This window comes from Lissotriton vulgaris, chromosome 4_1 (assembly GCF_964263255.1).
Source record: "Lissotriton vulgaris chromosome 4_1, aLisVul1.2, whole genome shotgun sequence".
Lineage (NCBI taxonomy): Eukaryota > Metazoa > Chordata > Amphibia > Caudata > Salamandridae > Lissotriton > Lissotriton vulgaris.
Genome location: NC_141691.1, coordinates 330,680,608 through 330,824,786, shown reverse-complemented (window position 1 = coordinate 330,824,786; position 144,179 = coordinate 330,680,608).

The following is a 144,179-nucleotide window of genomic DNA, read 5'->3' as shown; positions in this document are numbered from 1 at the left end:
CCAAAACTACCACATAGGGCGCTGATTGTGGCGGAAGATCAATATTGGGCAGGGGGTCATTGTTCTGGACCAAGGGGGGTTTTTGGGGTCTTGTTGCTGTACTGCCGGCAGCTGTTTGATGGGGTTTGTCCCTTATAGCTGTATTTGCACCTGCTGACAAGGTGGGAGCTAAGTCATCAACAGAGGTTAAGGCAGGAGATCTTTGAATAGGGACAGTGCGACTGTTTGATGCTACAACAGCGTTAAGGTCAGTTGGCCTTTGGCCTGGAGTTTTTGTCTGCCTGTGAGTAGAGTCATTAGCCCTCAGACCCGCTTGCTTCTGGAGTGATGCGACTGAGAGTTCAAGGCAGACTAATCTATTCTAAATTGAGTCCAGTTATGTGGTAATTGGGATGCAGAATGTTTTGAAAGTGCTTTCCAGTATCTTCCAAAACAATGGGCCCATATCAGGTTGGTCTGCTCCCCCCAAAGTGATGTTTGGCCCGCTATGCTCTTCTATGTCAATCGTTGGTAGATGGGGTGGATTAGGTGGAAGTCTGGCAGCCGAGGCTTCATTAGGCACATCCATTTTACCACTTTTAGCTTTTTTGCCTCCTAGAGTAGTTTGTGCGCCAGTGCGCCTCCTTATGGCAGCCGCTCCCACATCTCGCTGTGGAAGACCTGATTTTGCGTTGGAGGCTGAGCGGGTTTTAATATTGGGGGAGAGTATAGCCTTGGCGGCATTATGGACATCCATCCCAGTAGGGGAGTTTGAGCTAATATCATGGATAACAACTAGCTGTGATGTGTCACTTCGCTCAATGACTCCCGAGGGAGGCAGTTTATCCTGAGAGTTAGATAAGTGGCGAATTGGTGATCTTGCCCTCGCCAGGCTTCCCAATGAAGATCTTTTATCAAATGGGGTTTCCAAGGAAAGTCTCTGTTCGGTGAGTTCGATATCCTTGGCCAAAGATGACGATACCCTAACTAGGAAGTTGTCCAGGGTGCCTAATAGTGAACCTCCGGTTGACTTCCCAATATTTGGGGCTTCAGGTGGCACAGTTGTCATGATTACTTTAGAGGGCCTGTCACTTATACTTATTGATGAGAGGGGCCAGATACAGTAAAAAGAGGGAAAGTGAACTGACCTTAATTCGCAGGGGCAGATGAAAAAGGGGTGGCCCGTCCCGTCCTTGTCCGTCCTTGAACGGGCTTAAACAGGCCCGCCTTTGGCCCGGGCTTCGCCCGGCTCACCCCGCGCACGTCCCGAGACGCGGGTCTGGCCGCTGAATAAATGCGCCTTCTGGCGCTCTCAGGACGTGTGTAGAGCACGCCGCCACTGAGCCTGCCGGGTAATGTAGTCCCGGGGCGGCGGCGCAAAGCTTAACGACTTGTGACTCCTGGTGGTGGCGGCGTGGAGACCTGGGCTCTGTCATGACTCCTGGCGGTAGCGGCGTAAGGACCTTGGCTGTAGGTAAGATTCCCCCAATGTTGCCGGGCTGGCCGCTGATTAAATGCGCCTTCTGGCGCTCTCAGGACATGTGTAGAGCGCGCCGCAAAAGCTTAACGACTTGTGACTCCTGGTGGTTGCGGCGTAAGGACCTTGGCTGTAGGTAAGATTTGCAGTTTATATAACTGTACCCAAATCAAATTTTTTTAGTTTAGCATACTTTCTTATGATATGAATCTGAAGATGGTTTCATTGGAAAAGACAACCTTCTCTTGTGGAGATTCCCAACTGCCTTCTTTTACTATATTTTTGGACCTGCCATTACCAGCTGGGTGAACAACAATCAGTCTTTCCAATATGTTGTACTAAGGACGTGGAAGCTCCTATTGCCTTTATTAGAGTCAATTACTGATTTTTCTACAAAGGTGCTTCCATTGCCTTTGAAAACGTGTTCACTCATCTATATGAGGTTCAGAATCAATACTATTCATCCTTTCTTAGGATAGTTTTAATTGGTTGTTAATTTTAAAATAAAATAATTACATTAAACAATTTTGAAACAAATATTCTCTCAACATATCAAGATCAGTATAACAGATATGAATAGTATGTGACAGCAGTATGAAACACAAAATCTTGTGAATGTGAGCTCAGAAATTTCCCTCAGAGCTAAACGCTATGACATGAAACACAGCAAACCAAGAAACAAAACAAATTATTGAAATGTGAGTCAACCTTGCGCATGAGGAAATAATAAAAAACACATTTTCATGCATTAAGATCCCATTGATTTAACCTGGAGGGTGGACATTTACGGCTGAGTAACAAAAAGCGTATGTCTTGTGATTGGTTGTGTTAATGTAGAAAACACAAGTATCCCCCTACAGAGACGGATATTTGTTATTAACGTGTCCTCTTAGGTTGCATTGTAAACAAGCACCAGTCTCCCAGTAATCCTCAAGTCAGACAAGGCGCTTCCACTTTTTGACTTTTGTGAGGAGAAGTTGTAGAAAGCACTTGTTCTGAATGCAAAAGGCCGAAATAATGCGACGACTTACTTGTGACAGCCCCAGCAGAGGGAACAATTTTGACCAAAATGCATCCATAACGGGCAAAAGTCACTGAAGGGGAAAGGAATAATAAAGTGGGACAAAACTGAAATAAAATTTGTGAAAAAAATTGAATGCTATTGCTATCAAGATAAAAGTGAGAGCCACATATATCAGACAGCAGAAATAACAAGCATTGGCAAAGTCAATCAGTCTTGCCTATTCAAGAGCTATTGGCTTTGCAAATGTGTATTAGCTATGTTGTACGCCAGCGAGGCTCAGCATGGCTAAAAGTTAGTAGCCTAGTGGAGAGTGGTGTAGAGTGGAGTGGTGTAGAGTGGAATGGCGTTGAGTGGCGAAGAGTGGAGTGGAGTGTTGTGGAACACAGTGGAGGGGCATAGAGAAGAATAAAGTATCGTTGAGTAGAGTGTTGCAGAGTGGCACGTTATAGGATGACATAGAGTAGAGTATCGTGGAGTGGCGTAGAGTGGAGTAGATTCATAGATTGGAGTCGCATAGACTGGAGTGGAGTCTTAGAGTGGAGTGGCTTACAGTGGAATGCTGTAGTGTGGAGTGGACTTTGTGGAATGGCAGCGAGTGGAGTGCCATAGAGTGGAGTGATGTAGAGTTGAGTAAAGTGACATTGAGTGTCGTAAAGTGGAGTGTTGCAGAATGGAGTAGAGTAGCCTAGTGTGAAGAGGTATAGTGTGGTATAGAGTGGAGTGTGTTGGAGAAGAGTTTCCGGTCATGGAGAAGAGCAATATACAGTGTTGTGGAATCGCTAAAATTGCTTAAAGTGGAAGGTCATAGAGTAGAGTAGAGTGCTGTAGAGTTGAGTGGCATAGTGTGGAGTATGCATGGTGTGTAGGACACTGGCATTACAGACAACACATTTCCAATTAAAATGACAATGAATGAATGAAACATGAATTTATACTGCATGGCTACCCTGGAGGCATCCCAGCGCTGAGGTGGGTAACTGAGGCAGCTACAATTACATTTGCACATACAGTTTTACTCATAAAACTATGCAGAGTGCCAATATCAATGTGCATAAATGATATCACAAAGTGTACTGATTTGTTTTGATTGCATTAAAATATTTATTCCCACCACTCTTCCGAATTACAAAAAAGTGCTTAATTTGTGCTTTCGAAATTCAGATGTACTATGAAATATTTTCACAGTTCAGTTTCAGACATTTAAATATTGTTGTGTGCTAGAAAACACCCATTTCTTTACCACTACTCAACAAGTTTAGCACATAGATCCTCTTACTTTGAAATCATAGAACGAAAAGTAACTACCAAGCTCCCTTGAAAGACAGAACCTTACATGTGACCTCTGTCTTTGAATGCACAGCAAATGTGACAAGATAAAAACAAAATGTAAAGGCCTGTTTATAGAAAGTGAGGACTCATGGAAGAATACAAGGAGATATGGCGAACAATTGTACATGAACATTTTGACCCCAGAACACAGTGCCAAACAAATAGTACAGTACAAATACTTCCCACCCCCCCTTCTTCCCACAGTATTCCATTGAGCCACATATGTAAATGCCTAAGACAGGAGAAAAAATAAGTGTTGATCGTTCTTCCATATGCGGTCCTACCCCCTCGTAGTCCTGACCTTCCAGTGACTCCTGTGCAACTCATCCAGTACGTTATCCTTCTATGTGTCTGGTAACCAGCCTGTACCTCCAGGATTCCAAGTCCCCCAAAACGTATCAAACTATTTCTGCCAACCTCTATGCTTGTATACCTCTCACTTTAGGATTTTACATTGTTCCATCCTGCTTACCATTCTCTGAGCAATGGAAGGGTCTGACATCCGCCACCATAAATCACAACTGGTATCTTCTGGTATCGCATGAGGTCTGAGAGTCCCCACACTCCCAGTAGAGCCGTTTGAGGTATCAACTCAATGGAAGCTCTAATTGCTCCCTACGGGGATCTCGCCACCTGCTCCCAAAAGTGGCGGATCCGAGGGCAGTGCCACCAGGTATGAATGAATGTACCATCTATAATACACCTCTGAACGCAATGAGCGTCACCCATCCTCTCAATTTTGTGAATCAATGTTTGGGTGTAGTACGTCCTCTGAAGGAGCTTTAGCTGAATTAGCCAGTAGCTGGCCTTAATTGCAGCTTCCGTTGGGAAACTCAATCCCTCCTGCCAGTCCTTGTCATCAGTTTCCCTTATGATCTCTTCCCACCTATCTTTGAGGTGTGTTAATGTCCCCTGTGTATTCCGCAGTAACGTGTCATATGTCAGAGATATCTGTTTGTGTCCGACTCGCATATGTAGCAGCCTCCTCTCCAATGGGGAGTCCTCCCTAATGAACTAATTTTAATACATGGCTATCCTTATGTGTGTAAAAACTTGGTGAAAGCCAAATGGTAATAGAAATGTAATGTACGCATTAATGTTACATGTACATACTTTAAAATGGTAGTTCTCAGCCACATTTGCCTTTGAATAATTTGATGATTTATAATGTGATTTATGCATCATGAACCAAACTTATTGATGAATTTCCATTATTTATGTTAAGCTGTGCACACGCATATTAAATGTGCATCAGAGAAATAAAGATTTAACTTAATGTACTCCAAAGGCCTGAATTCCTTTAGGCTGGTTTTTACATAGTACTGTGTTCTGGTTCTACAAACTCGATTTGCAGGTATTCACATGCATTGTTAGTTTAGAATAGATACATTCTGTACTAGAGATAGATACATGGCTTGAGAAACTTGATGAAAAGCAATGGGAAACTTGAAGACGAATAAAGGACTGTTATGTTTTAACCTGAGTGTGAGAAGGCAGCATCATTCTCATGTCTAGTGTGGTATTTTGCCAGGATATTAAAATGTGCAAAGTGGAGACAAACATCGACAAGGAACTTCTATTGATGATGTGACGACTTCTTGGAATTTCAGAACTATGCCAGAACTCTTTCAAAACTGTCCCCAGCTCCCCTGGAGATTGTTTTGGACTTCTTTGCTGAACCCCACTTTCTGCAGACCATATGCAGAGCCTTCCTTGGACTCCTAGCCAAACTCTTCCATAATCCCCCACTGCCCCTTGAGTGGACTTTGAGAGGATTTATCTCTAAGCCCTTTTGACTCGTTCCCTAAGTGGGGTTTAGGCTGACACTTATTCAAGACCAACTGAAGACTGTTGACCGAGCTTCTGAAATGTAAATGCTTGTCTTACCTATACTCCTGTGCCTTGTCCCTATCCCATAAATGGAACTCTTCAATTACTGAACTCTTTTAGTACTTGAACCATCCTTATGCCTTGGACTATGCTTCTAAGATTTAGATTTTTTATGTATTGAAAGACCAATTGAGATAGTACTCCAAGCACCAGGTCTGTATGCTATTGTTTTGCATTACAGCCCCTGAGCTGCTTGTTTGTTTGATTCTTGTTTGCCTAAACTTTTTCAGGAGGTTTGGCCTCCCAGATGTCATCCTGTATCTTTACAGTGTGGTGTTTAGGCCTGGGCATAGTTCGCTGAAGACTTGCTACGAGGAACTCCGCGAAGTTACAAAAAAACTCTGCGAACTTACGCGAGTGGCGGAGTGCAGTGAAAACTGTAGTTTGTGCTGGTATTCCTGCTGCTCGGGTAGAAATTCTCCCCGATGGCACCTCACGCTCGTGAACTTACTGTTCGCGATCGCAAACCTACTGTTCGCGATCGCAAACTTACTGTTCACGATTCAGAGCGGGGAAAAAACTCCGCTGCACATTGTGAAGCGGAGTTTTCTGAACTCTGCGAGCTCTGCGGAGTAAAGTGTGCAGAGAACTCAGCAAACTCCGCAAACCCAAGCGAAGTTCATCGCCCAGGCCTAATGGTGTTAAGAATGATTTATTTGAACTTGGTCACTAACTTGTGATAAACACCCTTGACCTTGGCAACCGATTCCTGGTACTCCTTGTGTAGCTAAATTGGTTGCACCGTTAAATATATTTGAGTTGATCGGGCATAAAATGCTAACTCTCTTTGCCCTCAGTGCGACAAAGAAAGATACTTTGGAGGACCAAGGTAGAAAGTATGTACTATGAGATATAATAAATGAAAGAGTTGTCAGCCCAGAAACACTGGATCAGTGAGAACAACCAGAATACAACCAGGAATGCCCACATATATGTCATAGATTTAGCAGAGATAGGCATACACAAGAATGACTATAAATATCATGGAGAGGTCACTAGTATGTGGAGATAGCCACAGTGTTGCTAAGAAAGCCCACACACATGTCAGCTATGAACTACTGTTGTAGCATAGATAGCCAGAATATCACAGAGTACATCCACAAATATGTCATAAATGGTCATTTATATGAAGTAATAGCCAGAATGCCATAGAAAATGGCTACAAATATGTCAATCATTGGCCACTATTATATAAAGACAGCCGGATTTTCTCTGAAAGAGTGCATGTTATTTCAGTAATGGGGCCCCATTAGGTGGGGATCGTGGGAATACATTTTGCCAATACTATTCTGGGGAAATCCAGAATGTCACAATTAATAGCTACAAATATACTACCATGGTGCTATGTCATGCAGCGATAGCCAAAAAGACACAACAAACACGCACATATATGTTGCAGATTATTCTTCTACTGCCCCTCAGGAAACGTTGCTGGCCTTTTGTTTTCACTATGGCTCAGCCGCCCCCTTCAACATACAGTCACATGTTCAAAGGAATTGTTGGAAAATTGATGACCTTAAGGCCCTAAGCTTCACTAAGGAACTCTTTGAGTGGACCCTTAAGGGGCTGGCTGTGACTGAGTGCTTCTGTAGGTAGGGTCAAAAGAAGGCTTGCTCACAATAACAACTACCTAAATTATCTCTCCTTGATGAAGATTCAATGACATGGATGGCATTGTCATTGGCATGTCCCACATCACACAGTGATTGATGGTTTTGGTTTGATTGTGGAGCCATTGGGATACATGCAGATTTAGGTTCCATCAGGTTGAAAAATCCTGTGTGAGCACCAGGCTATGCCATGTTTGCAGCTTCTGTAACTCCTTTAAAAGAATGGATGAAATGCAGTCAAATTGTAGAAAAATTATGGTGCCACAGTCTGATTTGTTTTTGAGGAAGAGGCACACATTGAGGTTTTAAAGAATATGCAAAGAATGCCCACAAAACTATGCCTTCATGGCAAAGCAGGAAAAATACTACTGACACCACAACAAGAACAGCAGTCAAATCTTTGCTTTATGTTTTTCAAACAATTTGATGTTTAATTCCATTACATTGCTCACAACTCAAGGGCCGATTACGAGGTAGGGTTGAAAGCCTCCTCTGACAGTTGTATTCTCCCGACCATGCCAGAGCCCTTCCAACTGACACTGTTGGTATGCAATCCGCTCGACCGATTACGATGTTCACAGTTGGAAGGTAAACCATGCGGTCATTCCGAATCTGTTCTGACCGGCTCCCAGAGGATTCCTGTCAGTCGGAACCGCATCGTACGGCCCTACAGACAGCGTTTCCGCCCTAGAGATTATGAAAAGGCTGTCGGAAATGTTACTTTGGGGGCCCATGGCAGGGCCCCTTAAGGCCTGCAACCTACGGTTGATGGCCGAGGGGGTACCTTAGGGGGTACCTTAGGGACCCGCTGTAAACCCCTGCACTGTGTGGCAGGCATTGTGGGGTGCCTGCGAAAGGGTGTAGGTTTTTCCACAAACACCCCATTTGCCTATAGGAGCTTGTGTTGTGGACAGTTGTCGGCCAGAACACAAGCTCACATAGGAAACAAGGGTACTCCAACTGAACAGTGTTTGGTTGCATCGTAATCTGCCAGTTGGTTCCAATTCTGAGTCGTTGTTGGGCAGAGGCTTTCCACTTGACATTGTAATGAGCCCCTGAGTTTGATGTCTCCATGCTGAGCACAGCAATACATACATTCTGATACCTGCTTGGCTATGAATGTGCAAGAGACCTGGAAACAAGTGTCTTACATTTAGCCTAATGTGCAGTTTTGCACAGTGCTACTGACAACTTTCAACACCTCCATATATATGTTGCATACACTGCTAACTTGTTGAAGTCCTACAAACAATAACATTCTGTGAAGTTCAGGTACAATGACACACAGAAAGTATGTCTGGATCAGTACCTGCCAATTGGGACAGATTAACAGAATCTAAGAAAGAGAAGAAGCAGTAACAATTTGGCAAAGTTTCATTGTCAAAACAGGATGCATTAAATGCTCAGGATTTCTTAGTTTCCTAGGTTAAAAGAGCCATGATACTGTCTTTTATTACTACTTGTCCCACAACTGAATGCTGTGACTTCGTGGTGCCTTTATGGGTATTTTCCAAACTACTACAGATGAAGAATGCAAGAGTGTAAAAGTGATATCTTTGTGGAGCCTTGCATGATGTCCTGATGGCTGCACAATGATGTACTAATTCAACCCTGAAATATTATTTCCTTTGCAGGCCATAAGTACTGTGGATAAGGAGGAAAGAGTCGCTGCTATTTTTCTCTCTCTGACTTTCCTTTCCTGGTCACACCATTTGCACTAAATGATTGTTATTCTATTGGTGGTTCTTTTGCTCCCCTGTGCTATAACCTGAGCCTACCTGTATGTCCACAATGCAAGGTGTGTTGTGGAGAGTGCTGCAGAATGCAATAATCTTACTGTTCTTGTACATGACAAATAAAAATCCCACACCAGGGGTGGTGATCTTATGACAGTGGCTGATGCTGTTGTTCAATGGACATAGAACCCGAAATGCTTCAGTTGTTCAACTCCTGTCTGCTGATTGACTTTGATGGTGAGACTAGTACTGTGCCTGGCCTGTTTGTAAAGTAGGTAGAAAACACAATGGTTCAGCTGGGAATTGATGGTTTTAGATAACATCCATTTGTATTCTTATGGTGGTTTATTCAGAAATGTAGGCCCTCATTTTGATGTCGGGTGGTCGGACTGAGCCCAACACCACGGTGGTCCGGGAACCACCCAGCAGCCAGGTGGCGATCTGACCGCCCAATCAGGATGTGTCCACCAAGCTGGCGGATGGAAAAGTGCTTCATACCACTGTGGCTTGTGCTGCAGCCCTGGATAAGAGCCGCAGCACAAGCCGTAGAGTTATTGAGCACTTTGTGCACATTCATGCACTGTGTGCTAGGCCCCATGTGGTGCCTGGCACATAGTGCATGAATTTGCGTGGAGGCATCTCATGTGCCCTGAGGGTCGCATTACAGTGGCCCATGGGGGACATGGACCCTGCTTGGGGCCCCCACAGTCCTTTCCGGCTGCCTTTTCATGGCGGTAGGACTGCCATGAAAAGGCAGTTGGAAAGAGACTTCGTGAACCTGACGGCGGTGCCTGAGCAGGCACCACCTCCATTCAAGATCACGATTCCGACCACTGTCCCATTGGGATGAGTAGATCCTATCCGAGGTGGTGGTATTTCCCCCAAAATTATCGCTCAGATCGCCTGCATCATAATGCTGAAGTTGGACTGATGCCCTGTATGTCGGGCGGACAACATCATATTAAGGGCCATAGTTTTTAACATTGTAAAAATACAAATAGTTAAATAATGAATCAAAACTGACACATTTGCACAAGTGATATAATGGTCTACGTTGTATTTCATACAGACAAAAAGTCATTTCATTGTCATGCAGTGCTCAATTGTTGTGCCGTGGTCTTTCGGGACGAGTAGGGGGGAGGGTCAGATTTCCTGTTCTAAATCGAATCTAAGCTAAGCAACATTAGGGAAAGCACTGAACTGGATGAATGGGGTAGATTTACCATTCACATTCCAGTTGTTCTCCCAATTAAGCAATAGTGAGGAAAGTATTGGACTCTGGTGTAGGGTGGCGGGGTGGAGGTCAGATTCACTAGTCTCACTTGTTGGTAAACAATGGTAGGAAAAGCATTAGACTCTGGGTGGGTCAGAGTTACTATTCCCACTCCAATCTTCACAGTATTTGGGAAAGTATTTGACTCCTGTAATTTTAGATATCTCCAAAAGTTAGCAACAATGGGGAAAATGGTGGACTCTGGGTCAAGGAGAGTATGGATGGGTGGCAGACTTACTACTTCAATTCTAAATGAGGCAACACTGGGGAAAGCATTGAACTAGATGGATTGGACAGATGTAGTATTCCCTCTCCAAATTAAGCAACACTGAGGAAATGTTTGGACATGGGGCAGGTGTCAAATTTACTATTCCCTCTTCAAACCAAAGTAGTTTTGAGGACAATGTCAGACACTGAGTGGGGAAGACATACTTTTCCCACTCTAAAGTAATCCAAATTGAGGATAGCCTTGGACACTTGAGGGGTCAGTCTTACTATTCCCATTTCAAACTAAGCATCATTAGGGAAAGCGTTGGCCTTGGGGTGGTCAGATTTGAGGTTAGACTTATTATTCCCACTCCAACGTAAGGAACATTAGGCAAAGTATTGGACACCAGGGTGGGGGATCAGATTTACTATTCACACTCTAACTCAGAAACATTGGGGAAAATAGTGAACTCTGGGAGGGTCCAAGTTACTATTTCAATTCAATTAAGCAACACTGGGAAAGTGTTGAACTCTAAGAAACTTTAAGACTGAGGTGAGAAGGTTCAGATCTACTATTCCCACTCACAACTAAGCTACATTGGGAAACGATATGGGCTCCTAGGTGGAAGGTGGTCAATTTTACTCTTCCAATTCCAAATTAATCATCATTGTACTATGGAGGGACCAGATTTACTATTTCCGCTCTAAACTAAACAACTCTGGGTAAGGTGTTTGACTCAGTGAGGTGGGTACAAGTTTATTATTCTCAGTCCGTACTAAACAACATTGGGAAAATAGAGACATCAGAGTTACTATTCCCCCTCCAAACTAAGCAATATTACAAAAGTGCTGGTTCTACACATTGCAAATTATATCAAATTGGGGAAAGCATTTGGCTTTGGTAGGGTTAGATTTACTACTCCCATTCCAAACTAAGAAATATTGGGAAAAGTAATGGTATGTCAAGGGGGTGTTGACATATTTATTACACTCACTGCAGGCTAAGCAATATTGGAGAAAGTGTTTAACTCTGTGGGGGTGAATTTACAGTCAGATTTAGTATTCCCACTTCAAAGTGAACAAAGTGGCAGAAAGTACTGGATGCTGGGAACGGGCAATGAAGTATTCCCAGTTCAAAATAAACGACTTTATAGATAATAATTGTCTCTGGAGTGATTACATTTACTATTTACACTCAGTACTAATTACAAAATTGACATTAAGGAAATAATGTTTTTTTTTAAATTAATAAAAACAAAAATATTTTAAATGCATCAGTAAAAAGTAGCAAAATAAAATTATTTAATAAATAAAACCTAGAAAAATAATATACATATTCATAATTATATGCTGACATCTGACATTATATTAATACATCATTGCATCCGCAACATTTGTTTGAAATGTATAAGAATGAACTAAATTAACTATTTTTTAAACTAAAGACAAACATATTGGAAAATTAAAACATATTGTAAAAAGTATGCACAAGTGAATATTTGAAATACATATTCTAAATTTAAATATTCTAAATTTATAAATAAGAAAAACTGCCTGAATAAACCCCTATAAAACCTAATCACCAGAAACATGAAACAATATAATGAAAAAATATATTTTAATTTACTAAATAGTAACATAAAATAATATTGAAAATCTAAATAACTAAAAACATTTTTAAAACATTACTTTAACCAGCTCCACCCAAAATATATATAAAACCTAACATCACAACACATAAATAAAACATTTTTATATTTTTATTAAACAAAAAAAATTCAATAATTGTAAACTACATTTAGAGCATGACTTTAAGACATCACCGACCCAACACCCCTATAAAACTGAACTACCTGACAAACATTACAATTTCACATTTAAATATAATTTAAAAAAATGTTAATCTAGAAAGCTTTGAAAAGTACTCCACTAAAAGTAAAGAACATTTAAAAATCTAAACAGCTAAATTAATTAAACATTATTAACATAAAACCCCCTGAAATTATATTAAAAACAGACAATTATGGTAAAAGATATTTAAAGCATCAATATCATTTTTTAGAGAAGAAAAATAATATACTTACTATTAATGTTAAAAAATGTGATATAATGTTTCCCACAGTACTATGACTTTGATATTAGGTATCATTGATATTCTGCCATTGATATCAAGAATATCAAGAATCCATACCCATGAGAAATAATGCTTATGGCAAGCATCTGCAAAAATATATTTCAACACAGTCAGTCACAAAGTCATCTGAATAACATTTGAAAGCACAGTTTATTGAGTAGCGTTGTCAAAATATGATGACTGCAGCTGGGACAAGATGGTTCCCAAAAGACTTGTTATTTATTGAACTGATCATCGTACAATCTGGCTTTTCAGACGTGTAGTTATTCAAGCTTACTCAACACTATTATGCAGTACTCCTAGGCACTCAGCTTCCTTGGAGGCAAAATAATTGATTCATCATGCAACAGTGCTGGAAAAAATATTTTGTGAGAAGTCAATATGGTCCTCATTGTACAGTGGTGATATCTCGTACAAAGGATTCAGATCGTATTGAACATTGTCTTAAAAACCAGAGATAAAAGGTCAAACTAATCCTTACAAGTACTTTGGAAGTAGGCAACTAAAGTTAATAGACATTTCAAGATGCGTACTGAATAGTAGTGTTAGGTAAGCAAAAAATAAATCATAAATTAAATAATGATTGCCATATCCCACTATGTTTCATCTTCAGGAACTATATTAACAATAAAAAAGTAAACATTTAGAAAGACTATGACAATGAGATATTACAGGTCAGGGATGTTTTGGAGTTGCTCCTCGTCTCAAGATAGATTCAACATTGGCTAGACATATGGCAGAAGTGGAAGTGGGGTACAAGGCTTATTTATCTCTTTGATCTCTCTAAGTAACGTTTCCTAATAAATTTGACATTTTTGAGGCTAGATCGTTTTTAAATTTCTAAATGCTTCCAAAGAAAAAACATCCAACAAAAATAGATGTGCTTGAAATATTGTCTTATAACTTGTTTTTTAGGTTTTGTAACTGAAAAGATGATTCTATAGCAAAGCTGAAGAAAAACAAAGGCATTTTGCCGCATTTATGTAGAGTAGTATTGGGAACTTGAAAAAACCTCTGTAGACAGAAACATATACTTCATGCCCCAGGAAGGTCCGGCAGCACTGATTCTGTAGCTGTGTAGCTGATTAACAGAATGTCAGAGTGGCCAGACGAGGGTTTTAGGGAGCGTACTGAAGGGGTGGGGGGAGGGGGTGGGGGGAGTGGGGGGACCTGGAACAAGATGAGGATTCCATTTAGACGATCATCTTCTTCTGACACAATGTATACTCAACCCTTCCGTTATGACTTGTTACTCAAAGCAACAAAGCAACAACATTTCATACCTGTGGAAGCTTTATCTTTCCCCAAAAATCATTTAATAGAAAAAAATAATTAAATAAAATGTCAGACATAGAGGGGTGTTCCATCCTGTTGGGACATAAATGTCCTTTGCATGGTAAACAGGCAAGATCCCTCACATTGACTTTTATTTTTATTCTGGTTTCATGCTAACTGAGCATGAGCACAGGGCCGATGCCTGTTCTTGACAATGCAAAGTCTATGACCCGACCTGTGACTTGGATGGGTACACCAAGTGCTCCATTATAGGAGGCAGTGGATTACTGTCCATGCCTTGTGGGTTTTATTGTAAGCAGTTGTCTCAGAGTACTGCGTTTTGTGAATTTGTAGAGTGAATAGACAGTTTTCTCCGTCAATAAACGAGTCGACTACTGACTTGACATGTATAAACGTCCACTGTTATGTGTAAAGCAAAAATGTTGCATTCCTTGTTTGTGTGTGTGTGTTGTGTATGCATGGTAATAAGACTGTGTGTGTGTGAATCTGAGTACTGGGGTCATGGGGATCCACTTAGGATGCCTCTGGTTTCATTTCACAAGATGAATGTCGCAGGTAGCTTTCCCGGACAGTGTAGGTGTAGTGCTGTCAGAGCTAATACTGGTTCCTCAGGAGCAGCACCCTCAGTATGCTGAGCTTCCGGCAGCACTGATTCTGTAGCTGTGTAGCTGATTAACAGAATGTCAGAGTGGCCAGACGAGGGTTTTAGGGAGTGTACTGAAGGGGGGGGGGAGACCTGGAACAAGATGAGGATTCCATTTAGACGATCATCTTCTTCTGACACAATGTATACTCAACCCTTCCGTTATGACTTGTTACTCAAAGCAACAAAGCAACGATATTTCATACCTGTGGAAGAAATTAGTTGAGGATACTCTTGTTCTGCACTTAGCGCTAATTAATCAAATACAGTGATGCACTCTGGACTGTGATCAGTAAGTACCTTTGATTCTGGGTTAGCAATTAAATCATGCAATATAAGCACTTGGCAACAATACTCTTGTCACTCTTGACTTGCTACTCTTTGCTTACTGTGTCCTTGACTAACTTAGTCTGCTCCTTCAGGCACTTCAGCACTATTAAACTTGTTAGATTCTCTCACCGTTGTTAGGCTTGTTTATCGGCTCAATGGTACATAGGAGCTTAGGCTAGTCAGCACTCATTCCTGGGGCATGCTTGAAGTTCTCTTAATGTGGGGCTTCGCTTGAACTGGAGCACAAGGCTGTTTATTCTCACCACTGAAAAACAGCAACCAATCTAGATCCTTCGCTGTTGTATCTGCAATTGCGATTGGTTGGCATTGGGTGGGGCTGTAATTTATAGGTCGGCCACACCCAAGATGGCGTATGAAGGCGTGATGCCCTCTCACGAGATGTCACTGAGGGCTCTTCCTTCACACCAGCTGGGCTAAAAGAATAACCCACAGTAAATAATTAATGCTGCAACATATGTCGTGCAACACGCAAGATGGGCTTTAACCAAGTGTTAAAATGAGGAACACGCTGCACAGACTATGGCAGATGATAAATACAGCTGCATAACGTGCATGGATACAGAATCAGTATGTTTAGAACATAGGGTCTGTTAGACCTGGCACCATTGGTGTGGGTCTCCCTTCCATTTTTGCTATTGCCTCATGTGTTTTTGCTGGAATTAGATGCTTTGGGCACTGCGCCACTGCTATTCAGTGCCACAGTGCAAGTGCTTCCCATTATAAATTGATGTGTTAATCAGTGGTTCCATGTTTGGCTATTTCGTTTACTTGTCAGACCCTGATGTCTCTGCCCTGCACACTGAAAGAAGAGAAGGAGTCCTGTAAACAAAGTACTCCAGGACTGTACTTGCCTTCCACAATGCTGGCTCCACCTCCTGTGGGGCGTCTGATGTCTCTGCCCTACACTGTGAAAGGAAAGGAGAAGTCTGGTAAACAGAGTGCTTCAGAACTGGGTTGGACTGGGCAAAGACCCTTCTCCCCTCAGAGAACAAAAGATTTTGGGGTATAAATATTGAGACCCTGATCCCAAGAAATTATATCACTTTGGACTACAAGAAGAAATCTTTACTGAGGAGAGAAACCTGAAGAAATTGAGGAGAGATTATTCCCAAGCTGAGGTGCTGCTTGGGGGATTGGCCTGCAGTGGTTGCCTTACTGCCAAAGGAAGGAGAAAGGAACTTTGTGTTCTTTGCTTTCAACTTGTGAAGGATCTCCAAGGGTTTGGAAAAAGAGCTTGCCTCCTGCTGAAGTCTCAGGAACAACAGACTTCAACCCCCAGCTCCCCAGAGTTCTTTTGGAAGTGCCTGCTGCTGTTTTGGGCCTTCTGAGGAACTGCGTGTCGCAAGGAGCTGGAAGTGTGACTCATCGAAGAAGAAGCGCGTCGCCGTCGCTGTGCCTGCCGTCGCAACTCCGAAGGAGGGTGTCGCTGCTGGAGCTGTCGCACTGCATCGCATCGTAGAGAGGCATGCCACAATGAAGAGGAAGCGTGTCGCCGTCGCTGCTGCTGCCGTCGCAACTCCGAAGGAGGGTGTCGCCGCTGTAGCTGTCGCATTGCACCTCATTGAGACAAGAGTCTTGCAACGAGGTCGGAGCATGTCGTCATCGCTGTGCCTGCCGTCACAACTCCAAGGGAGAGTGTCGCAGCTGGAACTGTCGCACTGCACCGCATCGAAGAAAAGCGCCTCGCAACCCAGAGAGGCGCGCCGCCATTGGAGCTGCTGCCGTCGCATCGTGGATGTCGCAGCTGTAGCTGTCGCATTGCGCAGAAGCTTCACGCATCGTGGGAGAAGAGTGTCGCAGTTGGAGCTGTTGCCGTCGCATCACTGAATAAGGGTGTTTCCGCTGCAGTCCACGAATCGAACCGAGAACTTCTCGCATACCCGGAGAAGCATGCCGCATCTGGAAGATCTTCGCATCTTTATTTCTTTGTACTTGAACTTTTCCGCATTTCCCTCGCCGTGTCATTGCTTGTCGTGGAAGCGCAACGCAACCTAAGGTACATTGACGCAAAGTGTCGCATCTTAAGAACTGAACTAAACTAAGCTACATCTACCATCTTAAAGTAACAGTATTGTGTATTTTTGTTGTTTATTGTCTTGTGGTAACTCTATATAAAGTATACTTATTTTTTATATAAAACCTTGTGTGGTTTCCATCTGTAGTGTTGTCACTGGGTTACTGTATGTGGTCACAAATGCTTTACACACTGCCTCTGAGATAAGCCTCTCTGTTCGTGCCAAGCTACCACGGGGTGAGCAGGGGTAATTTAGGAGTGTAATCCCATTATCCTGACTAGAGGCAAGGGTGCCTATTTGTCACAAGTACCTACCTGTGCCAACTAGAGACCCCCAAATCTAACAGGGCCTGATTACGATGTCGATCGGAAAGGCTCTGAACGGCATTCGGAACCCATGTTTCCGATTGACTCAGGCACATTTCCGATGGACCGATTATGATGGTAGGTAACCGTTCGCTCTGTCCGTCTCGGTTCTGACTGGTATTCAGAGAATCCTAGTCAGTTAGAGCCGATTTGTACAGTTCAATGGAATGTGTTTCGGACCGACCATTACTATGCTGGTTTCCGACCGCCTTTCCAACTTGGTCTGTCCAACACAAAAAGGCTGTTGGAGACTGACTTTGGGGGCCCGTAGCGGGCCCTCCTTTACCCAACGGCCTCTAAATGGGCCCATGGGGGTACCCTTGGGACCTCTCTTTACAACCATGCACAGTGTTCCAGGCACAATGGGGCGCCCACCACAGGGTGCAAAGTTTTCTGGAACAACCCCTTTTTCCAATGGGAGCCTGTGTTGACAGTCGGCACAAAGGCTCCCATTGAAGTCAATGGGAGTACGACCGAACAGTGTTCAGATCCATCATAATTGGTTGATAGGATTCCCCAAACCCGAGTCCGTCGGAAAGCATTCTGACACGAGTCGTCGGAATGCTTTCCAACCGACATCGTAATCGGCCCGATAGTGTCTCTGCACCAACATGATGATAAAGAGAGAGTAATGTCTCAGAACAGTGCCTCTATCTCTTTAAGTACAGAGGCAGCTCTATCACTGTAAGCAGAGCAATGTCTCTAGCCCTGTAAGTAACCACAGCAGTGTATCTATCACTGTAAGCAGAGCTGAGTCTGTATACCTTTAAGTAACCACAGCAGTGTCTCTGTCACTCTGAGCAGAGCAGTGTCTCTATCCCTTTAAGTAACCACAGCAGTGTCTCTATCACTGTAAGCTGAACAGTGCCATTATCACTTTAAGCAACCCCAGCAGTATCTCCATCACTGTAAGCAGAGCAGTGTTTCTATCACTTCTATCACATACAGTGTCCATATACAGTGTACCTAAGCCATAACTGCCACAAGTATGAGTCACTGGACAGACACAGAGCACAGGCAATGGCAACTGCCTATATTCCTGTGGCTGGAGAGTGGGGACCCAGGAATGCGTACCTTCCTGAAGATGATGTGGACAGGGTTCCCTTTAAAAATTGCATGAGGGCTTTGTTAGCTAAGGACTCGTGATTTGCTGCCATTTTGTAGATGGGAGGGGCAAGCAGTGGAACTCTAATTTGTTATTTAATGTAAGGGCGTTTTAAGCAGGCCCTTTTGTTGGTCTCTAATTCCTGCTTCAGGAAGGTGATGCCACCAAGTGCAGAGAATTTACACTTAGTCCTGCCCATGTTTTAGATACCTCCGTCAACACAAAGTCACTCTGAAAGCTCACACAGTAGATCTGACCCTGCCTGAAATATTTGTATAAACATAGGGCCATATTCTCAAGGAGGTATCGCCGAGTTATCGGCACCTTAACGCAGCCAAATGTGAGATAAACTTACAACCCCATTCACAAGCTGGTGAAAACAGCCCATATCACCAGTTTTCTGGCGATAGCAGCTGCAAAAAACATCGCCAAGGACGACCCCGGCAAATATCACTAATGAGATACAGAGTAGGCATACCTGAGAAAAAAGCTGCGACAACACCACACCAAAACATTCTGAACTACCAGACAGAGTGGCGATAAGATCCCTAAACATGCGATAAGGGGCATTAGCGCCAGGAAACGAACACCTGCTCCGACCTGGTGCAAAGTCGGACTACAACTTGCACCATAAACAGAGAGCCCAGCTCAGAGCCACACCTGAAGAACAACCGATGCCATGGAGCCAAAGAACATGCATCCCGGAGCCCCAAGATGGCAACAACACCCACCGCCATCCCCCCCAGGAACCCACATCCCCCCGGTCCCCTCAGTCCCTGGTCATTACTCACCCTGTTGCTGTTGTGTCCGGTCATGTTGAGCAGTGTCAGGTTCCCCCGACTCCAGTCCCCGTCTCCCCACTGATGACTGTGGACACCATTTCCTCCATGTCGTCCAGCTCCTCCTGTGGTGCAGGACTCCCACCTCCAGTCTGCATTGCTGCCTTCCGGTTGTTAGCGAGTTTCAGCTTGGTTTTGCGCTTGACGTTATTCCAGCACCTCTTGACCTCTTCCATTGTCCTCTTCAGCACTCCGACTGCATTCACCTTGTCCACGATGGACTGCCGTAGTCCATTTTTTGTTGCCAATGACACAGTGGAGGTGATGAAGGGTTGTTGATGGTGTTCGACCACCTCCATTATCAGGATTCCTTTTTCCTGAGGACTGAAGCGCTTCTTCCTACTCTTCTTCTCCTTAACCTTCCCTGACCCGAGGTCCCAGACAGGTCCTCCGGGGGCTTGTGGGTTTCTGGCTCTTCTCTCTCCTTGCTCCGGCAACGTCCATTGGGCTTCGCTGTAGTTTGACATTTGTTTGTCAGGTTTTTTTTTCTACTTTTATGGTGTTTTTTTCCGCCTGGCGAGTGTGACGTGCAGGCCTGTAGCTGGTTTTCACTGTTTTTAGTATTGCGATCGGCCTCATCGCATATTTTTTGCATTTGCGTTTCGCATATTTGCGGCGTGGAGTTGATTTTAACATGGTCAATTAAAACGTTATCTGGGGACTATCGCATGGTACTGCCATGTTGAGAATGCTTGGTTAACACAGCGTAATTTTCCCGCGATAGACTGCGATGTTGGAAGTTGCGTTAAGTAACTTTTGCGATGGTTATCACATGTTCTTGAGAATATGCCCCATAGACTTCAAACCACCCCACTTGAGTTAAGCATTAATGAATGGAGTTCAAAAAGTGGGAGTAAAAGTGAAATAATCTGCACCTGTGACTCTTTCATGCCAAGTCAAGTCAAGTCAAGTAATTTATATAGCGCACTACATACCCAGAGGGTCTCAAGGCGCTTGAGGGAGGGTGGAGAATTACTTGTCGAATATCCAGGTTTTAAGCTGCTTTCTGAAGGCTAGGTGGTTTTGAGTAAGGCGGAGGTGAATGGGAAGGGAGTTCCAGATTTTAGCCGCTAAGTAGGAGAAGGATCTTCCCCCCATGGTGGTTTTGTTGATGCGTGGAACAGCAGCGAGGACTTGGTTGGAAGAACGTAGCTGGCGGGAGGGTGTGTAGAAGGATAGTCGCGTGTTGAGGCATTTGGGTCCAAGTTCTTAGAGTGCTTTGTGTGCGTGGGTGAGGAGGCGGAACGTTATCCTCTTATTGACGGGGAGCCAGTGGAGGTCTTTCAGGTGACCGGAAATGTGGTCTTTGCGCGGGATGTCTAGTATGAGTCTGGCTGATGCGTTTTGGATGCGTTGGAGTTTTTTCTGAAGTTTTGCGGTGGTACCGGCGTACAGGGTGTTTCCGTAGTCCAGGCGGCTTGTAACCAGTGCGTGGGTGACCGTTTTTCTAGTTTCGGTGGGGATCCAGCGAAATGTTTTTTTGAGCATGCGAAGAATGTTGAAGCATGATGATGAAACAGCGTTGACTTGTATGGTCATCGAGAGTGAGGAGTCCAGGATGACGCCCAGGTTCCGTGCGTGGTCCGTTGGGATGGGTGCTTTTCCTAGGGCCGCTGGCCACCAGGAGTCGTCCCAGGCGGAAGGGGAGGTACCTAAGATGAAGACTTCTGTCTTGTCCGAGTTCAGTTTGAGACGGCTGTGCTTCATCCATTCGGTTACTTCTTGCATCCCTTCATGTAGGTTAGTTTTGGCGGTGTTTAGGTCTTTGGTGAGAGAGAGGATCAGTTGAGTGTCATCAGCGTAGGAGATGATGTTGAGGTTGTGTTGGCGTGCGATGGTCGCGAGGGGGCTCATGTAAACGTTGAAGAGGATAGGACTGAGTGAAGATCCTTGTGGCACGCCGCAGATGACTTCGGTGGCCTCTGACTTAAACGGTGGGAGGCGGACTCTCTGAGTTCTTCCGGCAAGGAACGAGATGATCCAGTCCAAAGCTTTTCCTTGAATTCCGATGTTGCTGAGGCGATGTATAAGGGTGCTATGACAGACTGTGTCGAAGGCTGCAGAGAGGTCAAGGAGGATGAGGGCGACTGTGTCTCCGTTGTCCAGTAGTGTTCGAATGTCGTCTGTTGCTGCGATGAGGGCGGTTTCGGTGCTGTGTTTGGCTCGGAAGCCGGACTGTGAGGAGTCGAGGAATTTGTTGGTTTCGAGGAAGGCGGCGAGCTGGTTGTTGACAGCTTTCTCAATGACTTTGGCTGGGAAAGGTAGGAGCGAGATGGGGCGGTAGTTTTTGAGTTCAGTGGGGTCTGCTGTGGGTTTTTTCAGAAGGGCGCTGAGTTCGGCGTGTTTCCAGCTTTCCGGGAAGGTGGTGGAGTTGAGGGAGCAGTTGATGACGTCTCGGAGGTGGGGTGCGATGATGAAGTCTGCTTTTTTGAAGATGTGGTGGGGACATGGGTCTGTGGGGGATCCTGAGTGGATGGTGTTCATCAGGCAAATGGTGTCCTCAGTGGAGATTGGGTTCCAGTCATAAAGGATGTTCGAGGGGGGTTTAGGTTCGGAGGTAGGTTGGGTGGGTTGGTCTCCGGGTTCGTTGTCGAAGCTGTTATGGATGTTGGCGATTTTGTCATGGAAGAATGAAGCTAGGGAGTCGCAAAGGATTTGAGAGGGAGTGATGTCGTTGGAGTTGGCGGTGGGGTTGGTAAACTCTTTGACGATGTTGAATAGTTCCTTGCTGTTGTGGGCGTTGTTGTCTAGTCGGTCTTTGAATGCGGTCTTGGCTGTCCGGATCAGTTGGTGGTGTTTACGGGTGGCGTTTTTTAAGGCGTCTCTGGTGCTAGTGTTTGGGTCTTTTTTCCAGGCTTTCTCAAGGGAACAACAGAGTTTCTTGGATTTCTTAAGGTCATCGTTGAACCAGGGGGCGTTTTTGCTGCCTAGCTTGATTTGACGTTTTTTCAAGGGTGCTAGGTTGTCGGCGCTGTGGGTTAGCCATTGTGTGAGGTTGATGGCTGCTTGGTTAGGGTTCGATGAATAGGCAGGGGGGTTTTGAAGAAGCGATGTGGAGATCTGGTCGATGGTGATTTTGTTCCAGTTTCTTCGCAGAGTCGGTTGAGGGTGGTTGTGGATTGTGGTCTTTTTGTAGTTAAAGTGAACGCAGCTGTGGTCCGTCCAATGGAGAGCTGTGGTGTGATTGAAGGAGATGTGCTTGCTGGAGGTGAAGATAGGGTTGAGTGTGTGTCCTGCGTAGTGGGTGGGGGTGTTTACTAGTTGTTTGAGTCCGAGGTTGGCGAGATTGTCCAGAAGGGTGGTGGTGTTGCTGTCGTTGCTCTTTTCCAGGTGAAAATTGAGGTCCCCCAGTAGAATGTATTCCTCGGAGGGGAGGGCGTGTGGGGTGATGAAGTCAGTGATGTCTTCACTGAATTGTGTACGGGGTCCTGGTGGCCTGTAGAGGAGGGTGCCTCTGAGTGTGGTCTTGGGGTCGGTGTGGATCTGGAAGTGAAGATGTTCGGCGATAGCGAGGTTGTCGTCTGAGCTGGTTGAGACGCGGATGGAGTTCTTATGGACGATGGCGATGCTTCCTCCTGTTTGGTTGGTGCGGTCTTTTCGGATGATCTTGTAGCCGTCCGGGATGGCTATGGTGATGTCTGGAGCTGATGAGGCGTTCATCCATGTTTCTGTTAGGAAGGCGACGTCCGGAGAAATGGTGTCTAGTAGATTCCAAAGGTCAATGGCGTGTCTGTGGACCGGGTGTTGAGCAGGATGCATTTAAGGTGGTTAGTGTCGGATCTCTGTTTGGTGTTTGTGGGTTTGGTGTGGGTCTTGGAGCAGTCGAACTTGCAGGAGAGGCAAGTGAAGGGTCCATGGGTGTGTCCCGGTGCAGCTTGGTGGCAGTTTGGTGGGCGGCCGGGGTTGAGTGCAGTGAGGGTTGCGGCGTCGTATGTAATGAGGGAGGGCTGGGAATTGCGAGGGCCAGAGGGTCTGGCGCTGGGCGCGGTCCAGGCGCGGATGGGCGTAGACAGGCTTACCTTTGGCGCACCTTCGGCGCGACCGCTGCGCGTAGACGCTGCGCGTAGGTCCATCTGTCATATATGGATAGAGGAGGGGGCGGAGCGAGGGAGGTGCCGCAGGGAGGAGTAATCGGGGTGGAGGGGCGGGCTGGCAGGCACAACAACAAAATGGCAGCTAATGTAAACACAAACACAACGAGATCGGCACAATCCGGGCAAATAATTCTAAAATGTGGGCAGAGGTACAGCTAGTCTAGAAGCAGGCAGTACCAACAATGTAAGTAGCGCAGCAGGCAATTTAGATTTAAACTCGCGCTACAACACTACAAATTACTCACGCAATGTGTGCTAGAGGCAAAGTTGACTAGCGCTACGATATTTCAGAACACAAACTGATGGCGGCAATTGCTGGTCAAGCGTTACGATACCCAATGTCCAGGAAGCGTGGGGAGCGACCGACACTGCATGAGTCAGCCAATACCTGGACATTACATGTGATTAGATCTAGTAGAATCATCGGAGTGGTAAAGGGTGTCTAGTTGAACTGTGTAGTGTTTAACTGTGTGATGAAAGTACTTTTCCCATAAAAGACTGAGCTGCAGATTACGTTATTGTGTCTTTTGGTTGACTGTTGGCTTCTGAGCTCTTGTTCCCACACATCCTCCCTGAAAAATCTGTGACCGCTCGCAGCAGTTAAGTGCAGAAGGATTTCTACTTAGCACAGTTTGGAGAAGCATAGTAGGACAGACCAAGAGGCTCCTGTGGCAAATGTGCTCCCACATCACAGTTAGATCCTAGTAGCACTTGCCTGTCTTGTGGCTTCCCAAAAGAGATCTGGCACACCCCCTTATTAATCATATTCTTTATGGGTATTTTACTGGGCAGTGGTTGTGTTAGCCCATATATTACATCATATATTAATTAGATTAATTTGTCATTACTAATGCAGACATTGTTAACACAGATCTGTGTCAAATGCAGTAGAAAGGGATTTAGTGCAGTATACCTCTGTGACAAATGGAGTAGGACAATATTTTTCATTGTAAACAGTCTGACAAATGCAATAGGAAGCGGTTTTAAAATGTGAAAATTCCCACAAACACAGGAAGGGACTTTACATTGTGACAAGCATAATAGGAAGGGGATTTGCATTGTGAATGTCACAATAAATATCTAAGGAAGGAGGGGTTATGTTGTTTAATACTGATAGACCTTACACTGTTGTATAGCTCATAAGGGGCTAAAGAAGTCTGATTTTAGTATTACGTTTTGTGTTAACTAAAGTACTTTGTCTTTTTTCAAAGGATGCATCCAGGCATGTTCTCTTATGAAACATACCTATTAGGTTTGCCAGAATAGTGTTAGCAACAACTGTACTGTGCACGTGCTTAGGGTAACATTATTGTGTGATCCTTTAGCCCTTGTGCAAGTTACATTGCAAACTACTATGAACAGATGATTGTGAGCTGTCTGAATCAAAGACCTCCGAGTTTACTGGATTCACTCACTAAACCCGGCACAGCCAGATGTGAACCTGATGCTCCTCAACCCTGTAATTAGCTACAGCTGACAGGGGTAAACTACAAGTTACAGAAACAAAACATGCCTATGTGAAAAGTCAAAAGGTAAGCAGGTATTCTAAGAAGTGGTCAAAGGGCTGGCAGGGAGACAAAGAAACAGAGAAAGGCTGACAGACATGCATGTAGTATCCAAGAGACAGCTAAATACACAACAAGACAGTATACTAGAGTCTGCTAAGAGAGGAACGGGATATGGATAAATTCAAGCAAGATAGTCAGATGACAGAAAATACTGTCAGCAAGACCAATAGCTTGAAATACAGTGATGGAAAAATATGAGCGTCAGCCATATACATATATATATATATATATATATATATATATATATATATATATATATATATATATATATATATATATATATATATATATATATATATATATATATATATATATATTCACTGAAAAAATAAAGGTTATAGAGATGTTATAGTTAGGCTCACATTTCACTTATACAAAACCAGTGAAATTCAGCAGTTATAGTTACATGAGCTTACTATAACTTATGCCCCCGCAATGCACTGCTTATGACCTCACATATTATATCACTCATGACATGGTCCATTACATCACTGATGACATCCCAAATGACATCACTGATTATATCAATGAGGTCATCCTCCAGAGAAGAACTTACACATGCTTACACCCCTATACAAGATCTTATACACCAACTCACACACCAATACAACCACTCGCATACCCATTCACAGACCCATACAAGTAACCACACAACCACTCACTCATCCATAGAGCCACTCAGGTACCCACTCAGTCACTTATACAAGCACTCACATAACCACTCATTCACCCATAAAGCACCTCAGACAACCAGTCACTTACCCATAGAGCCATTCACACAGCCACATGTTCACCCATACAGCTACTCACACACCCATATATTCACAAAAACAGCTACTCACACACACGCATACTCATTCACCCATACAACCTCTCAACACAGCGACTCACTCACTTATACTAGCACTCACAAACCCACATACCCACTTACATACCCATTCACACATCCATACAAACACTCATGCATCCTCTCTCTCACCCATACATCCATTCATAAAGACAGTTACTCTTCAATATAGCCATTCACGCATCAACTCGCTTAACCAAACACCCACTCAAATAGCTTCTCACTTACCTATACAGCCACTTACACAGCCAGTCACTCACTCATACAGCCATCCAGACACCCAATCAATCAATCAATCAACTAATCAATCAATTAGAAATTTATAGAGTGACCTACTCACCCTTGAAGGGCTCAAGGCACTAGCGGGGGGGGGGGTTTGGGCAGCTCTGAGGTCATCCGAAAAGCAAGGTCTTGAGGTCCTTTCTGAATATTTGCTGAGTAGGATTTTATCTGATGTTGAGGGAGAGTTCGTTCCTGGTCTTGGCCACGATGTAGAAGAAGGATCTGCCCACATTCCGGCTCTGTGGATGTGGGGGACCTTGGCAAGGGCTAAGTCGTGGAGTGGAGATTTCTCTTGGCAGCATGTAAGGAGATTTCTTTCATTGAGCTATTGGGGTCCGGTGTTATGCAGGTCTTTGTATGCATGTGTGAGCAGTATGAAGGTTATTCTCTTTTCGACAGGCAGCCAGTGGAGGTTGCGGAGGGGCTGGGTGATATGGTCATGTTGTGGGATGCCCAGGACGAGTCTGGCTGCTGCATTCTGGACGAGTTTGCAAAGGAGAGTTTTGTTAATTCGGGCATATAGCGTATTTCCGTAGTCCAGCATGCTAGTGATGAGTGCGTGGGTGACGGTCTTCCTGGAGTCAAGGGGATCCAGTTGAAGGTCTGAAGAGAATGCAGAGGGTGGTGAAGCATGTGAAGATCATGGCATTGATCTGGTGGTTTATGGTGAGTGAGGAGTCAAGAATGATTCTGAGGTTGCGGGTGTGGTCTGTAGGGGTAGGAGGGTTTCCAAGGGTAGGGGGCCACCAGGTGTTGTCCCATGCAGAAGTGGTGGGTCTGAGGTTGAGGACTTCCATCCTGCCATGTGGGTGGGGGTGGAGACGAGTTGGTTCAGTCCAATATTGGCAGGATTCTCTAGGAGGGCAGTGGTGTTGGGGTCGCTGAGGTTGTCTAGATGGAAGTTCAGGTCTCCAAGCAGTATGTAGTTTGTGGAGGTGAGGGCGTGGGGAGCGATGTAGTCTGCAATAATGTTGGTGAACGGGTAGCAGGGTCTGGCTAGTCTGTAGGCGAGAGTTCTGTGGAGTGTCGGTCTGAGGTTGGGCTGGATCTGGAAGTGGATGTGTTCCATGGGGGGCAAGGCATCGTCTAAGTTGGTGGTTGTCAGTCAGAGAGAGCTTTTGTGAATGATGGCGAGGCCTCCTCCATGGCAGGAGGGACGGTCTTTCCTCAGGATCTTGTACCCGTCGAAGATGGCGATTTAAATGTCAGGACTGGAGCTGGGGTTGGCCCAAATCTCATTGGGGAAGGTGATGTCGGGCGAGTGGATGTTGAGGAGGTCCCAAACTTCTACTGAGTGTCCGTGCAGAAACCGCATGTTGAGGAGGATGCAGCTCAGGGGTTTGTGTGCTCTGGTGTTCAGTGGGTTGGCGTTAGCTGTTTAGGTCTGGAGGTGGGTAAAGGTGCTGCAGCAGTGTTGGCAGGGGAACGGGCCTCAGGAGTTGCTCAGCATCGAGAGCTGCTAGTTGTAATTACGTCCAGGGTTGAGTGTGTGGAGAGTGCTGAGGTCGTAGGTGATGGGGGACCAGGGTCCCTGGCACTGGTCATGGTCGGGTGGCGGACGGGGGCATATGGGCTTGTCTTTGGTTTACCTTCGGTGCACCAGTGGCACTGCCACGCAGCAACGGCTATTAAGTATTGGTAAGGGGAAGGAAAGCAGCTGGGAGGCTGGAGGTGGGAACATGCTGGGGAGGAGGGGTCGCGGGGCAGCAGCGGTGGGAAGGAGGGAAAAGGAAAGACAGAGAAAAACAGAAAACAGGCAAAAAAGCAAAGACAGAAAAACAAAGCAGAAAAAAGACAGGAAACAGCAACAGAAAATAGACAGAAAAGGGCTGACAGAGCATTGCAGCAGAAGAGCCGGCTCTTCCACTGGACCACCATGGATGAGGCACAGGGAGGAGCCTGTGGGTGGAGGAGGGCCTTGACCACCTACTTGGGAGTCCAGAAGGCGCTGGGGGCAGTGCATTAAGGACAGAGCTGCGCGAGGGGAGAGCAGTTACCCTGGCCAGGAGGTCAGAGGTCTTGCTCCCCACTCACTCACCCATACAGTCACTTACCCACCCACTCACACACACAGCCACTCACTCACCCATACAGCATCTGACACTCCTACTCACTCACCAATACACTCACTCACACAGCTACTTACTCACCCACACAGCTACTCACACATTCACTTATACACCCAGAGAGCCATACACATGTCTTGCACTCTCTTCCCTGTGATGGTTATGATGCCATTGATCTTCTTGGACATGTTTTGCCAAGATCTATCCATCCTGTCCAACACCTAGGTCAGTCTGTCCACCACCTGAGGGATTTGGCACATAACCTGCAGTGCCTCGGACATGTCTGACAGAGTAGCTCCTATGGCACGAATGCCCTGCCTCTCTTTAGCCTGCTGTTGGAAGAACTCCTCCTCCCACTGTCCACCAAGGCCATCTGCTAGAACCCTGCGCATGGGATGGCCATTGATAAGACCTTCAGGTCCACCGACAGGAGGGGAGGGTGGCAGATGGTGGCCTGTGGACAGGAGATTGGTTCCCAGAAGATACCTGCAACGCACCTGAGGTGGTACGTCCTCAGATGGTGGAGAGAATGCCTGGGATGCACTGTATTGGGAGGAGTGTGTAGGGGAACCACCACATCTGTCCTGGATGTGATGCCTGTGAGGGAGTGCTGCCTCTGTGGGGGTATGTGAGAGCTGTGGCTGGTTAGTGCTATGCTGAGGGCAGGCAATCATGGGCTCTGGATAATGAGCCACTTTGCTGGACAGAGGGGGTGGCCTTACACATTTTGGCCAGTGTACTGAATGCTCTGGTTAGGGCATCTGACTCCTCATCCTCTATGAGAAGGGTCATCCTCCAATTCATCAGCCTCCTCTAGTTCTTCCTCCGTCTTCTCCTCCTCCTCCTCTTGCTCAGTATTGGCAGCTGAAATGGCTGCTTGCAAGAGTAGTGGGTTCTCCCCTTCAATTGCCCATTGCCCACCACTGGTGGAGGGTCCATTGTCCTCATCATCCTCACCACCCGGAAGACAAAGGTTGCAACAGGATAAGTAATTGACCTAGTACATTATGTGGTGCAACACAAAGGTTAATTCTACTGTACTTTGCATCAACAGTTGATGCACAAGTGACCTGGTTTGGATACACTTACACTTGACATCTCACACCATGGTACTGAGGTTTTGAATGGAGATTCACAATGAACAAGCAAACTCACCAGCTCCAGCCACAGCTCTGTATTGCTTTGCAGCCCCCCCCCCCCCCCCAGATGTCAACTGCTGAACCTGGCTCCTCATAGGTATAGCTGAAGAAGTGGTCCTCGATCCAACAGCTTAAGAAGGAAGTGACACCTTACTTATTCTGTATGACTAATGTGCCAACAAGTACACCTGATACGCACATAACTGAAATAGTATGCATGTTACATTTTTACACACCAACTACAGATGTTATGCAGAAGGGGATATGGATCTTTGGAATGATTTTGGAATCCATAATAGGGAAACACTTTATGGAACGCCTACCTGATGGACAGATGAAAGTGTGTTTCACTGCTGCAGCTAGGATGTCTTGCATATCATGAGATGCTGCTGTCTGCCGCACTGATGGTACTCTGCCAGCAGATGTTATGAGACATACATGTCCATATTCAAGTACAATGGATGATAGCAATAACATGTAAATGTCATTGACCATTAATATGGTATTTCTGGCCAGTGTGCTGCATGTTTGCCTCCTGAACTTTACATGTGGGCCCCTGGTCACCAGCTGTTGCCTCCACACAACACTGACATCAACGAGATAATACATTAACAGACAAACGTGTATGAGAAGATAACATATTTGGAAGAAGGGGATAATTATGGTGAATGCCTCCACCTACCTCTGGTTACACCTTCATTGTTAGGCCAGCATGCCTCTTGAGTATGATGTCTGTTGACAAATCTAAAGGAGTGTACATCATCAGGCAGACCAATTTCACATTTGCACATCAGATCATCTCCTTGCATTTGAGAGTTAATGTGTGAGATGTCCAGTGGTCAGGTAGATTTTGTGGCACATTTGTCCTTCCCTCCCCATGAAATTTCAATGCCCATTTAGGACCGGAAGATCACACATTTGCTATGTTGAATCTTTGTGTGACCTCTGTTCCCATTATCCATGTACGACATTGAGGTAGAACTTAGCTGTCAATGGACGTTGTCTTGTACAGCACACATCCCAACCTCATATATTATCCTGTCACTTTCATATGAGAATACGGTAGAAGAGGATGTAAGCTGAATTCAACATTTGACTAAGATCACATATTGTGGTAAAGTGTAGAAGCTTGGATGGTTGCCTTCCATACTGGATTAGTGTTGTGCAGCTTAGCCACCAGATATATATATTTCACTTCCTCAACATCCAACTTAGCAGCCCAAACACCCCTCCCAAAACAACATAACCTAACTGACATCAGTGCAACCTTCATCCACATCAATGTCCATAAATTTTGTGCTCTGTGATTTTCCTTGAGGGTTTTCATATCATTGATTTACAATACAGTTGTGGCAACTCCATTTCATATGACACAATATAGTCTATTATGTACATACTGCACTCGCCAACATGGTGTGATATGGGATGCTGTAAAATGCCATATGTAGGCATATTGCGATGAGGAAAACCATACAATATACTGCAAACATTAATTCCACATTTTATGAGCATTCAGGTATGTTTGGGTTTACTTACCAGGGTCCTGCACCTGCCCAGTGTATGGTTTCTGACCGGATGTCACAGTCAACCTTGTAGCAGATGTCACTATGGGACTGGACGACATCATTGGGCATACAAAGATATGTGTGTTTGCCAGTTAATATTCCAGTTTCCACATTTGATGCACTCGATTTCAGAGTTCAGTTCACAGTTCTGGCACCGATGATGGAATACATGTAATATGTCCATGGGTTGTCTGCTAACAATGTAGGCTTTTGGACCCTCTGCTGACCACATTTACTTACCATTTTGTGATGGTGGTATGGATTCCTGTGGATGAAGTCATTTCCTCCCAGCAGATGCAAGGACCTATGCTACAGTGGATGACTGTACTTTGGCTGAATGTGTTAATAGAGAAGAACAGATAAAAGTCAAGAAACTAAAAATGTACATATGCAACTTGTAAGAAATGTCCTCACTGCATCTACATGCTGACAGTAATGCTAAGTGCGGCTCTGGCTGGTGCAGGTAGGAGCAATGGGGCAGTGGAACAATGTGGGGAGGGCATGGCAGGGCAGGGGCAAGGTGGGGCTTTGGCAGACAATGGAATAGGGAAAATAAAACTATGAAAAAAAGGAAACCACTTACCTTGCGCTCGGCAAGTGTTTTGATTCTTTTTTATTTTATTTTCCCTATACTGTTATCTGTCAATTTCATCCCGCCCTGTCCCCCCACCGCTTTTACCTGCCCCAACTGGCTAAGTGGAAGGGGCACTTTGTCTATGGCTATTTACCAGTTTCAGGTATACAAGCCAGCAGTGCAGGACCCCAATTTTTGATAGTGGGAATAGGATTTGCCATTTCCATCACAAAGGATTCTGGGACTTTTAGTGCAATGTAGAGAAGGAGACATGTGAGGCTCTGACTCACTATGTTTTTTACACATACTTTAGAAAACTTCCATAGTCACAATTGTGTAATGCAGACAGACATTTCATATCCATGTGCTTGTCATCACTAACAGGCAGCTCATGGAGCATGTGGGGGTGAATGGTTTGGAGGACATCCTCCTCTAGTGGGGTGAAATGTAGGCAGGGTCCAGATTTGACTCCAGGGAGAACTCTGGCCAGCTCAATCCTGGTGTACTTCTCCTTCGCCTGCCTCTTCTCGTCCTGCTGCTTCTTCTTTATGTCATTGACAGTGTGGACATTCTCCTCCAATGCTGTGACTGCAGTGGCTGAATGCGGCCATAGGGCTGCCTTCTGTATGCCAATGGTGCTCTGAGGGGGAAAACCATGGAGCTGTTTGTGGTGCCTCGCAATAATCTCCAAGATGATGCTGGTCTCCTCTAAAGTATAATTTTTCTTCCTACTCTGGAGTAGTATTGTTTTGAAGTAAGGCACAGAGCAGGCTACCAGGAACTCTATGTGGCCAAACTTGGGCCTTTTTTCAGTGCTGCTTTTATATGGTTTGTAGTGCAGGTATTGCAGGTGGTGCCAATCGACTGCAAGTGTAGGTGATTAGACTTCATCCAGCCCAACCGGGGTGAGGGTAAGCACTTGCACAGGTGTTTAACATTGAAAACAATGACCTTCCGGCTGAGGTGGAGATTCTGGCTCTACTGCGGAGATTCTAGCTTCGGTTTGGAGATTCCAGCCAGGGGGCGGAGATTCAGGCCCCAGTGTGGAGATTGCAGCCTGCGCTCCTTATGCTCGGGCCAGAGATGTCAGAAATAAGTCAGAACACAAGATATTCAGACAGGAAATACCATACAGGAAGTGTTAGGCAGGAAATACATCACATGAAGTTCCTAGCACCCATTTTCCATTCATTCTGAGTCATCCTCTATCACAGATCAGATCCTCTGCCATCCTGCTGCTCTGTAGCAAAGAATCCATAAATGAGCCGTAACAGATTTTACATATATTAGGAACATTAGAAACGTGAGACAAATGGTAGAACAGACTATTCCATTCTATTTGGACAGGGAAAAGGGTGTGGCCAGACACATCACATCCCAGAAGAATGTGCTCCTCTGCAATATGGTTCACGTAGTCCATACTTTGCGCTCAGCTCAAGTGTTGACTGTAGTGTTATCACAAATTTGGTGAAAGCAGTACTGTGTACCTCAGACACATTGGGCCTGATTCACAAAGCTCATCATCACTCATGGTCGGGGCCCCTCAGTTGTAGGGGAGTTATTTCAGTTGTGGGCAAATACTCCTCAATGTAATAGTTTAGTGACTTTGTGGATCAGGAACTCATTGTCAAAAGGTCCAGGGAGGTCTCACACATGCACAGACATTTAATCATCTGAGGCAATAGATTGCTTAGAGACATTGAGAACACTAATTGCTGACATCTGCACATGGCATATTACATGGCCAATCTTTTGACTCCTGTCGTGGCCTGCAAAGTAGGCTCAGAATAGAATTTTTGGACTGAGTCGTAAATATCCAGCTTTCATTATTGACAACAGATGGCTAACCACCCGTTGTCTGTAACACAACAGGTTGCTTATGTGAAAATAGTGCCGACCGGCTGATCACAGACTAGCATTCCCTGCCCTCTGCTCTGTGCAATTGCCCAGTTGCCCGGATTCAGACCTAGCTGAGGGTCAAGAGGTATGTGTAAGTCATGACTTAGAGCTATGTTGTGCAAGACACAACAGGCAAAATATGATCTTGCACAAAACTCTCTGGAGGCCATCAGCACCCCCTGTATGGTCACGACTTCAGGAGACAACGTGTGCACTATATGATGGCTTGAGTTTGTATGTGTGGCCTATTGTACTTATGTTGAGGTACAGTGGTTGCTTGTCTGTATGGTGTGAGGAGTTGAGGGGAGAGTGCATATCCAGTATCACCTGAGCAGGGAAAATAGGGAACTTGATTACATGTCCCTCTTGCATCTGTACGGAACATAATCTATACTTTGGTACATGCAGTGTCTGTTGAGGCCATGTATGTGGCAGGATGAATATTATTGTACAAAGGCTGTTCATATGAGATGGGATCTATACATTACATTTATACATACCACACGTTTTCTGCCTGGTACCTACCCAGTAGCCACATGTTGCCAAATTCTCCCACAGCCTTTCGCCGGGCAAGAGGTGAACTGTGGAATAGAGAGCTGTCATAGGTACTGTCTGGAAATACTGCATGCACATCAATGAATCTACCACTGACATCACAGACACCCTACACATTGATGGATTGTCACTGGTGTCTGATGCAGAAGATGTGTGCAATGCGGTGTGCTGGCTGAAGAGCCACATGGGTACAATCAATTGCACCCAGCACATGTGGGAAGCGGGAAATGAGGTAGAAATCCCTAACTACCCTTTGTCTCCTATGAAGTATGTGGGGCATTCATATGTGGAAGTGGGCTCTCGTATTGATGCAGCTCAGTACCTGATGCAAGCACCGGGACTGGCTTGCCTGAGAGACGCCCACAGGGTCACTGGAGACCCTTTGGAATTAACCCGTAGAGATACCGGCCTGAGTGCGGATGTAAAGATATGATTTGTAAATGACTTCTGTGAACACCAAAAATTGTAAATGACTCCTGTGAATATCAAAAGTCGTAAAGTTAGACTTTTGCCTCAGATTAGCTTGGTGAATCAGCCCCTATATTAATAAAATATAACATAAATAAAGCAAGACTCAATGAACATGAAAGTACCATTAGAACAAATTCTGAAAAACCGACTGAAGACTCATAATTCACACACCAGAGACCTAGATCTTCTGGCACCAGCTGCTCTGCAGAATGCCTCCTGATCCTGGGCATTTGTATATGCTCTCATATCATCAGTTCACTTCATAAAAACTTTATTATTTTCTTACTAGTTACTAAAACCATTACAAATAGCAAACACAGATGGATCAAATATTCAGTATGGTGTGTGCAAATAGGCAATTTACAGTACAATAGTTAGAAAAAGCCTTGCTATTGGCTAAAAACCACTGCATGACTAAAATGATTGAAGTGCAATCTGCGAGTATGGTAAAAAAAAGTACAAAAAAGTTAAAAAGATGACAGTAGGCAGGATCAGATAAAACAAGTAATGTGCTTATAATGCTGCTATGGAGGCAGTCGGTGCATTCTTACTGAGGTGCTTTACATCAATTGGATGCCCCAACAGAGCCACTTAATGAAAACATCTAAAATATTCAAAGTGTAATTAGCAATTGACCAGTGTGGAAATAAAATGTCTGTTTCTGCTGTGCTAGGCAAAACTTGGACTAGCGACCTCCTTGATCATTTGGTGGTGCTTTAGATTGATTGACTGTCCCCAATGGTAACACCGGCTACTTGGTGGCCATCCCAGCTTGGATCTCATATTTTGACATTAGGTCCTGACCTTGATTGCAATTGAGTGCTGCTGACACTGATTCGGAAAGCTGATGTCTGAGTGTTTTGACAAATTTTGTGCGTCTTTCCAGCGCCCAGGGAGCTTTAGTCTTGAAACAGATAGAAGATGCGTCCTGGGAAGTACTCCTCCCCACAGTCAGAAAGACCAGTGTGAGCAGGAGTTTTCTTTGATAGTCTAGCGCTAGACAACTGTATAACAAGTGTAACCATGATTCATATTTGGAATTGCATAGCCTGCAGACTCTGTCATATCTGGGTCCCGCACAGGCTGGATTAAAGTATTTTATTGGGAACACTAGTAATCTCATATAAAGAATCTGTCTTCCTGTTCTGCATCGATGGCTTCCGTAAAATAAGGCTGTGGTCTCCCCATGAGATAGGTGTCATTCAGATGCTAAAACAGCACCAATATATTAGCTGTTGTTAGGTCTTATTCCCAGGAGGTTTTCTTCAATTGCTTATTAAATGGCATTTTCCGAACAGGATATGGTATAGCTCCAACTCTTCTTCAATCCGTAGGGTCCAGATTGTAGCTCCTAATTGGTCAAATCAGGGATTACCAGGAATTAAATAAATTAAGTCCAGGTAGCTTTTTAAAGAGTTTATTGGGGTTATCCTGGTCCAAATGTAAAATTTCAACAAGGAAGCGTTACAATCACGTGCTTGATTGACTAGCCTCAATTATAGCCTTTGCCTAATGCGATGTGCATATCTCGGTTGTTGAAACGTTTTTTGATTGCTCTGAAATTAATTTTCTCCAAGGTTGATTCCAGTGCACCTGGTAATGCCTTGTGCCCATACTGTAATGCTGGGAGTAGAGTCACCTTCATAACTCTTAAAATAGGGGCCACCAAAGCCCTGCTTAGTAATCAATTCAATTTGCAGGTACAGTTGCTTAGATACTGTTGACTGACTTGAGACTATGCCAAACTGTATCCCCAAGCTGTATGACACCTACTGTACACTTGGCGATGGGAATTCTTATCCTAGAGCCAATAAAAGCAAGATATCACATAGCAAGGGAGAGGGAGTCAAGACTAGTAGCAGAATGTGGGACCATCAGAATAAGGAAAGGTCTTCAGTAGCATGCTATGACCTGGGTGAGGGTTGTCTTGATGAGGGAATTAATACTGTAGTAGGAGCTGTGATCACCGGGGAAGAGAGCCAAACCGTCGACTTACAGCTAGGTAGTGTAAATCGTCAGTTGGTGTCAATGCCGGCCATTGATGACTGCACCTGCTCCAGTAGTGGACTAACCCCACAGCTGCTTATCGTATCATGGAACATTGCTGGTGTCGGAAAAACCTGAAAAATCCAGAATGGGCGGATTATGTTGACTCTAGTGACTTTTGTTTATTGCAAGAAACATGGGCGATGGATGTTCCGCACAGGATCGGATACAAAACCTATGGCATTGAGGCAGTCCGGTCAGACAGGGGGAGACCGTCAGGGGGATTGATCATATGGCTTAAAGTAACCCTGACAATAAGGGTCGAAACTATAGACACAGGAACCCCTGATATCCTGGCTTTAAAAATTGTAACCTCAAAGGGGAACGAATGTTATATTGTTAATGTCTATAATAGACCCCTTGGCCATTCCAAGGTCTCACCCACTCTGGAAATATTAGATCTCTTTTTGAAAAAGGTGGTTGGTGATGTTCCGGTAATCTTGGGAGGCGACTTAAACTGCAATTTTGAACCAGTTCTTGGGATCATTGATGTCTTTGAGGACGAAGACCAAGCGTATAAAATCCCCCAGCTTGAGACTTCAAACTGCGTTAAGTGCTCTACTCTGGCCGTCCAATTGTTAAGGCTAATTGCAGATCATGGTCTCAGAGCATGTAATGGCCGCCTCCCTTCCGACTTGAAAAAACAACCAACTTTTGCGAAATCCAATAGTAACCTAGACTTCATACTTGCTTCACTAAGCATTTGGCATTACTTGATTGACTTAAAAGTGGCAAGTAGGGAGGAAAGTGATCACTATCCCCTAGAACTTTACATCGATGCACAAATGTTTAGTGATATTACTGCCAATCCAGCCACTACACCAACTGAGATTGCTACTGGCAAAATGTGTGAGCAGGTACACATAAATAACAATAGACGTGCACTAAAATGGCCTTATATTCTGTCTGATGGTAAGGCCTTAGCATCGGTATATTCGCTCTTTGGGGAAATGTTTGGACCTATAGCTGGACAATCCTTTTTACCTGACCACTTTGATTACTTCATCGAACTACATAATGTTTTTTTCAATGAATTAAAAACTTGTTTGTCAAAAATGCCTAGGAAAAAGCAACAAAATGTACGAGTAGGATGCCATGGAAAACTATGGTATGACCAATCATGTAGGTTGGCCAAGAGACACCTTTTGCTTGCTATTAAAAGTAAATCAAAGGATGGAGTCAAATCTGCAAGGGAGGTATATAAGCGCGCCCAAAAAACAGCAAAGAAACTATGGGAAGAATCGATCTGGGCTGAAATGTTAGTTGCTGCAAAATCAAATGACAATGTTGGCTTTTGGAGGTTGGTCGCAAACGAGGGGCATGCAGGCAGAGCCGTGAAAGACATGTTTCTAGATTAAATGACATGGGTGACTCATTTTACATCCCTCTATAAACAATACGATGGTGGTGCTGATGAGATACCATGGTTCCCTCCTCCTATTAAATCCCTTGACTTTACACTGGAGGAAACAAAAAGGGCAATTAATGAACTAAAAAACAATAAAGCTCCTGGCCCTGATAAAATACCGGGCGATCTATATAAACATGACATTGAAGTATGGGCTCCTTATATAAATCGCTTGTTTAATGTTTTGTCTAAAAGTTGTCAATTCCCAGACAGCTGGCGTGCAGCAGAAGTTGTTTTAATCTTCAAAAAGGGGAATAGATCTGTACCTTCAAACTACAGACCAATTAGTCTAATGGACACCCTGCAAAAACTCTATGCCAAACACTTATTATTCCGGATTATTGATTGGCTGGAGGAGTCAACAATAATCTCTAAATTCCAAGCAGGCTTTAGGAGCAAGACCAGCACCATAGATCAAATCTTCAGATTCTGTTGTATAATTTGGAAGTATGTGCACATTAGGAAAGGTCATCTGTATGTAGCTTTCGTAGATCTGAGAGCGGCATTTGACCTTGTCCCCCGAAACTTGCTCTGGAGATCATTAAGCGAAGCTGGTCTGCCAGGGTGTCTTTTGGTTCAAATAATCGAGTTGCATGCTAGAAACTATGCCAACATCAGGTGGGGTCCAAATGGTGAACTGACGCGTAATATACCCATTGAGCGTGGGGTTCGGCAAGGGTGCGTCTTGGCCCCCACCTTATTTTCCTTGTTCGTTAATGATGTTCCTGATTATTTGAATGGTTGCATTAACGATTCCCCACAGCTTAATGGAGAGAGGGTGCCTGCGTTGCTCTTCGCGGATGATACCATTCCAATATCCCAAACCAAGAAGGGCCTCCAGGCACTCCTAAACTCCTTCAGCTGCTACTGTGTGACCAAGGGATTAGAAATAAACGTTGATAAAACGAAATGCATGGCACTGAATCCCAGCAAACCGGACAGAGGGATCCTGACTTTGAATGGCCAGATGTTAGGAACCGTGGAAAACTTTTCTTATCTGGGTGTAGTACTCGACTCAAAATTAAGTTGGAAGGCCCAAATTGAGAAAAGTAAGGTGTCATATGCTCACAACGTCAAACCAATCATTTGCAGACTGAACGCCAGTACAAGCAAGAGTGTAACTCCTGTTCTTGAACTCTTTAAATTTAAAATTCAATCTGCCGTCTTGTATGGGGCTGAGATATGGGGACCTTGGGCCAGGGATAGCTTCCAGAGCCTAGACAATAAATTTATGAGAGCTATTGTAAGGGTCCCGAACAGTACACCTTTAATTCCTCTCCAGCTCGATTTGAATTTTAAAAGAACCGATTACTTTGTTATCATAAGACCATTAATGTTTTGGGTTAGGATATGGTCTACCCCAGAATTGTTGGAATATAGAAACGGCCTTCGAGAATTACTGAATCCTGACTCTTTTAATTCTATCCAATGCCTTGTGCATATCAAAAAATGGTTCTCACTTCTGGGCCTGTACTCGATGTGGGAGAATCCTGATAATCTACCGCCTTTTGCTAAATCCATAGTTAAACGAGCCTTTTGGTCATATATGACAGATAAGCTTGTACATGAAAGTAGGGCTGGGTCTTTAATTCAAGATTTTTTATCCTTTAAAGATGAACCCCGCTTTGAATCCTTTTTGGATGAAATAGAGCCACCTATTGCGAAGTCCCTTTTCTTGAAATTCAGATATGGGATCCTTATGTTGAACTCCAATATAGAACACTGGTCAAAGAAAAAGATGGGATGCCTGTATGGCAAAAGTGGGATATGTTCTATGTGCACAAATTCCTGTACGGAGAATGAGGTCCACATGTTGTTTATATGCAAAGCTTACTCGAAGGCTCGAAAGAGATGGTTAAAACCCATGTGCACTCTCCTAGGAATTAGATCTTGTTCTACACCATACAGGATTATAAAAACTAATACAACCCAGTTTATCGTATTCAGTATAAGTAGGTTCCTCTATTCTGTGTATATTGTTCGCAGGAAATTTGGTCAGATACTCTGAGTGGGGCCTCTGTATATGCACAAAAAATCCAGCTGTTAAAATGAAATGTGTTTAAATGAGTAGGCTGAAAATTAATTTTGTACTGTATTTTAAACTCATTGTTTTAAAGTCTTGGTGTATGTATTTTGCCATGACCCTCTATTTTACTATGTTTACATGTGTCTTTTATGGCCAAACTGGCCGAAATAAAGAAATAATAATAATTCAATTTGTTGCTATCTCATGTTATGGTGACAGCTTTGTTTTTAAAGTTCTCTTACTTGTGCCGCTGCTGTACCATTTTCACTAAACCACACAACCAGGTAGTTGTAATTCCTCAATATGCTAATTAGCTTGCTGCCCAAGTGCCACATCACCGTCCTCTTGTTCCATTATCTTCCAAAGATCAGGACTTTTGTTTTTTTCTGGTTAACCTGCAGATGATTGGCCTCATTAAATATATTCAGGGCATCCAGTGCCTGATCTATTCTAGATTTTGTGTAGTCCATGATCACATTTTCGTCTGCATATTGCATTATTTGCAATTTGATGTTTCCTAACTTGGGAAGGACCAGGCAAATGGAATACAGTGATTTTCCTAAATCGGACGTGTAGAGGTTGAATAGCAAGGGAGTCAAAATGCAGCCCTGCTTTAGTCTCGATTGATGCTCTTTTACGTATAATCGTGAAGGGCCATGTTTTCAACTGAACCCATGTCTCATTGTTTAAGGAGATTACTGCTCTGAGGAGCTTTGGGGGTATGCCTCAGGCATCTAGCTCCCTCCAAAGAGTTGCCCAGTCCACCCTGTCAAATGCCGCACTGAAATCTATGAAGCTGCAGAAGAGAGATAACCCATTCTTTTGAAGGGCTTGATGTCTGAGGAAAGATAATGTTAGAATGTAATCTATGGTTTAGTCCCCAGCCTCGAAGCCTGATTGAAAGAATGGCAGGATATCCTCATCTGTTACCCAGACCTCTAACTGCTTCAACAGGACTCATGCATAGACTTTAGCTTCTGTGTCCAATAGCGGGATCAGATGATAATTTGAGGCTAGAGTCCGACATCCCTTTTTAAATATCGGGCAGAGGGTGGACCATCTCCAGGCATTGGGCTAGTAGCAGTTTGAAAGGCAAAATTGAAAAGCGGAGTCAGCTACCTGGCCCAGCTGATTTGGGGACATTTGAATACCTTCACCACCTTAAAGAGAGCCTTCTGACAGTGTTGAGAGCTGACAATCTTTTCAGTAAAGTACTTGGCACGCGCCGATTTACAAAGTGCATGATATCTTTTCAGCGCCACCACATACTCAGATTTGGTCTCCTCAGTATAAAGTTTCCACCACTGTCCTTGCTTCTTTTTTAATCTAAGAGCATCAGGAAACCGGGGACCAGGAGGGTGAGGTATACACGTCAGTTTTAAAGTACATGGCAAGATATTGTCAATAGCCTCAGTAAGCCATTGATGAACAGAAATTTGGTCCGAGCCAGATTAAGAGAAAATGGTGGGCTTCGTGTTAAGAAGCAGCTCGTTTAACACTAAAATGTTACGTATCTACCAGTTCCTGGCTTTGGATTTCAAAACAGGATGAGAGATGGGGTTGGAGGGGACTCTAATACTGAAAGGCACAGCAAAGTGATGCGACCAACAGAGTAGAAGTGGGGGGACCATTTAAGTTAGATAAAATGGGGTCCAGTAGGTATGAGTGGGTGCAGAGTTGAGTAGTGCTAAATTGAGACTAGGTTGTTTTTAGTATCCTCAAGATGGAGATTAATATTGCCACGCAGAGTGAAGTAGGCGGTCTGCAGGATGTGGGGGTTGGGTCAGTTAATTTAGGAAGAGTGGAGCACCACTCACTGGGGTACGCAGGAAGACTATAAATCAGTGCCTCGGAGAAGATACATTATTATCATAGAAGAGAGAGTAAATAACAAAGATTCACAATTAGGGATCTGACGTTTCTCAATTTTGCATTTAAAGACCTTATTAAAAGTGATGGCAATACCTCCACCAATTTCATGAGGTCTGTTTAACCCCATAAGAGAGAAATTAGCGGAAAGGACTGTAATTATATCAGGTAGGGAGCCTTCATGCAACCAGGTTTCTGCAAGGAGTACTGCATTGGGATTGACGTCGCAAAGAAAGTTAAATAAGTGCAACTGATACTTAGGGAGAGAGCAGCAGTTCAGGCTAAAACAAAGAAAATGCTGCGACTGGGAGTGCTCAGCCTGGTGATTCGATAATCCTCACGCTCAACGTCCCTAGCCTACAACTCAACCAAAGGAGTAGCCAACCGAGCATCCCTAGGATAGGTGGTTACGGAGCCAGCGAAATTGCAGGATTCGTATGAAAAAGGTAGAGTGTCTAGGTTAAATATTTGACAGTGTGTTTTAGGTGTTGGCCTTAAGCCATGCAGAAACGTGGGAGTGTCAGATCTAAACCCTGGTTGTAAAGGACCAGGGTTCTGGGCCCTGGACGGATGTGGACGGGTGCAGACAGACTTGCCTTAGGCGTGCCTCCGGTGCACAAGTGGCATGTTGGCTTAGGCGTGCCTTCGGTGCACCAGCGGCATGCCCGCTATGCGCGTCCGTTGAGCCATATAATTTAAAAGGTGTTCCTTGGAGTGGCTAGACTGCTCCAGCACTGGAAGTGAGTGCGACCTCAGAAGTGGGTGCAGCTTCACGGTCCCCTGCACAGACAGCACTGCAGCTGCGGCGGACCAGGGCAAGAGCCGAGGGAGATACAAATACAAACCAGCAGGTAGACAAGAAAAAGTAAGTAAAATATATATCAAAGTGGCAAACGCAAGTGTCAAAAACAGGAATAAAAATTATTTTAAAATAATAGAAACAATACAAGATGGGCAAATGTGAGAGGATAATGAGCTGAACAAATGGAGCAGCATCTCACCAACTATCCAACTATCCATTCTTTGTGATTCATTTGAATCCTTTGCATCAGTTGTTCCAAGACATTTTTTTGTGGGTTTTTCTAGTTAGTTTTACTGCCGCAGCTGTAATGTCAGATGGTTTGTGCCGGTTGGCCAGCTGGGCCTTGCCGGAAGCTCATTTTGTAGAAATGATGGCTTTGTCATATTGGACTGCAGTTCTCTTCTCCCAACCCATCATTTGTAAGTTGGGCTTAATCTTGTTACTAGTCAGATGCAACGGTCCTCCATGCATTTTTTACACACCAGTGGTGCTGAGTCTCATTTATTTAAGTTTAATGTGGGCTCAAGTGTCCCTAACCAAGTACTGACCATTGTTGCATGTTCCAGCCACCACTTTACTGATCTTGCTAGGTTCACACACTTCTCCCCGTTGAAGTGCCGACATGATTGCTTTTGTCCAAGAGTTGGGAGGTTTGATTCAGTGTGCACTTCAGTGGATGTGGTCGCTTTCTGTTCTAACTGTTATTTTAAAGTTTTCAAGCGGGCCATCAGACCCTCGCATAGAAAAATGTTATAAATGGCTTTGCAAGTTGGAGGAAATACCCGTTCCTTGTCCTTTGCCTCAATACCCGTTTGCGCAAACATCAGTTTATGCTTTGACAGAAAGTCCTTTATATTATACCCACCTCTCAACTGGATTATGCATTCTGTCCTGAATGCCTTGTGTGCCTCGATCAGAAAGATTACAGTTCCATCTATTGATGGGAGGCCATAATCTACTACTTTCATAGCAATTGCATGTCTGCAATTTTCTGAAATGTTAAGAGCATCTTCCTGCTCAGCTTCCTCTGTACTAGCACCACTCGTACCAGTATCCCCATTTTTAGACATTATCAGCCTGATTCATCAAGCTGAAATCGGCTCGCAAAGGGTCAGATTCTGAGAATCTGGCCCTTTGCGAGCGCTATTTTTGCATTTGGGATTCATCATCCCAAATGCAAAAATCGGTAATAGCGATTTCGCTATTTTGCGATGAATTACATTTAAGGAATCTCAATTTGAGATTCCTTAAATGCAATTCATCAACCATTTTTAAATTGCTAAATCGCAATTTCGGGCCGCTATTTACCGAGAGGTCAGACCTCTCGGTAAATAGCAAAAACTTAGAAAAATGCTTCTAAAAGCATTTTTCTAAGTTGCATGTTGCACACACACATGTCCTTTGGACATGTGTGTGTGTGCAACACCTGTTTCAATTTGCATTTAAGGGGTGCTACAGGGTGTCCTTTGGACACTCTTGGCACCCTTTAAATCGCTATCTTATTTGCGAGTAGCAAATTGCTAATCGCAAATAAGGAATACCCCCCATTCATTCCTATGGGCCAATGGGGAGTTATTCCTTATTTGCGATTAGCAACTTGCTACTCGCAAATAAGGATTGTGTAGGAATCGCTATATATTTAGCAATTCCTACATGAATCCCGTTTTGCAAGTCCTTAATAGCGATTCCTTATAAATCGCTATTAGGGGCTCGCAAAACGGGAGATTGATGAATCAGGCTGTATGGGAGAAAATACTAAGAAAAAGACATAAGGTTTTGCACAAAGTGTGGAATTATAATCCTTCAAGCTTGAACAAACCTACAGCCAATACATAGGCTATACCTCCTGAGCTGCGGCTGATTTGTCCTTCCCACTCCAGACGTCTCTGGGTAAATGTGAATAGGTGTATTTGAGAAAGCAGGACTGAACTACTCAGATTTGACTGTTAAATAAGAACCAAACCAATGTTGGATGCCATGTTGTGTAGTTTCTAAAAGTACATAGGACCTGCGCGTTTAGACAACATAAACTGAGGGATTGGTGTCCAGACTGATTTCAGACACCCCCCACAGGATATGTTATGCTTTAGATCAGCTAGCTCACAGTGCCAGAAGATGCCCCCTAACCTTACCAAGGAGCGAATAGTTTGTGGCAACTATCAAACATGACAACCTTTGATCCTTCAGGGATCGTGGAAACAGTACAGTACTTTCCACTCTGTCAATTGTACTCACTTAGTCTCAGAGAGATACACAGAATAAGCGATGGGGACATTTTTAATAAGCATTCATTGAACAAGTGTCATTCTAGTATAAAACATGTTTGCTGCGAGAATTATTAGACAGAAGCAAATGCATAAGATTACAAGTTCCAACAGAGTGTACCTAGAATTTAGGTAGTTGTAGAGCCAAGAATCCCCTAGGAATGAACCAACCCGTTACCTGATTGGAGAGAATGGAGGACCCTGTCTCGGTCTCGAGGTTGGACACCCTGCAAGGGATGTCAGACCACTGCGTGCTGGAGCTTCTGCATATAGGAACCTCAGCGTCTTGTGTCAGAGTGGAAGCTTCTCCTCTGCCTATCAAGTGTTGGTATGGTTCTTTAATACCATAAAAATAGCCTTGGGGTTCCTTACAAATACAATATGTTGTGAGTACGGTCATGTAAATGAGCCTAAATCAATCAATCAATAAAGCTTTATTCGATTAAAAGAATAATCATAAAAGCACCTAAAACAATGGAAACTCATGTTACTAGTATAGATAAAAAACACAGGATTATGAAATAAATTATACAGTACAAATTCTTACATGAGAATAGTGTTTCTACAGTTAAAAACAGACTTTAAAAACGACATTACAGCTAAGATGATAAGTTCTTCCCCCAAAGATTGCATAACTAAAAGAGCAGGACGACATTGTCTCAGGCCTAATGTTCTATGGTCCGGAAGTATCCACCTTTTTCTCTGGACTGTGTAAAATGTACAAAAAAATAAAACATGCATAGTGGATTGCGCAGACAGGTCATCACTTGGGCAATTGGACAACTGTCTGGACCAATCGTTATGTATTGGGAAGCTAAGTAACCTGTGAACAATACACATCCTAAATCGTGTTAATAAAAATCTTTCAAAATCAGTACTAACATAAATTATGTATGGCTGCATCTTAAAAGTAGTCAAAAATTTTTGGTGGACCAAGAATGAGGTTTTTTGAATCTCTGTATTTGTTCTTATATATTCAAGATATTTCAGGCAGCTGAATTGAAAAACTTTCCTGTCAATCTTAGTCAGAGTGATGGGTTTTGTCAAAATATTCTCGATGGCCTAGCTTGCACATAAATTTCTTAACGTACTCAAGCCACCCTTTGTGTGAAGCCACATCTAACCCACAGCAGTCACTGATTATTTGGTGATTTAGACTGGTCTGTTCTGTGGTCCAGATATCATGCCAGAGAAGGATTGGTTGAATACTGATGACATCCTCTAAATGCGATAAACCCAATTCCAAGTAGCAGTTGAAAGTAGAGATACTGGCTGGGACAGCAAGCAATTGTCTAAGGAATCTGTTTTCAACCCTCTGCAAAGATGTCACGTCTACATGTCCCCAAATGCCCGCTCCATAGATCGCTATTGAGACGCATTTAGCTTTATAAATATGGAGTAGTTCTGTGGATGGGTGTCTACCCAATTTCCTACCAAAATTAGTCTGGGTTTCCACAGCCTTAGAAAATAGCAATCTCCTTACGTTTACAGCCTGTGTCCATGAGCCAGTGCGGTCAAATAGAACCCCCAAATATGAGAAAATGTTAGCACAGGTTAGACGATTCTTCTCTAGAAAAAACGGGCGACACTTATTGCTTCCCAAGCCACATTTCAGTATAAAGATTTTGGATGCATTAACTGTGAGGCCTAAATTGGACATAAAATTTGCAAAACTAGATAAAGCCTTCTGTAGACTATTTGGGGTGGGGGCCATAAGCACTGCGTCATCAGTGTACATGAGCACAGGGAGTGAATGCTTCCCTACACCCGGGAGCTGCTGGCACTCCTTTCTCAACACCAAGTCTAAGTTGTTAATATACAAGGTGAATAGAAAGGGTGCAAGGACACAACCCTCCCTTACTCCTCTCACAACTATAAAATGGACGGTATACTCGCCCCCTGTGCCAAATCGCACCCTGGCTCTGGCCCGATGTAAAATTCTTGCATTAAAGAGATTAAAGATGGTTCCAGACCCCGCTTCTCCATGATCGTCCAGAGTTTGTTGTGGATGATGCAGTCAAAAGCTGTGGACAAATCCACAAAGGCCAGATAGAGAGGGCCCCTTTTGGCCTTGGTATATTTAGTGATGGTTAGTTCTAAATTTAGGCACTGGTCTATCGTGCCCAGGCCCTTTCGAAACCCATATTGGATATTACTAATAATGGAGTGGTCAACTGCCAGACCTGTAATCTACATAAAATTACTCTTCTGATTATTTTAACAGTAGAGTCTAGGAGCGAGATAGGCCGGTAACATGCTGGATTATGCCTATCTCCCTTTTTAAAGATCGGGACCAGTACGATTATGTAAATGAGCCTAAATCAATACCTGCAATTATGCAAAGTAGTTCTTTCACCCTAGGATGAAGATGACCATGATTTTTATACAGAGTATGTTAAGCCTGTTATGTATATCATGTCCAGGGACTTTTCTAAGAATCCTTATGCAGAATAAATTAGGCTAGTTTCAAGGAAACCGATCGACATTAATTCAGCACATAAGCGGGTAAAAGGTCAATGCTATAACTGTTATGCAGAGCAAGGCAGGACAAATGTAGGTAAAAGGTTGTGTAGCTACCTACGCCTAGATTGGGGTACATAACACCCAGCTCTCTGTTATTAAAGTCTCCAGCGATTATGATTTCATAGCATGGAAAGTCCAGGAAAAGGACACATTGAGATGACAGTTTACCAGTATCAAACTCATTGGCGGTTTCTTGTCAAGGGCGTCAGGGCTCCGCCCCCTTTACTTTAGCCCCAATTACAATAATTCCTAAAATAAAATAAAAGTGCTTGCTATGTTTTTAAATCAATGCAGCAAGTACACACAATCATTATTTCTTCTAGCTGAGGCCAGGGCGGCTGCAGTCTGCCACTAACGTGCGGTGCGATGACATTTCAGATGCCGAGTGACACTTAAAACCTGCTGCCATGAAGTTTATACTATTTGCCGGGCGGAAGATCCCACAGACCTGAGGCCTATGAGGTCATCCTCTCGGCAAAGACATAGTCTGAAGCACTGGTCTCCACCCCCTGATGATGTGGGGATAAAGGTAACCCCAGGCGCCTCAGACTGAAGCCCTGAAGTGCTGGGACTTCATGTCAATCAGGGAGTGGAGAGCACTGTCACCCCTCCCTTTCCTAGCTCGTCACAGAGTGGGGTGGTTCCCCACCCTGTGACGAGTTAGGAAAGGGAGGGGTAGAGTCTGCAGATGGTAAGCTAAGAAATCGAGTCTGCGCAGTATGTCATCAGGTCTTTTGAATACACACTGCGTAGACTCGAGGTTTCTGCTACCCGCGCTGTAGTTTGTCATGGAGGCCATTAGCTCTGGTGCGTCGTGTGTGCATGCTTCACTCACTGTCTGGCTGCCAGGAGTTGAATCGGGGACCTATTATGGTGTGGAGCCACACAGCCCCCAACCCTGTGGACCAGCAGGTCAGTGTAAGGTTTTTACATAACACACGCATGACACCTTTCACTTGTTTAAAATGTTGTGTTCCCTCACTGACACCCTTCAAGTCTGCACAATCTCCCTTAAACATAGTTTGTTTAAAAAGCTACAGAGATTGTCACGTCCGTGCATCGACAGGCTAACTCTTGTCAACCGTCTGAAATGTTTTTATCTGCAGCAGACGCAGAATCACAGGTTATACATCGCAATGGCTGGCTGCATTAGTGTACGTCAAAGCAAAGAGGCCAAGTTCCAGGGCACCTGGTGGACAAACAGCTTATCTAGAACAGGGCTGTTGATGGGACAGGTGATTCTGATGATAACTTAAGCTTGCGCTGCACTCACCCCACTTCATAGGAGTGTAAACATTGCACTACACTATTCATGTGCAGTAAATAAAAAATGTAAACCACGGACCTAGTGAGTCAGCTAAACACTGTTTCCGGGTACACACACCATGACTTCTGCATGACTTAACTTGTTCGACATACGAACACATCACTACCGGCATACCATGAGTTAAACAACTCAAATGTTCACATTTCATCATGGAGACTAGGTATTATATATTTGAAAATGTTTGTATGGGCAGGGAAAGTAATGTGAGGCAGCTAAGTGATTTGCACAGAATAATGCGATTTGGTGAAAGGGAAATCTGTAATTTAGACGGGTATCTTTTGGTTCCATGGGCTTCAAATGTTCACTATTTCAGATTTCCCTGGCTACTCCAAAAAGAGATCCAGTCCAGACAGTCAGTAAGAGGCCTCCTACGGTATGGGCATCACTGGTAGAACAGGAGAGCCTTCTATACTGCGGATTCTGGTAGTCCCGCAGAGCACATAATTGGCACCTATTAGGAACCTAAATCATCAGAGAAGTCCGACCCCAAACCAATTAACTGAATCTAATGGAGTGGAGGGAGAAAGTGATGAATGTATTCAGGGGACGGAAGATGGGGAGGGGACGATGGGTTAGTGAGAGAGGGCGCTGGGAAGAAAACCCGAGAGGAGCCTTCTTCAAATCAAAGCTAATTGTATCAAAAGCCTCTGCAGGAAAACTGAGTAGGTGGACGGAGTGCAGTGCCTCGGCGGATAGTAGTGCATTCCTGTGGGAAAGGAGACAGTGACAGACTACCCGGGGAGGGTGCAGTGTTCTGTGAAGGAATCCCAGATCTGACCGAAGTCTAGTCTAATAAACATGCAAAGTCCCCGAATCCTTATCTGTACAGGTCCTTCTGTGTACTAACCCACATTATTAGCACAGCAAGTAAATATTGGGGGCAACTAGTGAGACTCACATGGGAAAATGGTGATGCAACAAAATGAGTGAACCTCTCAGTCATTCAACCACTGGCATATTTCATAGCATCGCTTTATCTTAGGTCGCTTGGTATTACAGAAGGAGAAGGAGTTTGCACACATGGTAGTCAGCCTTAGCCCTGCATTAGGCCTGTCATGCAAAGTTTCCAAAATCATTCCTTTCGCCATATCCCGCAATTTCTTAAATGAGACATAATTAAATTGTACTGATTTATTAACCTTCCTTCCTCCTCAAATTTGCTTAAAAATGCACCATTTGTCCACTCTTTTTTCTAAATTTTCTAGGGGGGAACACCCCCATAGATTGTTCAGGCTCGCTCGCTGCAGTGCAGTACGCCAATAGTTTTACGCCTCACCATTTTCAAATGTCACCAGCCGCCACTGATCAAACCTACATCTTTTTAATTAAATTTCACGCCCTGGATGAGGATTGCTTGTGCCGCCGTGCAGTTAAAATCCATTGGTATGGCCTCCAGTCTGGCTGCTTGCTTGATGAAAATGGTTAGGACCCTTGACGGGCACCCGCAAAGACTTGTGTGAGTTGCCGATATAAAAGACTTGTGGAAGCCTGACAAGTTCGTCAGGGCTAGACCCCGGGTGTCCTGAAGGCATAGGATGTCACTTGCATCCAGGTAAGACATTGCTTCACTACTTGCACTGATGTTTTTAAGGCCTGGCATGTTCCATGAAATGATTAGGAGTTTGGGGTGTAGCTTCTGAAATGCTGTTGTCAGCTCCTTTCAGAGCAAAAACAGATGGCCTGGTCTCTTGATTGTGGGACACAACCCCTCTTTCATGTATATACAACTTGGAATATCAGTTTGTACCTCTCCCTGATTTTGGGTACATACTATCGTTAAGGCTCATGATTCTATGGTTTCTACCGCTTCCCAACCTCAGTTTCCTCCTAACATGCCCTTGAGGACACTTGAAGCTGTCTGTCTTGGAGGAGAGTTTAGAAGGAAGTAAGGATATTTCGGTGGAATGGGTTTATACAGATAAATCCACATTCGGTGAAGATGTTCATTTCTCTCCACAAGGCATCTCTCTGGAACCCACTTCTCCATACCGTCGTGGTAACTTCGCCATTTGAGTTTAGTTGTGAGGGAGTGAATCTCACCCATTCAGGGTCCTCTGAGGTTTTGTGTTTTAGGTGGAGATATGGCAAAACAATCTCAGCAGATTCCCTCTATTGAGTGTATTCTGGGGACCTTTTGGACGGTACCTGAGTATGAAGACCAGCGCTGGGTTGCTGCGACCTTCCTCCCACCTGTTGGCCTGAGGGACAGGCTGTAAATGCTTAGGATAAGAGGATGGGTGATCTCTGTGTGCCCCCAAAACCTTATCTGGGCTGCTGTCACAAGACTGTCCACTATTTACACTCCTTTGGTAATGGTAATGCGTTTCAGCAGTTGGTCTCCAGCTGCAAGGCAGAATTCACCACCAGACTCTTGGTGGCCAGAGGCCCTTGGAAAAGCACCCATCCCGACGGACCACGCACGGAACCTGGGCGTCATCCTGGACTCCACACTCTCGATGACCAGACAAGTCAACGCCGTTTCATCATCTTGCTTCAACATTCTTCGCATGCTCAAAAAAACATTTCGCTGGATCCCCACCGAAACTAGAAAAACGGTCACCCACGCACTGGTCACAAGCCGCCTGGACTACGGCAACACCCTATACGCCGGTACCACCGCAAAACTTCAGAAAAAACTCCAACGCATCCAGAACGCATCAGCCAGACTCATACTAGACATCCCGCGTAAAGACCACATTTCTAGTCACCTGAAAAACCTCCACTGGCTCCCCGTCAATAAGAGGATAACATTCCGCCTCCTAACCCACGCACACAAAGCTCTCTACGTACTCGGACCCGAATGCCTCAACACACGACTTTCCTTCTACACCCCCTCCCGCCAGCTACGCTCCTCCAACCAAGCCCTTGCTGCTGTACCTCGCATCAACAAAACCACCATGGGAGGAAGATCCTTCTCCTACCTGGCAGCTAAAACCTGGAACTCACTTCCCACTCACCTTCGCCTCACTCAAAACCACCTAGCATTCAGAAAGCAACTTAAAACTTGGATATTCGACAAGTAATTCCCCACCCTTCCTCAAGCGCCTTGAGACCCTCTGGGTATGTAGCGCGCTATATAAATTATTTGACTTGACTTGACTTGACTAATGCGCCATTGAGGTTCAAGTGAATTTACACTGATTGAAGGGATTGAATGGATGTTACCCCTCCTTGGTTGTAACCTAGAAGTAAGCCAGATCACATCCATTCCGATGAAGTGATTTTGTTCTTGGGCATTCTGTTTTCTCCTTGCTGCAGCCCCATACTGTGCATATATGCCCCTCAATGGTAGGTGGAGCCAATGGGCCAGCTGCTGTTTCAATTGACTGATCAGTTTGTGAATTTTCACCTTTAGGGCCCTTCCCATCATCCGGTTCTGGGGCTGACCTATTCAGGCTTGTCTCCTCGCTTTCATTAAGATGGAGGGGAGCCATGGGCCCTGCATGATCAGTTTTTTCGTTGATCTTTGACTGCTGACTGCTGACTCCTGGGCTTACTTGATTGTCTGAATATTGGAAAGAAGTTAGTGGTTTTTAGAGGAGTATGAATGGCAATGCTCTATTTAGTAGGCGTTGCTTCTTGAATTGCTTCTTTAGTCTTGTTTTCGCCCTCCTCGATAAGCTGGATTTTAGGGGGTGGGGGGGAGTCAGATGTTTTCAAAGTCTGGGGTCCCGTCTCTTGTTCTCTTGCATCTGGAGGATCTTTTACAGTCAGAAGTCTTCTTCTTTTGGAATTCACCTGATGTCCCTTTGCCGAACCTATCACATTACAAGTCAGGTGGGCTTGGGCCTGGGCGTCCGGTCGCCCGGTCACTCGGTCACGTCATCCAAATCAACGATTGATATTTCATCTGGAACGCCCATACCCGCACTCAGTGAGCTGAACAGCTCACCTAAAGCGGAGCTTATTTCCTGAATCATTGGTTCCCTTCTAGCAATGATGGATTTCGTGGTGCCCACCAGTGCTTCCAAAACCTCGGGAAGAGTTCTTGACTGATTGATGATAGGGTAACTTGGGCAGGGTTTGTCGTTCTCTAATGCACTTAGTTTGGACTCCAGACTGCTTAGCTTGTTCCCTAGTTCAGCCAGGTGTGTTCTCGTGACTGTATCTGGTCAATCTGTAATTCGATCTTACTCGATTACCAGAGGAGCGCCTTGGCAGTCGTATACTGTGAGGCACTTATAGCTGCCTCTGTCATTTTTGGATGAGGATGATATTTCCAAGTCTGTGACAGGTATTTTGTCGACTGCCTCCCTCCCATTATCGGAATTTGACTAAGAGTGTCATTTATGTGGGCCTCCATGGTGACTAAGAAGCGATCCAAGGGATTGGCCAGTTCTTGATGAACTTACGATCATCCTTGGATCATCATTCTGAGAGCGCCTCCAGTATGTTTTTACATGCTCATGATTTTTTTGGTCTTGATGTTGGGTCAAGAAACCTCATGATTGTCAAGGAATTGGATTATTATTGGGTCCTTGATGGAGGTCACGGCTTATTTTACATTGGTGAAGACAGATGCTAAAATACACAAAACTGCTAATTTCCCTTTTCCTGAATCAATGTTTCTCCCCAAAAGGGCATGCACGCGACTCCGCTCACAGAAATGTTTAGCCGATCTGTGAACGCTTCCCTCCATACAGTGATTAAGTCTAAAACATTTGAAAAAAGCAGTTTCAGAGTTCCAGTCTCACCTGATGTTAAAGAAATTACAGTGTGTTTCACCACTTTAAGGTCGGTATGAGAGTAACAGAAGAAGACAAACAAGGAAAGTCAGCAATGATGAATCACCCAGGGTTTGGGAAATCTGTTTTTTAGTTCAAAGAAAGAGTGTAAGGCTCTTTCTCACTGGTTTCCTTACCCTCTGCCTGTGCTATCGTAACTACATGCTAGATTTGCATTTCCAGAAAAATTACAAGATCTGTGTATTTTTACAGCATCTTTCCCAGCTCACACATTTGTATTGAAGGACGAGGTCGCCTAAGGAAACGAACTTGGTGTTCTTCCTAAACAAACTGAGCTAAGTATGGCGAGGGTTGCCTATTAGTCTTTCCTTGTAGTGTTTCACATTCAGTTTCCCTTCATATCAAGTGCCAAGATGTACTCTTTAGACAGTGTGTTATTGTGAACTGATATTTTACTCCCTTATCAACAAATTCTAGCAAATTATGATTGATAATTGAGCCAGGCCACGAAAAAAGCAGAAAACAAAAACCATGCTTCATAAGCCGTGAAGTTGTGCTAGAGGTTCAAATGTAAAGGAACTGGTTCACAAGACCGGCACTACTGTCCTAGGATTTATCGAACATGCTACTGAATCCACAAATGCAGCGACAGTGTAAATTAAATGCCAGATTAGGAACAAAACGCAATTACATAGAGACAGAGAGAATGGGAGATAGAGACAGAGAGGGAGAGACAGAGGCTCAGAGAGGGAGACAGAGATAGAAAAACAGACTGTCAGAGATAGATTGACAGACAGATAGATAGATAGATAGATAGATAGATAGATAGATAGATAGATAGATAGATAGATAGATAGATAGATAGATAGATAGATAGATAGATAGATAGATAGATAGATAGATAGATAGATAGATAGATAGATAGATAGATAGATAGATAGATAGATAGATAGATAGATAGATAGAAAGATAGATAGATACTAGGGTGCAAGATTGGTTAAGAGATGTAAAGCAATGGACTTTTGCTGAAGATGTGTGGATGAAATTGACAAGGACCAGAACCAGAAGACTTAGAAACCTCCCTAGGAATCTTGTTTGTTCACCTGATACCAGATTGACCTTAGAGCAAGGTGTATAATACTGTACGATATCAACAATAAATGTGCATCTGAATTAGGGTGTTCCTTTACCCCTTTGCTTGCTCTAAGGTATTTATTATGTACTCTATAAAATTCTGCCTGCTAAGTAATAACCGTACCATTGTATTTTATTGGGAATTGCTCTGATTGAACAGGAATTAAATACAAATAAAAAAATAAATACACTGAAACGGGTTTGTATATCTGTTCTAAATACACATGAATGGGAGGAAGCACCTATACTGCTTTGGATAATATGCAATCGCAATTATTTCTAAATTATATTTCAAGTATATGGTTGCCACATTTAGGTTCTATTACATTTTTAGGTCTCACCTATTCTATCCCAGAGGGATGATAGGCAAGATTATAGTAAGCGGTCTGAAAAGTCTACCTAGCTGCGGATCGCGTACAGTTCATGTGAGCCAGGCGCATGCACATCCTCGCCAGCCACATCACACATCACTCACCACCATTTGTCTGTGCCTCGGCATCAGACTTCAAAGACTGCCGCTTCCCCACCCCCGCATCAGACTTGAAAAGAATGCACTCCCCCGCCCCCCAATACTGAGAGCTTGTTTACGTTTGACGCCTGCCACAATCGCATGCAGTTCTTGTTTTGTGGCATTACATTACAGATCACCACAAAGTATGCATTTTAGGCCCTTTATAGAGGCTTTCATTTTTACCTTCCACTACATAATCAGTGCTGTAATATTGTTCTGCTTACGGGCCGTGTCGGGCTCCTACCACAACCTGGACCACACAGGAACAATCCACATTTCAGACAGGATCACGCTTTCCCTTTAGCTACATCGACATACTCGATCCTATCTTTTCCTACATCTAAATAGCCCCTCACGGACACACTGGTATACTTTGTTCTGCCCGCTGTACTCGATCATTGTTTACGTTTGGCGAATGCCACAATGGTAATCAGTCTTAGCCCCAGATAAGGTGTCATAGATTGATCCACCACTCTGCCCTCATCTACGCGCTCTCGTAAGCTGCTAGTCTTTTGTCTGTCTTGGTCGGTACTTATTTTCACCCACCTCACTTTCCATTACTCACTCCAGGCAGATCGCCCGCGTTTTTTGGTTCTTTTGCACACCGACCATTATTTAACGCTAAAGATATCCACTTGCTGTTCATCCTCTACCCGTAAAGGATCACGCCAGATGAATTCCGATCAAGGTATTTACCAGCGCCTAACTTTCTATCCCGCTAATGCCGCCTATCTTAACTTTAGGCAGATATTTTGTTATTAATCGAGTGCTTATCTTAGGCGTTGTCACCCCAGGGCTCTTGCTATACTATGAACGTGCGCCCCCCCTTTTTTTTGATAACACGGGCTCACTGCATCCTTACTGCTGACATGGCTTGGACCCATGAGCACCCACCAGCGCCTTGAGACCCTACGGGTATGTAGCGCGCTTTACAAGTGTCATTGATTGATTGATTGATTGACCATGTTCTCTCGTAACGTGTGCCCAGTGGTACCCGATCCTATGTGTAATTAATGTAGCACATTCTATAGCATCTCGCTAAGGCCGGAATTTCTAGCTCAGATCTCCAATAGCTGATAATGTTATTTGAAATCAAACGCACCTTTACTAGCTCTCACCCTGTGTCTCTTGACATACTCGGAATGCGCTACCCCCCACTGGGGTTACACGGGCATGACACATCCCCACTTGTTTTATGGTTATGCCCCATGCACGCCCCACACGCACACTCACACCCTCATCCTCACACACCCTCACCCCGTTATCCTCACCCTCACACCCCCTCACCCTCACACACCCTCACCCTCACACCCTCAACCTCACACCCTCACCCTCACACCCCCTCACCCTCACAACCCCCTCATCCTCACACCCCCACACCCTTACACCCCCTCACCCTCACACACGCCCTCACCCTCACACACCCTCACCCTCACACCCCCTCACACCCCCTCACTCCCCCTCACACACCCTCACACACCCTCACCCTCACACACCCCCTCACCCTCACACACCCTCACCCTCACACACACTCACCCTCACACCCCCTCACCCTCACACCCCCTCACCCCCTCACCCTCACACCCCTCACCTTCACACACCCTCACACAACCTCACTCCACCTCATACCCTCACCCTCGCACCCCCTCACCCTCACAACCTCTCACCCTCACACACCCTCTCACCCCCTCACCCTCACACACCCTCACACCTCTCACTCTCTCACCCTCACACACCCTCACACACCCTCACATACCCTCACACCCTCTCACCCTCACACACCCACACACACACCCTCACTCACCCTCACCCTCACACACCCTCACCCTCACAACCTCACACCCCCTCACCCTCACACCCTCACACCTGCACACCCCCTCACCCTCACCCCCTCACCCTCACACCCCCTCACCCTCACCCCCTCACCCCCCTCACCCTCACACCCTCACTTATCCTCACACCCTCACCCTCACACCCCCTCACCCTCACACCACTCTCACCCTTACACACCCTCACCTTCACACCCTCAGACACCATCACTCACCCTCACACACCCTCACTCACCCTCACACACCCTCTCACACCCTCACCAGCATAGCATAACAAAACATAGCACAGCATAACAAAACACTGCATAGCATAGCATAACAAAAAAAGCATAGGATAGCAAAACATAGCATAGCCTAACAAAACAAAGCATGGGATAGCAAAACAAAACATAGCATAGCATGACAAAACAAAACATAGAATAGCAAAACACAACAAAGCATAGCATAGCATAACAAAACACAACAAAACATAGCATAGCAAAGTGATCACAGGAAAACATGGCGGCCGGCTAGTTGTGGGTCGCGAGTGCACGGAGGTGGTGGTGCGCTGATTTGTGTGTGGGAGAGTTGTCTTCGGCCGGAGGATACCGACACCGACAGGAGTGCGGAGCTGAAGCTCGTTAGCTGGGCTGGGCTGGGCTGCTGAAGAATCTTTGAGGATTTTGTTTCGGGTGTCTTTCTGAGAGCAGCGGTATCGCATGGAGACGAACGCAACAGAGCCAGCGGGCGAGGACGGCAGCGAGCCTCTGGAGGCGGGGTTAGTCGATGGTGGAAGCGCGGCGGGGGAGGCGAGTCCCGCAGCAGTAGCAGCAGTCGGCTGGACAAGGGCTGCCCAGGAGGTAGGAAGGGGAAGACGGGCGGCGGCAAAAATAGCAGTGAGAGCGGGTGGCGGCCGTGGTAAAGGACTGGAGCATATACACGCCATAAACACCAAAGCAGGGAGCAGCAAGCCGGCTCCTCTAGCTGATGCTACTACCACAGCTACGAGGGCGGACTCGGGGAGGGCCGCATATGTATTAAGGAGCGCAGGCTTGGTAGCAGCAAGTAAGGCGGAGGTGGGAGATTCACAAAAACAGCCGGAAAATTTCAAAGAAAGGAAAGGGCAGACTCGAGGCAGTTCATTAAAGCGGCACAACGCAGTTTCGAGCAAAAAAACAAAACATAAAGCAGCTCCTTCTCCTTCTCTTAACACATACTTTAAAACAATCCCAAAAACACTAAATTTGCGACTGAACATCGACAGGGTGAGTTCTGAGCAAGGGTGGCAAGGCCAGATCCTTCCATTGAGTCCCAATAGGTACCAGGTTCTAGGGGAGGATTCGGGAGGCTTGAGTCAGGGAGAAGGAGAGGAGAGTATGGCTGACGGAGGAGAGGTGGATAAGGCTGTAATAAGCATCTCGGGCAGTGAAGACATGGAGCCTTTGACGGTGGCTGACAGCAAGGTAGAGGTCATAAGGGAGACGCAGGAACCCTCAACACAAGAGGACAATTTGCACTCTGGGGGAAACACAGGGTTGCCTGAGCAAGATGAGGCTAATCCAGATATACACATAGTCACCCTTCTGAGGAAATTAGATAGAGATATTAAGGAAGGATTCTATGTTGTGAAGGCTAATCAGGCAAGCATTCAGGCTTCATGTAACAGTTTAGAGGCCAAGTTTAGCGAACTAAGTCAGCGTACAGAGGCTCGGGAGTTAGAGGCTAAGAAACTCCGTGAAGAGGTTGTGACCAATCAGAAGGAAATTGATGAGATTAAATTTCGAGATAGAGCACAGGATGAAAGGACGGAGTGCTTAGAAAATATGCAGAGGCTTAATAATTAAAAAATCTTGAAGTTGCCTGAAAACAGCGAGGGTACAGACATAAAAAGATATGTGGCGCATCTTTTGAGCACAGAGTTAGAGCTAGAGGTAGATGAGGAGACTATTTTTGCTGACATACAGAGGGTACATCGAGACCCTTTTAGGTTGAATTCTAATAGGACTAAACCGAGGAAAATTGTAATTAATTTTTTGACATACAATCTAAAAGAGAGTATCTTGTCAGTCGCCTTGAAAAAGAAATCCTTAACAGTTGACGGAGCAAAAATAGAAATTAGATCAGATTTGTCCCCAGTAACGGCGAACAGGCAATGGGAGATGGGAAAGCGAATGGAGCCTCTAAGGAACTTGGGTGCCACAGTTCAGCTTAAATTTCCGGCATTTCTTAAAGTTATATGGCGAAATAAGATGCACTCTTTCCGTACAGTTGAGGATGTGGATGACTTTATTGAGAGATGTGCAGAGATGACACGAGATGCATCCACTCTAAATTAGGGATTGTAATTGTTCCCTTTTGTTATAGGCCTAAGACAACAAATGTATAAGATTACTCGGAACTAGAGAAGCACCACCACCATCGCACTCACAAGGCCTATGGCCATGGGCAGACAGGAAGGGTTTTCCAGAGGGAGGGAGGATGGGGGGAAGGGTAGGGGGCGGGAAGTGGGGGGGGGGGAATTAAAAAAATAATCCTCAGAGGCCAAAGGGCCACTAGCGGTGTAAAGATCAGTTGTTTTTTTAGAGAGAATGACGGGGGCTAATAAGAAAGAATTAAGGATTTTGTCCTGGAACGTTAATGGGCTACGGGTGAAATCCAGGAGAATGATTATTTTCAAATATTTAGAAGACTCATTGGTTCATATAATTATTTTGCAAGAGACTCATTTAAATGAAGTATAAAGCAATGTTATGTTTGGAACATAGAAGTGGATAGCTCATAAGTATTATACACCCCAGACTATGGTGACTAAAGGGGTTGCAATTTTTGTTAGGGAAGGGCTGCAGTTTTCTTTTGGTGCTATGGCGGCAGATCCTGAGGGGAGGTGGCTCATAGTACAGGCCACGGTGGCTGGGAAAGACCTTGTCTTGGTTGGATATTATGGGCCAAATATTGATGACCTGGGACCTTTGGATAAATTAGCAGCCAAATTAATAAGCTTTTCTGGCAATATTGTTATGGCAGGAGACTTTAATACGGTCATGGATAAAGACCTAGATCGTTCAGGAAAGAGAGCGCAGAGGAATGTCAAGATGTCTAACAGAGTAAAGGTGCTGTTAACACAGTATGGAATGTGCGATATTTGGCGTATTAAATCAGGCCAGAAGGTGGGCTACATATACTATAATCAAAAGTATAGACATAGGTCAAGGATATATTATTTTCTGTTAGATCTAAGGATGGAGGAGCATGTTACAAGTATTAGTCATGTAGGTGTACATCTATCGGACCATTCAGCTATCCTTTTACATTTGACGTTTGGCCAAGAAACGCAGAACTCGGTTTGGAGATTGGATCGTACGATTCTGTTAGATCAAGAAGCCATGGAGACTGTAGAAGGCGAACTGGATGTTTTTCTGACTGCGAACATAGATTCTGCCAAGCTAGATGTGGTTTGGGACACGTGTGAGGCCTTTTTGAGGGGGAGGCTGGGGGCCTTGGGGGCAAAGAAGAGAAGGTTATATTATAGTAGAATTATTGATCTGGAAGAAAAAATCAGAAAACAAGAGGCAAGGATCATAGGAGAAAATGAGCAGCAGCTAAGGGACCAGGCCATTTTTGATATTTTAAAACTGAAGGCTGAATTAGTTACAGTTCTTGCAGCCAGAAACAAAGAGAGATGGGATGCTAGCAGCCTGGCACATTTTAGTTATGGAGAGAGGTGTGGCAAGCTTCTGGCATGGAAAGCAAAGAAGGACATGGTTCGAAACTTTATCAAGGAAATTAGAGTGGATGGGACTGAAGGAGACACAGCTATTACAGATAGTGGAGAGATTGCAGAAGCTTTTTTTGAGCATTTCTCCACGGTTTATAAGGAGGAGTTTGTACCAGACCTACAAGAGGTGATAGCATGGGTACAGTTATTAAAGCCACTTCCAATCCAATAAACAGATTTTGAATTCAGAAATTTCACTGATGGAGGTGGAAAAAGCCATAAAGAATGGTAAGAGAGGTAAGGCCCCGGGGACAGACGGTCTTCCTCTGGAGGTCTATAAGACCCTGATTGCCTCAATTGCCCCTTTTTTACATCGGGTATTTAATAACATCTTTAGAGGAGACACAGCGATGCCGGAGTCTTGGAATGAGGCGGTAATAGTCTTGATCCCAAAACCCGGCAAATCACCTAAATATTTAGATGCATACAGGCCAATATCATTATTAAATAATGACTATAAATTGTTTACTAAAATTATGGCCGATAGATTGAGTCAAGTTATCTCGCACTTAGTTCACGAGGACCAAAAGGGATTCATGAAGGGTAGATATTTAAAAGAACTCACCTTCTCAGTGGTTGGCGCAATAGACATGGCAACAGTTTTTAATCTCCCTCTTGCTCCTATTGCCCTTGATGCCGCCAAGGCGTTTGACCGTGTGAATTGGCTTTATCTGAAGAAACTCATTCAGCATCTAGGATTAGGTCCAAGCTATACTAACACCTTGCTATCACTGTATAACTCCCCTACCTCTAAGGTGCTTGTTAACGGCATTTTGACACCCTCTTTTAGGGTAATGAGGGGTACGCGTCAGGGATGCCCGATTTCTCCATTATTATTTAATTTTTATATAGAGCCGCTTGCTAGTAGGATTAGAGCTATGGATACAATAGTCCCCTTTAGGGCAGGTGAGTGGAATAAGAAGATTGGTCTCTATGCGGATGATATTATTACTTTCACTTCAAACTTGAAAGAGTCAATGGTAAACATATTTAAGCTCACTAAAGAATTTGGCAAGGTTTCAGGGTATGAAATCAATGAGAGTAAAACAGAGCTAATGGCATGGAACTTGGACACTAAAGACATTAAATGCAAGAAGGAGATGAGATACTTAGGTGTGAGAATAACGCAGAAAATAGCGGACTTAACAAAAACTAATTTTTTTAGGGTGAAGAAAGAAATAGGGGCTATATTGCGAAGTTGGAGTCATCTACCTCTTACTCTGTTTGGTCTAACTAACCTGATTAAAATGGTGATTTTACCAAAACTTACTTTTCTGTTTGAAACAATTCCCTGGGACTTCGACTAGAAGGGGCTTAAGAGATTACAAAGCGAGATTTGTTCTTTTATTTGGGCCTCTAAGGGATCTCGCCTATCTTGGAAGAAAATTAGAAGAAGATGGGACAAGGGCGGGCTGTCAGCCCCAGATTTTTTGTTATGTGACTGGGCTTTTCGATGAAAAAATTTGAGAGAGCTTATGGGAGTAATGAAGGCTACAACCATCGGGCATATCTTCTTGGCTATGTTAAGCTTGAGCAACTATGATGAGGACGGATTCATGTGTACATTTTCAGACCCAACATTTTTCAAAAAAAGTGAAACTGAAAACTCTACGGGAAGCAGCAGAGCTCTGGTATAAAATCAGGAAACTAGCAAAGTTGAGGTATTATGGGTATAGGTCGTCTATCTGGGATACACCAGGATCACCGTCTTGGGCAGAGGATGCATTGGCTGTCCCGTTGAAAATAGCAGGATTAAAAACTTGGGGAGACCTATTTCCAGAGGGAAAGCTGATTGGCTGGATACAAGGGGCACAGGTGTGGGGTAAAGGGTTATCTAAATTTAAATACTTGCAGATGCAAAGTTGGGCAAACAAGTCGGACACTGTTATCGGCCTCCAGAATGACTTTGAAGACAAAATATTTTCTCCACAAACATTCAAGAAGGAAGTTGCGATATGGTACTGGGCAATGGTGGAGATGGAAGATGGCCCGTTCACTTTGCCGGAACTGCTATGGGGAGACTGCTTGCCGGACATCGCTATAGAAAACCAATGGCAAGTAATGATGACTATACTTTATAAAACAGTAAAATCTGCAAATTGAAGGCGAAATGTTCTGTTTACTATCCATAGAGCCTATTGGACTCCCCGTAGATTATCGAAGTTTAAAGCTGGTGGACGGGTTGAGTGCCCAAAATTCAGAAATATAAATGTGGACGACCTGCACATGTTCGTGGAGTGCTTGAACATCAGGGAATTTTGGGAGGCAGTAAGCAACTGTTTGTCACAATCAATTGGCTGCACGATAGAGGTAAGCCCTGAATTAATTATTACTGGGAGACACGATTTACATGATAATAGAATAAACGATAAAGCAAAGTTAGTTTTCTATGGGGTTCTGCTAGCTCGCAGGGAAATCTGTAATGTATGGGTAGAAGCTACGACACCGACACTTATGGACTGGTTGAAGAGCATGAGATACTTTGTGACACTAGATTCCAAAGGTCGGATGAACAAGAAGCATAGATTTTGGTCACTTTTTTTGCAACATTATGGGTAAGGAGTGGGCCTTCGCCTTGGTATATTGTAAGAGATTAGGACACAAAATGAAAAAAATCCTATGATTAAGGCCTTGGCCTATGTCGCAGGCGTGTTGAGCAGGTCCGTCCTTCATGAAGGCGGAGGCGGAGACCGGGCTGCGGCCTCCAGTAGGGCTGAGCCATTGTCTTTATAGGCCGGTACAGAGGATTTTGGCCCAGTGCGGGCTGGAGAGCCGAATATGCCCGAGTCTATAGCCAGCATATGAGATAAAAGCCCAGGGAGGAAATAATCGAACAATGGGTGGCGTAAAGGCTAATGAGGATTAAAAAAAAAAGAAAGCAAAAAAAAACATAGCATAGCATAACAAAACATAGCATAACAAAACAAAGCATAGCATAATGTAACAAAGCAAAGCAAAACAAAACATAGCATAGTATAATAAAACATAGCTTAGCATAACAAAACACAACAAAACATAGCAGAACAAAACATAGCATAACATAACAAAAACACGCATAACATAACAAAACAAAGCAGAGCATAACAAAACATAGCATAACAAAACATAGCAAAACACAACAAAGCATAGCATAACAAAACATAGCATAACATAACAAAAACACGCATAACATAACAAAACAAAGCAGAGCATAACAAAACATAGCATAACAAAACATAGCAAAACACAACAAAACATAGCATAGCAAAACATAGCATAGCATAACAAAACACAACAAAACATAGCATAGCATAACAAAACACAACATAGCATAGCATAACAAAACAAAGCTTAGCATAGCATTGCATAACAAAACATAGCATAACAAAGCACAGCATGACAAAAAAATAGCATAACAAAACATAGCATAGCAAAACAAAGCATAGCATAATAAAACACAACAAAACATAGCATAGCATAACAAAACACAACAAAACATAGCATAGCATAACAAAACAAAGCATAGGATAGCAAAACTAAACATAGCGTAGCATAACAAACCAAAGCATAGGATAGCAAAAGAAAACATAGCATAGCAAAACAAAACATAGCATAACATAACAAAACGTAGCATAACAAAACACAACAACACATAGCATAACAAAACATAGCAAAACACAACAAAACATAGCATAGCTTAACAAAACACAACAGAGCATAGCACAACAAAACAAAACATATAATAGCATAGCAAAACATAGCATATGTTTTCCCCGCCCCGATGGGGGTTGGGCTCAATAATTCCACGGACTCGATAATTCTCGCTCCGGTGCCTACTCGCCTCACGGGTTCACACTCTGCGACTCTGGGCAATAGCTTGCTTAATCTCCACAACGGCCCCTCGTGGCGGGATGCCTGGCTTTCACCTTGTGGATACCCTGCCGGGGTATCTCACAGGGGAATACCAGGACGGGTTCCCTAAGCAAGCGCATAGATGCCTGCGATGTGGGCGATTTGCGCCTTATAAATACATGTACATTTACATTTACATTTACATTTACATTTACATAGCATACCAAGCACAACAAAACATAGCATAGCATAACATAACAAAACATAGCATACCAAAACAAAGCATAGCATAATAAAACCCAACAAAACAGCCAGGTGAACTCGGGGATTTAAGGCGGGCCCTGCGCCGCCAGGACTATAAGGCCCGGTTCTCCAACTGGCGCCCAATCTGGGACGGCTTCAGTGGTAGCGGTTCAGCCCGAGGGTCGTGAGAAGCCTCCCAAGAAAATTCCGGAGGATTCACGAACCACGTCAAGCGACCCCTGTATGTCGAAGTGGACCGAAGGTCTTTTGCAGCTCAGCTACTCCTTTCCGATGGCTGCTGACGACTGATGCCCTGACTGCCGCCCTGCCTTGGTCCCTTTGGTGATGACTGGTATCGCGATACGTTAGACGGACCTCTGTTGGCGTGAGAGAACACTTAGTTAAGTATTTGTGGGTAGCGCCCACTTCTTTGTTTTGTTTTTGGGTTTTGTTATTCGACCATTGCAATAGCCGAAGCCAAGGGGTGAGTACGTTTGTGCTGTGTTATTTGCTTTAACCCCTTGAAGTTAGTAAACGGACCAGTAAATTAAAGATGCCTGGTTTTAGCAAATTTAGGAAGTTTTGTTGTTTTGGTTGTAATAGGGATTCCTGGCTCGAGGACTCTTGTCCGATGCCTCCGGTTGGAACTCCTACTTATGAGCTCTATTCCAAACATGGTGTTGGCCCCATTGCCTTTAACGAGGCATGGATCCGATACACAAAGAAAGATGGTGCTTTACAGTGGCCACAAAATGGTAGCTTTGAGCCTGACATATTAGACAATTTAGAAGCAATTTTGTTCAAAAGAAAAGCCTGGCCGAAGATGTTTGACTCTTTCCTCCTTTGGCGTAAAGAAGCCAAGCAGAGAGAAATTAAGCAGGCAAAAAGAGATAGAAAGGTGAAAGATATGACGATTATACAGGCTGCCCAGCAGTTCAAAGAAAATGAGATTGATCGAGCGATTGAGGTTTCAGACAGACAGCATCGTATGGCAATAGATAGATGCTACCCTGTGTTACCTACTTCTCCACAGAGTAAGGATCTTGATGAAGATCCCTTAATGTCCCATTTGTTGAGATTGCCTCCGCCTTATGTACCAGGTGCTAATGCACCCCCATTGTTTCCACCTGTCCAGCAACCCGTTGTTCAGACAGTTGATCCAGCTCTTCCACAATTGCCCCTTCCAGTATTGCCACCCCGCCTCCTTTGCCACCAACTTCTGTACCTCTGTCTCCTTTACCCTCGGTTCCTCTTGTAACGGTCAGTCCTTCTCCTCCTTTGTTTAATACTTTGTCTCCAGTTTTACTGTCAGATTCTCCCACAGCTCGTAAACGGTTGGTTGATACAGTTTCTGGTCTTTTATCCCCCTTCTTTGGGTCTTTTTCCATGACTCCTACTCTGTCCCGAAGGCAATCCCGTAGTCAAATCCCAGGTTCCGACGAGCGAGTAGCGTTGGACTCACTTGCTCACAAATGGATCATGAGTGATCCACACTATAGTGTGCCCGATATCCTGAGTCCCTTTATGCAGTGGAATGCGCCCACACAGAGATATGTTTTTAATATTATGTGTGACAATCTTGTCAAAGGAGGGAGGAATGTGTGAGGACACAATAGAAAGTGTGAGAATGATTCAAGAAGAGGCTAGTGAAAAGGAATTGAGTACGTGGAGAGAAAGTACGGGAATGTTGGACGCGAAAGGGTGTTGGACGGAATTGTCAGAACATCAGCGTTGGCTATTACCAGATGCCTATGTACTGCCTGTAGTTACTATGGCGCATGGTCCAGCCCACATCAGTGCGAAAGGGATATGCAAACTTTTGGCTCCAGTATGGCAGAATGAAGGAATTCCTAAATGTGCGGAGAATGTGGTGAAACATTGTATCATTTGTTTGATGCATAATCCAGGAAAGGGAACCCCAACTCCAGCAGGTCATTTTGCTCCCCCTACGTATCCTTTTGAGGTATTACAAATTGATTACATTCATATGGAACGCTGTAATAACCTCAAGTATGTTCTGGTGGTGGTGTGTGCCTTTTCCAGATGGATAGAGGCCTACCCCCTAAAGGACAATACTGCTTTGTCTTCTGCCAAAGTCCTTTTGAAGGAATTTTTCCCGAGGTTTGGTTTGCCGCGAAATGTCTGGAGTGACAATGGAAGTGAATTTGTAGGCCAAATTATGCAGAAGGTGTGTGCGGGTCTTGGTATTAGGCAGAAATTCCATGCGGCAAACCACCCTCAGGCAGCAGGTTTGGTAGAGTGCTATATTGGCACTCTCAAGCTCAAACTGGCCAAGATTCAGCCCAGCACGGGTCTTGCTTGGCCCGACACTTTGCCTTTGGCACTTTTATCAACGAGAACTACTGTACATTCACGTTTAGGACTCAGCCCATACAAAGTGGTTTTTGGGCGCCCAGCTAACGTCTGGGGAGTCCCTCGACCTAAAAAGTACTCTGACATCCTGTATCCAATGTTGATTGACTATTTACATGACCTCACAACTAAATTGCGTGTTCTTCACCAACAGGTTCAAAACACTTTGCCGGAGGCCTCTGCAGATCCAGGTCATTCCATTCAACCCATAGACTGGGTTTGCCTGAAGAATTTTCAGAGGAAAAAGAATTTGGAACCTCGTTGGGGCCCGCGGCAGCAAGTTCTGCTAGTAACACGTACAGCAGTAAAGGTCGTCGGGAAGAAGAATTGGGTTCATGGCGTGCACTGCAAGAGGGTACCTTTGCCTTTGCCTTTCGACCAGTGGGTCCGTAAGGGTATAAGTGACAGTGAAAGTGAAAGAGTCCCTCGGTTTGTACCTTTCAGTTGTGCACGCCTGGATCGAAAGAACTCTGAAAAAGAAGATGACGTGTTGCAAGAAGCTGTACCATCACATTTGCGATTGAACACAGTAAATTCAGAAACTTTGTTTCGAAAACAAACGGTACCTAATAAGACTCGGTACAACTTACGACCCATATTGATGAAAGACAATTGAACTTTTTCCTTTTTCTTTTTCTGATCACACTTTTGAGAGACATTTCCTTTCCACTATCCGTCAAGTTGCAGGGTCACGGTAGGAGTCTTAGGCTGTGAACTGAGTAGTGACAGTAATTCTGCAGGACTTGCAGTGTCATAGGACGGCTAATAATCACAGCTAAGTGATCTAGGAAGATTGCCGTGAGCAACGCCTTAGAGAATGGATATTAAAGTGGAAAAGAGTGATAAGAATCAAGAAATATAAAGTAAATATAAAAAATTGTTGGTTAGTCCATGTGGCATAACCTTATGTATTTTTATATGTTCTTGTATTTTATTGGCTTGTGTGAATTGGGTTGTTTACACTATGCAGCAAGCACCTGTTCCAACTTCTGTTTCCTTGTCTTTTCATACTACAGCCTCCCCACATCAGTTCCATACACTCCCGGAACATGAGCAAATTAGGAGAACAGAATACTTCAACAATTCATTTATCCAGTTGTTACATCAGCATCAACTGATAGTCAATACCACTGACTGTTGGGTTTGTGGGCTCATGCCCCATAACACAGAGAAAGGGATGCCATATTTAGTCCTTCCATTTTCCTACGAAGGCTCTGCTTGGGCCTATTTGGCCATGTTTTCTAATGTATATCAGAACCAACTTCGATATCCTCCTAGTAGTCCATATGGTGGTGAAGCAGATTTTAGTCACAGTTCTTTGATAAAGGGAATAGTGGCCATGGCTAGAATTTCTGAAATTAGTAAGATTCCCGTTGATGAGAAACAAGCATATGATGGCTGGAATGTGACTCGTTATGTTACTAGCCTTACAGATAAGGTTAGTCGAAGGAGATCCCCACCAATTTGGACCGTACCTCATCGAGGTAATTTCTGTTTGCAGATAAATGGCCAAAATATTAAAAACCAACAGGAAATGAGTGTTTGTTCCCATACGTACATCTATTCACCCCAGATTTCTTCACCGTTAGTGCCATCACAAGGCCCATATTTTGTCTGTCATGACAGAGCCTATGCGTGGCTTCCTACCTACTTTTCAGGAACTTGTTATGCGGCTTTTCTTCTCCCTCCGACATATACTGCTCCTTCAGGTCATCATATAAAGAGACATGGCAGAGGGGTTATTTATTCTAAGGACACAGCAGGACAAGAAGGAGGTGACTTTATCAAAGGGTTACTTCCTTTTTGGGGCCCAATGGCCAATAGCAGAGACATCAGACAGTTAGGTCAGGTTGTTGAGGCTACCATAAATGTAACTTCTGGAGCCTTGAGTAATCTGACAGCCGAACTTCAGGCGGATCGCCTTATGAATTTGCAGAACCGGATGGTTCTAGACATTGTCCTTGCAGATCATGGAGGAGTCTGTAAATTGATCAGGTCTAGTTGCTGCATTTATATTCCTGATAATGCCCCTACGGTATACCAAGCCATCTCTAAATTGCATGTAATTTCCGAGTCTATACACCAGGACAGAGGAGATTGGACTGTGATAGGATGGGTTTGGGGACTACTGTCCACTTGGGGATAGAAGATATGAACCTTCCTTGGAATGGTTTTGGCCATCATTTTCTCTTGTTGTCTTTGTTTACAGTGTGGCCCTGCCATCTGCGGTCTTTGTGCCACCATGTGTGTCTCAAGGCCTGTGTCACAGAAAACAGAGAACATTCAAATTATATTGCAGCAACAGCTCGACGACCTCATGGCCATTGATATTGACTCAGATTAACTTGAGTCCTTTGTATTTTGCCTGAGTAATGGCAAAAGGAGGGTCTGAGGTTCTTTGGTTTCCGACTTCGTCCCGTATTTGGCCGTCATTTTGTGTTGCCCTCACTCAGGCAGCACGGCGAACGGAGTGTTTTTGCTTTTCTCAGCTGCTATGTGTCTCTTCTGTTAAAAAGTAACCCCCTGCCCTTATTTACGAAACTGATGTCAGGGTTTGGCTGAGTTTACTAATCCATGTCTGGGTTGATTGATCCCTGTCTCGACTGACTATTTGGCTTCTCCTATTCTTTCCTTACATGACCTTATCCGACTGGCCTTCCGTATTCTCTCCTTGTATTCTCTTGTTAAACAACTATCCTTTGAGGCACACAAATACGTCCTGCCACCTGCAAATTGGATTGTAGGCACTAGCACTGATTAATTTGTGGGGAGGGGTGACAACCAGTGTCTGAGAGAGGGGCGTATTTGGGACATCTGATAGTTTGTTTTCCAACTTTTCCTATTGGCTTGCTTTGTATGTACAGGGAGTATACGTTGTAAATATGTGTGCTATAAAAGATTGTGCGCCACTGACTAAAGAGGCAGTCTCCTGAGAACATAAACTGTACTTCTGGGACAACTGTGCTTAGCTGCAGCTAATAAAGCTGGTTTTCTACGCCCAACAGAGTTTCTCGTGTCTCTGTCCGACCAGGCAGGTGAACTTGGGGATTTAAGGCGTGCCCTGCACCGCCAGGCCCATAAGGCCCGTTTCTCCACCAGTGATAATCATCGCTGGCCGTGCTTAGTGATAATTATATTATCGCGGGCTGTATCTGGTATTTATCGCCCTGGTAGCGCGTAATAAACAGCGCGTTACTCCAGGGCGATAAAAATTACAGAGATATCGAGGTTATCTCCCTTTTGCAGGGAACATCGCTGGTTTTCCAGCGATGTTCCCTGCAAAAGGGCGATACCCTTGCTGATACGACCCACAGGGTTGTATCAGCTTGATCCATCCCCTATGTTAGGGATGGCTAAGTCAGGATTTTAGCAGACGTTAGATTTTGGAATCTAATATCTGCTAAAATCATGTGGGCTGCCATGTAAATATTGTGATGTAAACATTAGCGATATTTGCAAGGTAGTCTATCTTTGGTACGCCCAATAACGCCCACTTTGCATCTCATTGGATATGCAAAGGGAGGCGTTGAGAAAAAGGGTGCTAACATGCAATTATGCATGTTAGCACCCTCTTGTAAATAGGGCAATGGTTTTATCTCCACTTCTTTGGCTTTGTAAACCAAAAAAGCAGAGATAAAGCCCTTGTAAATATGCCCCTTGGTTTTTGCATGTCAAGTTTTGTGCAAATATGTTCATGGTGAAAACAGAGAAAAAAGTTAAAGCAGAAGTCAAAAGAGAATCATTTTCGTTTTAGAGTTCCACAGAATTTTTAGATCCACTACAGCATACTAAGATTATGTGTAGATCGACATCCAAAGTTAGTGAATGTGAAAATCATAAATGAAGCAGATTGGATGTGAGAACATTTGTTTCTCTTGTCCACTGTGGGATCCTCAAATCCTCAAAGGAACCATAGGCCATTGCATTCTGTCTGGCATACCGAAACAGAAAATTAATATTCCAAACACAACTTTTCAATACGAGGGATCTGTGAACACCTGCAGGGCTTGTATTGCATTAAACAATATTGTGGTATAAGAGGGTAGTGGAGCACCACTGATACAAGGAAGAGCAAAGCAGATTATACTATCTCAATTGTGAAAATGTACATGATTTTCCTCTTAGGAATATAAGGGCCTGATTTAGATCTCGGTGGAGAAGTTACTAGTCCCAACGGAGATGGCTATTCCATCCCTCTAAATATGAATCCCATAAAATATGGCATATATATTTCGGCAGGCGGGATATTCGTCACCATTGTGACGGAGTATATCTGTCTGTGACTTAAATCAGGCCCAGAGTCTCCGCTACAGCATACACAGATTATGTGCAAATCAGTATCCATGTTTAATAAATGTAAAATAAACAGTACTTAATTTGTAAAAAATTAAGTGCCGGCCCTTGTTAGGAGGCCGCTGCACCTCGCACCACCAATTGGCACTGTCAGGGCTGCCAGTGACAGAATGTGCACAACTACTAACCATCACACTGCTACAAGTGTGACAATTCAGACTGTTCAACGCTCCCAAAGCTATAAGAATGTCTTGTGCGGCAGGTATTAGTTTTAAATAATATATATATATTGAATTAATAAACAACAGTTGTTCTGCTCATCCCTGAATTATACAAATAATGCCACCATGTGACAGCTTTCATTAGTGCTGGTGTTGACCATTAAGTGCTGGTGCCAAGCACCGGAAACCACAGGCTCAAATTAAGCACTGGAAATAAATAGGAAGCAGATTGAACAAGAGAACTCTTTCCTCCTTGTCCACTGTGGCATCCACAGATCCTCAAAGAAACCGCAGATCATTGCAATCTGCAGACAGAGACTGAAAATGTTTGCTGTAACAACCATTGTGTGAAGCAAGGGATCCGTGAACACTCACAGATTTTGCGTTGCTTTGAAAAAATATGGAAGATTTAGAGCATCCACTAACCAGACAGAAGATAGGGGAGAGGAGGGAGAGTACATACTGCCGCCCGATATGCTAAAATAAATAATTTTCCTGCGGAATTCAGGACTTGAATTATCAAATGCCCAGAGCTACCCTTATATCCAGAGTTCAGTTAGTTGACCACAGCTGCAGAACCAAAGCAGGCTTTTCAATCTGCAGACCGAGATCGAGAGAGCAAAATGGATTGAATGGTGGGTGGTTGGATAGATAATGAAAACTGAAAAATACCTCAGGCTTGTTTGTGATTATGTTCTGAGCAAATCCACAACTGATTCACACAAGGTGATGAGTCACACCACCACCATGGATGCTCAGAGCCATTTTGGAACCATGAATCCAGGGCTCAGCACAGACCAGATGCTCAGGTCAAACTAAGGGCCAGATGTACTAACTTTACTTTTTGCGATCACCAAATAGCGAATTTTAGCAATTCACTAATTGGTAATCTCAAACAGCAATGTACAAAAAATTCCCAGTGGGCAGCAAAAAGATCTACCTCATTAACATTCATGCAGTAGGTCTTGTTTTGAGACCCATTGTGAATCGTTAAAATCACAGGGATTGTGGCCTGATGTGGTCAGCAGACCACCATGTCTGTGATTGATTTTTAAATTAAGCATTTTTTTAAAAAATGCAGTCCATTTTCCTTAACGGAAAACAGGATGCATTTCAAAATATAAAATAAAAGCTTTCTTTTCATTTTTTAAGAGTAGGCAGTGGTCCATTGGACCACCATCTGCTGTTAAAAAACGTTTCTCCATACATTCACAAAGGGAAAGGGGTCCCTTGGGAAATCCTTCCTCTTTGCGAATGGGTTACCACCAACTCAGAGTTAGCAGTAAAATGAGAATGTTTTACCACAGCATTTCGGTTGTAAAACATTCATACATACCACAGTAAGGCGCCTATTAGAATGGCATACGGGCCTGCGTCCGTCCGCCACCCCCGAGGTGAAGGGACCGTCCGCAGGGGCAGCGGTGTATGTATGTATGTATTGCGATTTATATAGCGCACGTATCACCCGAAGGCATCAAGGCGCTTGCCTTGGGAACCCGTCCTGGTATTCCCCTGTGAGATAACCCCAGCAGGGTATCCTCAAGGTGAAAGCCAGGCATCCCGCCGCGAGGGGCCGTAGTGGAGATTAAGCAAGCTATTGCCCAGAGTCGCAGAGTGTGAACCCGTGAGTCAAGTAGGCACCGGAACGAGAATTATCGAGTCCGTGGAATTTTTTAGCCCAAGACCCGCCGAGGGGGGGAATTGAACCCTGGTCCAGGACCGATCTCAGCTTCCGGGTCTGCCGCCTCTAACCCCTGAGCCACACTTCTCCACCGGTGGTCCCTCCGGTGAAGTTAGGATGTGACCGTCCCATCCCCTATATTTAACATTGCGGCGGGTGCTGCTTTAAGCAGCACCCGCCGCAAAGTTAAATATGCATGCTGTGCATTTGCATGCACAAAGCGGCAGGCACCGCGCGGTGCCTGCCGCATTGTGCATTCAAATACAGGGGGATACCATACCCCCCATGTGCACCCCCATCCACCCTGGGGGCCCGCAATGGGCCCCCAAAGAAAAGACCATATGTGCCGCCACGGAAAGGCATTTCCTGCAGCACATCCTAATATGGCTGGCGGTGTCTGATAGACACCACCACCATATTAGGGCTTTTCCGCCACGGTAGGAAGCCGATGACTCCCCAGCCATCCTAATGTGGCGGGGGATCTTTGAAGGCACCGCAGCAGTGATTCCGCATCCACCGGGCCGGCAGTGGCTTCCGCCGGCCCAGAGGATGCGGAATCACCGCAATCCTAATCGGCTTCTTAGTCTCTATTAGGAAGGGACGCACTAAATACGCCCCTTGCGATTCGGTAATAGGTTGCTGAATCGCAAAATAGGGTTTTGTACTTATAAAACTGCGTTCTTACAGTAGCAAACAGCCGGATTCTGTGAATCGGGCTGTATGTGAGCTCCAAAAAGCTACGTACATCTGGATCTAGATGACACAGGTGTGGTCTTAAGTCCCATAGAAGGGTTGCACTACTCACAAGAAACTCCCACTGTTTATAACCAAAGGCGATTTATACTAGGTTATGTCAACATGAGGGCTGTAGGTTATGTCCATAGGTGCACTGTGGTTATTTGCTTTGTCAAAGGAATAATGTTTATGATTACAAATCCTCCCAAATCTATTGCAAAACTTTTGTTAAAAGAGAGTTATGGTTAAGTAATAAAAGGAGAAAAAACTATAAAAAAAAAACGAACTCGAAAATCCCTTAAAAATCGAATCATCAGTTGAAGGAATCAATACATCAGGATTTATAAAGTGTGGCTAATCACCCAACAGGGTATCCATTTGCTAGCAGATCCTGGATGCTTATTTAGACATCCAGGCCTTGAGGGCCATTCGGAATTGCGGAAGTGAGGTGAAGGTCATGAGGTGCGTGAGGAGGCTCTTCCAGGTCTTTGGTGCAATGTGAAAGAAGGAGTGTCCTCCATTTCTGCTTTGGTAGATGTGAGGCATGTGGAAAAGGGAGACTGAGCGTAGTCTTTTTGATGGTTGGTGGAAGTTTAGGAGATGGTTAATGTAGGGGGTCCTTGGTTGTGTAGAGCATTGTGTGTGTGAATCAGCAGCTTGAATTGGCATCTCTTCTGTACAGTGAACAAGTGGAGCTGCCTGAGGTGGGTATGATGTAGGTTTTGTTGGGAGGCCATGTTTGAGTCTAGCTGCAGCGTTCTGTATGGGCTGAAGTCTCTGTAGAAGATGTGTGATGATTCCTCCATAGAGGGTGTTAACGTTGTCCAGTCGGCTGGTGATGAGGTCTTATGTCACAATACGTCTTGACAGATTCACCACCACCGTACGTCTTGTGTATACATGTAGGCACTTGAAGATCTTACATAGCAAGCCCAGAGCGAGGAAGCACTTGGACGAGAACAGCGTTGATCTGTGATTTCCTGGTGAGCTTGTTGTCAATGATGATTCCGAGGTTTCTGGAGTGGTTGGAGAGAGTGGGTGCAGATCGTTGTTCTGATGGCCGCCTGGATTTGTTCCATGTGTTTCTGCTGTTGCCAAAGTTCAGTACTTAAGTCTTGTCTGTGTTCAGCTGCAGGCAGGTGTTCTTCATCCAGTAGGCCACATTTGTCATGCATCTGTGGAAGTTGGTTCAAGTTGTGGACGGGATGTCAGTGATTGAGAGAATGGACTGGGTGTTGTCTGCATAGGAAATTATGTTGATCTCTTGGCATTTCACGATGTTGGCCAACAGGATCATATTTGTGTTGAAAAGCATGGGGCTGAGGGATAAGCCCTGGGGGACACCACTGGTGATCTCCTTGGGTTCAGAGGTGGAAGATGGAAGGTGGATCCTGAGCGTTCTTCCGGGTGAAGAAGGAGGTGATCCATCTAAGCGCATCCCCTTGGATGCTGATGTGGTGGATTATTTTGAGCTGCGTGTTGTGGTATTCGGTATCGAAGGCAGCCGAGAGGTCGAGGAGGATCAAAGCTGCTGTTTCTCCTCGGTCAAGGAGGGTTAGGATGTCATCAGTGGCTGTGATCAGGACGGTTTTGGTGCTGTTAGTGCTGCAGAAGCCATATTGGGAAACGTTAAATAGCTGTTTCTGCTGCAGGCGTATCATGAGTTGATTGATGATGATCTTTTCCAGTACCTTCACTAGGAAAGGGAGCAGGGAGATTGGCCATAGGTTTTTGAATACACTGGGGTCGGCGGATGGCTTTTGAGTAGCAGTCTGACTTTGGTGTGTTTCCAGGCATAGGGAAATGATGCAGTGGTGATACATTGTTTGAATATGGTGGTGAGTTCCTGGCCTATCCTTTGGTTTCCGAGGTTGAAGATATGGTGCAGGCATGGCTCTGTGGAAGCTCCCAAGTGGATGGATTTCATGGTGGAGGTGGTGTCCTGGGTGGAGAGTATGTTCAAGGTGGTCAATGTGTGGCTTGTGTCAGTTACGGTGGTGGTGTATCTGTCAAGGAAATCCGTATAAGAGCATTGGGGTTTGAAGTTTCTGTATATGGTTGCGATCTTGTAGTGGAAGAAGTGGGCAAGGTTCTTGCATAGCTCCTGTGAGGGAATGATGTTGTTTTCACTGGCAGCCGGGTTGGAGGATTCCTTAACAATGGTGAAAAGTTCCTTTGCGTTGTTGACACTGGCTTCAATGTATGCAGCACGGGCTGTCTTCTTTGTTGCCCTCATCAGGTGGTAGTCGAGTTGAGGGAGGTCTTGAATGCTGTCCTGTCGGAGGTGTCCTTGTTGGTGTGCCATCTCCTCTCCAACTGTTTGCTGTCTCTTTTCACTGTTCTGAGTTCTTGCGTGTACCAGCTTGCATTTTTGTAGGATTTCCCTGAAAGTTGCTCTTGATGGGGATGATGCTGTCTGCATAGTTGGAGATCCAAGAGTTTACGTTTTTCACTCCCTGTTCGAGGTTGGAGGCGGTAGCAGGGTTAAAGATGTTTAGGGCGCTCGCGGAGCTGGTCTGTGAGATTTTGTTCCACCTCTGGTGGGGGGGGGCGTTGATCATTTTGGGGGTGGCAATGTGGAGGCTGGAGATGCTGAAGTAGACTATGAAGTTGTTACGGCGGGATTTTTGATCTCTTATCAGATCACTATAGATCTAGATCCCACTCAGGTCGACTGAACCTTTATTACCTGTCATAGAGTAAGAAGCAATCCACTACAGGTTAATCAGTTCAAGACTTTACACAACTCTGAAGAAGTTTTATTATAAAGCCAAAGATAACTGGAGATACAAACATCTCAATATAAGGTTCAAAAGATACACTGGCATCAATACAAACATGAATTCTCTAAATGCCCTTAGGCGACAGAAGAATATCACCAAGACTAATTCAAAGATCAGCAAGTTTGCAAGAATAGACACAAGTTGTAACTTGAGTGTCATTTACAAAAGGAAGGAAAAATCCAGATTAGACTGTCCCTACACTAGACTAAGTGACATCCCTATTTAGCAGGATCTTAACCTAAAAAGGTGTCAGCCGTGGTGACTTCCAAAGAAGATCACTCACTTTCCCTTAGTCTTTGTTTGTAAATCTGTGCATCGCAGTTATGCCCTCTCTGCCTACCCATCGGCTCTCTAAGGTTCCTCAGGCCATCTGCTCTAACTCCACCCAGGGGTGCTGTCCCTAATACAAAATCACAATTACAGTAGAAACGCCCCTCAAAGACGCCCCTCACGTACACCTCTCACGTGGTGTCGGTTCTGGCTTTTTCCATGCTGATACTCCTCTGGGCTCCTTGTTAGCGTTGACCTTGCTTCTCAGGCTTTTCTCCGGCAAGACGGTACCCCCCAGGAAATTCCTGAAGCCTCCTCCAGGCTGTGCCTGTCTCCCAGAACAGAGCTCTATTCATCACTCTCTTGATTGGAACCCCCTCACACCTGCAAACAGACACCCATGAAGTGGGCCCCAAATTCCGGCCTCCAGCTTATCTCACAAGTCGTAAACCTTCGAGCATGGTCCACAATTTATGCTTAACACGACCTGATTTTAACTAGCACATGCAGATCAAAAGAAACGACCTTATCTCTCCAGGCCTACTAGAATTACATGAAACAGGCCTGTGCACTCTATGAACCTTTATTTCTCAGCCTAAACAGTATTCTAACTTATTACACACACTGGTTATAGGAAACACTTCTATAAAACATATATTTTCAGTCTATGATCAATAATACTTTGAATTATAACAACAGTAATCCATCTCATGTGAAATTGTAAAGGCACGTTTTCTTTCTTAATGAACTGCCATGAGGCCTACACATTTCTATGTTTGGCAGCATTACATTCTCCTCTGCAACAGCCACATAACATGGAATTTAATATCATTCTAATATCTCTAAAAATGAATACATTAGCTTTTCACACTGATATATGCACTCTATATTAATTAAGCACTCTTATATGTATGCCCTCTATAAATTCGACAATCTTATCTGTTCCTTTAACTAAACTGGTGCAACGTGCTTGTAAATATGGTGCACTTCTATATTTTATTTGATTTGCGCTCTCAGTTCCCCCCTTTGATGACCTTTAGAGGTCATCACCATCACAACACCATCCCTGAATTGAATCAAACAGAACTCGTTGCAATGCTCCCTCGCTTCATCATCTCTAGAGCCCTCAGACTCCTGTACTGGTTATCCTGCATCGCAGCTAACCTCTGCTCCTGCTCTCTCACGGATCTTTGCAGCCTAATTGATCTATACCATTGATACAGCCTCACCAACCCCCACAATGTGATTACACAAATCACTATTATGATGATAGGTTTCAGTATGTACCAAATGAAACTCTTCCCTAGATTGGCAAACCAACCTCCAACTTTACCCATTCCATGACCCACTTTTTCCCACACATTCACCTTTGTCAGATCCTCAATCTCATGATGAATTTCAGTGATATTCTGTATATACTTTTCAAGAGGTTTTGAATTGTCTGGAATGTAAGTGCAACATTCCTGGACCTTCAAAGCCTTACAGACTCCGCCCTCTTTGGCTAACAGAATGTCTAAAGCAAGTCGGTTCTGGAGAACCATTGCCCTTATCGATTGCATCTCTCCCTCCACCAGCATTAATGATCTAGCAGTACTGGCAGATAATCTATCTACAACTGTTGCCAATCTCCTAATCTTGACATCATTCAGTATTAACCCTAAAAGAGGGAACATTGCACCAAATACATCTTCAACTACCTCATCATTGCTTACATCCGTTCTCCCTCTGGCTTGAGTTCTTCCCTCTATGATTTCTAGATCCTTAGCATGATATCTTTTGGGGAAGACAATTGCTAAATAACATGATCCGTACCAATTATCCGGTAGTTTCACGTATGCATTTCTTCCACAGACAAAATATGCATTCGGGATCCCCTGCATTCCTTTCAAGAAATCCTTTGTATAGTATTCTATTTGGAAAGCATGTTCACAACTTACTTCTCCCACAAACACATTCTCATAGTAGGTTTTAGCCCTGTATATACATAGTTTCCCTCTTTGCACTCGATCTAAAGCTATTGGACCATTACTACCCTTCCTCTTGTGTGACTTTTCCTCCTCGGTCCAATCTGTTTTCCATTGGCCCGAAGGCTTTAGGATCTTCTGCCTCCTATATCGATCATCCACCTGCCCTATAAACTTTTTCTCAATTTCTGACACTTTACAGGTCAAATTATTTCTTCGGGCATATGAAGTATCTAGCGTTCTCCAAGGAATGAAAAATTTCCTCAATCTATCTTCACTCTTATAGTAGTCCCACTTATTCATATGCTTGTAGGCCGGGACCTCTGGTAAAACAGCGTCAAAATTTGAAAAATAATACTCAAAGCTATTGCGTTCATAAAATATACTAAGCAACAAGCTACATGTAATTCCATAAGTCAATGGAAGATGATGATACCTAATACCTTCATCTACAGAGGCTGGGAATTGCATGCAGACGTAGCAGTCCTTTGCATCCATAGCATCGATGTATTCATACAGCAATTTAGCATATGCATTTGATTTGAAATTTCCTTGTGATTCATCTACGTGCAACCTACGAGTTTCTGCTGCTAGCAAAGCTTTATCTTTCTCTGTATTATCCCCTCTTTGACCAGCAGTAGTAGGTTTCAGTGTCGCTACATCTTTTGCTTCTTTTGTTGCCTTCTCTTCATTTTCATGTCCCACTATATATGATACAATAACTACTAGAACTATAAGAAAAATTACCCCCCCTAAAAGTGTGCCTGCTATGCATTTTGCTTTGCGGTTCGGGTTGCCGGCCTCCATGATCTCAAGACAGTGTAGTTCTATTTTTCTGCCACAACACAAAGTCTCTTTTCTTTGCTCCTTCAACAGTTTTCTTTGCTTATACGGTCTTTTCGAACCACACCTGGAAGCTGACAATCCCTCTTGCAAGATCAGTCTTTTGAATTTTAGCAACAGACAACCCTAGCCCTTCTCCATCCACTAAATGGAAGAGTCCCTAAATTTCTTCTTCTTCCACTTGGCGCTAGGTTATCTTTTCAATCTTGTTTATTTACAAAGTCTTTAGCTGTCTACAATCATGCGTGTTCCAGCTGCTCTAATCACGTATTCTAAAATTTCTAAGCGAAGAATGATCTCCTCGAGTGCTGGTATCGTTGGACCAAAAGTCGGAAATTCTACTCTGTTTAAAACCAGTTCTCTTATTCTACTCAGATATGGAGGATTGGGGACAGTGAGTGTCAGCAACCCTTCGATCTCAAGTCCAGGTACCAACAACACCACTTCCAACGTTATGATTGGGTCAGTACTGGTCACTGTCACTTCCCTCACCCTCCCGGATCTCCGTGCACCAGACATCTGCTGCTAGGTAGGTCCACTCAGGAGTAGCGTATCTTCTGCAGGGCACTCGCACCCTCCTTGATCTTCTTGGACCCTCCTGTTCTTGATTCTGTGCACCTTCGTCCAAATCTGAGTCTTCCGATATAGGAGCAAGGGTTCTCTCTGGAGTTGGCTTCAAGCTCGGCCTCTTCTTCCTTTCAAACCTACTAGCTTCTCCACGCCTTGTTCTCCTATTTCTTGTCCTCACACTCGGTTCTGGATCACTTGTGACTTGATCAGTGTCTGAGCCGTATTCACAGCAACTTTCTCCTTCTGTGGCAACTTCAGTTTCACTGTCATCCGGTCTTTCTTCCTCTTGATCTGAAGCACTCCCAGCTTCCTCCGACACCCCCACAACTTGACTGATCCCCTCTAGTGGTTCGCCGTCCACAGCTGGATTTTCATCTGAGAGAGGAGCTGTTTCTTCCAGGGGTGCTGGAACTCTTCGAGTGTGGGAGGCGTGAATCCAATTTGGCAGCCCTCCACACTTGACAGCAGTATTCGTTGTCAGAATTATCTGGTAGGGTCCTTTCCAGAGCACATCTAGGCAGTTCTTCCGGACGTGCTTCTTCACCAGCACCCAGTCACCAGGGCACAGGTCGTGGCATAGGTCTCTGGAAGATGGAATTTCAGCAGCCTGCACCTGAAGAGACACAGAATGAATGACATCAGAAAGTCCCTTGCAATAATCCAGGATCAGATCATCTGTGATATTCAACAAAGCTGCAGTTGGAACAGATGGAAGTCTCATTGCCCTCCCCATTAGAACCTCGTGTGGAGAGAGACCTGTTCTCCTGTCTGGTGTGCTACGTATACTCATGAGTACCAATGGCAGGGCATCAGGCCAGCTTAAGGATGTCGATGAACACACTTTGGCCATTCGGGATTTTATCGTCCCATTTATCTTCTCCACGATTCCTGAAGCCTCTGGTCGATAACTACAGTGCAACTTCTGATCAATATTTAATGCAGAGCAAAGCATCTTCACAACTTCACTGTTGAAATGTGTCCCTCTATCTGATTCCAAAGAGGTCGGCACCCCGAAGCGTGGTATTAACTCTCTAAGCAACAACTTTGCTACTGTGAGTGTGTCGCACCTGCGTGTAGGGTATGCCTTGACCCGTCTGGAAAATATACATACAACCACCAGAACATACCTGAGACGGTTGCATTTTGGCATCTCAATAAAGTCTAATTGCATCCGGTTGAAAGGCCCACCAGACCTCCCAATGTGACTCAATGTAACTGGTGTCCTTTTCCCTACGTTCAAATGCTGACATGTTACACACCTCTGACACACTGCTTCTGCGGCTACTCTAAACTTGGGGTTATACCAAGTCTGCCTAAATACCCGCAGCATGGCATCTCTTCGTAAATGTACTGGACCATGTATCTGTCTTGCCATTGGACTCACTAATTCATTTGGTAATACTGCCCTTCCATCTGCTGAAATCCACAAATCCATTTCACTTTTTACACAACCTGCAGTTTCCCATGCCTTTTTCTCAAAATCTGATGCGTTCTCTTGCATGCCTTTTAAATCATCCCAAGTATCAACTGTTTCTAGCATCATGTTTAACTCTGTCTTTTCCTGTGTCCCACCCACTTCCACTTCCGTGAAAGAGTATCCTTGCTCTGCGCAGTAGTGAGCAACCTCATCGGCATAGCGATTTCCTTGGGACACAAAATCTGTACCTTTGGTATGTGCTACGCATTTGACAACGGCAATTGCTGCCGGACCTTGTAACGCTTCTAACAATAGTCGCACAAACTCCCCATTTCGAATAGGTGAACCTGAGGAGGTCATGTAACCTCTCTGAGACCACAATTGCCCAAAGTCATGAACTACACCGAAACCATATTGGCTATCTGTGTAAATGGTGACTAGAATTTTGCTACCTGCTAAACAGGCACGTGTCAATGCAATGATCTCGGCTACCTGAGCGGAGTGTACTCCTTCCAGGCAAGCGGCTTCCACAACTCCAGTAATGGTGCAAGCAGCATAAGCTGCTCTCAACTGACCAGTATTGTCTCTTACACATGAGCCATCAACAAAGAAAATTTCATCAGGGTCGGTCAACGGCTCATCCACAATATCTGGTCTTGGCTTGGTGCATAGTTCAGTCACATCAAGGCAATCGTGATCTTCACATTCCTCGTCTTCTATATCATTAGGGAGTGGCATCAAAGTGGCAGGATTCAAAACAGAGCACCTCTTAAGGGTCACGTTCTCCGCAGCAAGAATAACTTGCTCGTAGCGCGTGAGCCTATTATTGGTCAAGTGCTGTGTCTTGGTCCTGGTCATTAACAGTTCCACAGAATGAGGTACATACACAACTAATTGATGTCCCATTACAATACTTTCACACCTCTCAATGCTGACACCCGTTGCAGCAACGGATTTGAGACATCCGGGCAACGCTGCGGCTACTGGGTCTAAAGTAGCCAAGAAATATGCAACTGGTCTACGGGCATTTCCATGAATTTGTGCTAGGACTGACAAAGCACAACCTTCCCTTTCGCAACAGTAAAGTAAAAATGGTTTTGCGTAATCTGGCATTCCCAAAGCTGGAGCACGACACAAGTACTCTCTCAGCTGTAGGAGCGACATCAAACAATCCTTGTCCCATGGTACCGGATCACTCACCCCCTTGTGCGTCAGTTTTTGTAAGGGTTTTGCTTTCAGGGAAAAGTTAGCTACCCACTGTCGGCAATAACCAACCATTCCTAGGAACATCCTGACCTCTCTTTGTGTCGTAGGCGAATTCATCTTCATGATCGCCTCTATCCTGTCTGGTGACACCTTCCGTTTTCCTTTTTCAATTCGGTGACCCAAGTACTGTACTTCTGTCAGACAGTACTGTAATTTGCTCGGAGACACCTTATGTCCATTTTCAGCTAAATGGTTCAGCAAGGTGATGGTGTCTATCTTACAAGCTTCCTCTTTTTCTGACGCAACAAGTAGGTCGTCTATGTACTGAACTAGAACCGAGTTCTGTGGTAGTACTAGACTTTCAAGATTTTTCTTCAGTAGTTGGTTGAAAATCGATGGGCTTTCTGTATACCCCTGTGGGATACGACACCATGTTAAGACGCAATTTTACAGCTTAATTGCGAAAAGAAACTGGCTCTCCTCATCTAATGGAATTGAAAAGAAAGCCTGGCAAAGATCTATCACTGTGAACCACTCGGCTTGGAATGGTATCTGAAACAATATCACTGATGGATTCGGTACCACTGGACAACATGAAACAACTATGTTATTAACCTTTTGGAGATCCTGTACTATTCTAAATTTCCCGCTAGGTTTCTGCAAACCCATAATCGGGGAGTTGCATGGATTACCCACGATTTCCTTCAGTATTCCCTGCTTAATCATGGAGTCGATCACGGGTTTTATTCCTGCAATCGTCTCCGGGGTCAATTTGTCTTGAGGCGTTCTTTGATATTCAACATTTGGTTTTATCATGATTTTCACTGGTTCTACTCCTTTAATCAATCCTATCTCTTCTCCAGTGAAATCCCATACTTCAGATGACACAGTATCCCTTAAGTCCCAAGGGAGTTCTTCCACCGTCAGGGTAGGATACAGTTCTACGCATACTTTTGAATTTGCAACTTTAAAGGTGGCATCATCGTCGTTAGTCTGTACCTCTACTCCCTGAGGCGTGCAGTATATTGTGCAATTTAGTTTGCACAATAAGTCTCTTCCTAACAGACACACAGGGCTAGAATCACAAACTACAAACTGATGTTCATCGCTGTATTTTCCTATTCTCACTAGCACTGGTTCCGTCAAAGGGTTAGTCATTCTCCTATTTGCGACTCCTACCACTTGAATTGTTTCCCCCGACATTGGCAGGTCCAGAACCACGGCTGATCTCAAAGTTGATCGGGTAGCTCCGGTATCTACTAAGAATGTCGTAGGACACCCCGCCACCTCAGCCTCAACAAACGGTCCCCTTTGGTCCACCTCTAGAACTGCCCCGAGGGTACAGTCCTCCTCTCTACTCACTCGCCGTCCAGTTAGTGGATCAACGTAGTAACACTCTTCTCCTCCTACTAAAAGAGGCATTTGTCTATAGACCTTTCCCCCTGTCGCAATCTTTTGTGGTTGAGGGAACTGGGCTCGAGGAGCCAAAGTCCCCCCTTTGACCACCTTACCCTTCGGTACCGTCACCCTTTGGACTGGAACGGTCTGAACATCCTCCTCCTCTACTTCCAGTTCTCCGTTTTCAGGGTTATAGGGACACTCGCGTTTCCAATGTCCCACCTGGTGACACTGGTGACACTTTGTCGTTTTTTTCAGTGTAGCAAAGTCTATTCTAGGTCTCGGATTTTCCTCATTGTCCCTATTCTGACTATTTGATCTCCTTCCCATCGTCCCTGTTCCCTGTTGCTGCTGTCCACCCTTTCCAGCCGACTGCATCTGTACCATCATCAGCTTCTCCTTAAGTTTCTTTGCTTTGGAATCTATTTCATCACTGCAATACCTTGCGTATCTCAGAATTTCATCCAATGGCTTGTTTTGCCAGCAAATTAAATGTTGCTGAATCATCAAACAAATATCAGGTCTCAACCCCAAAACGAACTTCGATACAAACTGTCCTATGCCTTTGGGATCCATTACATCTAATCCACTGTATTGTTTGAACGTTTTCAGCAATCGCTCATAAAATTCATGGACGGTCTCCTTGGGTTCCTGTCTAGTTTGGTCTATTTTCACCCAATCTATATCTTGCAGTGGCACCTTCTCTTTCAGCCATGTCATCACCCTTTCATATTTTGTCATTACTGTTTCTGACGGTCCATTAGTACGAGCATCCCTTACTGGTTCTGCTGTGGGCCACTCGACACTAACTTTGCATGCTATCCACAAGTCTCCTGGGACCACAATGTCAAATAAAGTGTTCAAATCAATCCACAGTACCTTCGAGATCTTCAGAAACCTCTCTACCTGTTTGTACCATTCTACGGGATTTTCTCTTAACTTCGGAAATTAATTGGTAAATGCAGCCAAATCTCCCCTACTCCAAGGCACATGTACATAACTCCCATTCGCTATTTCTCGCAAAGGGAATGCCTCCATCCGCAGTGGCCTTCCCTCCGGGGACATCACAATCGTGCTTCGCCTGACAGTCCCTTTCTTGGACCACCTTTCTTCCCATTTGTCCAGATCTCTCCATGCTCTTATTCCGGTGATCAGTTCCCTTATGTGTGTTTTTAATCCAGTTGTCCTCCTCTCATCTAGGTCCTGATCTGAATACTGCAACCTATAGTTACCCTGTAATGCCTTTGTTCTCGACAAGTCTACCATATACTTGTCTGCCAGTTCAGACAATTTCTCGTGAATTGCTCTTGCCTTTCGGGTAATATCCTTAGCTATAAACAGCAGGTCGTCTTGTTCGTACATGTCAATCCTTTCTAAAGGCAACGCACCATCTATTATCTCGTCCAGGTCAGATTTTAGACTGGTCACATCGAGCCTTTTTGCCTTTATCACAGCTTTCCGTATGCTGTCTCTAGAGAGCCCATTTACGTCTCTCCCATCCCAGCTCTGAGTCCTGCGTCTGGGCTCAGGTGTGTTATGGGGAGTCCTCCCATGCTCCCATCTCTCCAGGTCCCATGCAGTTCCATCCTCTCTTGGTGTGTGGTGAAACACTGCTCTATTCCCCATAGTCCCACATTGCCCATTCTGCTTGGTTTCTCTAGGTGCATGGTAAGACACTCCATTATTCCCCATGCTTTCGCAATTCCCCTGTTGTCCATGATCGCTCGACGCATGGCAAGGGCCTTCGCGGCTTCCCATGTTCCCGCGATTCCAATGCTGTACGTTATCGCCAGGTGCATGGTGGGTGCACTTAAAGCTATCCCTGTATTCTTGCGTCCTTCGGTCTCCCTCACTGTGAATGAGACGAGACGCCCTTCCACATTCTGTACTTCTACCTTCTTGCTCCTGCCTACTTCCACCGTGAATATGACGGATATCTCCTCTATTCTCCTGACTCTTACCGTCCCCCTCCTGACCGCTTTCGCTGGCCCCACAGTGAGACAATGTCCCATTGCATCGACTTCCCCATTCAGCTTCCGCTCTTGACCTGTTATTCTGTTTTTCTGTGGCAGCATCCCATTCCCTCAAGTCAGCCCTCAACTCCTTAAAGTATTTCGGCCGTGGTCCTCTCAGATCCATCGGTCCTCTCTGACCCCCCTGTTCTGTTATGGGACCCACTGCTGAATCCAATGGGGTGCTCCATTCTCTCGGTCCTGGCAATTGCCTCCGGGCATTTGTCATGTTGTTCCTCCTTTCCATTTCAGCCCTTTCTCTGTCTAGCCGTACCTGTTCCTCCTCTCGCACTTTCTCTGGGTTATAAATCGATACTATAGGACCTATGGTAACGGGTACTTGAAGAGCATCTGGCAATCCATAAGACTCAACACACTCCGTTGCTGGTACCTTCTGCACCACAAACCTTCCGACTACTCTCTGTACTGGACTAGGTTGAGGTGTTTCCTCACTTTTGGTAGGTTCCCAATCGGTTATAGGGAGTGGTCTATTCTTCCCTATGCCAACCCTATCTTCCCTTGGGAGCTCGATACCTTCCATCTCTCTATTGTACGGAGGCGGTCTTTCTATCAACAACCTATTTATTAGGCTATCCTCTGACTCGCTCTCGTCATCCTCCTCTGAGGTTCTCTTGTCTCCTGTAACCTCTATCACTGGGTACAACTTATCCACTTCAATAGTCTGTACCCTTCATTTCTTGGTTTCTGCATCCCATTTGGCATCTTGTACTGCTCTTACCGATCGTCTCACTCTTTCTTGACGTCTGTTCTGATTCCTGTCATGCGCCGCCCTAATCCACGCATTAAGGGCTTCAAACTGTGTTGGTCTAGGCAAAGGTCTCAATGAAGACATAACTGCTTTTAGCTGGTGCAACACTTCTAATCTAAACGTTCCGTATTTCGGAAACGTCAATTCCTCGTTCCCTTCTGTAATCTTACTCCAAGTGCTAAGCCACAGTATAGTATGCAACCCAACATTCGTAGCCATATAATGAGCTAGTGTACCCTCTGGCGGGGCCTCTTCCCCGTAATAAGATTCTCTCCTTTTTCGCTTAAAGATCGCTCTCAAGCATTTAAAACACTTCATGATCAAAATCTAAAATTTTCCCCTATTTCCCTGCGTTCGTTTACTTCCTGATGACAATCCACCAATCCCAGCGCGGTTCTCGCTAACCGGCCTATCACAGCGCGGTTCGCGTCAACCGGCCTATCACAGCGCGGCTTCACACCAACCGGCCTATCACAGCGCGGCTTTCTCTGACGTCTCTCGTCTCCCCTTCGCAGCAGTTCCCCTGCTTTCTCAGCTCGTCTCCCGGTCATGCATGCGTCCCATTCATACCCTGAAAAATGATTACTTCCGACCAAGCGATCACTTTCCTTGACTGTACGCCCACAGTCTAACTGTAATTGTCACCTTAACTGACGAAATGTCTTTACGCGAACGTCCAGACAATCGCCTTAACTGATAGGTTACTTACACACAGTAACTTCCGACCAGCGTCCGTTACCCATACACTCACTCTTGCATTCCCCCTATCACGGTCCTGCGGGCGATCAATGGTACCTCATGACCCCCTTTACAATGGTCGACAATTACTCTGGATGTCCGATACACCCGAACCACTTAAGCTCTTCTCTGAACTTAAGATTTTCACCAGGTTGCGCGCGCTCACAACCCTCTCTCAATCTCACTACAGGCATTCAACTCCGCATGACATTACAATACAAATACAACACAAAACACCGCAATCTGACAATGCATGACCCTTATTATACTCACTCTCGACCGACTCTGCTGCTTTTCTCTCACACCGTCAGCACCTTCTTCGGCAGGCGATTCTTCTGCTGCTCATCTCTCGATCTCTAGGGGCCTCGGGGTAATCTTAACCTAGTCTTGATCACCTTCCTCTAGAAGGTAACCATCCTACTCTAGTACCAACTGTTACGGCGGGATTTTTGATCTCTTATCAGATCACTATAGATCTAGATCCCACTCAGGTCGACTGAACCTTTATTACCTGTCATAGAGTAAGAAGCAATCCACTACTAGGTTAATCAGTTCAAGACTTTACACAACTCTGAAGAACCACTTACCACGAATAAGTTTTAAAGTTTTATTATAAAGCCAAAGATAACTGGAGATACAAACATCTCAATATAAGGTTCAAAAGATACACTGGCATCAATACAAACATGAATTCCCTAAATGCCCTTAGGCGACAGAAGAATATCACCAAGACTAATTCAAAGATCAGCAAGTTTGCAAGAATAGACACAAGTTGTAACTTGAGCGTCATTTACAAAAGGAAGGAAAAATCCAGATTAGACTGTTCCTACACTAGACTAAGTGACATCCCTACTTAGCAGGATCTTAACCTAAAAAGGTGTCAGCCGTAGTGACTTCCAAAGAAGATCACTCACTTTCCCTTAGTCTTTGTTTGTAAATCTGTGCATCGCAGTTATGCCCTCTCTGCCTACCCATCCGCTCTCTAAGGTTCCTCAGGTCATCTGCTCTAACTCCACCCAGGGGTGCTGTCCCTAATACAAAATCACAATTACAGTAGAAACGCCCCTCAAAGACGCCCCTCACGTACACCTCTCACGTGGTGTCGGTTCTGGCTTTTTCCGTGCTGATACTCCTCTGGGCTCCTTGTTAGCGTTGACCTTGCTTCTCAGGCTTTTCTCCGGCAAGACAGTACCCCCCAGGAAATTCCTGAAGCCTCCTCCAGGCCTGTGCCTGTCTCCCAGAACAGAGCTCTATTCATCACTCTCTTGATTGGAACCCCCTCGCACCTGCAAACAGACACCCATGAAGTGGGCCCCAAATTCCGGCCTCCAGCTTATCTCACAAGTCGTAAACCTTCCAGCATGGTCCACAATTTATGCTTAACACAACCTGATTTTAACTAGCACATGCAGATCAAAAGAAACGACCTTATCTCTCCAGGCCTACTAGAATTACATGAAACAGGCCTGTGCACTCTATGAACCTTTATTTCTCAGCCTAAACAGTATTCTAACTTATTACACACACTGGTTATAGGAAACACTTCTATAAAACATATATTTTCAGTCTATGATCAATAATACTTTGAATTATAACAACAATAATCCATCTCATGTGAAATTGTAAAGGCACGTTTTCTTTCTTAATGAACTGCCATGAGGCCTACACATTTCTACGTTTGGCAGCATTACATTCTCCTCTGCAACAGCCACATAACATGGAATTTAATATCATTCTAATATCTCTAAACATTACTACATTAGCTTTTCACACTGATATATGCACTCTATATTAATTAAGCACTCTTATATGTATGCCCTCTCTAAATTTGGCACTCTTATCTGTTCCTTTAACTAAACTGGTGCAATGTGCTTGTAAATATGGTGCACTTCTATATTTTATTTGGTTTGCGCTCTCTCAAAGTGATTAGTCCATTTGAGTTCTGTGACATGGCATTATTTGACACGGTTGCTGGAGATGAAAATTGGGTCCAGTGTGTGTCCTGCGGGTTTTTTTTTATTGGGGTCATCAATGTGGAAATTTTGGTTGCTGAAGAAGATGTAGTCCTTGGAGTTTAAGACTAGGGGCGCAATGAAGTCTTCGATTGTGTTGCAGAAGCTGGAGCGGGGGCTGGAGGTCGTATGCAAGGGTGCCTCTGATGGTTGTGTGTTTTCCATGTGGAGCTTGAAGTTGAGATGTTCCATGGAGGTGGTGGTGTTGTCGGTGGTGGTGGAACACTGTATGGCCCTTTTGTGGATGATACCCTTTCCTTCTCCCGGCTTGTTGGTGCGGTTGTGGTGAATGATTTTATATCTTTTGGGGATCGCTGTGGCAATGACTGGGGTGGATGTGCGGTTGAGCCAAGTTTTAGTAAGGCTGACGATGTCAGGTGCAAGGGTGGCGATGAGGTCCCAAAATTCAGAGGAACGCTTGCAGAGTAAGCATGTGTTGAGAAGGGTGCATGCAAGTTGGTGTTTTTGTTTGGGTGGTGTGTGTGGTGTGTTCGGGATGGGGCTGGTAGGTGGGCTGGTGTATGTGCAGTGGCAAGTGAAGTGGCAGTGGGTGCTACCAGAGAGCGTGGGTCAGCGTTGTGGCAGTGTTTATTGAGACATCCAGGGTCGAGGGTGTAGACCTCGGTGATGGTATATGTTAGTTGGGTGGGCGTGCCAGGGGTCATGGTGCTGAGTGTGGTTCAGGCACGGATGGGCTCAGACAGGCTTGCCTTTAGGGTGACTTTGCTGCACCAGCGACACGGTCGCACTGCAGCCTGCATTACGTAAGTCTTGGGGTGAGCAGAGCATCTGTTGGCAGGAAGAATGGTGAGTGTGAACACCTAGTCAGGAAAACCCCAGCGAGAAAACCTGAGCAGCTGTGGTGTCATTTGGTCACTCTAGAACAAGCAGGATCTGGAGGCCACAGGCAAGTGGTAAACTTGGTGTCGAGGAACATTATGGTTATAATTAAAAACCTAAAAGCCACTGAAATACACCAGTAACCAGCAGACAATGATAATCCCATATGCACTGCCCATGACTTCACACATGATGTTACGGATGACATCACAGAAGGCATAATTGATGGGTATGGAATAACACCAGTGGAGTAAGCAGTGTCTCCCGGAGCACCGGATCGAGCACCCTTACTTCTATCACCATCCTGTTGATTCTCCTGTTGAGATTGTCCCTAAATTGGCGCAACTGCAGAACAGAAGGGGTATGGGACACATAACTTGTGTGGAGTCCAAGTTGGTTGACTGCTGGGACCTCTGCGATTAAGAGCCAAGATTGCAGCCTGCAGCAGTGAGGGGTTCTGGGGTGGTGACCCACAGACACCTGAGCTGAAAGACAGCCTTTCCATCAGGCCCCAGACCTACTGACTGATTGGAGGGCCCGCTGGCAAGGCAAACAAGTGTGGAACTATCACAGCAAGAGACGCCAGACTGGACAGACACTGCAGGACCACTTCAAAGGGGACTGAAGGCTGTGGAATGGCAGCGAGTCCTCAGTGAGTGGAGCACCATGGAACTGCGTGGCTGGGCCACAGTGGTTACCCTAAAGGAAGTTACTGGACAATATCCCCCTCCCGGTTGTAAGGAGCAAAACAGGGCCAGTCAGGTCTGAGAATTGCATATAAAAGGGTTTGGAAATGAGGTCGTGCTGCCGGATATTTTGCCCAGTGCTGTTGTTTCCTCATACACAAACCAGTAGTACACTGCCAATGGCATAGTTAGTGTACAGCGGCGGAGCAGGGTGCAATCTGAGACGTATGATGCCAGGAAGGCAGAGGAACTGCATAAAAAGGGATTGGAAATACAGGGCTGCCCTGCCCAGGGGCTCCTAATGTGCCCTGAGCCATTGTTTCCCCATAATTGAATGGTAGTGTGCTGATAAATGCATAGCTATTCAGAAAAGGGGGTAGTGATGGACAGAGTATCTGAATTAAACAGAACACTCATACCCAGTCAACAGATCAGGGCTTGATACATCACCGTTTTTTAGCTCACTGCACCATCCCAGCTCAGAACCTGGCTACATGCAAATTAGTCTGTCCCTGGCCCAGTGCATCATGGGAACAGGGCAGACCAAACTACCAAGCCAATTCTCTTACTGGGAAGGAAACAAGCTTCCGGGGACCGGTTTCTGGCATTACAGAGTCTTCGGCCCGGCTTGCTTGAATCCTGATGGTGCAATGAGCAAGGGACTCACATCTGAGTATACCCTTCCACGCTTATGGTGGACAAAACGATTCAGAAAAGGGGGTGGTGATGGACAGAGTATCTGAATTAAACAGAACACTCATACCCAGAACAGATCAGGGCTTGATCCATCACCGTTTTGTAGCTCACTGCACCATCCCAGCTCAGAACCTGGCTACATGCAAATTAGTCTGTCCCTGGCCCAGTGCATCATGGGAACAGGGCAGACCAAACTACCAAGCCAATTCTTTTACTGGGAAGGAAACAAGCTTCCGGGGACCGGTTTCTGGCATTACAGCCGTCTTCGGCCCGACTTGCTTGAATCCTGATGTGCAATGAGCAAGGGACTCACATCTGAGTATACCCTTCCACGCTCTGATCTGTTGACTGGGTACGAGTGTTCTGCTTAATTCAGATACTCTGTCCATCACCACCCCCTTTTCTGAATCGTTTTGTCCACCATAAGCGTGGAAGGGTATGCTCAGATATGAGTCCCTTGCTCACTGCACCATCAGGATTCAAGCAAGCCAGGCCGAAGACGGCTGTAATGCCAGATACCGGTCCCCGGAAGCTTGTTTCCTTTCCAGTAAAAGAATTGGCTTGGTAGTTTGGTCTGCCCTGTTCCCATGATGCACTGGGCCAGGGACAGACTAATTTGCATGTAGCCAGGTTCTGAGCTGAGATGGTGCAGTGAGTTAAAAAACGGTGATGGATCAAGCCCTGATCTGTTGACTGGGTATGAGTGTTCTGCTTAATTCAGATACTCTGTCCATCACCACCCCCTTTTCTGAATCGTTTTGTCCACCATAAGCGTGGAAGGGTATGCTCAGACATGAGTCCCTTGCTCACTGCACCATCAGGATTCAAGCAAGCCGAGCCGAAGACGGCTGTAATGCCAGAAACCGGTCCCCGGAAGCTTGTTTCCTTTCCAGTAAAAGAATTGGCTTGGTAGTTTGGTCTGCCCTGGTCCCATGATGCACTGGGCCAGGGACAGACTAATTTGCATGTAGCCAGGTTCTGAGCTGGGATGGTGCAGTGAGCTAAAAAACGGTGATGGATCAAGCCCTGATCTGTTGACTGGATACAAGTGTTCTGCTTAATTCAGATACTCTGTCCATCACCACCCCCTTTTCTGAATCGCTTTGTCCACCATAAGCGTGGAAGGGTATCCTCAGACATGAGTCCCTTGCTCACTGCACCATCAGGATTCAAGCAAGCCGGGCCGAAGACGGCTGTAATGCCAGAAACCGGTCCCCGGAAGCTTGTTTCCTTTCCAGTCAAAGGATTGGCTTGGTAGTTTTGTTCTGCCCTGTTCCCATGATGCACTGGGCCAGGGACAGACTAATTTGCATGTAGCCAGGTTCTGAGCTGGGATGGTGCAGTGAGCTAAAAAACGGTGATGGATCAAGCCCTGATCTGTTGACTGGGTACGAGTGTTCTGCTTAATTCAGATACTCTGTCCATCACCACCCCCTTTTCTGAATCGATAAATGCATAGCTGGCAGACTTTGAGGGAACATGGGTGATCTAAGATGCATGAAACAGGGAGAACTCGGCATGGAGAGATCCTAAAGAAAACGTGTAATAATGCCACTGCAGCAATATTATAATGATTATGAGGAACTGGAAGAGGGGAAAGGCGTGTGGTTGGTGAGTCAGTTGATAATACCCCTGCCCTCCAGGGGTGTGGATTTGGTACTCCTCCTGAGACCAGAGCCGGGACTTACTGTGCAGCAACCACTACTGGGTCTGGGGCCTGGGAGGGGAATACGCTCTCCTGTTGCTTTTTGAATTTAGGTAACCATGGGCAGACATTCCAAATGCAGTCTACTGCCACTACAATTCGTCCTATGGAATATAGCTCTGCAGGTTCATTTGGAACACTCCTTTGCCCACTCTGGATTCTATCCTTTTGGCTATCAAGAATACTGAGAAGCTCTAAATGTCAAAATGGATACTGTGTTAGCTGATACTGAATTTCTAAGCAATGATCAATGCAAAATATCTGAAAAATCTCCACCAGCGAGAAAGCTATCACAGAGCTGAGACCAACTACTGGGGCATTAAAAGGTCAAATACTAGAGAGAGAGGAGAGAATTAGAACATTGAAATACAGAGCGGATGATAGCGAAGGCAGGGCCAGCCTTGAGGATAACAGACCTACTGGAACAAATTGAATAGATGGACATGACTATATTTCTGGAAAATTGGATAATAGATACTGTTGCTCGGATGAACTGTGCTCCTTCTTAGCCCTGGGGCAAGCTCAAATGGTCTTGGCTCAACCACCGCCACTGGGTCTGACCCCTAGACCAGTGGTGGCCAAGCTATTACATTACTGAGATCATATTCCAAGTCACGCATGCAAAAAGAGAGAACTACCCACTAAAAACAATAGGGTGTTTCTGTTCCCAGACTTTACTGCGGCAGTGCAGAAACAGCAGACATCAGTCTTAGAGGTTAAAAAATAACTCCGCCAGATACATTTTAGAGATGTAATACTGTTGCCAGCAAAGCTTAGACTCATCACAAGCGCTGGCACAAAATTGATCACAGACCCAAAGGGAGTGTTGGACTGGCTAGATACACAATCACAGAGCGAAGTGATCTCGCAACCACTTATGGAAATTTGCAACATTGCATTTCAAACTGGTCATTATCCAGCCTCATGGAAGAAGGCGGTGATTAAACCCCTTTTGAGAAAACCCTCCCTGGATCCCACAGCTGTGGCCAGCTACAGACCTATTGCGTGTCTAACCTTTCCTGCCAAAATATGCGAAACTTTGATGAACAAACAACTCTCGGAGTTCGTCAACACTCACCAACTTCTCGACGAAACGCAGTTTGGTTTCAGGAAAGGACATGGAACCGAGACCGCCTTAATAAAAGCCTCAGATGAGATCAGAGCCATTATGGATCAGGGAGGTGTGGCTGTCCTGATCCTCTTGGATCTGTCTGCGGCCTTTGACACGGTCGACCATGCTATTTTGGTCGACCGTGTCGCAGCCCTGGGGATAAACGGTATGGCCAGGGATCTCATTTCATCTTTCCTGGCCAACCGTACCCAGACAGTGAAGCTGGGTGATTTCTACTCTCCTGTCTCTGCACTCCCTTGTGGAGTCCCGCAGGGCTCCACGCTAAGTCCTACGCTATTTAATATCTATGTAGCGGACTTGGCGAGGGTAATAAAGGCCCATGGACTGCGACTGACATCCTACGCAGATGACACCCAACTGGTCCTGGCAATCCATAAGGACGGCCCAGTGGTGGCAGCTAATTTCCAAAAGGCCATGCTTGCTGTTAGCACTTGGATGGCCTCTAATTGTCTGAGGCTCAACTCGGACAAAACCGAGATCATGACTTTCGGTAAGCTTTCCCCGGAATGGTCTTCCATCTGGTGGCCTGTCCAGCTGGGCTCTCCGCCTGTCCCGGTAGAAAAGGTTAGAAACCTGGGGGTTATTTTTGATAGCAAGTTGTCTTTCAGCCTTCACGTCAACAAGGTTGTGTCAGCTGCGTTCTTCATCTTAAAGAAAATCAAAAAATTACTACCTTACCTCCTCACCTCAGCTGGGAAGACCCTGGTTTCCACCCTAGTATTCTCAAAAATTGACTACGGGAACGCCCTTTTTCTAAACACTCAGAAACATGTCCTAGCGAAGCTGCAGTCCATACAGAATGCGGCTGCAAGGATTCTTCTTGACATCCCCCGTCGCCAGCCCACTACTCCTGCCATTCGTCATCTGCATTGGCTAAAAGTAGAGAGCCAAATTAAATTTAAGGCCCTCTGCATTGCATATAAGGCAATACATGGCGTCGGACCTAGATTTCTGACAGAAGCGTTTCAGCTGTACACCCCCAAAAGGCAGCTTAGATCCGCCAACTCCTGCCTCCTTCCAGTGCCTCGCACAAGAACTGCTACATGGGGAGATAGACGATTCTTGGTGGCTACACCAAAATTGTGGAATCTATTGCCATTGGCGATTAAAACTGCCCCCAATCTGATGAGCTTCCGTAGGCTCTTAAAAACATGGTTGTTCAACCAGTAAATTGTTGTCTGATCGTTTTTTAGCTCTCATATGCGCCGAGACACCTCCGGGTATTTGTATGCGCAATAAAAATCTCGAAAATAAATAAATAAATAAATAAGAGCGCTGGCTCCTAAACAGTCCACCAGCAACTACCGTGGTCGCAGTGGGCAAACATACAGAGGTTTGCTGCAAGGCGCATTCCCACCAACGCCCAGCTGCTACAGGACAAAAAACAAGTAATGGCAGTGGCTGTGACCATCTTCTGCTCTGGGAGCAGACAACATTGTGACATGGATCGCTACCGAGAGCATAACACAACCACAGGCCCCAAAATGGATTCCGAAGCAGACTCAGGACCAAAATAAGGCCTTCCCTATGTCACGCAGAGGACTGCCGATTACGTTATATGAGACCAGCTAGCACTAGCCAACTCACATAGCCCTACATTGGATTGAAAGGGGATGCTGCATTCTAAGCTGCAGGGGCTCCTCTTTTACTGTGGTGCGGTGTACAGAGTGCCTATGCTTATGTGAATCAATAATCGGGCTGGATGGTAGGTTGCCGGGCTGGGAGGACTGCTTGCTGAAGTGCATGTCACCCCACTAATGTTGACCGTCTGCTTCACTGACATGGTCATTTAATTATATTTCTAGTAATTGGTATGGATGGAGGGATGTTGCCTTACTGTCCTGGGGTGGGAGAGTTGGGTTTAATTCTGTTGGCGAGTTAGATTTAAATCCGTTGGAGGGTCAGTGTGGTGTACAATTGCTACATGTCACTGTGAATGAGCTGGGAGGAGCGCAATCGGATAGATGTGCTATCACTACTGTGAGAAACAGAAATATCACCACAGCACAATGGTAAGGGAACACACACACTATAAAATGATATCCTGGAATGTTTGAAGTCTAAACAATATGTGCAGGCTTATTTAAAGCTATGTTGGATCCATATAACACTGCTTCAGGAGACACATCTGACCGCTGCTGAAGGGCTGGCCCTTCCCAAGCGATTGCAAGGTCAAGATATCATACAGCATTGTAAGCATTTGCAGTAGGAGTACTTATTTGGGTGCACCCTCAGGTTCCCTTTCAAGTCACACACAAGGCAATAGACACCGCAGTGTGTTATGTTCTCATCAGAGGGCATCCAGTGGGTAGGGATCAATACATTAGTCAAGGTATATGCTCCCAACACCAACCAGGCCTGGTTCCTGGACAGACGTTTGCAGGTGATTGCACCACATATGCCCTACAGGCTCTCATGAGGGGGTACTACAATAAAGTGGTCGCTCACCACCGAAACAGCTCAAACACTCCACTTCCTGGTGCTGTGATGGAGTGCTTGGCAAAAAGGTTTAGAGATTGGCAAGGACCCTGGGGAATTGTCAACACCTGAAGATTTACTCACCCGCAAGCCTGTGACTATTCATTCTTCTCCACACTAAATGAGATCCACATTAGACTGGATGCCTTCCTCTGTACGCACATCGGAGTACTTAGCCAAAACAATATCAGCTCTCAATCCTACAGCCATCACACTGGCCTGGGTTAAAATGCAGACTGCCATTCCTAATTGGAGGTTGAGAGTTGAACATCTGGTCGATCAGTCTTTTCACCACACTATAGGGGAGAAGATTCGGAATTGCTTTATAGATAATGTAGGTAAGGCCACATGAACTTGGTCGGAATGGGATGCCTTTAAAATGGTGATCAGAAGGCAGTGCATTGTGACCATAATAGGAGTTTGACGCACACTGGGAGATGCAATAAACACCCAGAAGTGATACTAAGAAAAGTAGAGAAAGTTAGACTTGGGGAACCAGCAACACAAACTATTGGAATATAGAGAGAAATTGGCAGACCAGGCAGAGCGCCTCTTGTGATTTGATTATAAAGAGTATGTGGTTAAAACGCATGCTGAGAGGGATAAATCTGGGACACTGTTAACCTGGCTAACTAACTTCAATAAAAGAGGCCCACAAATACAAGAAATGCACAATGCTGATGAGGTCAGAATCTATGGGCAAGATGACATAAATCATGTTTTTAGGAATTATTATACTGAATTGTACACCAGAGACTGTTGGGACAATAAGCCATATATCGAAGACTTTTTCTTCCATTGCCTTACAGACACATTCTCTTGGGGATAGAAAAGTACTGGGTAGTGACATAACACCACAAGAAATCACAGCAGCAGTTAAGGGATGGCCAGTAGGAAGGTACCCAGAAGTGACGGACTCCCGGTAGAGTTCTATGCTATAAGCATTGAGCAGTTAGCGCTGCGACTAGAGGAGGTTTATAGAGCGGCAAAGCAAAGTTGCTCCTTGCCTGCATCAACTAAGGAAGGGACACATTCCTGCACAAAAACAATGCTTAGAGGCTTTTTTCTATTTCTACGTGTGCTGCAGAATACCTCTGTTGAGAAGGCTTACAATTTTGATACAATCCCAGGTTTACTACCGTTAGTAAATATGGGTTTGTGTCAAAACCCAAGGGTGGATGCATCAGAATGTCTATTCTCCACCCAAGAAAAGCCTTCTCAATGCAGAGTAACGCAAGGCAGTGATTAGCACTACCTTGTGGTATTTGGACAAAATATTGAGGTGTAAATATCTGTCAACAGAAATATTGGGGAAAAAAATAATGCGATTCAAAAATATTGTGGTGCAGTAATATCATTGTCAAGAATGTTGTTTTTTTCAGGTAGGTAATAATGTTGTTAGGAATATGGTTGTTAAGATTGTTTTCAATAATATAGCTATAAAAAATATATATTTTTAAAATATCTCAATGTGTTTTAGTTCATATATTATTTTGTGTTATTGTTTGTATCAATGTTAATAATATTTTTTAATATAGTTTGCAATTTTAAGTGATATATAATTTTTTATGTAATTGCTAATAGTAATTTATAATAGTTGTAGGGCTACTGGATGGGAAGTTATTCAAGTAATAATTGTTTAACAATAAATTATTAATTTAGCATTAATTAATTGATTATTTTATTATGTAAATTGTGTAATAAATGTATTTTAGTTATATTTATGTGTGGGCTGTTGGATTTGAATGGATATAGGGTGGGAAGTTAATTAAGTAATAATTCATCAAAAGTAAATTATGTTAACAATAATTTGATTGACATTTAATTATGTACATGATGGAATATTAAATTATTTTAATTGTGGGTTGCTAGATTCGTATGGTGTATATGGTGGAACATGAATTAAGTAATAGCTAATACATAATTATTACTTGTAATTAATTAGTTAATTGATTATCAATTATGTAAATTGCATTATAATTATCTATTTTAGTTATGTTTTAAGTGTTTTGTGTTGGAAGTTATTAAGTTTAAATAAATAATAAAAACATTACATTGATAATGAATTATGAAGTTGTTTAATAATAATGTAAATTGTTTGATTGTTTTTATTTTTTATGTATATAATTTTATTTGTGTTAATTAATAATGTACATGTTAAGCGTTTTATATTTATTTTAAATTAATAGGCCTATTCAAATATGTAATGTGTTTGAAATGAATTACTTTCCCTACTGTTGTACAGATTGGTGTAGGAATAGTCAATCTTACCTCTACGAAGTCCAACACTTTCCTTACTGTTGCACATAATGATGTGGAATTAGTACATTTTACCCTTCCAAAGTCAAACACTTTCCCTTCAGTTGCAAAGACTGGAGTGGGAACAGTAAATGTAACCCCTCTGAAATCCTATGCTTTCACAGCTGGAGTATCTATTATTCCCAAGCTTCAATACTTTTCCTAATAATGTTTAAATATGTATATTATTATTATTTGCATATCTTCATAATTGTACATTATTTGAATATATATATATATATATATATATATATATATATATATATATATATATATATATATATATATATATATATATATATATATATATATATATATATATATATATATATATCCAGTCTTGCCAAACTCATCCGATACGAAGAAGGCGCTGACACCATGAATCTCAATCCAAACTCGATTTATTTACTCACTGTCTGCTTAGACGCGTTTCGGCGTTGCCGCCTTGTTCACTACATCTGCATTCAAAATGAGCTCATACATATATACTGTGGAGATATGGGCGTGTCTAACAATTAACACACAGGTTCAGACCAGGTATTACCATGGTTACATAATGGTAAATTTGGGATGTTACACAGAGTCTTTTCTCCATCCTTATTAACGAGTATTCATTGCAGAAAAGTTTTTTACAAAACAGAATTAAAAGTTTGTAAATCACCTAAACAAGTGTTCAAAATAATAGTAATAACAACCTTTTCATCAAATAGCATGTTACAATTCACAGCTGTTGAAAAGGTAAATTAAAAACATTTGCTGCCATTTCTGTGTTTAAATAATAAGTTAACACTTTTTGCCGCTTTTTTACCCTGAGTGCCTGCCATGGATGTGCCCTTTATAAGGTCCTAACTTAGTAGACCCTCTGGTTTGCCTGTGCATCCCAGTCTCCCATGTGTCATGCTGGTGTGTGTACAATGTCAGCGTGTTTGTGTGGGGGTGGGCTGGTTCGCCTTCTATGATCCCCGTGGTTGCCGCTTGGGACCTGAGCATCTCCCCGGGTAAGTACTGCTGCGCGTTAAACCATTAGATTCTTTCCTACGGCTACAATGTTGCAAAAGCTATCACCGCCGCCGGCTCTGAGGGTGGCTTTAAAGTTAGACGGATTGAAACAATGCCTCGCGCTGAAACGGGTTCAGGAATAATGCGCGCGTGTTTCATGCCTGTCGTCATGGCGGCTAACAAAGTAAATCATCGTGTATTTTTGCCGCCGTTATTGTCGCAACATAGTATCTGAATCCCTGAAATAGACCCTCGCGCATGCACTCGCTCAAAAGTTTAGTTTATGAAATACTGCCCTAGTGGGCTTAGCGGCTTGCTCATTCGTATTTGTGTAAAATCATACTGTAAAGTCACATCAACCTACAAGGGCATAGGCATAAGCATGGTCATACTCTAAGTAGAGCTGGTAATTGTAGGATAACCAGGGCAAAGTGTTTTCTAAATGTGCACTAAAGTGTACAATTAAAATAAATAAAAGGAAAAAACTATAAGTTGTGCCTTGTGTTCAGACCTATAACTGTGTCTGAAAGGTGCTCTTATGTGCCCATAAGTAACCCGTGAAAAGTGTGGTAGTTGAACTGCAGATGTTCATCGAATGGTACTAGGGGGAAAGGAAGCGCTAAGGGTGTATTCTGATTTCTTTATTATAGGTGGACACTTAAGGCTTCGTCGGCATTCAGGCCGAATGGGATCTTTGAGTTCAGGAGTATGATATACCTGGACTCCAGGCGGCGCAGTGCCAAAGGGCGATTGCCACCCCTGACATTTTTGGGAATGCTATCAATTACAAAATATTGAATGTTTTTAGCATTGCCATTGTGGGTTTCATGAATGTGTCTCGCTACGGGGTACGTAGGATCATTGTTGGAAATTGCACGCAAATGTTGCAAGACCCGTACGTGGGCTGGATGAATGGTGGAACCTACATATCTTTTACCGCATGAACATGTTAGCACATATACTGCAAAGTCAGTCTTGCACGTAAATGCATCCCTCAAAAAATAAGGTTTAATCCTGAAGGGGACTTGCACTTTTGTAGTGTTCACACCATAGGTGCAGGCTTTGCATTTTGAACACTTTTTAAAGCCCCTCTGGGAATCTAACCAGTTTTTGGTCTTTCTAAGGGTAGGCGCATTGCAGACTAACTCTTCTCTCATGGATTTTGCCTTTTTAAATGTAATTAAGGGACTAGTGCCCACCAATTCTCCTATGCTTGGGTCTCCCCGGACTAAGGGCCAGTGCCTTCTCAGGATCTTTCGTAGGTTACTGTGGTATCTATTGTAACCCGTTATTAATCTAGGAGGGTCCTTACTATTGGAAGCTGTTGTGTTTTTATTGATGGTTTTAGAAAAGATGAGATCTTTCCTATTCTTTCCGTTACATTTGTCATCAGCTCTTTTGCAAATGCTGCTGGTATACCCTCTATCCCTGAGTCTTTCAAACAACTCTTGTTTGGCATTGGAGAGCCCTTCTTCCGTGCTACAATTACGTGTCATTCTAAGGCACTCAGCATAGGGAATAGATTGTTTCAGTGGTGTAGGATGGAAACTGTGTGAGTGCAGAAGGGCATTCCCTGCGGTAGGCTTTCTGTATGTGCGTGTCTGTATTTTGTTGTCCTGTACAAATAGTTCTAAATCAAGGAATTGGATAATGGCATCATTGGTGTTACATGTAAACTTTAGGTTCAGAGCATTTTCATTCAGAGCCAACACAAATCTTTCTGCTTCTTCGACACTGCCCTGCCATAAGATAAAAATATCGTCGATGAACCTTTTGTACATCACCACATTATCTTTCATGATATCTTTATGTTGTACTCTCAGAACCTGCTCCTCCCACCAGCCCATATGCAGATTCGCATAGCTGGGGGAGAAGCAAGTACCCATGGCTGAGCCCTGGAGCTGTTTATAATGGAGTCTGTCAAAGATAAATACATTATTTGTCAAACACCACTCAGCCATTTCTAGTAACATTTGTGTGGTGGTATAGTTCAATGGGTCTGTTACCAAGGTAGTATTTCATGGCATTGAGGCCATCTCGGTGTCTGATACTTGTGTAGAGTGATTGGACATCTAGTGTCATGAACCTGTAGTTATTATGCCAATCAATGTCAAAGATTTTTGCCAAGAAATCACTGGTATCTCTGATGTAGGCAGGGAGTTTCTTGACTTCTGGTTGAAGGAAAGAGTCAATAAAGATACTTGTTTTCTCAAATAAACTGCCAATCGCTGATATAATCGGCCTCCCAGGGGGTATTTTCTCATTTTTGTGGACCTTGGGTATCACGTACAGTTGAGGCGTGATCGGGTAGTCATTCTTCAAGTAGTTGAACTCATCTTTACTAATGAGACCCATTCCCTTCCATTTATACAATTCATTATGGAACTTTTCCTGGATACCGACATTGTGGGTGGGGCTGACCCTTACATAGCAGTCCTTATCTTGTAGTTGGGTCTGAGCTTCTTGATTATACATTTGGAGGGGCCAAAGTACCACGTTACCCCCCTTATCTGACCATCTAACTACTATATCAGACCTGGCTTTTATTTTTGTCATTAAGTTGTTATATTTCCTTCTGTGATATTCTGTGATATATATATATATATATATATATATATATATATATATATATATATATATATATATATATATATATATATATATATATATATATATATATATATATATATATATATATATATATATACATATAGATGGAAGAAAAGGTTGCCACCTAGGTGGGAATGCACTTACAGGTAGGAATTAATGCCAGCGCAAGGGCGCGAGCTGCGAACAGAGTCCCTTTCCTGCCAGACGCGTTTCGGGCCAACGCCCTCTTCAGTGGCAGCACATGTGACATGACGGCAGCTGCAGGCACCAGTAAATACCCTGAGTGATTATGCACAGGTGTAAAACCTGAAGCAATGCTTTCTGGGACTGGTGGTTCGATAAAACCCAAGTGGGTCGCCGCCGCCATTCACATGCAAAAAAAGTTTTAAAGGGATTGCCAATGTCCCCGCAAGCACCCCGCAAGTAAAGGCTCCTCCTGTACCACAAAAAGCTGCCCAAATGAGGCAGCCGTGGACCCGCAGTTTGTCCGCGGATGTGCAAACCCGCGACCGTGGCCGGCCGCTAACAAATGGAAGAAAAGGTTGCCACCTAGGTGGGAATGCACTTACAGGTAGGAATTAATGCCAGCGCAAGGGCGCGAGCTGCGAACAGAGTCCCTTTCCTGCCAGACGCGTTTCGGGCCAACGCCCTCTTCAGTGGCAGCACATGTGACATGACAGCAGCTGCAGGCACCAGTAAATACCCTCAGTGATTATGCACAGGTGTAAAACCTGAAGCAATGCTTTCTGGGACTGGTGGTTCGATAAAACCCAAGTGGGTCGCCGCCGCCATTCACATGCAAAAAAAGTTTTAAAGGGATTGCCAATGTCCCCGCAAGCACCCCGCAAGTAAAGGCACCTCCTGTACCACAAAAAGCTGCCCAAATGAGGCAGCCGTGGACCCGCAGTTTGTCCGCGGATGTGCAAACCCGCGACCGTGGCCGGCCGCTAACAAATGGAAGAAAAGGTTGCCACCTTGGTGGGAATGCACTTACAGGTAGGAAATAATGCCAGCGCAAGGGCGCGAGCTGCGAACAGAGTCCCTTTCCTGCCAGACGCGTTTCGGGCCAACGCCCTCTTCAGTGGCAGCACATGTGACATGACAGTAGCTGCAGGCACCAGTAAATACCCTCAGTGATTATGCACAGGTGTAAAACCTGAAGCAATGCTTTCTGGGACTGGTGGTTCGATAAAACCCAAGTGGGTCGCCGCCGCCATTCACATGCAAAAAAAGTTTTAAAGGGATTGCCAATGTCCCCGCAAGCACCCCGCAAGTAAAGGCACCTCCTGTACCACAAAAAGCTGCCCAAATGAGGCAGCCGTGGACCCGCAGTTTGTCCGCGGATGTGCAAACCCGCGACCGTGGCCGGCCGCTAACAAATGGAAGAAAAGGTTGCCACCTAGGTGGGAATGCACTTACAGGTAGGAATTAATGCCAGCGCAAGGGCGCGAGCTGCGAACAGAGTCCCTTTCCTGCCAGACGCGTTTCGGGCCAACGCCCTCTTCAGTGGCAGCACATGTGACATGACGGCAGCTGCAGGCACCAGTAAATACCCTCAGTGATTATGCACAGGTGTAAAACCTGAAGCAATGCTTTCTGGGACTGGTGGTTCGATAAAACCCAAGTGGGTCGCCGCCGCCATTCACATGCAAAAAAAGTTTTAAAGGGATTGCCAATGTCCCCGCAAGCACCCCGCAAGTAAAGGCACCTCCTGTACCACAAAAAGCTGCCCAAATGAGGCAGCCGTGGACCCGCAGTTTGTCCGCGGATGTGCAAACCCGCGACCGTGGCCGGCCGCTAACAAATGGAAGAAAAGGTTGCCACCTAGGTGGGAATGCACTTACAGGTAGGAATTAATGCCAGCGCAAGGGCGCGAGCTGCGAACAGAGTCCCTTTCCTGCCAGACGCGTTTCGGGCCAACGCCCTCTTCAGTGGCAGCACATGTGACATGACGGCAGCTGCAGGCACCAGTAAATACCCTCAGTGATTATGCACAGGTGTAAAACCTGAAGCAATGCTTTCTGGGACTGGTGGTTCGATAAAACCCAAGTGGGTCGCCGCCGCCATTCACATGCAAAAAAAGTTTTAAAGGGATTGCCAATGTCCCCGCAAGCACCCCGCAAGTAAAGGCACCTCCTGTACCACAAAAAGCTGCCCAAATGAGGCAGCCGTGGACCCGCAGTTTGTCCGCGGATGTGCAAACCCGCGACCGTGGCCGGCCGCTAACAAATGGAAGAAAAGGTTGCCACCTAGGTGGGAATGCACTTACAGGTAGGAATTAATGCCAGCGCAAGGGCGCGAGCTGCGAACAGAGTCCCTTTCCTGCCAGACGCGTTTCGGGCCAACGCCCTCTTCAGTGGCAGCACATGTGACATGACGGCAGCTGCAGGCACCAGTAAATACCCTGAGTGATTATGCACAGGTGTAAAACCTGAAGCAATGCTTTCTGGGACTGGTGGTTCGATAAAACCCAAGTGGGTCGCCGCCGCCATTCACATGCAAAAAAAGTTTTAAAGGGATTGCCAATGTCCCCGCAAGCACCCCGCAAGTAAAGGCACCTCCTGTACCACAAAAAGCTGCCCAAATGAGGCAGCCGTGGACCCGCAGTTTGTCCGCGGATGTGCAAACCCGCGACCGTGGCCGGCCGCTAACAAATGGAAGAAAAGGTTGCCACCTAGGTGGGAATGCACTTACAGGTAGGAATTAATGCCAGCGCAAGGGCGCGAGCTGCGAACAGAGTCCCTTTCCTGCCAGACGCGTTTCGGGCCAACGCCCTCTTCAGTGGCAGCACATGTGACATGACAGCAGCTGCAGGCACCAGTAAATACCCCCAGTGATTATGCACAGGTGTAAAACCTGAAGCAATGCTTTCTGGGACTGGTGGTTCGATAAAACCCAAGTGGGTCGCCGCCGCCATTCACATGCAAAAAAAGTTTTAAAGGGATTGCCAATGTCCCCGCAAGCACCCCGCAAGTAAAGGCACCTCCTGTACCACAAAAAGCTGCCCAAATGAGGCAGCCGTGGACCCGCAGTTTGTCCGCGGATGTGCAAACCCGCGACCGTGGCCGGCCGCTAACAAATGGAAGAAAAGGTTGCCACCTTGGTGGGAATGCACTTACAGGTAGGAATTAATGCCAGCGCAAGGGCGCGAGCTGCGAACAGAGTCCCTTTCCTGCCAGACGCGTTTCGGGCCAACGCCCTCTTCAGTGGCAGCACATGTGACATGACAGTAGCTGCAGGCACCAGTAAATACCCTCAGTGATTATGCACAGGTGTAAAACCTGAAGCAATGCTTTCTGGGACTGGTGGTTCGATAAAACCCAAGTGGGTCGCCGCCGCCATTCACATGCAAAAAAAGTTTTAAAGGGATTGCCAATGTCCCCGCAAGCACCCCGCAAGTAAAGGCACCTCCTGTACCACAAAAAGCTGCCCGAATGAGGCAGCCGTGGACCCGCAGTTTGTCCGCGGATGTGCAAACCCGCGACCGTGGCCGGCCGCTAACAAATGGAAGAAAAGGTTGCCACCTAGGTGGGAATGCACTTACAGGTAGGAATTAATGCCAGCGCAAGGGCGCGAGCTGCGAACAGAGTCCCTTTCCTGCCAGACGCGTTTCGGGCCAACGCCCTCTTCAGTGGCAGCACATGTGACATGACGGCAGCTGCAGGCACCAGTAAATACCCTCAGTGATTATGCACAGGTGTAAAACCTGAAGCAATGCTTTCTGGGACTGGTGGTTCGATAAAACCCAAGTGGGTCGCCGCCGCCATTCACATGCAAAAAAATTTTTTTAAGGGATTGCCAATGTCCCCGCAAGCACCCCGCAAGTAAAGGCACCTCCTGTACCACAAAAAGCTGCCCAAATGAGGCAGCCGTGGACCCGCAGTTTGTCCGCGGATGTGCAAACCCGCGACCGTGGCCGGCCGCTAACAAATGGAAGAAAAGGTTGCCACCTAGGTGGGAATGCACTTACAGGTAGGAATTAATGCCAGCGCAAGGGCGCGAGCTGCGAACAGAGTCCCTTTCCTGCCAGACGCGTTTCGGGCCAACGCCCTCTTCAGTGGCAGCACATGTGACATGACGGCAGCTGCAGGCACCAGTAAATACCCTCAGTGATTATGCACAGGTGTAAAACCTGAAGCAATGCTTTCTGGGACTGGTGGTTCGATAAAACCCAAGTGGGTCGCCGCCGCCATTCACATGCAAAAAAAGTTTTAAAGGGATTGCCAATGTCCCCGCAAGCACCCCGCAAGTAAAGGCACCTCCTGTACCACAAAAAGCTGCCCAAATGAGGCAGCCGTGGACCCGCAGTTTGTCCGCGGATGTGCAAACCCGCGACCGTGGCCGGCCGCTAACAAATGGAAGAAAAGGTTGCCACCTAGGTGGGAATGCACTTACAGGTAGGAATTAATGCCAGCGCAAGGGCGCGAGCTGCGAACAGAGTCCCTTTCCTGCCAGACGCGTTTCGGGCCAACGCCCTCTTCAGTGGCAGCACATGTGACATGACGGCAGCTGCAGGCACCAGTAAATACCCTCAGTGAATATGCACAGGTGTAAAACCTGAAGCAATACTTTCTGGGACTGGTGGTTCGATAAAACCCAAGTGGGTCGCCGCCGCCATTCACATGCAAAAAAAGTTTTAAAGGGATTGCCAATGTCCCCGCAAGCACCCCGCAAGTAAAGGCACCTCCTGTACCACAAAAAGCTGCCCAAATGAGGCAGCCGTGGACCCGCAGTTTGTCCGCGGATGTGCAAACCCGCGACCGTGGCCGGCCGCTAACAAATGGAAGAAAAGGTTGCCACCTAGGTGGGAATGCACTTACAGGTAGGAATTAATGCCAGCGCAAGGGCGCGAGCTGCGAACAGAGTCCCTTTCCTGCCAGACGCGTTTCGGGCCAACGCCCTCTTCAGTGGCAGCACATGTGACATGACGGCAGCTGCAGGCACCAGTAAATACCCTCAGTGATTATGCACAGGTGTAAAACCTGAAGCAATGCTTTCTGGGACTGGTGGTTCGATAAAACCCAAGTGGGTCGCCGCCGCCATTCACATGCAAAAAAAGTTTTAAAGGGATTGCCAATGTCCCCGCAAGCACCCCGCAAGTAAAGGCACCTCCTGTACCACAAAAAGCTGCCCAAATGAGGCAGCCGTGGACCCGCAGTTTGTCCGCGGATGTGCAAACCCGCGACCGTGGCCGGCCGCTAACAAATGGAAGAAAAGGTTGCCACCTAGGTGGGAATGCACTTACAGGTAGGAATTAATGCCAGCGCCAGGGCGCGAGCTGCGAACAGAGTCCCTTTCCTGCCAGACGCGTTTCGGGCCAACGCCCTCTTCAGTGGCAGCACATGTGACATGACGGCAGCTGCAGGCACCAGTAAATACCCTCAGTGATTATGCACAGGTGTAAAACCTGAAGCAATGCTTTCTGGGACTGGTGGTTCGATAAAACCCAAGTGGGTCGCCGCCGCCATTCACATGCAAAAAAAGTTTTAAAGGGATTGCCAATGTCCCCGCAAGCACCCCGCAAGTAAAGGCACCTCCTGTACCACAAAAAGCTGCCCAAATGAGGCAGCCGTGGACCCGCAGTTTGTCCGCGGATGTGCAAACCCGCGACCGTGGCCGGCCGCTAACAAATGGAAGAAAAGGTTGTCACCTAGGTGGGAATGCACTTACAGGTAGGAATTAATGCCAGCGCAAGGGCGCGAGCTGCGAACAGAGTCCCTTTCCTGCCAGACGCGTTTCGGGCCAACGCCCTCTTCAGTGGCAGCACATGTGACATGACGGCAGCTGCAGGCACCAGTAAATACCCTCAGTGATTATGCACAGGTGTAAAACCTGAAGCAATGCTTTCTGGGACTGGTGGTTCGATAAAACCCAAGTGGGTCGCCGCCGCCATTCACATGCAAAAAAAGTTTTAAAGGGATTGCCAATGTCCCCGCAAGCACCCCGCAAGTAAAGGCACCTCCTGTACCACAAAAAGCTGCCCAAATGAGGCAGCCGTGGACCCGCAGTTTGTCCGCGGATGTGCAAACCCGCGACCGTGGCCGGCCGCTAACAAATGGAAGAAAAGGTTGCCACCTAGGTGGGAATGCACTTACAGGTAGGAATTAATGCCAGCGCAAGGGCGCGAGCTGCGAACAGAGTCCCTTTCCTGCCAGACGCGTTTCGGGCCAACGCCCTCTTCAGTGGCAGCACATGTGACATGACGGCAGCTGCAGGCACCAGTAAATACCCTCAGTGATTATGCACAGGTGTAAAACCTGAAGCAATGCTTTCTGGGACTGGTGGTTCGATAAAACCCAAGTGGGTCGCCGCCGCCATTCACATGCAAAAAAAGTTTTAAAGGGATTGCCAATGTCCCCGCAAGCACCCCGCAAGTAAAGGCACCTCCTGTACCACAAAAAGCTGCCCAAATGAGGCAGCCGTGGACCCGCAGTTTGTCCGCGGATGTGCAAACCCGCGACCGTGGCCGGCCGCTAACAAATGGAAGAAAAGGTTGCCACCTAGGTGGGAATGCACTTACAGGTAGGAATTAATGCCAGCGCAAGGGCGCGAGCTGCGAACAGAGTCCCTTTCCTGCCAGACGTGTTTCGGGCCAACGCCCTCTTCAGTGGCAGCACATGTGACATGACGGCAGCTGCAGGCACCAGTAAATACCCTCAGTGATTATGCACAGGTGTAAAACCTGAAGCAATGCTTTCTGGGACTGGTGGTTCGATAAAACCCAAGTGGGTCGCCGCCGCCATTCACATGCAAAAAAAGTTTTAAAGGGATTGCCAATGTCCCCGCAAGCACCCCGCAAGTAAAGGCACCTCCTGTACCACAAAAAGCTGCCCAAATGAGGCAGCCGTGGACCCGCAGTTTGTCCGCGGATGTGCAAACCCGCGACCGTGGCCGGCCGCTAACAAATGGAAGAAAAGGTTGCCACCTAGGTGGGAATGCACTTACAGGTAGGAATTAATGCCAGCGCAAGGGCGCGAGCTGCGAACAGAGTCCCTTTCCTGCCAGACGCGTTTCGGGCCAACGCCCTCTTCAGTGGCAGCACATGTGACATGACGGCAGCTGCAGGCACCAGTAAATACCCTCAGTGATTATGCACAGGTGTAAAACCTGAAGCAATGCTTTCTGGGACTGGTGGTTCGATAAAACCCAAGTGGGTCGCCGCCGCCATTCACATGCAAAAAAAGTTTTAAAGGGATTGCCAATGTCCCCGCAAGCACCCCGCAAGTAAAGGCACCTCCTGTACCACAAAAAGCTGCCCAAATGAGGCAGCCGTGGACCCGCAGTTTGTCCGCGGATGTGCAAACCCGCGACCGTGGCCGGCCGCTAACAAATGGAAGAAAAGGTTGCCACCTAGGTGGGAATGCACTTACAGGTAGGAATTAATGCCAGCGCAAGGGCGCGAGCTGCGAACAGAGTCCCTTTCCTGCCAGACGCGTTTCGGGCCAACGCCCTCTTCAGTGGCAGCACATGTGACATGACGGCAGCTGCAGGCACCAGTAAATACCCTCAGTGATTATGCACAGGTGTAAAACCTGAAGCAATGCTTTCTGGGACTGTTGGTTCGATAAAACCCAAGTGGGTCGCCGCCGCCATTCACATGCAAAAAAAGTTTTAAAGGGATTGCCAATGTCCCCGCAAGCACCCCGCAAGTAAAGGCACCTCCTGTACCACAAAAAGCTGCCCAAATGAGGCAGCCGTGGACCCGCAGTTTGTCCGCGGATGTGCAAACCCGCGACCGTGGCCGGCCGCTAACAAATGGAAGAAAAGGTTGCCACCTAGGTGGGAATGCACTTACAGGTAGGAATTAATGCCAGCGCCAGGGCGCGAGCTGCGAACAGAGTCCCTTTCCTGCCAGACGCGTTTCGGGCCAACGCCCTCTTCAGTGGCAGCACATGTGACATGACGGCAGCTGCAGGCACCAGTAAATACCCTCAGTGATTATGCACAGGTGTAAAACCTGAAGCAATGCTTTCTGGGACTGGTGGTTCGATAAAACCCAAGTGGGTCGCCGCCGCCATTCACATGCAAAAAAAGTTTTAAAGGGATTGCCAATGTCCCCGCAAGCACCCCGCAAGTAAAGGCACCTCCTGTACCACAAAAAGCTGCCCAAATGAGGCAGCCGTGGACCCGCAGTTTGTCCGCGGATGTGCAAACCCGCGACCGTGGCCGGCCGCTAACAAATGGAAGAAAAGGTTGTCACCTAGGTGGGAATGCACTTACAGGTAGGAATTAATGCCAGCGCAAGGGCGCGAGCTGCGAACAGAGTCCCTTTCCTGCCAGACGCGTTTCGGGCCAACGCCCTCTTCAGTGGCAGCACATGTGACATGACGGCAGCTGCAGGCACCAGTAAATACCCTCAGTGATTATGCACAGGTGTAAAACCTGAAGCAATGCTTTCTGGGACTGGTGGTTCGATAAAACCCAAGTGGGTCGCCGCCGCCATTCACATGCAAAAAAAGTTTTAAAGGGATTGCCAATGTCCCCGCAAGCACCCCGCAAGTAAAGGCACCTCCTGTACCACAAAAAGCTGCCCAAATGAGGCAGCCGTGGACCCGCAGTTTGTCCGCGGATGTGCAAACCCGCGACCGTGGCCGGCCGCTAACAAATGGAAGAAAAGGTTGCCACCTAGGTGGGAATGCACTTACAGGTAGGAATTAATGCCAGCGCAAGGGCGCGAGCTGCGAACAGAGTCCCTTTCCTGCCAGACGCGTTTCGGGCCAACGCCCTCTTCAGTGGCAGCACATGTGACATGACGGCAGCTGCAGGCACCAGTAAATACCCTCAGTGATTATGCACAGGTGTAAAACCTGAAGCAATGCTTTCTGGGACTGGTGGTTCGATAAAACCCAAGTGGGTCGCCGCCGCCATTCACATGCAAAAAAAGTTTTAAAGGGATTGCCAATGTCCCCGCAAGCACCCCGCAAGTAAAGGCACCTCCTGTACCACAAAAAGCTGCCCAAATGAGGCAGCCGTGGACCCGCAGTTTGTCCGCGAATGTGCAAACCCGCGACCGTGGCCGGCCGCTAACAAATGGAAGAAAAGGTTGCCACCTAGGTGGGAATGCACTTACAGGTAGGAATTAATGCCAGCGCAAGGGCGCGAGCTGCGAACAGAGTCCCTTTCCTGCCAGGCGCGTTTCGGGCCAACGCCCTCTTCAGTGGCAGCACATGTGACATGACGGCAGCTGCAGGCACCAGTAAATACCCTCAGTGATTATGCACAGGTGTAAAACCTGAAGCAATGCTTTCTGGGACTGGTGGTTCGATAAAACCCAAGTGGGTCGCCGCCGCCATTCACATGCAAAAAAAGTTTTAAAGGGATTGCCAATGTCCCCGCAAGCACCCCGCAAGTAAAGGCACCTCCTGTACCACAAAAAGCTGCCCAAATGAGGCAGCCGTGGACCCGCAGTTTGTCCGCGGATGTGCAAACCCGCGACCGTGGCCGGCCGCTAACAAATGGAAGAAAAGGTTGCCACCTAGGTGGGAATGCACTTACAGGTAGGAATTAATGCCAGCGCAAGGGCGCGAGCTGCGAACAGAGTCCCTTTCCTGCCAGACGCGTTTCGGGCCAACGCCCTCTTCAGTGGCAGCACATGTGACATGACGGCAGCTGCAGGCACCAGTAAATACCCTCAGTGATTATGCACAGGTGTAAAACCTGAAGCAATGCTTTCTGGGACTGGTGGTTCGATAAAACCCAAGTGGGTCGCCGCCGCCATTCACATGCAAAAAAAGTTTTAAAGGGATTGCCAATGTCCCCGCAAGCACCCCGCAAGTAAAGGCACCTCCTGTACCACAAAAAGCTGCCCAAATGAGGCAGCCGTGGACCCGCAGTTTGTCCGCGGATGTGCAAACCCGCGACCGTGGCCGGCCGCTAACAAATGGAAGAAAAGGTTGCCACCTAGGTGGGAATGCACTTACAGGTAGGAATTAATGCCAGCGCAAGGGCGCGAGCTGCGAACAGAGTCCCTTTCCTGCCAGACGCGTTTCGGGCCAACGCCCTCTTCAGTGGCAGCACATGTGACATGACGGCAGCTGCAGGCACCAGTAAATACCCTCAGTGATTATGCACAGGTGTAAAACCTGAAGCAATGCTTTCTGGGACTGGTGGTTCGATAAAACCCAAGTGGGTCGCCGCCGCCATTCACATGCAAAAAAAGTTTTAAAGGGATTGCCAATGTCCCCGCAAGCACCCCGCAAGTAAAGGCACCTCCTGTACCACAAAAAGCTGCCCAAATGAGGCAGCCGTGGACCCGCAGTTTGTCCGCGGATGTGCAAACCCGCGACCGTGGCCGGCCGCTAACAAATGGAAGAAAAGGTTGCCACCTAGGTGGGAATGCACTTACAGGTAGGAATTAATGCCAGCGCAAGGGCGCGAGCTGCGAACAGAGTCCCTTTCCTGCCAGACGCGTTTCGGGCCAACGCCCTCTTCAGTGGCAGCACATGTGACATGACGGCAGCTGCAGGCACCAGTAAATACCCTCAGTGATTATGCACAGGTGTAAAACCTGAAGCAATGCTTTCTGGGACTGGTGGTTCGATAAAACCCAAGTGGGTCGCCGCCGCCATTCACATGCAAAAAAAGTTTTAAAGGGATTGCCAATGTCCCCGCAAGCACCCCGCAAGTAAAGGCACCTCCTGTACCACAAAAAGCTGCCCAAATGAGGCAGCCGTGGACCCGCAGTTTGTCCGCGGATGTGCAAACCCGCGACCGTGGCCGGCCGCTAACAAATGGAAGAAAAGGTTGCCACCTAGGTGGGAATGCACTTACAGGTAGGAATTAATGCCAGCGCAAGGGCGCGAGCTGCGAACAGAGTCCCTTTCCTGCCAGACGCGTTTCGGGCCAACGCCCTCTTCAGTGGCAGCACATGTGACATGACGGCAGCTGCAGGCACCAGTAAATACCCTCAGTGATTATGCACAGGTGTAAAACCTGAAGCAATGCTTTCTGGGACTGGTGGTTCGATAAAACCCAAGTGGGTCGCCGCCGCCATTCACATGCAAAAAAAGTTTTAAAGGGATTGCCAATGTCCCCGCAAGCACCCCGCAAGTAAAGGCACCTCCTGTACCACAAAAAGCTGCCCAAATGAGGCAGCCGTGGACCCGCAGTTTGTCCGCGGATGTGCAAACCCGCGACCGTGGCCGGCCGCTAACAAATGGAAGAAAAGGTTGCCACCTAGGTGGGAATGCACTTACAGGTAGGAATTAATGCCAGCGCAAGGGCGCGAGCTGCGAACAGAGTCCCTTTCCTGCCAGACGCGTTTCGGGCCAACGCCCTCTTCAGTGGCAGCACATGTGACATGACGGCAGCTGCAGGCACCAGTAAATACCCTCAGTGATTATGCACAGGTGTAAAACCTGAAGCAATGCTTTCTGGGACTGGTGGTTCGATAAAACCCAAGTGGGTCGCCGCCGCCATTCACATGCAAAAAAAGTTTTAAAGGGATTGCCAATGTCCCCGCAAGCACCCCGCAAGTAAAGGCACCTCCTGTACCACAAAAAGCTGCCCAAATGAGGCAGCCGTGGACCCGCAGTTTGTCCGCGGATGTGCAAACCCGCGACCGTGGCCGGCCGCTAACAAATGGAAGAAAAGGTTGCCACCTAGGTGGGAATGCACTTACAGGTAGGAATTAATGCCAGCGCAAGGGCGCGAGCTGCGAACAGAGTCCCTTTCCTGCCAGACGCGTTTCGGGCCAACGCCCTCTTCAGTGGCAGCACATGTGACATGACGGCAGCTGCAGGCACCAGTAAATACCCTCAGTGATTATGCACAGGTGTAAAACCTGAAGCAATGCTTTCTGGGACTGGTGGTTCGATAAAACCCAAGTGGGTCGCCGCCGCCATTCACATGCAAAAAAAGTTTTAAAGGGATTGCCAATGTCCCCACAAGCACCCCGCAAGTAAAGGCACCTCCTGTACCACAAAAAGCTGCCCAAATGAGGCAGCCGTGGACCCGCAGTTTGTCCGCGGATGTGCAAACCCGCGACCGTGGCCGGCCGCTAACAAATGGAAGAAAAGGTTGCCACCTAGGTGGGAATGCACTTACAGGTAGGAATTAATGCCAGCGCAAGGGCGCGAGCTGCGAACAGAGTCCCTTTCCTGCCAGACGCGTTTCGGGCCAACGCCCTCTTCAGTGGCAGCACATGTGACATGACGGCAGCTGCAGGCACCAGTAAATACCCTCAGTGATTATGCACAGGTGTAAAACCTGAAGCAATGCTTTCTGGGACTGGTGGTTCGATAAAACCCAAGTGGGTCGCCGCCACCATTCACATGCAAAAAAAGTTTTAAAGGGATTGCCAATGTCCCCGCAAGCACCCCGCAAGTAAAGGCACCTCCTGTACCACAAAAAGCTGCCCAAATGAGGCAGCCGTGGACCCGCAGTTTGTCCGCGGATGTGCAAACCCGCGACCGTGGCCGGCCGCTAACAAATGGAAGAAAAGGTTGCCACCTAGGTGGGAATGCACCACTTACAGGTAGGAATTAATGCCAGCGCAAGGGCGCGAGCTGCGAACAGAGTCCCTTTCCTGCCAGACGCGTTTCGGGCCAACGCCCTCTTCAGTGGCAGCACATGTGACATGACGGCAGCTGCAGGCACCAGTAAATACCCTCAGTGATTATGCACAGGTGTAAAACCTGAAGCAATGCTTTCTGGGACTGGTGGTTCGATAAAACCCAAGTGGGTCGCCGCCGCCATTCACATGCAAAAAAAGTTTTAAAGGGATTGCCAATGTCCCCGCAAGTAAAGGCACCTCCTGTACCACAAAAAGCTGCCCAAATGAGGCAGCCGTGGACCCGCAGTTTGTCCGCGGATGTGCAAACCCGCGACCGTGGCCGGCCGCTAACAAATGGAAGAAAAGGTTGCCACCTAGGTGGGAATGCACTTACAGGTAGGAATTAATGCCAGCGCAAGGGCGCGAGCTGCGAACAGAGTCCCTTTCCTGCCAGACGCGTTTCGGGCCAACGCCCTCTTCAGTGGCAGCACATGTGACATGACGGCAGCTGCAGGCACCAGTAAATACCCTCAGTGATTATGCACAGGTGTAAAACCTGAAGCAATGCTTTCTGGGACTGGTGGTTCGATAAAACCCAAGTGAGTCGCCGCCGCCATTCACATGCAAAAAAAGTTTTAAAGGGATTGCCAATGTCCCCGCAAGCACCCCGCAAGTAAAGGCACCTCCTGTACCACAAAAAGCTGCCCAAATGAGGCAGCCGTGGACCCGCAGTTTGTCCGCGGATGTGCAAACCCGCGACCGTGGCCGGCCGCTAACAAATGGAAGAAAAGGTTGCCACCTAGGTGGGAATGCACTTACAGGTAGGAATTAATGCCAGCGCAAGGGCGCGAGCTGCGAACAGAGTCCCTTTCCTGCCAGACGCGTTTCGGGCCAACGCCCTCTTCAGTGGCAGCACATGTGACATGACGGCAGCTGCAGGCACCAGTAAATACCCTCAGTGATTATGCACAGGTGTAAAACCTGAAGCAATGCTTTCTGGGACTGGTGGTTCGATAAAACCCAAGTGGGTCGCCGCCGCCATTCACATGCAAAAAAAGTTTTAAAGGGATTGCCAATGTCCCCGCAAGCACCCCGCAAGTAAAGGCACCTCCTGTACCACAAAAAGCTGCCCAAATGAGGCAGCCGTGGACCCGCAGTTTGTCCGCGGATGTGCAAACCCGCGACCGTGGCCGGCCGCTAACAAATGGAAGAAAAGGTTGCCACCTAGGTGGGAATGCACTTACAGGTAGGAATTAATGCCAGCGCAAGGGCGCGAGCTGCGAACAGAGTCCCTTTCCTGCCAGACGCGTTTCGGGCCAACGCCCTCTTCAGTGGCAGCACATGTGACATGACGGCAGCTGCAGGCACCAGTAAATACCCTCAGTGATTATGCACAGGTGTAAAACCTGAAGCAATGCTTTCTGGGACTGGTGGTTCGATAAAACCCAAGTGGGTCGCCGCCGCCATTCACATGCAAAAAAAGTTTTAAAGGGATTGCCAATGTCCCCGCAAGCACCCCGCAAGTAAAGGCACCTCCTGTACCACAAAAAGCTGCCCAAATGAGGCAGCCGTGGACCCGCAGTTTGTCCGCGGATGTGCAAACCCGCGACCGTGGCCGGCCGCTAACAAATGGAAGAAAAGGTTGCCACCTAGGTGGGAATGCACTTACAGGTAGGAATTAATGCCAGCGCAAGGGCGCGAGCTGCGAACAGAGTCCCTTTCCTGCCAGGCGCGTTTCGGGCCAACGCCCTCTTCAGTGGCAGCACATGTGACATGACGGCAGCTGCAGGCACCAGTAAATACCCTCAGTGATTATGCACAGGTGTAAAACCTGAAGCAATGCTTTCTGGGACTGGTGGTTCGATAAAACCCAAGTGGGTCGCCGCCGCCATTCACATGCAAAAAAAGTTTTAAAGGGATTGCCAATGTCCCCGCAAGCACCCCGCAAGTAAAGGCACCTCCTGTACCACAAAAAGCTGCCCAAATGAGGCAGCCGTGGACCCGCAGTTTGTCCGCGGATGTGCAAACCCGCGACCGTGGCCGGTCGCTAACAAATGGAAGAAAAGGTTGCCACCTAGGTGGGAATGCACTTACAGGTAGGAATTAATGCCAGCGCAAGGGCGCGAGCTGCGAACAGAGTCCCTTTCCTGCCAGACGCGTTTCGGGCCAACGCCCTCTTCAGTGGCAGCACATGTGACATGACGGCAGCTGCAGGCACCAGTAAATACCCTCAGTGATTATGCACAGGTGTAAAACCTGAAGCAATGCTTTCTGGGACTGGTGGTTCGATAAAACCCAAGTGGGTCGCCGCCGCCATTCACATGCAAAAAAAGTTTTAAAGGGATTGCCAATGTCCCCGCAAGCACCCCGCAAGTAAAGGCACCTCCTGTACCACAAAAAGCTGCCCAAATGAGGCAGCCGTGGATCCGCAGTTTGTCCGCGGATGTGCAAACCCGCGACCGTGGCCGGCCGCTAACAAATGGAAGAAAAGGTTGCCACCTAGGTGGGAATGCACTTACAGGTAGGAATTAATGCCAGCGCAAGGGCGCGAGCTGCGAACAGAGTCCCTTTCCTGCCAGGCGCGTTTCGGGCCAACGCCCTCTTCAGTGGCAGCACATGTGACATGACGGCAGCTGCAGGCACCAGTAAATACCCTCAGTGATTATGCACAGGTGTAAAACCTGAAGCAATGCTTTCTGGGACTGGTGGTTCGATAAAACCCAAGTGGGTCGCCGCCGCCATTCACATGCAAAAAAAGTTTTAAAGGGATTGCCAATGTCCCCGCAAGCACCCCGCAAGTAAAGGCACCTCCTGTACCACAAAAAGCTGCCCAAATGAGGCAGCCGTGGACCCGCAGTTTGTCCGCGGATGTGCAAACCCGCGACCGTGGCCGGCCGCTAACAAATGGAAGAAAAGGTTGCCACCTAGGTGGGAATGCACTTACAGGTAGGAATTAATGCCAGCGCAAGGGCGCGAGCTGCGAACAGAGTCCCTTTCCTGCCAGACGCGTTTCGGGCCAACGCCCTCTTCAGTGGCAGCACATGTGACATGACGGCAGCTGCAGGCACCAGTAAATACCCTCAGTGATTATGCACAGGTGTAAAACCTGAAGCAATGCTTTCTGGGACTGGTGGTTCGATAAAACCCAAGTGGGTCGCCGCCGCCATTCACATGCAAAAAAAGTTTTAAAGGGATTGCCAATGTCCCCGCAAGCACCCCGCAAGTAAAGGCACCTCCTGTACCACAAAAAGCTGCCCAAATGAGGCAGCCGTGGACCCGCAGTTTGTCCGCGGATGTGCAAACCCGCGACCGTGGCCGGCCGCTAACAAATGGAAGAAAAGGTTGCCACCTAGGTGGGAATGCACTTACAGGTAGGAATTAATGCCAGCGCAAGGGCGCGAGCTGCGAACAGAGTCCCTTTCCTGCCAGACGCGTTTCGGGCCAACGCCCTCTTCAGTGGCAGCACATGTGACATGACGGCAGCTGCAGGCACCAGTAAATACCCTCAGTGATTATGCACAGGTGTAAAACCTGAAGCAATGCTTTCTGGGACTGGTGGTTCGATAAAACCCAAGTGGGTCGCCGCCGCCATTCACATGCAAAAAAAGTTTTAAAGGGATTGCCAATGTCCCCGCAAGCACCCCGCAAGTAAAGGCACCTCCTGTACCACAAAAAGCTGCCCAAATGAGGCAGCCGTGGACCCGCAGTTTGTCCGCGGATGTGCAAACCCGCGACCGTGGCCGGCCGCTAACAAATGGAAGAAAAGGTTGCCACCTAGGTGGGAATGCACTTACAGGTAGGAATTAATGCCAGCGCAAGGGCGCGAGCTGCGAACAGAGTCCCTTTCCTGCCAGACGCGTTTCGGGCCAACGCCCTCTTCAGTGGCAGCACATGTGACATGACGGCAGCTGCAGGCACCAGTAAATACCCTCAGTGATTATGCACAGGTGTAAAACCTGAAGCAATGCTTTCTGGGACTGGTGGTTCGATAAAACCCAAGTGGGTCGCCGCCGCCATTCACATGCAAAAAAAGTTTTAAAGGGATTGCCAATGTCCCCGCAAGCACCCCGCAAGTAAAGGCACCTCCTGTACCACAAAAAGCTGCCCAAATGAGGCAGCCGTGGACCCGCAGTTTGTCCGCGGATGTGCAAACCCGCGACCGTGGCCGGCCGCTAACAAATGGAAGAAAAGGTTGCCACCTAGGTGGGAATGCACTTACAGGTAGGAATTAATGCCAGCGCAAGGGCGCGAGCTGCGAACAGAGTCCCTTTCCTGGCAGACGCGTTTCGGGCCAACGCCCTCTTCAGTGGCAGCACATGTGACATGACGGCAGCTGCAGGCACCAGTAAATACCCTCAGTGATTATGCACAGGTGTAAAACCTGAAGCAATGCTTTCTGGGACTGGTGGTTCGATAAAACCCAAGTGGGTCGCCGCCGCCATTCACATGCAAAAAAAGTTTTAAAGGGATTGCCAATGTCCCCGCAAGCACCCCGCAAGTAAAGGCACCTCCTGTACCACAAAAAGCTGCCCAAATGAGGCAGCCGTGGACCCGCAGTTTGTCCGCGGATGTGCAAACCCGCGACCGTGGCCGGCCGCTAACAAATGGAAGAAAAGGTTGCCACCTAGGTGGGAATGCACTTACAGGTAGGAATTAATGCCAGCGCAAGGGCGCGAGCTGCGAACAGAGTCCCTTTCCTGCCAGACGCGTTTCGGGCCAACGCCCTCTTCAGTGGCAGCACATGTGACATGACGGCAGCTGCAGGCACCAGTAAATACCCTCAGTGATTATGCACAGGTGTAAAACCTGAAGCAATGCTTTCTGGGACTGGTGGTTCGATAAAACCCAAGTGGGTCGCCGCCGCCATTCACATGCAAAAAAAGTTTTAAAGGGATTGCCAATGTCCCCGCAAGCACCCCGCAAGTAAAGGCACCTCCTGTACCACAAAAAGCTGCCCAAATGAGGCAGCCGTGGACCCGCAGTTTGTCCGCGGATGTGCAAACCCGCGACCGTGGCCGGCCGCTAACAAATGGAAGAAAAGGTTGCCACCTAGGTGGGAATGCACTTACAGGTAGGAATTAATGCCAGCGCAAGGGCGCGAGCTGCGAACAGAGTCCCTTTCCTGCCAGACGCGTTTCGGGCCAACGCCCTCTTCAGTGGCAGCACATGTGACATGACGGCAGCTGCAGGCACCAGTAAATACCCTCAGTGATTATGCACAGGTGTAAAACCTGAAGCAATGCTTTCTGGGACTGGTGGTTCGATAAAACCCAAGTGGGTCGCCGCCGCCATTCACATGCAAAAAAAGTTTTAAAGGGATTGCCAATGTCCCCGCAAGCACCCCGCAAGTAAAGGCACCTCCTGTACCACAAAAAGCTGCCCAAATGAGGCAGCCGTGGACCCGCAGTTTGTCCGCGGATGTGCAAACCCGCGACCGTGGCCGGCCGCTAACAAATGGAAGAAAAGGTTGCCACCTAGGTGGGAATGCACTTACAGGTAGGAATTAATGCCAGCGCAAGGGCGCGAGCTGCGAACAGAGTCCCTTTCCTGCCAGACGCGTTTCGGGCCAACGCCCTCTTCAGTGGCAGCACATGTGACATGACGGCAGCTGCAGGCACCAGTAAATACCCTCAGTGATTATGCACAGGTGTAAAACCTGAAGCAATGCTTTCTGGGACTGGTGGTTCGATAAAACCCAAGTGGGTCGCCGCCGCCATTCACATGCAAAAAAAGTTTTAAAGGGATTGCCAATGTCCCCGCAAGCACCCCGCAAGTAAAGGCACCTCCTGTACCACAAAAAGCTGCCCAAATGAGGCAGCCGTGGACCCGCAGTTTGTCCGCGGATGTGCAAACCCGCGACCGTGGCCGGCCGCTAACAAATGGAAGAAAAGGTTGCCACCTAGGTGGGAATGCACTTACAGGTAGGAATTAATGCCAGCGCAAGGGCGCGAGCTGCGAACAGAGTCCCTTTCCTGCCAGACGCGTTTCGGGCCAACGCCCTCTTCAGTGGCAGCACATGTGACATGACGGCAGCTGCAGGCACCAGTAAATACCCTCAGTGATTATGCACAGGTGTAAAACCAGAAGCAATGCTTTCTGGGACTGTTGGTTCGATAAAACCCAAGTGGGTCGCCGCCGCCATTCACATGCAAAAAAAGTTTTAAAGGGATTGCCAATGTCCCCGCAAGCACCCCGCAAGTAAAGGCACCTCCTGTACCACAAAAAGCTGCCCAAATGAGGCAGCCGTGGACCCGCAGTTTGTCCGCGGATGTGCAAACCCGCGACCGTGGCCGGCCGCTAACAAATGGAAGAAAAGGTTGCCACCTAGGTGGGAATGCACTTACAGGTAGGAATTAATGCCAGCGCAAGGGCGCGAGCTGCGAACAGAGTCCCTTTCCTGCCAGACGCGTTTCGGGCCAACGCCCTCTTCAGTGGCAGCACATGTGACATGACGGCAGCTGCAGGCACCAGTAAATACCCTCAGTGATTATGCACAGGTGTAAAACCTGAAGCAATGCTTTCTGGGACTGGTGGTTCGATAAAACCCAAGTGGGTCGCCGCCGCCATTCACATGCAAAAAAAGTTTTAAAGGGATTGCCAATGTCCCCGCAAGCACCCCGCAAGTAAAGGCACCTCCTGTACCACAAAAAGCTGCCCAAATGAGGCAGCCGTGGACCCGCAGTTTGTCCGCGGATGTGCAAACCCGCGACCGTGGCCGGCCGCTAACAAATGGAAGAAAAGGTTGCCACCTAGGTGGGAATGCACTTACAGGTAGGAATTAATGCCAGCGCAAGGGCGCGAGCTGCGAACAGAGTCCCTTTCCTGCCAGGCGCGTTTCGGGCCAACGCCCTCTTCAGTGGCAGCACATGTGACATGACGGCAGCTGCAGGCACCAGTAAATACCCTCAGTGATTATGCACAGGTGTAAAACCTGAAGCAATGCTTTCTGGGACTGGTGGTTCGATAAAACCCAAGTGGGTCGCCGCCGCCATTCACATGCAAAAAAAGTTTTAAAGGGATTGCCAATGTCCCCGCAAGCACCCCGCAAGTAAAGGCACCTCCTGTACCACAAAAAGCTGCCCAAATGAGGCAGCCGTGGACCCGCAGTTTGTCCGCGGATGTGCAAACCCGCGACCGTGGCCGGCCGCTAACAAATGGAAGAAAAGGTTGCCACCTAGGTGGGAATGCACTTACAGGTAGGAATTAATGCCAGCGCAAGGGCGCGAGCTGCGAACAGAGTCCCTTTCCTGCCAGACGCGTTTCGGGCCAACGCCCTCTTCAGTGGCAGCACATGTGACATGACGGCAGCTGCAGGCACCAGTAAATACCCTCAGTGATTATGCACAGGTGTAAAACCTGAAGCAATGCTTTCTGGGACTGGTGGTTCGATAAAACCCAAGTGGGTCGCCGCCGCCATTCACATGCAAAAAAAGTTTTAAAGGGATTGCCAATGTCCCCGCAAGCACCCCGCAAGTAAAGGCACCTCCTGTACCACAAAAAGCTGCCCAAATGAGGCAGCCGTGGACCCGCAGTTTGTCCGCGGATGTGCAAACCCGCGACCGTGGCCGGCCGCTAACAAATGGAAGAAAAGGTTGCCACCTAGGTGGGAATGCACTTACAGGTAGGAATTAATGCCAGCGCAAGGGCGCGAGCTGCGAACAGAGTCCCTTTCCTGCCAGACGCGTTTCGGGCCAACGCCCTCTTCAGTGGCAGCACATGTGACATGACGGCAGCTGCAGGCACCAGTAAATACCCTCAGTGATTATGCACAGGTGTAAAACCTGAAGCAATGCTTTCTGGGACTGGTGGTTCGATAAAACCCAAGTGGGTCGCCGCCGCCATTCACATGCAAAAAAAGTTTTAAAGGGATTGCCAATGTCCCCGCAAGCACCCCGCAAGTAAAGGCACCTCCTGTACCACAAAAAGCTGCCCAAATGAGGCAGCCGTGGACCCGCAGTTTGTCCGCGGATGTGCAAACCCGCGACCGTGGCCGGCCGCTAACAAATGGAAGAAAAGGTTGCCACCTAGGTGGGAATGCACTTACAGGTAGGAATTAATGCCAGCGCAAGGGCGCGAGCTGCGAACAGAGTCCCTTTCCTGCCAGACGCGTTTCGGGCCAACGCCCTCTTCAGTGGCAGCACATGTGACATGACGGCAGCTGCAGGCACCAGTAAATACCCTCAGTGATTATGCACAGGTGTAAAACCTGAAGCAATGCTTTCTGGGACTGGTGGTTCGATAAAACCCAAGTGGGTCGCCGCCGCCATTCACATGCAAAAAAAGTTTTAAAGGGATTGCCAATGTCCCCGCAAGCACCCCGCAAGTAAAGGCACCTCCTGTACCACAAAAAGCTGCCCAAATGAGGCAGCCGTGGACCCGCAGTTTGTCCGCGGATGTGCAAACCCGCGACCGTGGCCGGCCGCTAACAAATGGAAGAAAAGGTTGCCACCTAGGTGGGAATGCACTTACAGGTAGGAATTAATGCCAGCGCAAGGGCGCGAGCTGCGAACAGAGTCCCTTTCCTGCCAGACGCGTTTCGGGCCAACGCCCTCTTCAGTGGCAGCACATGTGACATGACGGCAGCTGCAGGCACCAGTAAATACCCTCAGTGATTATGCACAGGTGTAAAACCTGAAGCAATGCTTTCTGGGACTGGTGGTTCGATAAAACCCAAGTGGGTCGCCGCCGCCATTCACATGCAAAAAAAGTTTTAAAGGGATTGCCAATGTCCCCGCAAGCACCCCGCAAGTAAAGGCACCTCCTGTACCACAAAAAGCTGCCCAAATGAGGCAGCCGTGGACCCGCAGTTTGTCCGCGGATGTGCAAACCCGCGACCGTGGCCGGCCGCTAACAAATGGAAGAAAAGGTTGCCACCTAGGTGGGAATGCACTTACAGGTAGGAATTAATACCAGCGCCAGGGCGCGAGCTGCGAACAGAGTCCCTTTCCTGCCAGACGCGTTTTGGGCCAACGCCCTCTTCAGTGGCAGCACATGTGACATGACGGCAGCTGCAGGCACCAGTAAATACCCTCAGTGATTATGCACAGGTGTAAAACCTGAAGCAATGCTTTCTGGGACTGGTGGTTCGATAAAACCCAAGTGGGTCGCCGCCGCCATTCACATGCAAAAAAAGTTTTAAAGGGATTGCCAATGTCCCCGCAAGCACCCCGCAAGTAAAGGCACCTCCTGTACCACAAAAAGCTGCCCAAATGAGGCAGCCGTGGACCCGCAGTTTGTCCGCGGATGTGCAAACCCGCGACCGTGGCCGGCCGCTAACAAATGGAAGAAAAGGTTGTCACCTAGGTGGGAATGCACTTACAGGTAGGAATTAATGCCAGCGCAAGGGCGCGAGCTGCGAACAGAGTCCCTTTCCTGCCAGACGCGTTTCGGGCCAACGCCCTCTTCAGTGGCAGCACATGTGACATGACGGCAGCTGCAGGCACCAGTAAATACCCTCAGTGATTATGCACAGGTGTAAAACCTGAAGCAATGCTTTCTGGGACTGGTGGTTCGATAAAACCCAAGTGGGTCGCCGCCGCCATTCACATGCAAAAAAAGTTTTAAAGGGATTGCCAATGTCCCCGCAAGCACCCCGCAAGTAAAGGCACCTCCTGTACCACAAAAAGCTGCCCAAATGAGGCAGCCGTGGACCCGCAGTTTGTCCGCGGATGTGCAAACCCGCGACCGTGGCCGGCCGCTAACAAATGGAAGAAAAGGTTGCCACCTAGGTGGGAATGCACTTACAGGTAGGAATTAATGCCAGCGCAAGGGCGCGAGCTGCGAACAGAGTCCCTTTCCTGCCAGACGCGTTTCGGGCCAACTCCCTCTTCAGTGGCAGCACATGTGACATGACGGCAGCTGCAGGCACCAGTAAATACCCTCAGTGATTATGCACAGGTGTAAAACCTGAAGCAATGCTTTCTGGGACTGGTGGTTCGATAAAACCCAAGTGGGTCGCCGCCACCATTCACATGCAAAAAAAGTTTTAAAGGGATTGCCAATGTCCCCGCAAGCACCCCGCAAGTAAAGGCACCTCCTGTACCACAAAAAGCTGCCCAAATGAGGCAGCCGTGGACCCGCAGTTTGTCCGCGGATGTGCAAACCCGCGACCGTGGCCGGCCGCTAACAAATGGAAGAAAAGGTTGCCACCTAGGTGGGAATGCACCACTTACAGGTAGGAATTAATGCCAGCGCAAGGGCGCGAGCTGCGAACAGAGTCCCTTTCCTGCCAGACGCGTTTCGGGCCAACGCCCTCTTCAGTGGCAGCACATGTGACATGACGGCAGCTGCAGGCACCAGTAAATACCCTCAGTGATTATGCACAGGTGTAAAACCTGAAGCAATGCTTTCTGGGACTGGTGGTTCGATAAAACCCAAGTGGGTCGCCGCCGCCATTCACATGCAAAAAAAGTTTTAAAGGGATTGCCAATGTCCCCGCAAGTAAAGGCACCTCCTGTACCACAAAAAGCTGCCCAAATGAGGCAGCCGTGGACCCGCAGTTTGTCCGCGGATGTGCAAACCCGCGACCGTGGCCGGCCGCTAACAAATGGAAGAAAAGGTTGCCACCTAGGTGGGAATGCACTTACAGGTAGGAATTAATGCCAGCGCAAGGGCGCGAGCTGCGAACAGAGTCCCTTTCCTGCCAGACGCGTTTCGGGCCAACGCCCTCTTCAGTGGCAGCACATGTGACATGACGGCAGCTGCAGGCACCAGTAAATACCCTCAGTGATTATGCACAGGTGTAAAACCTGAAGCAATGCTTTCTGGGACTGGTGGTTCGATAAAACCCAAGTGGGTCGCCGCCGCCATTCACATGCAAAAAAAGTTTTAAAGGGATTGCCAATGTCCCCGCAAGCACCCCGCAAGTAAAGGCACCTCCTGTACCACAAAAAGCTGCCCAAATGAGGCAGCCGTGGACCCGCAGTTTGTCCGCGGATGTGCAAACCCGCGACCGTGGCCGGCCGCTAACAAATGGAAGAAAAGGTTGCCACCTAGGTGGGAATGCACTTACAGGTAGGAATTAATGCCAGCGCAAGGGCGCGAGCTGCGAACAGAGTCCCTTTCCTGCCAGACGCGTTTCGGGCCAACGCCCTCTTCAGTGGCAGCACATGTGACATGACGGCAGCTGCAGGCACCAGTAAATACCCTCAGTGATTATGCACAGGTGTAAAACCTGAAGCAATGCTTTCTGGGACTGGTGGTTCGATAAAACCCAAGTGGGTCGCCGCCGCCATTCACATGCAAAAAAAGTTTTAAAGGGATTGCCAATGTCCCCGCAAGCACCCCGCAAGTAAAGGCACCTCCTGTACCACAAAAAGCTGCCCAAATGAGGCAGCCGTGGACCCGCAGTTTGTCCGCGGATGTGCAAACCCGCGACCGTGGCCGGCCGCTAACAAATGGAAGAAAAGGTTGCCACCTAGGTGGGAATGCACTTACAGGTAGGAATTAATGCCAGCGCAAGGGCGCGAGCTGCGAACAGAGTCCCTTTCCTGCCAGACGCGTTTCGGGCCAACGCCCTCTTCAGTGGCAGCACATGTGACATGACGGCAGCTGCAGGCACCAGTAAATACCCTCAGTGATTATGCACAGGTGTAAAACCTGAAGCAATGCTTTCTGGGACTGGTGGTTCGATAAAACCCAAGTGGGTCGCCGCCGCCATTCACATGCAAAAAAAGTTTTAAAGGGATTGCCAATGTCCCCGCAAGCACCCCGCAAGTAAAGGCACCTCCTGTACCACAAAAAGCTGCCCAAATGAGGCAGCCGTGGACCCGCAGTTTGTCCGCGGATGTGCAAACCCGCGACCGTGGCCGGCCGCTAACAAATGGAAGAAAAGGTTGCCACCTAGGTGGGAATGCACTTACAGGTAGGAATTAATGCCAGCGCAAGGGCGCGAGCTGCGAACAGAGTCCCTTTCCTGCCAGGCGCGTTTCGGGCCAACGCCCTCTTCAGTGGCAGCACATGTGACATGACGGCAGCTGCAGGCACCAGTAAATACCCTCAGTGATTATGCACAGGTGTAAAACCTGAAGCAATGCTTTCTGGGACTGGTGGTTCGATAAAACCCAAGTGGGTCGCCGCCGCCATTCACATGCAAAAAAAGTTTTAAAGGGATTGCCAATGTCCCCGCAAGCACCCCGCAAGTAAAGGCACCTCCTGTACCACAAAAAGCTGCCCAAATGAGGCAGCCGTGGACCCGCAGTTTGTCCGCGGATGTGCAAACCCGCGACCGTGGCCGGTCGCTAACAAATGGAAGAAAAGGTTGCCACCTAGGTGGGAATGCACTTACAGGTAGGAATTAATGCCAGCGCAAGGGCGCGAGCTGCGAACAGAGTCCCTTTCCTGCCAGACGCGTTTCGGGCCAACGCCCTCTTCAGTGGCAGCACATGTGACATGACGGCAGCTGCAGGCACCAGTAAATACCCTCAGTGATTATGCACAGGTGTAAAACCTGAAGCAATGCTTTCTGGGACTGGTGGTTCGATAAAACCCAAGTGGGTCGCCGCCGCCATTCACATGCAAAAAAAGTTTTAAAGGGATTGCCAATGTCCCCGCAAGCACCCCGCAAGTAAAGGCACCTCCTGTACCACAAAAAGCTGCCCAAATGAGGCAGCCGTGGACCCGCAGTTTGTCCGCGGATGTGCAAACCCGCGACCGTGGCCGGCCGCTAACAAATGGAAGAAAAGGTTGCCACCTAGGTGGGAATGCACTTACAGGTAGGAATTAATGCCAGCGCAAGGGCGCGAGCTGCGAACAGAGTCCCTTTCCTGGCAGACGCGTTTCGGGCCAACGCCCTCTTCAGTGGCAGCACATGTGACATGACGGCAGCTGCAGGCACCAGTAAATACCCTCAGTGATTATGCACAGGTGTAAAACCTGAAGCAATGCTTTCTGGGACTGGTGGTTCGATAAAACCCAAGTGGGTCGCCGCCGCCATTCACATGCAAAAAAAGTTTTAAAGGGATTGCCAATGTCCCCGCAAGCACCCCGCAAGTAAAGGCACCTCCTGTACCACAAAAAGCTGCCCAAATGAGGCAGCCGTGGACCCGCAGTTTGTCCGCGGATGTGCAAACCCGCGACCGTGGCCGGCCGCTAACAAATGGAAGAAAAGGTTGCCACCTAGGTGGGAATGCACTTACAGGTAGGAATTAATGCCAGCGCAAGGGCGCGAGCTGCGAACAGAGTCCCTTTCCTGGCAGACGCGTTTCGGGCCAACGCCCTCTTCAGTGGCAGCACATGTGACATGACGGCAGCTGCAGGCACCAGTAAATACCCTCAGTGATTATGCACAGGTGTAAAACCTGAAGCAATGCTTTCTGGGACTGGTGGTTCGATAAAACCCAAGTGGGTCGCCGCCGCCATTCACATGCAAAAAAAGTTTTAAAGGGATTGCCAATGTCCCCGCAAGCACCCCGCAAGTAAAGGCACCTCCTGTACCACAAAAAGCTGCCCAAATGAGGCAGCCGTGGACCCGCAGTTTGTCCGCGGATGTGCAAACCCGCGACCGTGGCCGGCCGCTAACAAATGGAAGAAAAGGTTGCCACCTAGGTGGGAATGCACTTACAGGTAGGAATTAATGCCAGCGCAAGGGCGCGAGCTGCGAACAGAGTCCCTTTCCTGGCAGACGCGTTTCGGGCCAACGCCCTCTTCAGTGGCAGCACATGTGACATGACGGCAGCTGCAGGCACCAGTAAATACCCTCAGTGATTATGCACAGGTGTAAAACCTGAAGCAATGCTTTCTGGGACTGGTGGTTGGATAAAACCCAAGTGGGTCGCCGCCGCCATTCACATGCAAAAAAAGTTTTAAAGGGATTGCCAATGTCCCCGCAAGCACCCCGCAAGTAAAGGCACCTCCTGTACCACAAAAAGCTGCCCAAATGAGGCAGCCGTGGACCCGCAGTTTGTCCGCGGATGTGCAAACCCGCGACCGTGGCCGGCCGCTAACAAATGGAAGAAAAGGTTGCCACCTAGGTGGGAATGCACTTACAGGTAGGAATTAATGCCAGCGCAAGGGCGCGAGCTGCGAACAGAGTCCCTTTCCTGCCAGACGCGTTTCGGGCCAACGCCCTCTTCAGTGGCAGCACATGTGACATGACGGCAGCTGCAGGCACCAGTAAATACCCTCAGTGATTATGCACAGGTGTAAAACCTGAAGCAATGCTTTCTGGGACTGGTGGTTCGATAAAACCCAAGTGGGTTGCCGCCGCCATTCACATGCAAAAAAAGTTTTAAAGGGATTGCCAATGTCCCCGCAAGCACCCCGCAAGTAAAGGCACCTCCTGTACCACAAAAAGCTGCCCAAATGAGGCAGCCGTGGACCCGCAGTTTGTCCGCGGATGTGCAAACCCGCGACCGTGGCCGGCCGCTAACAAATGGAAGAAAAGGTTGCCACCTAGGTGGGAATGCACTTACAGGTAGGAATTAATGCCAGCGCAAGGGCGCGAGCTGCGAACAGAGTCCCTTTCCTGCCAGACGCGTTTCGGGCCAACGCCCTCTTCAGTGGCAGCACATGTGACATGACGGCAGCTGCAGGCACCAGTAAATACCCTCAGTGATTATGCACAGGTGTAAAACCTGAAGCAATGCTTTCTGGGACTGGTGGTTCGATAAAACCCAAGTGGGTCGCCGCCGCCATTCACATGCAAAAAAAGTTTTAAAGGGATTGCGGGTCCACGGCTGCCTCATTTGGGCAGCTTTTTGTGGTACAGGAGGTGCCTTTACGTGCGGGGTGCTTGCGGGGACATTGGCAATCCCTTTAAAACTTTTTCTGCATGCGAATGGCGGCGGCGACCCACTTGGGTTTTATCGAACCACCAGTCCCAGAAAGCATTGCTTCAGGTTTTACACCTGTGCATAATCACTGAGGGTATTTACTGGTGCCTGCAGCTGCCGTCATGTCACATGTGCTGCCACTGAAGAGGGCGTTGGCCCGAAACGCGTCTGGCAGGAAAGGGACTCTGTTCGCAGCTCGCGCCCTTGCGCTGGCATTAATTCCTACCTGTAAGTGCTTTCCCACCTAGGTGGCAACCTTTTCTTCCATTTGTTAGCGGCCGGCCACGGTCGCGGGTTTGCACATCCGCGGACAAACTGCGGGTCCACGGCTGCCTCATTTGGGCAGCTTTTTGTGGTACAGGAGGTGCCTTTACTTGCGGGGTGCTTGCGGGGACATTGGCAATCCCTTTAAAACTTTTTCTGCATGCGAATGGCGGCGGCGACCCACTTGGGTTTTATCGAACCACCAGTCCCAGAAAGCATTGCTTCAGGTTTTACACCTGTGCATAATCACTGAGGGTATTTACTGGTGCCTGCAGCTGCCGTCATGTCACATGTGCTGCCACTGAAGAGGGCGTTGGCCCGAAACGCGTCTGGCAGGAAAGGGACTCTGTTCGCAGCTCGCGCCCTTGCGCTGGCATTAATTCCTACCTGTAAGTGCATTCCCACCTAGGTGGCAACCTTTTCTTCCATTTGTTAGCGGCCGGCCACGGTCGCGGGTTTGCACATCCGCGGACAAACTGCGGGTCCACGGCTGCCTCATTTGGGCAGCTTTTTGTGGTACAGGAGGTGCCTTTACTTGCGGGGTGCTTGCGGGGACATTGGCAATCCCTTTAAAAAAAATTCTGCATGCGAATTGCGGCGGCGACCCACTTGGGTTTTATCGAACCACCAGTCCCAGAAAGCATTGCTTCAGGTTTTACACCTGTGCATAATCACTGAGGGTATTTACTGGTGCCTGCAGCTGCCGTCATGTCACATGTGCTGCCACTGAAGAGGGCGTTGGCCCGAAACGCGTCTGGCAGGAAAGGGACTCTGTTCGCAGCTCGCGCCCTTGCGCTGGCATTAATTCCTACCTGTAAGTGCTTTCCCACCTAGGTGGCAACCTTTTCTTCCATATATATATATATATATATATAATGTTTTTAAGGAAAAACATTAAATGTATATACTCATTTTTTATATCTTATTAATTTTGTAATATTATTATTTTTTTTTTTCTTTTGGTCCTCATTTACCACCATGGATTCAAGTGTAGCCGTAGTCGGGAATACCACTTCTGTCACAGATTATAAACCTGGCAGGGCATCGTTACAGGAAACTACCAGGAACCATATACCCTCAGAAATGTCATACTCTTAGAGACCGACACATAGGAAACCAAAGACAAGAAAAAAAACACAGAATCAGCCAAGAACAGGTGGAAGTGCAACCATTGAGTCCCAGACTTCCATATGGGTCAGGCTTAGTAGGTTCAATAAACCCACCGGTGCGTAATCATCGGATCGGGGGGAAAAAAAAACCAAAACAAAAAAAAAACCCCGGCCAACTCAATGGCCCCAAAATTACTGATACCAGAATGCTCTCTTAACTTGGTTGCCTGATCTTGCTAGATCTAATCTGGAGACTTGCGAAACTGACACCTGCCATTCCATAAATGAAGGAGGAACAGGGTCCTTCCATTGTCTACAAATCTCCCTGCGGGCAAGAAGAATGGAATAAAACAGTAGACTCTTTGCTTGCCCTTGAACCTGAGTTGAAACCCCGAAGATGTCAGTTGGGAGATCCAAATTTATTTGCTTTCCTAGTGATGCAGAGAGTATGTGACTTATAGCATCCCAGAAAGGAGCAAGGCAGGGACATTCAAAGAACATGTGGGTACCCGATTCCGCGGGCAGACAACAGGATTCCCTTGTGATTTTTTCGTAAGCCTGAGAGGGGAGTAATATGCACGATGAAGCGTGAACAGATGATTTCTACGCAACCATGCCGGCTTAGCAATGTCCCATAAGGCTTTACAGGAGGTGCTCCACAGGTCTTCGACATCGCATCCTGACATGGTATCTCCCCAAAGATGGACTGGTAGTAAAAAGTCACCATCCTCTTCCTCCAAGATCGACTTACACCAGAGGGAAACTTCCTTTTTTGCAGGTGAATTATCTGCCAGTTGGGATGCTAGAAGGCTATAGCCTCCAATAGGGAACCTGTTTGCCAGGCACGGCCGTGCAAGGAATGAATGAGTCCAACCCTCCATTTGCATATATTTGAACCTTGAAAGGTTCGGTCCAATCCTGCCTCTTAGGCACTCCCACAGAAGATTTCCATCCATAAATAGGTCCCCCCAGACGCCCAACCCGCCTTCCTTAAGTGGAACGACAGAACTGTCACACAACCACAAGGGGCTGTCTGGAAGACCCCAAAGGGGTGCCCTACTGCCATAGTAGCTGATTTTTATAGCCACCGTTAATTTTGCCCAAGTTTTTGCAAAACCCTGCAGAATCTTCAGTTTGATCTTCTTAAAAAACTTTTGGCTGCCAAATTTAAACAAAAAACCTGACTGGCTAAGGCCTTCCCCTTTCAGTAAAGCTGAAAATAAAGAGCCAACTCCATAATCTACACGCATCTTTAGAAGCATTCGGGCATGGGAGAGTTGGAACGCCCAAGCGTACATCTGCAGATCTGGAGCAGCCAGCCCACCCTTCTCCCTACGCCTCCTACGTTTCTTCCAAGCAATCCTTGGAAGGTGCTTATTCCATATAAAGGTAGTGATATTGGCCTGCAATTTAGCTATTAAAGAGGGATCAAAATAAAGAGGAATAGTATTAAATAAAAACGAAATATTAGGTAAAATGGTCATTTTAATCAGGTTTACTCTCCCCAGAAGGGATAACGGTAATTGAGCCCAGGATCGCATTAACTGACAACATACCTTTGCTACAGCAGAGAAGTTGGAAGCTACTGGCTAATTGATATCCTTCGTTATATTTACTCCAAGATAACGCATAGATGATCCTGGCGGTATACTAATTTCACACTGATCATCATTCCAAATTAATACCTCAGTTTTTGACGCATTCACCTCATAGCCAGATACTTCACCAAATTGTTGTGCACATCCAGTACTGCTTGGATTGCGGTTTGTACCTCAGAAGAGAAGATTCACACATCGTACGCATATAGGGCAACATTTCTCCCCACCCCCTATAGGAAAAGGACTTAATATTACTATTATCCCTCAGACATTGAGCGAGGGGCTCGATGTACAAATCGAATAGGAGAGGGGAGAGTGGACAGCCCTGTCTCATCCCCCTAGAGATATTAAAGGAGTCCGATAATGCTCCATTAACCAATAACCGAGCAGTAGGACTCTGATACAAAAGGTAAATGGCTCGCCGAAAGCCTCCCCCAATATTGAACTTGGCCAGGGCCTCCGACAGGTATCTCCAGTTTACCCTGTCGAAGGCCTTGGTGGCATCCAGTGTTATAGCAACCAGAGGAAGAGACTCAGCTGTAGCTATATCGATTGCGCCTATTAGGTCGTATGTTAGTTCGTAAAGCTGGCGCCCCTTTACAAAACCCTTCTGATCTTGATGTAAAACATTAGGAGCAAACGCAGCCAGCATCCCTGACAAAACAGTAGTAAAGATCTTATAATCTACGTTTAAGATCGAAATTGGTCTATAAGACCCACAGGTAGAGGCTGGCTTACCAGGTTTCAGAATCAGGGTGATGGAAGCACTATTCCAAGATTCAGGGGGAAGCTGGCCATCCCGCAAAATTTGATTGAATAATATGGTAATAGATGGTACTATTTCCTGTTCTAATAATTAAACATTTTCTGCTGGTAGACCATCGGGTCCTGCCGCTTTCCCTTTCTCATCACTTTGGATGGCTAACCTAACCTCTGACTCAGAAATCTCACTGTCCAGGAGTGTACTTTGCTCAACAGAAAGGGCCGGGAGGGAGATTTTGCTCAACCAGTCTTTAACTATTTCTAGATTGATGTTTTTTCTTCATGGTATATCTCCTGAAAAAACTCTCTAAAGGCCGATCTTATGACTTCATCAGAAGAGATTATACCGTTGCTCACTGTTATTGACGCAATATTATTACAGGCCTGATCTGTTTTGGCCTTCCAGGCCAACAACTTTCCTTCCCCTTTCACCATACTGGAAGTGGGCTAACTGACTGGCCCCCCATCTCTGTTGAACTCTCTTACCTAAAACAGAACCCAACTGCGCCTTAGGGGCGAGCAACTTATTCTGGAGTGGTTTTAAGACTGAGTACACAGAAGCTATTTTAGCATCGATGTCTAATTGTACTTTAGCAATGTCTGCTTCAATAGACACAACTTCCTCCTTATATGGCTTTAGACGAAAGGTTACTTTGCCTGTAATAAGCCCCATTAAAAAAGCCTTGAGAGAGTCCCATACTACCCCAAATGCCGCCAAACCAATATTTATATTCATAAAGTTTTGAACTTCACACTTAAGAAAGGAAACATCATCAGGGTGTGAAAGAAGAGATTGATCGAATGACCAACCCCTGGGGGAGATAGTGGGGAACCCCTCAAGCTCCATGAGTACTGCAGAATGGTCGGACAAATGAAGAGGGAGGTACCTTATGTTCTTGACAAAATTAGCCAGTCTCTGACTAATCAGAACAAAATCTATTCTGGACTGATGGTGGTATTTGTAATTCCTAAAAGAAATACCTAGCTGCTGTCCTGACCTCACTCTCCAAATGTCCACATATCCATAGTGCTTCATAGAATTAAGCAATAAAGCCCTAGATTTAGAAAGGGCAAGAGGACGACTGCTAGGTGATTTATCTAAGTGTGGGTCCAAAACTATATTAAAATCACCCGCCCAGATGGTTGGCTCAGAGAAAGCCAGAAGATGCGCAAATATGGACTCTAGAGAGGAGGGGTCATCGATGTTAGGCCCATAATAGCCAACGAATGTGACTTGTTTTCCAGAGATAATAACCGTGGCGATGACCCATCTGCCACCTGGGTCCACCATCTGAGTAATTAATCTAGCTTTAAGTTGTCTTTAAAAAATAATAGACACCCCCCTGATGTTCGTGTTTTGTGATGTAGACACCGCAAAGTCAATCCACCTATTTTCCTTCACTAAGGCGAGGGATTCAATGTGCATCAAATGGGTCTCCTGAAGTATAATGACCTGAGCCTCAGAATCTTCCAGATACTGTAAGATTTTTTTAGCTCTTAGTTTAGTGTGCAGGCCATTTACATTCCAGGAGATGACTCTAAAGCACCCCATGTATTATGTCCCAAGCACTAACTAGAAGCCCCTGCAAGAGGAGGATAACCAAATTATACCCTAACTGAGGGAATACTATGACAAAAACAATCAACAGCTTACGAAATCTGACAAAATTCAGATGAAAAATGAGAAACTTTTTATTTTTTACCCACCACCCACCCCTCTTCCTTCCCCAGTGCCCCCCCTTCCACACCCACCCATCCCACGGAAAACCCTTGCTATCTCTAGCCGGAGCTAGCCCAGTAGATAGCACCCCTCCCCACTGCTTCTCTAACGTGACCCTTGAAAGATCTGACCTATTTGAAAGGTGTAACCTTTCCCCACCAAAGATTTTAGTTTCAAAGCCAGGTTGAGAATATGTTCTTTGAGTGAGTAAGTATGAAAGTTCACTAATATTTTACGAGGTTTTGACCTTTTGGGGTTACGTCTAAAAAGGTCCCTATGGACACGCTGAATGTCAAGAGCCAGGGTTTCCACTGATTAGTCCAGACACAGAGACTCTTTCAGAAGATGGATAACAAATTGATTAATATCAGTTCCTTCTGAACCTTCAGAAACATTGAAGACTCGAATATTACTCCGTCTTGAGTTATTTTCTAACGTTTCCATTCTGTCAGCCAAATCCAGATCCGCCTTTTGAAGTTTAGTGATGTCCTCTTTAGCCTGATCCAAATGGACAGATAACACTGCTATTGTCTCTTCCAACCTCCCTGTTCTCGAGGTGAGACCATCGATTTTACTATCCAGGGATTCACAGTAATTCCTGATCTCCATTTGATTTGCCAAAGATTAGTCGAAACCCTTTTTTATGTCAAGTGACAGAGAGGAGAACATCGCTTCCAAAGAAGCCACCGAGACACCAACCTCAAGAGGCTTGACAACAGAACTCGGGGGCATACTAGGCAACCCCCGTAGAGGCCCTTGTGAGTTATCCTGCATATTAGCCCTTTATTTTGTAATTATATATATTACCTACTGGTGGTCGGCAGTAGGTAGTTATAGTTACAACCTAGATTCCATAGGAAAAGCATTTTTTGATTTGCTTATAACTTTGGCGTCGTTTAACGAATCTTTATGACATTTTTAAAACAGTTGCACTTTTAGGTCAGCTCCTATCTTGAAATTTTGGGGGTGATTTGTCAAGAGGGGGCTGAGAAAAAAGGGGGTCCCAAAACACGTTTTCCCCATGTTAATTTCCGTAGGAAATTTTGCGACAAGCTACAGCCCGAACTGCTGAATGGAATTGCCCCAAATTTAGCAGAAAGGTAGAGCTTGGTTCAGAAAGCAACCTTTTTTTCAAATGGTTTAAATCCGTTCAGTAGTTTTTGAGAAATTCAAAAAATAAGAGTCAAAAAATCAATTTCCCATAGGAAACTTTGTGCAAGGCTACAGCTGGAACTACTGAACAGAATTGCCTCAAATTTGGCACAGAGGTAGTGCCTGAGTCAGAAAGTGACCTTTTTTTAAATGGTGTAAATCCGTTCAGTAGTTGCTGAGAAATTTGAAAAATAAAAGTTTGACGATTGACGATTATTTACGAAATTTTCCAAAAAGTTTTTGTTTTTTGATCAGCTCTTATCTTGAACGTTTAGGAGTGATTGGTCAAGGGAGGCTGATAAAAAAGGGGGATATAAAAATGAGTTTTCTCAATGGATTTTCCATAGGAAACTTTAGACAAGGCTGCAGGTCAAACTGCTGAACAGAATTACGCCAAATTTGGCAGGGAGAAAGGCCTTGGTTGAGAAAGTGTAGTGTTGTAGAAATGGTGTAAATCTTTTCAGTAGTTTTGAGATAATAATGGGAAAACATATATATATATACTAGCAGCCCGTCCCGACGTTGTCCGGGAGCAAAAGGCTGCTTCAGGGCCCCCGCCCGCCCCGCAGAAGAGTTGTCTGTGCAAGTCCTGGCCCTGTTCAACTGATTTGGCCCACTTGTGTTATTTACTTAATTAGTATGTATTGTTTTCCGCGTTTTATGTTGTCCGCAAGATGTGAGGAAAGTGTTGTGTCACCTGTTTAATGTTTTTTTTTCTTTCGAAGGCTCTTTCCATGTGTTCGTTTTTGTATCCCTTCAAAGAAGTTTCCCTTTCGTTTTGTCAATTGTGTGGTGAAGTCCTGGCAGTGCTCGAGTGTTTATGGGCAGTTGTGTTATTTTCGTTATTCGTATATCTTATTGTAAGCGTTTTATCTTGTCCGCAAGATGTGAGGAAAGTCTAGTGAATGCGCAGGCGATTGCGTTTCTTCATTTAGAAATGTCTGCTTTTTTTGTTCATGTTTACCCCCCTGTGAAGTCGTTGGTCAATGGACAATGGTTAAAGACTTTTTTTTGGGGTAAACCAAAGTCGTGTGTGTGTTTTCTTTAGTGCGTTGTGATTGGTGTAGTATGCGATTAATCCTGCCCCCTGTGTGGCGTCATTTGACACTCCTCGTCGATGGAAGGCCCGCCTGGTTTTTAATGCGAAGGCGTCAATGTTGTCTGGGTAACTGCAGCGAATCTGTGTATATTTCTTATAGCGCGCACCTCTGCTGTTTTTGTGTATTGGTGTTACCGTGCTGTATGTGTGAATTTAAATTCATTGAAAGCGCATTTCCGCTGTATGTGTTGGGATTTGCAAATGTTTGTTAGAAATTCATTGAAAGCGCATTTCCGCTCTATGTCTGCATATTGTGCGCTCTAAATTCAGTGAAAGCGCATTTCCGCTCTATGTGTGCATATGTAAGTGTGTTGTGAAGTCACTTGGCCTATGTTTGTTATTTGCACTTGGCACGGCCCTGTAAATGCCCGCATTTGTTGTTTGAGACGCCCACGGCCATGACCACGCCCCCAAAGGACTACTTTACCAGTTTGGGCGTTTTTGCTTTTTTAATGTATATGGTGTACATATCTATAGCCTATGTCCTTCTGCCACATCTCCCCTTTCAAATGGTGTATTGGGTGTAGTGATTGGTGCATTACTTTTGTAGTTTACCTGGCTCAAAGGTTTGTGTTCTCTCTTTATAATAGTAGTATAGATATATATATATATATAAGCTCCCAGTTTGTCCAACAGACATAGACGCACTCAAACAGCACCTGCAGACAAAGCTGTATGTATTGAGTACGAGCGAAGACCAGTATGTCGTCACTTTTAGCAGCTTTCCTGTCGTTCTCGCCTGACGCGTTACAGAGTGAAAGCTCCTTCCTCGGGTCAGAATGTGCATAGCCTGACACACCCTCTTTTTAAATAGTTAATGCTATGCCCTTGGATAGGAAGGTTGGCATGCTGGGATTTGTATAGTCAGGAGTCCTCAGATGGACTTACAAATTGTACTGCTGCTCACCTACACATAAATTAAGCTGCTGCTCGTGTGCTACTCAAGAGGTGGACAACCTGGAGCGACAATTTACACGCGGCAGTCCAGCCGCGGAGTATGCACCACCCCGTTACCCTTTGGGGTCACAGAAGTGAAAAAGCAGCCGTACATGGGATCAAGGACGGGCCCACTTCTGGGGTCCATACAGGACTTGATTGTGTGCTTTCCGCACCACACTTCCCATAATGCACAGTCTCATCGGAGCCTCCCATCGGCGGGTGTGTCATATGGAAATTGGAGAAGTGTGTCAGCGGGTGCGCACACTGCTTCCGTTAAAGCCCCTGAAGAGAAGCAGATGGAGCTTCGAAACGGGTCGGGCAGATCCATTACGGAGCGGCATCTACAAGCGGATCCCCGTCCTCACCTACACATAAATTAAGCAGCTGCTCGTGTGCTACTCAAGAGGTGGACAACCTGGAGCGACAATTTACACACGGCAGTCCAGCCGTGGAGTCTGCACCACCCCGTTACCCTTGGGGGTCACGGAAGTAAAACAGCAGCCGTACATGGGATCGAGGACGGGCCCACTTGTGGGGTCCATACAGGACTTGATTGTGTGCTTTCCGCACCACACTTCCCATAATGCACAGTCTCACCGGAGCCTCCCATCGGCGGGTGTGCCATATGAAAATTGGAGAAGTGTGTCAGCGGGTGCGCACACCGCTTCCATTAAAGCCCCTGAAGAGAAGCAGATGGAGCTTCGAAACAGGTCGGGCAGATCCATTAAGGAGCGGCATCTACAAGCGGATCCCCGTCCTCACCTACACATAAATTAAGCAGCTGCTCGTGTGCTACTCAAGAGGTGGACAACCTGGAGCGACAATTTACACACGGCAGTCCAGCCGTGGAGTATGCACCACCCCGTTACCCTTGGGGGTCACGGAAGTGAAACAGCTGCCGTACATGGGAACGAGGACGGGCCCACTTGTGGGGCCTATACAGGACTTGATTGTGTGCTTTCCGCACCACACTTCCTATAATGCACAGTCTCATCGGAGCCTCCTATCGGCAGGTGTGTCATATGGAAATTGGAGAAGTGTGTCAGCGGGTGCGCACACCGCTTCCGTTACAGCCCCTGAAGAGAAGCAGATGGAGCTTCGAAACGCGTCGGGCAGATCCATTACAGAGTGGCATCTACATGCGGATCCCCATCCTCACCTATACATAAATTAAGCTGCTGCTCGTGTGCTACTCAAGAGGTGGACAACCTGAAGCGACAATTTACATGCGGCAGACCAGCCGCAGAGTATGCACCACCCCGTTACCCTTGGGGGTCACGGAAGTGAAACAGCAGCCGTACATGGGATCGAGGACGGGCCCACTTGTGGGGTCTATACAGGACTTGATTGTGTGCTTTCCGCACCACACTTCCTATAATGCACAGTCTCATCGGAGCCTCCTATCGGCAGGTGTGTCATATGGAAATTGGAGAAGTGTGTCAGCGGGTGCGCACACCACGTCCGTTAAAGCCCCTGAAGAGAAGCAGATGGAGCTTCGAAACGCGTCGGGCAGATCCATTACAGAGTGGCATCTACAAGCGGATCCCCGTCCTCACCTATACATAAATTAAGCTGCTGCTCGTGTGCTACTAAAGAGGTGGACAACCTGGAGTGTCCTCTGATTGACTGCTAACACTTCAAACCAGGAACTGTTAGCAGCTATCTTGTGCCTCGCATCGGGTGAAAATATAAAAGAAAGGTTCCGGGGGCAATTTAATAAAGCGGAGCTCTGTGTAATGATGATTTGGACGCAGTGAAGGTTTAAGATTTATTAACAATAAAGGAGAAATAGGTGAGGGACAGGCAGCACGACTTCCACTCCAGGACACTAGTAGGAAGATAACCCTTTCACGCTTCCTGTGCCCAACATCACCACTTCACATGTATTCCTTTAGAAGCCAGTCCGTCGGCTCGCAGCTGTCTACCTTTGCGAGCTAGTACGCTGCTGTGCCAGTACCTCTGCGAGCTACCATGCTGCTGTTCCTTTGGGAGCGGACAGCTCGTAGTTCTGCCTCTTTGAGTTGAGTAGACGGGTCTCAGTTGTCCCTCTGCGAACCACGGTACGAACTGTTCATAAGTCACACTATATGAGCATTGAAAAGCCATTTTGTGATTCAGTCCGTCAGCTGGCATCTGTCCGAGGCATTTCTGAAAACATACCGGAGCTCTTTCTGTGAGAGATACCCCTTTCATGCTGCTTCTCCCCACATTACCACATCACCAGCATAACCCCAACAACCATCTTGTACCCATAAGTGTCCCTCTATGAACTCTTAATAAAAAGATGATTGTGAGGTTGGAGAAACAAGAATCTTAGTCATGTATTGATTAACACATAAAACATTTTATTAAAACAAAACAAGAACAAATAAAACTATGTACAGCTGTGGCGTGTGATCGCTGGTCCATTTGTGAATCATAGCCTGCAAGACAAAAAGAAAGATAAGATGGTACGTCATGCACCCAGCAAAGGAAAAAGAGAAAGAAAGAAAGAGTGAGAGGAGGGAGAAAGAAAGAAAGAGGGAGAGAGTGATTGAGCAAGGTTTCGCATGTAAAGCGCCTTGCCTGGACTTACCCTTCTCTAAATAAATGGTAATACACTAATAAACATGTTTCGTCTTATTAACAATGCAAAACATGACATTTCTAGTATCTAGGGGAAGCTTTTCAATGTGCTTTCTACTAACCGTAACTCGAGTGTCCTAAAATGGCCACCGCAATGCGGGAACTTTTCTGCGCATGCGTCTGTCATACTCATGTGACATGACGTACTTACTGCTTTCGTGGGAAAACTTTGCTTCTGCGCACTAGAACTAAAGATGACTGCTCTATGTTCTCATGCGCTAATGCTTATCCTAATTCTTTTACTAAGTTGTTCGTTCTGCATAACTGTTAGACGGGGACCCGGAGGGTCGGCCGAGCACAGGGGGAGAGGACTCCGGCGAGGGCCCTCTCTGGTAATCGTACAGACAGGTAACTTCCCCCCCACAGATAGACACCACACAGAGATGAGTTCTGTACACTTTTATATAAATCTTTAGGCAAGGTGATGAGCGGTACAGTGGGACCAGGATACGAGGATCCCGTCAATTCTAGTCTCTTTGGGGAAAAGAGTAGCGGGATAGTCTGAACACCAGTCTGATACAGAAGCAGCAAAAGGTGGAGCTCACAATCCTCGAGCTGGAGGGTTCGCAAGGATGGGCTGCGGCAGCGCCAGCAGGCCTGGTAGATGGTTCACGATGAGGAGGGCCGCGGCAGCGCCAGCAGGCTTCGAAGAGCGTTCACGATGAGGAGGGCCGCGGCAGCGCCAGCAGGCTTTGAAGATGGTTCACGTTGAGGAGGGCCGCGGCAGCGCCAGCAGGCCTTGAAGATGGTTCACGAAGAGGAGGGCCGCGGTAGCGCCAGCAGGCTTCGAGGATGGTTCATGACGAGGAGGGCCGCGGCAGCGCCAGCAGGCCTTGAAGATGGTTCACGAAGAGGAGGGCCGTGGCAGCGCCAGCAGGCTTCGAAGATGGTTTACGACGAGGAGGGCCGCGGCAGCGCCAGCAGGCCTTGAAGATGGTTCACGAAGAGGAGGGCCGCGGCAGCGCCAGCAGGCTTCGAAGGATGAGTTTGTCTCGGTGTCTCCCGACTCCAGGATACAACTGCCTTCCTGCTCTGGAGCTGCCCCAGTTATAGGTCTGTCGCCCTTTGATGTCCGGACCCTCGCACTTGGAGATCGGGAGGTCCGGGATGAGGGAGTCCAGACACCCAGCAGGGGGGTGGAGCCAGCGCCCGGGGAGGCTGGGGCGATCGACACCTGGCGGAGGGGAGCCATCGACACTCCTTCTCCCATTGAACTGCCAAGTGGTCTCTTCACCCCCTGGGTGGATGGTGGTGCCTCGATGTCGGGGCCTGGCCGGGCCCGAGGCCGAGGTCGACCCGAGGCCACGCGGCCTGGTCGTGTAGTGTCCAAAATGGCGGCTGGGCCAGGGACAGTGGTTCTGGAAGGGGCCCGGGCCAGCCGATACTGGGGTGTTCAGGAGCTGGGGTTCCGTCGGGGAAGTGCCGTGGGTTGCCCCGGCGGGTTGCAGGGGTTGTTCTTGTCCGGGACACGGAGGCGCAGGGGTCCGTGACCCGCCATGCGGGGAGGGATCGGGCCTTTCATGAGGCCTGTCCAACATGCGTCCCCCCCAGCTGAAGGCAGGGAGAGTCACCCATTCTCTTGGGTACTCTCCTCGCCGAGGCGGAAGAAGCGGGACAGGCCGTCTGCGTTGGCGTGGTCCTGGCCGGGGCGATGCTCCACAGTGAAATCCATTCCCTGCAGGGAGATGGACCAACGCAACAGCTTCGGGTTTTCTCCCCGCATCTGCATCAGCCATTGCAGGGGTCTGTGATCTGTTTGCACCCGGAAGTGGGTACCAAAGAGATAGGGCCGGAGCTTCTTGAGGGCCCACACCACGGCGAAGGCCTCCCGCTCGATGGTGCTCCAGCGCTGTTCTCGGGCCAGCAGGCGTCGGCTGATGAAGGCCACTGGCTGATCGACTCCCTCGGTGTTGAGTTGGGAGAGGACGGCCCCAACGCCATGATCTGAGGCGTCTGTCTGTACAATGAATTCCCGGCTGTAGTCGGGGGCCTGGAGCACGAGGGCGGTGCACATGGCGGACTTCAAGTTTTCAAAGGCCGCCTGACATTCAGGAGTCCAGTTGACTTTCTTGGGGTTCTTTTTGGACGTGAGTTCTGTGAGGGGCCCCACAATGCTGCCATAGTCTTTTACGAACCGCCGGTAGTACCCAGTGAGCCCCAGGAAGGCTCGGACCTCTGTCTGGGTGACCAGGGGCTCCCAGGCCTGGATGGCGACAATCTTGAGCTGGAGGGGGGCCACCAGGCCACATCCCACTTGGTGTCCCAGGTAGGTCACGGACCCTTGGCCGATCTGGCACTTGCTGGCCTTGATGGTGAGTCCGGCCTGCCGGAGG